Source organism: Arvicola amphibius, chromosome 2 (assembly GCF_903992535.2).
Source record: "Arvicola amphibius chromosome 2, mArvAmp1.2, whole genome shotgun sequence".
NCBI lineage: Eukaryota > Metazoa > Chordata > Mammalia > Rodentia > Cricetidae > Arvicola > Arvicola amphibius.
The window spans coordinates 71790112-71934290 of NC_052048.2; the positions used below are offsets into that span (position 1 = coordinate 71790112).

General features: G+C 36.7%; 1 pseudogene; it reads right to left on the reverse strand.

Moving 5' to 3' along the window:
• Nucleotides 1-8117: 8117 nt before the first annotated feature.
• Nucleotides 8118-9592, reverse strand: LOC119808458 (annotated as a pseudogene).
• Between the last annotated feature and the right edge of the window lie 134587 nt (nt 9593-144179).

Consider the following 144179-nt stretch of genomic DNA (forward strand, 5'->3'; position numbering starts at 1 on the left):
AAAGAGAAATATGGACAATTGTGTAATCTCTAATCTTTCACCTTTAAATCTTCATCTGTATGCATATCCTGTTTGTAGCATATATCAGAATCAAAGTTTATAAAACATATTTGACAATAAAATTTAAATATAAGGGTTAAGAGAAAGAGGTGATCAGAAAGACAAAAAAAAAAAAAAAAACATAACCAAGAGTTTTTCTGTGGTCATAAGACAGAGTCATCTGCAAACACATTCTTTAATATTTTTAATTATTGTGAAATTTTCATACTTTAAATTAATAATGAGTTCCATGCGAAAAATATATAACAGTTCAACAAACTAACATTTAACAAAACTAAGTTGTCTTGCTTTGTAACCTAGTCCAGAACTTGGTGATAAAGTCTCTCAAGACAGCTGCAAAGATAACCGCTTTCCTTCCACTTTTGCTCCAGTATATGGTATGGCTCAAATATATCTACTTTTACAATGCAACAAAGACAATTGCTTACAATTTTCATTATTAAAAAAATAATTAGACCTACTCCTGTCTCTCCACATCGCTGTCTCTGTCCCTCCAGGTTTCTGTATCTGACTGTGTCTTTCTCTATGTCTGTCTGTCTTTTGCTCGCTCTAACTCTCTATTTCTTCATTCCTCTCTCTCTATTTCATTGTAAGAAGTCCGCTTGGTTGTTCCATCCATTTAGCAGTTCAGACCCAAAATAATCACACAGAAACTTTAATATTTAAAACACTGCTTTGCCCATTTTCTCTAGCTTCTTACTGGCTAAGTCTAACATCTTAATTTAACCCATCTCCACTAATTTGTGTATCACCATGTGACTGTGGCTTACCGGGCAAAGTTTTGTCCAGCATCTGTCTCCGGCAGGGGCTACATGGCTTCTCTCTGACTCTGGCTCCTTTCTCCCAACATTCAGTTTAGATTTTTCTGCCTAGCTCTGTTCCCCTATAGCTCTGCTTTAGGCCCAAGAAGTTCCTTTATTAGCTAATGATATTCACATCATACAAAGGGGAATCCCATATCATATATACATGTGCTTATATTTATAACTATATATAGATGTTTATACGCATCTATCTAAACATCTATAATATATTTATATATTATGTATGTGTGTATATATGTATATATCATCTATCTATCTATCTATCATCTATCTATCTATCATTATTATCAATTCTAATCCATCCTAATGTTAACTGTGCATGCTAGGATACTCAAACAGAAACAAAGATGTGATGTGGGAGTCCCCTCTGTGTGCTGTGATTATTGTTAATGAATAAAGAAACTGCTTTGGACCTCTAGCAAGGCAAAACTTAGGTAGGCAGGGAAAGCTAACTTGAATGATGGGAGAAGGAAGGGCAGAGTCAGAGAGATGCCATAGAGTCACAGATAGAGATAGACATGCTGAAACTTCGCTAGTAGGCCATGACCTCGTGGTGATATACAGATTACTAGAAAAGGGTTAAATTAATATGTAAGAGTTGGCCTATAAGAAGCTAAAGCTAATGGGCAAAGCAGTGATTTAATTAATTCAGTTTCTGTGTGATTATTTTGGGGCTAAGCTAGCCAGGGAGCCAAGACAAACAAGTGGCCTCATTCCAACAAAGATGTACAATTGCCCTCTATACCATGAGTAGGTATATATATATATATATATATATATATATATATATATATATATATGCATTGAATATTCATGGTTTTACTATTTTTTGTGAGTACTAAAATAGAAGAATCATATAAAAATAGAAAATATTACATCAAACATGCTTATATTTATGATGTAGTGAATGCTTATTTGCACATAAAACCACACTTGAGTAGACTGTGGACATAGGTTGAGTAGGACAGTTGGAATTTAGCATGAGTAATAGGTTACAGAAAGATGATGTTAACCTTCTAGTACTTATGAATATGGCTTTCCACCTGCTTAGAGCAACCAGGGAAAAAGGACTGGAGATACAGAAAGAGTGGGGGAGTGGATCAGGGAGGAAAGAGGAAGTGTGGGTACCTGGGAGGATTGGAGAGAGAGGAAACTGTGGTTAGGATATATTGTATGAGAGAAAAAAATTGTTTTCAATAAAAAGGAATACATATTGTCTAGAATTAACGAAGAAAGTGTGAATTTCAAAATAAAGTGTCTTTTTAGAACTTAGAAAACTGATAGCGAGTAAATATAAGAAAATAGAGACCAAAACAGAATAAGATGACTTATAAGTAGAATAAAAAACTAACTAATCATTTAACATGATCCAGTGCTAATAAAAATAAGGCATAAATTATCATAAAAGCTTCAACCTTTCCATCTGCCTATGAGAAACAGACAAATAAGACTAGACTCAAGAGAATTTGTTGAAAAGATAATTTGATTAGCAATGCATCTTCTTAGCCATCTGTATTCAAAAAAGTCAATGCTTCCATAATTACATGGAAAATAAAGCTGCAAAATGATGGATAAGTTCAAAAGTTTATAATGAAATAATAGAAGGTATACTGGGAAAGAATATTTAAAATAAAAGTAAAATAAAAGGTAATTATGGTACATGTTCAAAATAAGTATGTTACATTGGTGTCTGGAATATTTAATCCAAGACTCTTGATATCTTACAATTTGGATAAGTGCATACAGAGAGCAGAGAAACAAAGAATTTAATTAAATAGCTAAGTCAAAGCACAGAGTAGGTATCCTGCAAGGAAACAGCAGGTCCTGACAATGTATGTAACTCAGTGGCAATTTCCTACTGTCCAAGGCTTCTTTTTTGGGTCTTGGAGGAAGAGTAGTTGCTTGCTTGATGCAGAGTGTAGGTAAGTTTCTGCTTTTAGATAACAGGTTTGAGTTATGTAAGTTGCAGTTCATTGTACATATCCTTTCCAATGAGGCATTTAATTTTAACCTTGTATGCCCAATCATGCATAGGTATAGAAAAGATAAAGAGAGATTATAATTTAAAAGTTTGTTCAGTAAGTGGTAAATGTAGAAGAATGAGCATGCCCTTTTCTTTGAGTGGGTGTCAGAAAACCAGGCCGCAAAAAAAGATGGGTCAGCTTGTTGCTTCAGTTCCCAAGTGGCAAGCTGGCTGCTTTCTAAAATTCCAGCACTAGTGAGAAAAGACAGCGATTTTGGGGAATAGCCTCTTGGGAAATAAGCTTTTTTTGGACATGACAGAACTCGTGTACCAATGAACTCACAGCAGCTGTGACTGCCTGTACTAGACCAGGACAGATTCTGCTCAGTCAGTATTAAAGCATTGATGGGGAATGATAGAAAGCTCCAGTCCTAGCTGAAAGCTATTGGCAATTATAGACGGATGCGCAAGGGAGAAGAAGTTTTCTTCAGGAATGTGTCAATATTCTCAAAAACAGCCCTGTATCAATGTCTAGTACTAACTAGACTCAGTGCATAATAAAGAAAAGAAAGAAGATATGGATTTGGAAAGGGGATGTGGGGGAATGGAAGGATTTGGAGCGGGAAGTACAAGTGAACAAAACATTAATTCATGTATAAGATATTTAAAGAAATGATAAGCAAAGCAAAACCTTAAGGAAGAAAGGATGACAGTGTGTCTTTTTGTGCATGTGAAGTCTAGGTGTCTAAAGCAAACCACTGACAATGCGCTTATGAAGCGCTGACTCGTTCATGAGATCTGAGTGTGAAGATTGCACTGATTCACTTTGATGGCACACAGAAAGCTGAATATTCATCTCATACTGAAAACTTACATCAACCCAACATTTTCGCCACAAGTCTTTTCACTAAGTGTAGGGCACATAATAAATGCTATTCTTAATCAGTACTTTTGTGCTCTTCTCCATGGTCAACAAGAATTGGCAGTAGATTATACTACTATTAATAGGCCATCAAATAGATTTCGGAATGTTTCCTTTATCTCTATCCCCTAAAAGTCCTGATTCATACATGGCAACTGACTTTGGCATGTAATACTTGCATGTCCTACCTAGAACCTTAGCACAGATGTGCAATAATGTGTAGTTTCCATTCCGCTTCACAATATACTACACAAATGTCTCATGTTCCTCTTCAACACTATTTCATTCATTCAGAGTTTGTGATTCCATTCCCACTCTCTCTGCATGTCAAAGTTCATCGCAGCTATTTGGGGCATGAGGACTATGCTGGAATTTACAACCAAGGCTACAACCATACTAATCTTATGTTTCTATATTGAATGTTATACAATCTTTATCATATCATATAAATTCTGAATCTTTGTTTCTTCCTGTAGAACATCAAATGTTCTGCAAAAGTCTGGCACAGGGATTTCATGGGTTTATATTCTTCCACCTGTGTAAATACATATGTGTAAAGCTGAAGGGAATGCATAGTGAGAGGAAAATCTGGTAGGAGAGAGCAATATTGTACAATTTCTGAAAAAAAAGTCACCATTCTTCCAAACGATTTATCTGTCAGAATAAAGAATTGTGTTCAGCACATTCTTTCATTCTGATGAGTTGTTGCACTCTATGAGGCTTGGCGATGAAAGGAACATGACTTTGCTTCCACTCCCACAGCCAGGGGATGGGATGTCGCCATAGAAACAGCAGAATGGCTGCTGGGACAGGAGGGGTACTTCAGTCTTATTGACAGTCATTTTCTTCTCTTTATCAGTGAGCATCAGTTCTGCTTTGGTTGTGCTCATGAACAGATGGACATCAGCTGAAACTGCTTGAAATCCAGAGGACCAAGCTCAAAGCAGAGCCTTCAGCATGAAAACTTCTGAGCTCAGACAGAAAAAGAGGTACCTTGAACATATGCTGTGTCGATTCCAAACCAAAGAGAGTCTCATCAGTTATTATTCATTTAAACTTGTCCTTGAGACTAGGAAAAGCAGCAGAGATGTCTGGCCATTTGCAGGCAAATTATTGCTTTAGTTTCCTTTGAATAAAGTGGCAGAGGAAGAGTTTCTTCCTGGTAAAGCAAACAATATTCCATTCTTACTTTGGGGTATTTTTTTTGTTTTGTTTTGTTTTTCAAGACAGGGTTTCTCTGCAGCTTTAGAGCCTGTCCTGGAGCTAGCTCTTGTAGACCAGGCTGGCCTCGAACTCAGAGATCCGCCTGCCTCTGCCTCCCGAGTGCTGGGATTAAAGGCGTGCGCCACCACGCCCTGCCTTTGGGGTATTTTTATCACTATTCTTCAAGATCACTCAAACTTTTACCTTGTTTTCAAATAGAAGGTAAACAGTAAATGTCTTATCCTCAATGGAAGACTTGGAAGAGTGTTCTAGGTATGATGCAGGGATCTTTGTAATCTGAGATGATAATCTGTATCTTCCCGAGTTTTTAGTTTCCACTTGAAACTGTTTTTCATTTTCCAGAAGAGTTGAGTTTCTCTGTGTGCCACACTATTCTACCTTCTGCTTATGTTTGTATACTCGCTGTTGTTTGTGTTTTCTTTTGATCTACTTTGTTGGCAGTTTGATATTGTTGTTGTTGTTTTTCTCTGATAAAGGGTCAGGGTCTCATGCAACCAAGATTGACTTGAACTCCTGATATTCCTGCCCCTACCTTTTAAGTTCTAGAGTTACAGGTATGTGTCAACAGATCCAGATCATATGTTGGTTGTTATTATTCAGATGATTGAAAAATATCTGAATTCTGCTAAATTCTTGACAGTTTCTCTTTGTGTACCATCAGCCTAATTCTTGAATAGATACATTGTAGAAGAATGAATGGCTACAGTTACAGATTAAATAACATGAAGAATATAAAGCACCTATTTATGATCAAATTATTAATTTGATAAATTTATATCAAATTATTGATATATAATAATAAGATAAATTATTAATTATTAACACTTTAGAGAGGAAAGTACCTCAGAAATATACATATATATATATATATATATATATATATATATATATATATATTCCCCTTTCTATACCCTTTAAACATACAGACTCCTTAAGTTTGATTTCCAAACCTATTTATATAACATGGCATATCAGAGTATATTGTCAAACATATATTGCAAAATGAATGACTTTGTTTATTCATGAAAGTAATGCATTTCAAATAAGCACATTTGCTTTAGCTCTAAATTGTTACTTTTCCAATAAATGGGGCCTATTAATTCAGCAATAGGTTAAAAAGACTTCCATTATTTTATACATTATTTGTTTTTTTATAGTGAAACTAAGTGTATTTTCTTATGATATTAATTATTGACCAGTAAAGTATTTAAATTAAAGAAGAATATTAAAAAAAAACGTTCGCAAATGATTTACAGATCACATCTGTTTAACAAAAAATATTTAGAAGTTTAATAAAATGGTTTTAGAATATCACAATGTAATTTTCAGATCAAAGAGCAGAGTTATTATATAAACCACTTGGTGCCACAGGGTACTACAAATGTATTTCACAAATAGAAGACATTTATTTATTCTAAAAGCAGATTGGTAGAAATTTTACAGCAGGGCAGATGGCTTAGTGAATGGGTCACTAACTGAGCTCAGTGTATTAAAAATAGATAAATATGTTAATTAATTAAGTTAAAAAAGTTGTGGAACTTAGAAGGTGTAATGGGGAATTTTAGGGAGAAGTCTGACACAGTAAGCAATAAATAGATATGATAAAGATATATTTTATACATGTATGAAATTTCCAAATAAAATTTCATTTTCTAAATGAAAAAGATAAAAATAAATAAATGTAAAAAATCTTAAAATTTTAAATTAATCTCTTTATTTCAGTAAAATTGAAATTTGGTCTTAATTTTCTACAAAACAGGACCTTTGGCCTCAGATTCTTATAAAAATAAAACTCCCTCAAGTCAAATCTATAACTCAGTGACTTTTCTATTTTGATAATTTAGAATTATGAAGTTTAATTATCGAAATTTTTGAACAATATCTAGTAAATTGTTAAACTGTCACTAAGATCCTTCAGGTTCTGAAGCCATTCTAAGATTTTTATTTATTATTTTTTTTTTCAGACTTGGCATTATTTTATTTTCCAGTTGAAAGCTACTATCACTGGTCTTCAGAGTTAACAAAGGACAGTTACAAAAAATGAAAGACCGAGGCACCCCTAGTGAGTGAGATGCACGGTGTTGGGGAACTGGTAGAATGAGGTGTCTGGGAAGGGCCCCCCTGAGGTTTACTCCAGGGCTCCCCGGGAAGAGACACCTCTGTTTTTTTTTCCCACCCCAGGAGCCCGGAGATGTCAGAATGAAATAGAGCACCAATCACAGGGCCAGGGCTGGGGGTGAGCAGGCAGGAGGGAAGGAGGAAGGGAACCCACTGAGGAGGCCAGGTGTTAAGCTTCTCTCTCCAAGACCACTCAGGGCTACAACCAATCAGGCAAGTTTGCCTGGAGGCCCTTTCAACAGTGACATTTCCTTAAAAAAAAAAAAAAAAAATACTGATTTTGTCATTCTTCTGCTGTCCGGTCAGGGTGAAAAGGAGAGACATCAGCAAGGCCCACCCCACCCCCCCACCCCCGACCCCAGAATGTGCAGGGACCACCTGGCAGTGCTACCCAGCTAGTTTTAAGTCAGGGAGCCAATTCGGACCTCTGCAGGGTCCGACAAAGACCGCTCTACAGCCATGATCCAGAAAAAAAACAAAACAAAACAAAAAAACAAAACAAAACAAAACAAAAAAACAAACAAAAAACCCCGAAAAACAAAAGACTTGTGGGCAAACCAGGCCACACTTGCCTTCAGTCCCAGGAAAGGCTTGCCTCCATATGCTGGGGCCAGAATAGGTACACCAGAGATAGGTGTGATCTCCAGGGGGAGGGGCTTCCAGTTACAAGCTCAGGGGTGGGGCCGCTCCCTTGTGCCTCCTCCCCAACTTCTCCTAGGCCACTTCCTGGAGAAATAGGGCTCAGAAGAAAGGTACCAGCATGCCCCATGGCAAAGAAGGATGCAGAGGGACCCGAAGTCCCTCCCAGGTACAGTCTGAAGCTGCTGACCCATGGGGAGCAGAGAGTTATGGGGTAGGGGACGCACAGAGGGCAACAGGCAAGGGCACCATTTTCTCTGGGCTTTTCAGTTTGAAAGGCAAGGGGTTTGCCACCTGCTGCAGGGCCACCTGACGAGTGGGGATCTCAGGAGGGACTGGATGAGTGGCCCGCAGAGGGCAGGTGGCCCTAGTATTCCCAGAGCGAGGTCGATGGTCTCCGCACAGGCCTTCAGGACCCCAGCGTGATCTCCCTTCAGGCAGCGGCCGCCCACCTTGATGGCCACCTTATTGTAGTCGCAGAACTCCAGGAAGAAATCCACAGGGGTGTTGCTGCTGCTAGTGACGTGATGGAGGAATCATTGCCCACTGTCCAGTACTTGCCCGTGGAGTTTTTGATGTTGTAGGCGCCATCATTGAATTCCAGCTGGAAGACTTTGTAACTGGAGCGGTTGGCATCCAGAGTGCCAGTGACCTTGTGGCAGCCAATGAACCCATGTTCTCCACCGAACACAATAATGGGGCGGTTAATCAGCTTCATGAGGAAGAGTTCAGAGTTCCCTGCTGTCTCCACAGAGGCGGCCTGCTGACCATTTTTCTTGGTGGTCACAAACTTGCTATTGGACACTCTAAGGGTGATGCGCCGGTCGCACCACTCGATGTCAAAGTAGCAGCTGGAATTCTTGGTAGGTGCAGTGGATTGCACCCCTCCGATTACCATCAACATTCAGTACTTGACCCTGTGGATGAGGAAGGCACACTTTCTTGTGTCCCAGTCAGTCTCCAGCTGGAAGGTCTCCTGATCAGTCTCTTCATCCTGATTGGCCGACAGGTTCATTCCCTGGCGCGTGGACACGTTCCTCTCATTGGCCGCCTGCAGCACCACCTGAGCACAGCTCTGCTCCAGGGCGAAGAGCTCATCTTTGCCCACCTTGGTGGCCTTACCAGCCTTGAAGGTGCCACTGGGCCCGGACGGTGGCGAAAGACCTCCTTGCCGGAGCGGAACTCAAGCATGTAGCCCGTGGCGGGCTCGGGCCAAGCCACAAGGCGCCCGTCGTGGTGCAGGAAGCTGTGGTCCAACGTCTGCACGCTGTAGCGCTGGTCCTGGAAGGCCAAGGTGATGAGCTAGTCGACGCCCCAAGGCACGTCGAGGTCTACCGCGATCTCGTCGGCCGTTTGCTCGCTCAGATGCGCGTAGCGCTTGCGGGTGACGCTGTAGATGTTGACCTGTGGGTGCATGGCGATGTGCACGCTCCACTTCTCGGCCGGCAACACGCTCTCCGCGAAGCACTACAGGTGGTCCTCGGTGCCGCTGAAGTAGCGCTGGTGAGCCTCGGATTGCAGCGACCAGCAGCAGTCGTCGTGAGCTACGACGAGGAAGCGGCAGTCGGCGTCAGGCACCTCGCGCTCGCAGCTCACATTGCGGTCCTTGTCGGCGGCCAGGTAGCGACCCTGGTGGCTGCGCAGACACAAGGCCGCGTTGCCTGACTCATCGGGAGGCTGCTCCAGCGTCCAGATATGCTTCTTCTTCAAGCTACTGGCGGATGTGTTCACCTTGAAGCCGAAGGCCTCGGCTGTCAGGTACTTGTTGCCACAGCTGATAAACCCGAACTGGATCTGCACCGCCTTGGCTGTGCGGTTGGCGGTCATGGTGGCAGAGGGCCGCCCGGTGGCCCCGGGAGCTTGGGTGGCTGTGCGGGACCTTCTTTGTTCAGCATGGCTTAACCCGCTGCAGCGCTTCACCTCTAAGATATTTTTGTAATTTATTCCCAAGGCAACCTATGCTTTGAAAAGGATAGTGCTATCACATGCTGTACTAGGTACTTCTTAATGTTGTGATAAACACCATGAGCTATACCCTTAACACGAGAACATAAAGAGGTTTGTTTTTAATCTTACATATTGCAGGCTACCACTGAAGGATGCCCAGGCAGGAATTCAACATAGGAACTGAAACAGAGATCATGGAGAATCAGTGCTTATTGGCAACACTTGCTCCCAGGTTCACATTCAGAAATCTTTTCTTATACAGCCTATGTCTACCTCTTTAATGATAGTGCCACCAAGGGCTTAACTTTCTTAGATCAATAACTCCCATAGTTATACCAATAGGTAATTCTTCCACTGAGGTTCCCTCTTCCCAGGTGTGTCAAACTATAACTAATATTAACCATCACACTCAACAAGAGAAAAACGGGAACAGGGACTATATTTATAGAAAACTCAGCAAATATTGATTGAAAAGCCATTATACCTCCAGCACTAGAAACAAACAAGACACAGTTGCAGAAACTCAGTCACACGCAGCATTTAAATGCAGCTATCCAAACACTAATAATGAGTTGTTGTGAACCCCTATTTTATCTTTCAGTATGTCATAGAAACTTTCCTCTGCAAATGCAAGAGTAACCTTTTGCACATTGTCCTATGGAGTTTCATGAATTGAAAACTCATGTACTGGGGCTTACACTTGGCTATCTTTACTTATCTCCTGATACTTGAGACTATGTCTCCAGCATTCTCTCTTTTCTTTGTAACCATTTTTTATTCCTTTTCACAAAACAATTCAAATTGTGGTTCTATAGTAATAACTTCCAATTTATGTGACATATGAAGTAATATGACATATGAAGCTTAGAAACCATCTAGAGTAAAAGGTTAGGGTTGGGAATGGTACTCAGTGGCAAGCACTCATCTTGTATGCATTGCATGCAGGAGGCTCTAGGTATAATCCCTGGTCTTGAAAAAAAATGAAAAAGAAAATAACTGAGGTAGCAAATTACCCACTAAAATGGGCATTAACTACATTAAATCAATGGTTGATAATTGTGGTGGTTTGAATGAGAACATTCCCACAGTCTCATGATTTGAACAATTGGTTATCATCTTTTGCTGTTTGCAGAGGTTTAGACCTTGTAGGTGAAATACTAAACGGAATATTTGATAGTTAAAGACACCTGCCATTTTCAGTTGCTTTCTCTGATTTGTGCTTCAGGTAAAGAATATTAGTTTTCAATTGCTGTGGTGCCTCCCTGCCATGATAATGATGGACTCTATCCTTTTGGAACCATAAATCCCCCAACAATCCTCCCTCCTGGAAGTTGATTTGGCCATAATGTTTTAAAATCTCAGTAATGTAAAAGAAATTAATATAATATTGATTTTCAACTTTACTAGATCTAGAGACAAGCCTCCCAGAGTATCTATTAAGAGTTAATTTAGATTAGTTTAGCTATTAATGAAAAGGTATGCACTCCGTTCAGAAGCAGGACTCAGAGACCCCTGTACTGGAGCTGATCTAAATGTTCCCTCCTTCTGGACTAGCTTTCATGTCACCAGAAAGCAAAATACAATCTTCCAAAGGAGGGAGGCAGCCACCAGTCCTATTTAGTTGTGACACCTATGAACACCATCGACTGGCATAGTACAATAGCACTAAGGTATAGTAGTGAAATGCATATCTTGACAGTAATCAATATTTCTCTAGCTGGACTTAAGATGTTTTCAACAAGAGGCATGCTATATCTATTACTGGTAACCTATCTAACTAATCAGTGCCAGTGAAGTCATGGTTATTGCAGAATAATCTACAACTACTAATTTATTATAAACAGGTATTCTTTTACCCACAAATAGCTGTAATAAAAAAAGAAAAATTTCTATTTGCTACAGATGGAGACCATTACAGGAAAACATACCCAATAAGATTACAGAATAATTTAGCCAAATCCCTGTGGACATGTCTTCAAGTTCCCAGGTGTCCAGGAAGACGCCCCCAGCTAGTTCCTTGGGCAACTGAGGAGAGGGTGCCAGAAATGTCCAGATCCTATTGCCATACTCATGAATATCTTGCATATCACCATAGAACCTTCACCTGGCATTGGATGGAGAAAATGACAGAGCCCCACATAGGAGCACCGGACTGAGCTCCCAAGGTCCTGATGAGAAGCAAAAGGAGGGAGATCATGAGCAAGGAAGTCAGGACCATGAGAAGCACGTTTACCCATTGAGACGGTGGGACAGATCTAAAGGGAGACCACCAAGTCCAGTTGGAATGGAACTTATGGAACAGGGGACCAAACCGGACTCTCTGAATGTGGCTGACGGTGGAGGAGGACTAAGAAACCAAGGACAACGGCGATGAGCTTGAACTCTACAGCATGGAAGGGCTCACTGTGAGCCTTGTCAGTTTGGTTACTCACCTTCCTGGACTTAGGGGGAGCTGGGAGGACCTTGGACTTAACATAGTGAAGGGAACCCTGATGGCTCTTTGTCTTGGAGAGGGGTGGAGTGGGGGTATAGGTGGAAGGGAGGGGAGGGAAGGGGGAGGAGGAGGGGAGGAGATGGAAATTTTTTATAAAAAAATAAAGAATTAAAAAAAATACATCCATACCTAATTCTCAGAGATCACTGCGAAAAGGGGAGAAGAAAGAATGTAAGAGCCAGAGAATCAAGGAGGTTGCTGTGAGATTGTGTCTAATAGTAATATCAGAACTTATACATGAAAAGTCTTACGGTCTTGATTACCCAAACATGAGCTGAATAACTATGATACCAATAAATGTACCAAACTGGATGGTGATAGTCCCGCAAGGCCTCAGATGTATACAAAGAACTGTAAGCATATATATATATATATAAATATATATATATATTCACACAAATCACCTATGCATACAATATTAAGTAATATTAAAGGGAACCATGAATGTAAAGAGGAACAGGGATACCCACTGGAGGGTTTAGATTCTAATCTTTAGAAGCAGAAAAGGCAGGGAGAAATGTGATTAAATTATTGTCTCAGAAAAAATAAATAGATTAGATTAGCCTCAGAGCATGTCTATCCTTATCAGGTTAGTTGATGTGAAACAGCCCACTATACTTTGTGTGTGGCACAGTACCTGGTCCCTGTTAATGGAGCAAGTGAGCTGAGTACTAGCATTCGTCATTCTCTGATTCTTGATAGTGGGTACGATGGGACCTGTTATTTAAGCACCTGGTGCCATAATTTCTCCATTATGGTGAACTTTATCCTCAGAGTATAAAGCAAGATAGATCCTTTCTCCCTTGTTTTGTGTCTGTCAGTGGTTTTTGTCACAGCAAAAGTAACTACACTATCACAAATGATACATTTAAAAATTCAGCTATGCAGCTCCAAGCCACATATCAAAAATGCCTTTGCATCTGGCGTCCAAAATCCTTTCAAAATTTTAATTCAAAGATAAATATGTTATATGCAGTGAATTTCAATTTTCTAAATAATCTTAGATTTGTCATATATGGTCTCTAAATTAACAAAGAGGTAGAATGAAGCATTAACTCTCTTCTGTCTTTCATACACTCTGTAAGCAAACTCTTTTCACACAAATATAAAAGAGAGGGAACTTTGAATCATCTTTCCTTCTTTCTTTGATTATTAGTGTTGTCTTACGATCTTACATTCTACTTTCAAGTTTGCTATAACAAATCAAGAGGTTTATTCCAAAAGGTAGGTGCATGTTTCAAGTAACAGAATTAAGAATGCACAATGAGATCACTTGGAATAATTTTCAGTTCAGAACGATTATTTAGGAAAACACTTTTGGTAGTCTTTGGCATAATATCCCTTTCCATCACTGTAATAATTGCTTGTGATGCAATGTAGGAACTGTAGTGAGGAGCAGCGGGCTGCATTCCCGCTGCCCTGCTCCCGATCGCCGGCTGGCTTATACCCCGAAATAACAACACACAAATTGTATTCTTTTAAAGACTGCCTGGCCCATTATTTTCAGCCTCTTACTCACATCTTGATTAACCCATATATAATAATCTGTGTAGCACCACGAAGTGGTGCCTTACCGTTTAGTTTCTAGCATATGTCCATCTTGGGCTGGAGCTTCATCGCATCTGGCATCTCTCTCTGAGGAGAGGCACGGCAGTCTGCCTAACTTAAGAGAGGCATGGAATCTTACTGATCCTTCTATCTCACTTCCTCTTCCTGTTCTGTCTACTCCACCCACCTAAGGGGCGGTCTATCAAATAGGCCAGGCAGTTTCTTTATTAGCCAATGAAATCAACTCAAACAGAAGACTCTCCCACATCAAGGAACTTTAAATTCTTAATTCTGGCATTAGTCATACCCCAGACTAAGAATCATTCATGCAAATTATTTCTTTGTTGCAAACTTACAGACTGTTGTACATGCATACTTTCAGAAACTGAGTACTTTGAACCACACCTGGAACTTATGTTGCTAATGGAAAATGTGAGACATAGATAGAACTGTTATAAAGCATGATTAAATGAAAACTCAGAGTCAGAAATTGGGTTTCAACCTGATGATCCAGAAAGCAAAACAGCAAGCCACTGGCTCTTACCTCAACCTCAGTCTAAAATGACAATCTTGCCTCCTGGAATCTCAGAATGAGAATGTGTTAAGACCTGTCTCCCCCATCTTATAGTCCTCTCTAAAACTTGCATTAAAGGTGTGAACCATTGGGATTAAAGGCATGTACCACCTGCTTTCTATGGCATCAAGAGTGGCTACTGGGATTAAAGATGTGTGGGTCATTGTGGCTACTAAGATTAAAGGTGTGTGTTACCATAATCTGGTCCCTACGGCTAACCACTGGGACTATTTTACTCTCAGATCTTTAGGCAGTCTTTACTTATTAAAATGCAATTAAAATGTCACTACATTCTTCCCTTTTATATAAAATAAAAAGAAGGCTATAACTGATATAAGAAAACTGTATACAATAAGTACAATGACTATATATAATATATACAGGCAATAAATACATAAATAATGTTTAGTCAATTTGCTTTTGAGAAATTCAGATAAAATATTTTATATCTAACCTGTCATGGAACAAAATCTTATACTTAATTTACTTCCTATCATAACTTGTTTTCTGTGGTATCTAATCTTCAATTCCCTCAGAGACCCAAGAATGAAATATTAACTGAGTAAAAGGAAGTGCAAGCAATCGGCTTCCCAAAAATGTGAGTAATGACAGAAATATTTGGCTGTTTGGACAGTCACCCAAAGTTCCTTTGCAATGTTGGGACATCTATCTTAGGCCTACAGGCCTAGCATATTCAACAGACTTAAGTGTGAAGTGTGATATTTTGTGCCCTGGTTTTCTAATTAGGACAGTATAATGTCAGCAGTTAAGGCAGGGGTATTTTCTTGCCCATTGGCTTTCTTTTGCCACAGAGAAAGTAAAGTTCATGTAGAGTTTTCAATGCCCATTATCTTCTCTGAAGTAGATTGGTGTTGTCAGGAGCAGACATGTCTCATTGTAATAAAAGAAAAAGAACCTAGGTTAATTAAACATCTTCAATATCATTTTCTGTGTAGATCTCTGAAGTGTTAGAAGATGACCTATCCACCTATATTATATCTTTATCTTATCTTGAAAACATACCTAATGTTTTCAAGTTAGATTATACTAAGTGATTAACTGCTAACCTACTTTTCTTTATTATCCTCAACAGTTGGTAATAATAATTTTCAAGGACTAGAAATTTGTGATACATAGTTAAATGAGCTATATAAGTACAATACCCTGAAGAATAGAAATGTATGTACAAGGTTTTTACCAAATTAATCTCAAATTTGAATCAATATACAATATTTGTATACAATATACAAATGTAAAACCAATATAAAATATTTAAAATTAATAATTGCTTTTTAAAAAGTAGATTTAATAATCTACCTTTGTCTCTTATCATATTTCTATTCTCTTTTTTCTTTTTATTTCTTTTTTCCTTTTCTTTCTCTCTTTCATTCTCTCTCTCTGTCTCTCTGTCTCTATGTCACTCTATGTTTCTCTCTCTTTCTTTATTTTGTTTTTCAAGACAAGATTTCTCAAAAGCTATGGAGCCCATCTTGCAACTCACACTGTAGATCAGGCTGACCTGAACTCATAAAGATCTGCCTGCTTTTGCCTCTATTTATTTTTCAAAACAACATCCTTGAATCTAATTTCCTTTGCTTAGCTTTTTCCTTGGCCATTATCCATAACAATTTAACTAACATATTAAATAAAAACAAACATCCATAATCCATATTTTGGGGAATATGGCATATTTTTCTAAGCTACTTCCTGCTGATTGGTGTTGTTGATAATCTTATGGGGACTGAGAAAAGTTGAGATTATGGTCAAGTCCTTACTGTGAGGTTGGATAATTTCAGCTAGCAGTCTTGAAGCTTTTCTAGATAGAAAACTCACAGAAAACTGCAACAAATGTACTCTGAAATATTGGATCATCTGGGTCATCAACTCCCATTGAAGAATTTTCAGGGGTTTTCCTTGATCAAATTTTATTTTTCTTAACCGAGAATGAATTTTTTTTTTTTTTTTTTTTTTTTTTTTTTTTTTTTTTTTTTTTTTTTGGTTTTTCGAGACAGGGTTTCTCTGTAGCTTTGGAGCCTGTCCTGGAACTAGCTCTTGTAGACCAGGCTGGTCTCGAACTCACAGAGATCCGCCTGCCTCTGCCTCCCGAGTGCTGGGATTAAAGGCGTGCGCCACCACCGCCCGGCTAGCCGAGAATGAATTTACAGCCTCTCATTTCCTGTAGAAACAAAAGCAAAACCTCTTCTCCAAAGTAACATAACCTTTGACTTAAATTTTGAAGTCAAAGCGTTTTGAACAAACCTGATTTTACTTAACCCAGAATGAATTCACATCTTCTCACTTCCTGTGGAAACAAAAGCAAAAATTCATTTCCAGGGCTGGAGAGATGGCTCAGTGGTTAAGAGCATTGCCTGCTCTTCCAATAGTCCTGAGTTCAATTTCCGGCATCCACATGGTGGCTCACAACCATCTGTAATGAGGTCTGGTACCCTCTTCTGGCCTGCAGGCATTCACGCAGAAAGAATAGGGTATACATAATAAATATTTTTTAAAATCTCATTTCCAAAGTAACGTATCTTTTAAATTAAATTTTGAAGTCAAGGCATTCTCAAAATATATAAATTGGATTAATCCATCAACACTTGTAATCAGAAGTCTTTTAGTAGCTTTTTTTCAGTAGTCAAACAATTCAAAGACAACACAATAATACATAATATCCAGATTCTCTGTGTAGTTTCCATCTTTATATGAAAACTAGGCCAGGACAGATAGGGGCTGGGAATGCTAGCTTTTCTCCCAAACCCAGGTAGCTAAGTTTGGGTCCAGTTCCTAGAACTGAAATTCCAATCCCAACTCTGACATGGTTGTTGGCTAAAAAGTCTCAGGAAAATGGCATGTTTGTGAATTCATACCCCAAAAAGTTGGGTACCAAATGATGCACAATTAATAAAAATCCAGAGTAAAAAATTGAGGTTCATCCTGAAGATCCGAAAAGCAAAACAGCAAGCCAATGACTTACCTCAACCTCAGTCTGAAATGGTGATCTTGCCTCCTGGAATCTCAGAATGAGACTGTGTCTCCCCCCCCACCCTGTTTTATAGTCATCTCTAGTGCTGGGATTAAAGGTGTGTACTACTGGGATTAAAGGTATGCATGACCCTATTTCTATGGTATCTAGGGTGGTTATTGGGATTAAAAGTGTATGTTGCCATAATTTGATCGGTAAGGCTAATCAGTTGGACTGTTTTACTCTCACATCTTCAGGCAGTCTTTATAATTAAAATACAATTCAACTGATACTACACTGGTAGATACTGTAGAGCAACTTGCCTGGATTTTCCTACTTCCTCAATAATCTACAGATGACCCTTTAACAGGCAACAAATTTAGGCAGTGAATGTAGTATCTTCACAACATAAAGTTTTACTAAAACATAATGAAAATTATATGTTGCAATTTGATTAATTCTAGGATTCTAAAATGATATTAGTCATATAATTTCCCACATTTTTCTTCAATATAATTGCTTCCTATTTATAAATTGTATCTACAGTTTCAGAACTAAGAGTTCATTCCAGGATGTTTATTCTGGTTTATTCTACATTGGTGATTGGAGACTATTTTTCTAAATCATTGGCTTCCAAAATCTCTTTTACCAACTGATATTCACATGTACTTATCTGAGATTCTTCTATCAATACAGCCTTTACCCTGCCATGTCAATTTACACTGAGTTCTTCATAACTAGCTCTCTAATACTAAAATGCATTTATACATTAATCATATATTTTGTGGATTATCAGGTGTTTCTTGGTGTTTTTGTTACTTTTACTTACTTAATAGAGTCAAAATATGTCACCCTTGCTGTAGTACAAATTACAAATCCTCCTGCTTCTCTTCTAGGTGCTTGGGTCATAAGCATGTGTTACTACATCTGCCATGTTGCATAATATTTCACTGTGCACATATGCCATAGTTCACCCATTCTTCTCTAAGAGGATGTGCTGCAAGCTTCCATCCTTTCTTAACTTTCCTGGTATTCCCATCTCACTCTTTCTTTGCACTACATCATTTAGTTCACCCCTCTTTCAATGCATATCAGTAATTAAGTGTTGCTCAGATCTCAATGAAAATGCCATTGCTTTTTCTGCTTTAATAATTGGATCACATGAGTTTCACAATTTAAATTACATTTTAGCTGTGGGTGTATGTGTGCATGTGCACGTGCACATGTGTGTGTGTGTGTATGTGTTTGTTTAATGTAATGTGTCTAACAGTCAGAGGGCAACTCACAAGAGTCAATGCCTTTGCCCACTGTGCCATCTCTCCAGGCCTCATAACATATTTTTCTTACAATTTCTATGTTGAAGTCTTGTCAACTCTTTAATACTATCATCAATATATATGTGAGTTAACTTTAATTTTTTCTGTACTTAAATTAGCCTTACTTTGATCGACTCAATTCTGTATATCTAACACCTATTATTATCAAACACATAATATATTCATGGTATCAATTTACTAAATGAGCCTTGTTGCATGATAACAATAGCATTTTATAACAGTCATATACATTATCTCATTTATAGTTTACCAAGAGAAACTGACAACAAAGTGTAAATACACTCATTCATTTTTGTAATGACTTGGCCTTCAAACTTAGATGTTTATATCTTATGAGATGTTCTTCCCTCTTAAATGGAGATGTACAAAATGGAAAGCCGTTGTTCTTTCTCCTACCCCACAGGGTACAGTGCACTTTGAAAACTGCTCTGACTTAAAATGCTGCAGATGGAAGCATTGTTAACCAATTCAGAGCAGAAGATATTGGAATCCTGTGGCTTACAGAGCATGAAGTTAGAACCCAGCCCTTAAGGAGGTGCACGTAATTTCATCAGAAAACTGCAGAACTTGTAACCTCTTCTAAGTTTCCCAGGGTGTATAATTATGAAGGTAGTATGGGTTAAGGGGAAAGTGTTAATTTGAATTTGCTTCTTTGTCACAAACTAAAGCTATCTTTTACTTTATCTGAGCCTAAGGACTGGACTTGCTGGTGCCCTTGTATATTTATTTTACTCTTTGATACAGTAAATATTCATGAGTCTCTGCTCACTACAGGACTGGTGATAGAATCTCAACAGTTTCTACCTTTTTTTCCATACTGAAGCTGTGACTATTAACAGAGACTCATATATTTTTTTGAATTCCTTTTCACTGTGTGGATGTCTTTGCTATAAGTTTTTAAGTCCATTTTATGCATGAGAAAGCCACCGTTACAGGATAACTCTTAGGATTTCAAAAATGTACTGCTGCTACCGTCAGCATAGAGATCCCAATCTATCAACAATCAGAACTGCACAGAGACATCTAAAGTCTCCATGAGTGAGAGGGGATATATGATGAAAACACTGGGTATTAGTCAAGGCTGCTGCCAAATTAATTCTCAGCCATATTGCATGTATGAACGAGTCAAGAGTAAGACACTGGATGGGATATAGTCTAACTAGAATTGGAAGGATTAATAATAGCAATAAATGACCATTAACTCATCAAGGACATTTATCTCAATTGTATAGTATTTCTCCACGAAAATTCAATTTAATAGTTGTGTGCATATTCTGTCATTTTCAATTTCCCTACATTATACATGGGATAATACTCCCTGTAGGTGGTGGTGGATTATTTGGATTTTTATTTTCGTTTTCCACATACACATATTAAGAAACCACCATGAATAATGTTAGCTTATTAATGTTCTTACTCTTCTTCTGTCTTAGACATGACTCCTTCACTCTTGAATGCTGGACCTTGCTAGAATAAATAAAAAAGAAACATTGTATGAAATATAGATGAAGTGGAAATTTATTCAGGAGGCAAAATAATAAAAGTCATAATTAGGTGAACATGGTTTTTCTGTGGTTACAGCTTTATATAATTGAAATTGTCTATTTAATAAAAAGAATCTATCCAATGTAGGTTATTTGTTTAAAGTCTTCTGTTGTCTATTGGTTTGGAGGCCCAGTTCTATGAAATTTAATGCCATCATCTTGAGCTATATTCAATGTAAGCTGTGTGCTCATTTGAAAATAATATTTAAATTAATTCAGTATTTTGTTTATACTACCTGCATATAATGATGTTAATATTTTAAGAAATGATTTATGATGTATTTGCATGATTATATTGCATAGGTTTTATACATAGAGTTTCATAAATGCTTTATGAATTGGGGATCTTTTTATACAATCTCATTTATAAATTATTACATCTTCAGATAGTTATGTTGCTTTGTCTCTATGTATAGATCTAGTCAACTTCTTTAGTTGCTCTATGGAGCTAATGCATGTTAAAATAATTCTTAGAGCAAATGTTGCAAGCTAACTATTTTTTTACTTATGATGGAGATTTTATTATGCAAAGGTACTTATTAATAAGTAAATAGCAGAGGGAGTATCTTCCTTTTTTTCCTCTTTTTTTTATTAAAAATTTCCATCTCCTCTCCTCCTCTTCCTCCTTCCCTCCCCTCCCTTCCACCCATACACCCACTCCCTCCCTCTCCAGGCCAAAAAGCCATCAGGGTTCCCTACACTATGTTAAGTCCAAGGTCCTCCCAACTCCCCCAGGTCCAGGAAGGTGAGCAACCAAACTGACAAGGCTCACAGTGAGCTCGTCCATGGTGTAGAGTCCAAGCCCATCGCCATTGTCCTTGGTTTCTCAGTCAGCCTCCACCGTCAGCCACATTCAGAGAGTCCGGTTTGGTTGCATGTTCCATCAGTCCCATTCCAACTGGTCTTGGTGATCTCCCTTTAGTTCTGTCCCACCGTCTCAGTGAGTGAACGCACCCCTCACGGTCCTGACTTTCTTTCTCATGTTCTCCCTCCTTCTGCTCCTCATCAGGACCTTGGGTACTCAGTCCGGTGCTCCAATACAATGCAAGCCAAAAATTATCTTGCTGGGCATAACATAATATTTAGTTAAGGTTTTGATTTCTTTTTTTTTTTATTTTTTTTTTATAAATTATTTTTCTTTCATTTTTTTTCTTCTTTCCTCCTCCCCCCTCCCTCCACTCCTCCTCCCCCTTCCCTCCCCTCCTTCTCCCCCTTCCCTCCCCTTCCCTCCACCCATACCTCCCCTCCCTCCCTCTCGAGGCCAGGCTCCTTGGCCTCGAAAGGTTTTGATTTCTATACCCAATTGATTAATTATGACTAGCATCTCCATATGTCTTGATTGTTTACTTCTGAATTTTATTTGGAGAATATGTATTTAAATTTATTTAATAATAAATTGTTTGGGCATTTTATTTTCTTAGCTTTTAATAATCCTCAATATATTCATGATGTTCATTCTTTATCAAATATGAAATTTTCAAATATACTATCTAATTTTATGTACTTCTTTGTAATCTACTTATAGTACCCTTTAGGCCAAAATACTTTTAAAGTTGTCTGATTCCAGCTTATCCATTGTTTGTTAGTGTCTTTATCTGACATCATATGTATAACTGAAACAATGTTAGTCAAATGGTGTTTAGAGAGTTATCATGATCATTCAAATTAACACAATGGCAGTGCATCTCTTTGAAGTCTTTAATTGAGGAATTGAAATGGCAGTTTAGTCAAAATGATGATTAAATACTGTGTTAGCAAAAATTCTTAAGGTAAATATAGTAGGAGTTGAAAAACAACAAATGTGCCTTACAAAATACAAATTTGTACATTTTCCAATTTCATGAGTAGAAAGATTTCCACATGGAAATATATATTGGGGAGCACCAATTTCTGGGCTGTTCATCCTGGGCTGTGTGAAAAATCTAGTATAGTATGGTATATAGTATAGTCTGAGCAAACCAGCTAGCAAGCACCATCATCCATGGTTCCTGCTATGCTTCTTGGTCAGAAAGTGGTACTGTGTGGAATAGGAAGCAGTGTGTATTCAAGTTCTTGTTTTGATTCCTCCACTAATTTCCTTGAGTGAATAACTGTGACCTGGAAATAAATCTAAAATAGATAATTCCTCTCTTCACTGTATTTTTGTCAGAGTATTTTATCACAACAATAGAAAGAAACTTATAAAAAGTATACATATATATATATATAATATATAAGAGTGTGTCTGTATGTGTCTGTGAGTGTGTGTGTGATATCTTCTGTGTGCATGTACTCACCTACGCAGGTTTATATGGAGGCCAGAGTATACACCAGTCTTTCCTCAACTGCTTCTCCATTTATTTATCTATTTATTATTTGTTTATTCATTCATTCATTTATTGAAACAGAGTCTCTCTCTCAACCTGAGGGTCACTGTTTTGGCTTGACTTGCTTGTGAGCAAACCCTTTTCCTCTCATTGTATCTGATAATTATATTGTGCTATGGTTCCATGTGCCCATTGCCCTCCTCTGTTTTTTTATGTGAGTTTCCTGGATCTGCCTTACATGTTCATTATTACACACTGAGCCTTTTTTTCCACTAAGAAGTCTCCCCAGCCCTTTTCTCTATTTTAGTTTAATTTAAACCAATGGAATATTGAAAAAGGATCCAAGTTATATTTTGTCTATTACTGGGCTGGGAGGTTTTAAGTAATAGATGTCTTTCTAGTTGTATTTTTTTTTAGATTCTTGACTTTTAAGATTAAGTACAACTGTATGTTCTGTTTTTGTTTTTACACTTTAATTTCTGAATCAAAATCATCTTACCTACTGTCTTTGGGAAGAAAAAACTGGAGTCCTGAATCTACGAGAAAGGCGGATGGGCAGCTAAAAGTATCAAACTACTTCATCAGATTTTCTTTAAAATCATTTTTTATCACCCTATTGGGGTTAGTTTTCCATGTTGCATTAGAAGATAAGATAATGTAACAAGGAGTGTGTTGTAAGGAGTGGGCCGCTTATTTGGCCAAGCCACCCGACTAGCTTATACCCGAAATAACCACACAGAAACTGTATTAATTAAAACACTGCTTGGCCATTAGCTCTAACTTATTGGTTAACTCTTACATATTAGTTTAAATCATCTCCATTAATCCGTGTATCACCACATGGCAATAACTTACCAGAGATTCTAACTGGAGTCCATATCAGGCAGAGGATCCATGGCTTCTCTCCCCTCTGCTTTCTTTCTCCCAGAATTCAATTTGGTCTTCTCTGTCTACCTAAGTTTTTGCCATATCAGGCCAAGCCAGTTTCTTTATTCATTAACCAATGAAAGCAACATATGGACAAAAGGAACTCCTACACCAGGTGAGTGTTGTAGGCAAGAACATTGAATGGGCTTTCTTCATCAGTTCTAGATGACTCAGTTACCCAAGTACAGACACTAGTATCAGTTCCTCTCCCCCTCCAGCAAGTTCGTAAAACCTGTTATTACCAAGACTTTTCATCCTAACTTCTAATTGTATTTTTCTTTGAATTTTAGATAGATATGCTATGAGCTCCTGCAAAATAGTTAATTACACAAAGTTCTCTCCATATTCCCAAGAAAGAAAGTCATTCTGACTATAATGGTAAGAGTAGGGCAGACAGAGTAGCACTGGTATTAACCTACGAAATAAATCTCATTACTTGTTGCAATATTAGCAATAAATGATCTCCCATCCAATACTGTGTCAATACCATTTTGTTGGCATGGTTTATTCCCAAGAATAATTCAGGGTATTTTTGGCAAATGAAATGATTAATATAAAAGATCCAGTCGAAGAGTAGATTTTCAAATTCACATGAGGAAACTGTGAAAAAAAATGAGGACAATTTTCTCTCAATGGCAGCCCCATTTTGTCCTGAATAGCATCCTTTTTCCCGTGACAAAGAATTTCAACATCCCAAATCCAGGTATTTAAACCTTATCCTCCCTTGCTGGTTTAATCATTAATATCATCTGACTTACTGACACCCCTCTGTAAAAACATAGTCCCATGGGTAACACCCTCACAAACTCTTATAAAAACACTAAAATGTAAGATAACTTTGCTCCCAACCTCTCTTAACAGGGTCCTTTCTAAGGGTCATCTGAAAATAATTACATAGACCTAACCAGCCTGTCTTTCCTTTACAGTAGATATATTGCTTATTTGAATTTGAATCGACAGAATACACAGGATCACAATGGCTGTATTTCATCTAGTTTTTGGTTGAGACAGTTTAAATGCATTCAGTGCAGTGACAAACAACAGAATGCGATATTTCCATAACACCGATGACATTTGTAGAGAATTTTTTATGCGCTACATGCTATTTTCCATTCTGAGATTTAGAGTCAGAGTAGACTGAAACTTGACTTCAATCATTTTGAGCTGAGTGTATTAGTTATCTTTCTCTTGATACCATGGAAAAGGCTGTTTAAGTTAGCGTTTATTTGGGTTTATGGTTCCAGAGGAATAAGAGTCCATTTTAGTGGGTAACATGATAACAAATAGCAGGCATGGCAACAGGAGCAGGATGTCAAGAGGTCATATCCTCAACCATAAACAAGAAACGCAGGAGAAAATATGAATTAAGGGGAGGGTATATCCTCCCAAATTCCACCACCACTTACTTCTTCCAATGAAGTGCCACCTAGTCATAATCCCTCAAACTCTGTCACCAACTGGGGACTTGGTATTTCAACACATGAGCTTATAGGTGACCCTTCTCATTCAAACCACTTCACTAGGAGTCCTGGGATAGATTTCTAGTTCTTTCTTATAAAATGAAGATGTAATATATAAACACTTGCCCCCAGAAATAATCTGATGTTTGAGTGCATCAGATAGTTTAAGTTCAGGAAAGTATCCTGTATGAAGGAGACTTTTGCTAGTGCTTGAATAACTTCCTCCATACTGGACCCAGCATGAATTTTGGCTTTCTTTTTTTATTGCTCAGAATATCTAGCTAGTTTATTTCCCTTTGGTCAGAGGTTATGTTAATGAATTTTTATTTTCACACCCTCTAAAAGGCAATTAGATTTAACTTCAATTTCTTTGGTTATCCCAGCTGCTTGTATATTGCTCACAGACTCTGGGGTCACAGCATCGAACAAAAGGGTGATAAAAGTTCCATTTCAAAATGGAAAAAAGACATGCTATTTACAATGTGACTTAAAAATGTACTTGACTATTTTATATTAGAAACAGTAAAATTACTTGCATTTATTGTATATTTTGGATGAGCACTTTAATTTCACACTTTTATAATATTGTTAGCTTAAGCTCAAGTCCTCTCTATTGATAAATTTTTATTTAATTTTTTCTATAAAATATCTTCATTGTAATGAATCCACACAGCTAGAATAAGGTAAACACCCAAACACTTGACCTATTCCAAAATCTATGTATCTTGGTGACTTTCTTATACAGTTCGAGTGGCAGTTCTGAAGCTGGAGTGCTTCAATAAATTCTCTAACAGCTATATGTTTTGCACTTATGAACCAGGAAAATATGAACTATGACAGAGTTGGAAATAGACAACAATTTACCTTATTTTATCTTTTACAACTCATGTGTATAGTAAGGAGGCCTCTTGTTTGTTCCCAGCCACTTAGCCCCGAAATAATCACATAGAAACTGTATTATTTAAATCACTGCTTGGCCCATTAGATCTACCTTCTTATTGGGTAGCTCTTACATCTTAATTTAACCCATTTCTATTAATCTGTGCATCACTACAAGGTTGTGGCCTAGCAGCAAAGTTTCAGCACATCTGTCTCCAGCAGTTCCATGGATTCTCCCTAACTCCACCTCCTTTCTTCCAGCATTCAGCTTCATTTTCCCTGCCTATCTCTGTTCCCCTATAACTCTGCCATAGGCCCAAAGCAGTTCCTTTATTTATCAATTATAATCACAGTATACAGAGGGAAATCCCACATCATATGTATCTTTTTCCATATATTCTGTCCCTCATTATCACCTAATATGGTTCTCTCTTTGTCTCTTTTCTAAATGTTATACTAATGCATGCTTATACCTGTTCACGTATATGTATGTGTATATTGTAGGATACGTTGCAAGTTTGGTGAGAACATGCTTGATTTGTTTAGGTTTTTCTTTGCAGTTGGGTTATCTTGCTTAAATTTATTCCATAGATTTATTTGTTTTCTGAAGCTTTAGGGATTCTATATTTTTAGTACTGAATAGTATTACATTTTATGTATGCACAGTTTTGTTATCCACTCACCTGTTGATGTACATCTTTTTATATATCCTTTCTATGATAAATAGAGCAGAGATAAACAAAAATATGCAAATAACACTATAGGAGGTATGGACTATGGCATAGATGGAAAAGTAAAACACTGAGTCTTTTAATAGTTCTACTGTTAAACTTTTGAGAAACCTCCAAACAAACACAGTCATTATGGAATAATAATAATAAAAAAAGAAATACATTGCAGAAGAAAATATTTCAAGAATATAAGGACAAAAGTTTTCACATTCTATTTAAATATTTTGAAAGGAGATAGAAAAAGTTTTTAAGCTCAATGGGGTGCTTATTACCTGGAAAATGTGCAAAGGGAGAGAGGTGTGATTTGAGACAAATAATATTCTAAAGGTGCACCTGGACATTGATATGGCTGCCCTTCTTTTCTTTGCTATCTTGGAGAAGGCATTCTTGTGTGAGATGGTGAGTTGTGCTTCACTGGAAACAATATTCATAATCTTTTCCTTCATTGTGTTTGGAAATGTGCCAGTATCTCGCAGCCTTCAATGACCTCATCATAATGTTTTCTATTTTCTTGTTGTTATAATTTGCTTTTAACCAGCAGTTAGGGATTCTGTCATCTAAGTAAGTTTTAGAACACTTTGGATGTTTGTTTTCATAAACCTGAAAGATAATTATAGGGTGATATGGTTGGCTGAGTGAGCATGATTGAGTTTATCTCCTGCAATCACCATCACCTCTCAAGTGAAGCAACACTGAGTGACTAGTTTACTCTTACTGATTTTATTTTACCTGTTTATGAGGATGTGAGTGGGGCCCTAAGTATAGATCTCTGAGTCTTGTTATTTTTGGGGCATTGACAGCTTAGTATAACAATGGGCTATAGACAGAGGGAACTGTACTTATGAATGGAGCTAAATGCATCTTTGATAAGTAAATGAGGACTAAGAAATTCCACTTCTACTAAATATGACCACCTTACTCTTGATATGCACTGGCAAGTTTTAATAAAGACCAAGATTACTGGAAATTAAGCACACAAGAATGTCTTTTTTATGCTGAATCTTCCATGTAGGGAGCTACATATCCCTAGAAAAATACAAATTGTCTAAATTATCATCCTTAGGAAAGGTATTTCACCTTTCTATTGTTGTACCTTTGATTTCCATAATGAGCTTCTTGATAAGCACTGTAAATATTACTAGAGTATAGTTATGAAAGCCAATGAGGAGAATGATATGAAAGACACCGTACTTACGATGAGGATGAGAATAGCTGGGTATATCATCTCCTATGACTCAGACAGGTTGGTTTCCTCTCAGAGTGATCAAACTTTATGAATCATTTAGTACTAAATAAAATATATATATTTATATAGAGCAATAATTACATGCTAACTCCTAAATATCAATGAGTGCTGGTTGTTGTGTACTCTGAAGTCACATTTGACCATATTTTGAATTAAAGTATAATAAAGAAAGGGTACCATAGCAACACAAGGGAGCATGTTTGCTATTGAAGCTATTGTGAGGGATAAGCATGTCATGTTAAAAAAATGAAACAACCTCAGAATGATGGATTTAGAGTGCTATAAAAAGAAAACATGAGAAGGACCAAGCTTTCTTTGTGTCTGTTTTCATCTATGCCCTTCCCTGGACAAGCAGCAGTGCTGAGGATGACCCCCACACCCTCCAGGAGGGAGGCTTTCTGTGATGAGTTGTCAGTACAGTAGCTGTGATCAGGACATTCTTGTTTGTTCCTTTTATATTCTGTGGCCCAACCTGAGGGCAAAAATTCTGCTTTTCATGTGTAAGTGTACTGGGGTTTGCCCTGTGAGAGGTCTTCATTATTTCCCAATAACCTTCCCCTTGAACAAAGAAACTGTCATCTTGAACAAAACATAGCCATCCAAAGAGATCAATATTTGTTTTTTTTCCAGATGGCATAAAGAAATGAGTGAGTTCCCAAAATACTTTAGACAAATTTCTCAGTGAAATGCAGAAAGAACAAATTCTTTTCTCACCCCAGACAACACTCTATTAACAATCCAAAGCACAAGCCTAGGTATTTCTCTCACAGTGCTTCTTTCTCTGGTGACACGGACAACCATGTATGTGCTGTGGCTGAAGGCAAACACTGATCCTTATTCAAACAGCTAGATAACTTTCCCCATAAAACTTGGAAACAGCTAATTCTTGGTAGTGAATTTGGCACCACTGGGGATATATCCATTTTTACATATTTAAAATGGTTATAAGTCTGTAAAATGTGACAGTTATAGCTTGGTGAGAAAATTTATTTTTTCTTCTTTATCTCTGACTGGCTTAATTACATACTGGACTACCCTTCTAGGTAGAGGTGATATACCTATGCTGCTATGCAATTTACCTCTCCTGATGATACCAATGTTTGCCCAAACTGTGCCCTCACAATTCATTTGTTTCGCTCTTAATGACACCTGTGGAAGGTATGCTACTTTAGCCTCATCACTACAGTGTTAAATTTAAGTACAGATTAAGAATAACTGACAATCATGCTTAATTTATTTGATTGCAGAATAGGTCCCAGAAGCCAAGTTGCCATGCCAAATGTTCACAAATCGTCACCAGTAAGGCACAATCACCTAGTCTCATTTTAAAGTAGAAATGCTACAGTTATCTGTAGGTAGAAGGACAAGAATTTAGAATACAACAAAAAGTTATACTGATTAAGGAAAGTGGCAGGATTTTGATTTCTTCTAGGGACCATGACCTCACCAACTACAGGTACCTGCCCAAGTTTACACCACGAGATAAGAATTAACTCCTATTGATCAGACTTTAAATTGAGCTAGAGAGTTGTTAGCTATTTCCTATATATAAAACTCCCCAACTGGTAAAGTGACAACAGAACCACTATACCTAGACACCAAGAATGTTTCCAAAAAGGCACAAAAATTTTAAGAATCAAAAGACCAAGACATCTGTGAGAGAATCTCCTCTATACAAGATAGTCAAGCTATACCTATGAAATCTCAAAAATATGACCACCTAAGCAAGGCCAGTAAAATGTTAAAAGTACTTGTCATGCCAATATAGCTGGGGGAAATTTCACAAGATCCCAAACCCCACACCTAGATCAAGAGTTACAGGAAATTACTAACATTGAGAGATAGTGATTATTTATTTTCCAAGAATAAGCCCCTAAAGGGTTACCCAATCCCAAGAGCTTATCTATAAACACACACATATATAATACCAATACTAAATGGTCTATAAGGTTAAATTTTTGTATGTTTGTGTATGTATGTGTGTGTGTGAGAGAGAGACAGAGACAGAGACAGAGAGAGAAAGAGAAATAAAGAGAGAAATTAGTAAAGAAATCATGTCTGAGAGGAGGTATATAGAGGTTGAAAGAGATGAGGATAGATATAATAGAGATAATAGTTATGCACAGCATTCCCAAAGATAATATTTAGTTAACAATAAAGTATGAAAGGATGAGAAAGAAGAAACTGACTTTCTTTAGTATAGAAAATGATTAAAATATGATTTTAAATAGGTCAATACTATTATAATACCCCTAAACAATTATAATACCACTGCAAGTCAGGTATGACCACCACTGGATTTATACATTTCATGAAAGCAAAAGCAGAATGATTAAACCTAAGACCTATATCTCAGTGTTACCAAATATCCAAGAATCTCCTTTCAATAGCTGTTACCAAATTTTCACCTCATCACGTGAAATAAAAAAGAGATACTTCAGTTTTCTTAAAAGGACATCCTAGGGTTCTCTAAATATTAAATATGGATGATGTGATTTTCTATTATTTTTATTGGACTGAGTTATGGGTTCTCTACTAACATCAAATAACTTAGGAGACAGGAAATTTTAACAAAATAGGCCCAGTGAAGATGTTTTGTGGCTCTGCTCTCCTCTCTCTCTTTGGGACACTGCTGAGTTACTGTAACTCTAATTTGTGTTCATCCTAATATTTGTAGCTCACCATACTTCTTTCTGCTGGTGCCATCCAGGAAATGTTTGCTTGTATTCCTTTCCATTGAGCCCACGGCTGACCTTCAGTAGCTACTGCTGTTTGGTTGTACAATGCTACTCTACTGAGGCACTGTTAAAGATATGTCAGTTTCCTGGTTTGAACTTTGCCAGGCAAACTTTGTTATTTGCATGCATACATCACAGTCTATCTGCCTGGACTAATATTGATCATTTGACTGACTCTCTCAGGACTGTAGCAATACTCAAAGAAAAGAATTGTTATTCTCTTCTTAGAGTCCTTTAATACAATTTCAAAAGCAACCTTTGTCTTTAGTTTTTTTCATCTTTTATGACCTCTGGGGTCACAAATAATGTATTAATCTTGGTCTCTCACCTTTCTGTAAACCCTGCTGGGTAAATGTTTGACATGTATGCTAGCACAGCTGAGAATATTAAATTGACACTCAGAGAAACACTTTTACCCCACCACGATCAATAAATCTCTCAGTTGAGTGCAGTAACCTCATCTGTTTTCTTTGTTTCACCCACATCAGTCTTGTTATGTTTTCAGAAAGAAAAGTTGTTTGTGAAGCAAGCTTCATTTGGGAAAAGGTTTGTTCAAATTTTATTCTGTGCTACTAGCACTATTATTCGGGACTTTTGCTGAACAGACCTATCTAATATTTGTATAGTAAAGACTCCTGTCATGTTGTTTTACATAATCTCCCTAAAGGCTGTGCTGATTAGAGAACTGTTAGTTATACTTATGTAAACCTTAGGATTTTAAATAGTTGCTTTGTTTAATATATATATATATATATATAATCATTATTGTGTGTGTTATTAATGCATTATAATTTATTATTGTTACTGGTGTGTACATATTCATCATATGTTTTCTTATGCATGCCAGGGTGTAATGTGTATGTGGAGGCCAGAAGACAACTTTTTGGGATCTGTTCACTGTGGCTTTGTTTATGTGAATTTGAGAGATAATTCTCAGGTTTCTAGGCTTATTGGGAAAAACACCTTTACCTAACGAACCACTGTCAAATGTACAATATATTTGACTAGAATTATTCAATAGATTCTAGAAGTGCATTCATGCCTAACTGGTAATAGAGTTTCTTACCACAGCAAACATACATGGTTATCTTCATAAAGATGAAGATATCCTTTAAATAAAATGGAAGGACATTAAAGAGGTTACACAATATCATCAGACTCTTCCAAAGAACAGCAAATTAGGATGTGTGCCATAATGGTGAGATGGAGCTTAGAAGTGAAACCTACCAGGGAATCTTGTCTACATTAAGTGATGATCAATTAAGGGATTGGCATAGGTAATCATCAACCCACTGCAACCCTGACATCTAGATTTCAGAGACTTTCTGTTTAGGGATAACACTGCTTTAGCAGTTTGGTCAAGTATCAATGGCTCTAAAGTAAAAGCAGTCTCCTGATGATATTTTACTTTCTGTTAGGAAATAAACTATTCCTAAGTTCCTTGATTATTTAAACTCCTCTTCCTCCTCTCTGATCTGGCTACTCATAGTTTACTGTTCTGAGTTGTTTAGTTAGTTTTCAATTTTCTGTGACTATAGTTTCTGTTGGTGCCACACGAAGGGCTTGATTGCATTCTGTCATTTATATATTTTTATGTATTCATGTGCACAAAACTAGTGACAACCAAAGTTCAGTTTTCTCCTGTAAGTATGTAAGTATTCCATGAGTATTTTCTGTCAAAGGTTGTCCAATCACATCATTTATATACACGGTTATTGTCTATGTTGATTATCTAGATCGAACCCTGCCCTGCCCTGCTTTCATCTTTAAATGCCCTGCCAGTTTTCCAGCACCTGTCTGTCACAGTAGTGTTTCTATTTTGTCCTGAATCTGTTAACAGGGAGAGTAGATGTAGTTCACAGAGCAGGGCTGAGGACTGTGACAGTGTCTACTTCTTCTTGTTGTTCTGTGGCCCTTGGCAGTAATTACTCCTGGGTCCAAGCCTTATACTCAACCTCACTTCTAGGAAACCTAATTTTGCTTTGTTCCTTCCTTGAGTACTTTTCTACCAAGTCAGCTGTCTTGCTGCCTCTACACTAATTCTATTTCATAGCAGGACCATTAAGCTAGTGATAAACATGAGTAACTGAGGAATTGCACAAATCTTTGCTGAGAAATGAAGAGTGAGTGATACACTGGAGTATTATGAGTTCAAAATCCAAAACACAAAGTCCTGGTAATGAGAGATATAGAAAAATGGGGAGCAAAAACTGGTCCTTAACTCCCTTACTATCATGTGAAGTATTTTGTGTTAATATTTTACTCTTGTAAATGTAGAAATGCCTGCATACAGGGCACTTGTGAAGACTGGGGCACCTCGGGCAATGTGTTTCCTCAGGTTAAGCACAGAAAGATACTTGTCAAAGTCTTTATCACAGTAAAAATAACTAAAGCAGCCACATTTAGGTTTCAATGTTTCTAAATACTTTCTTATTTTGTTAATGCCTCCAATAAATTCTGTGTTCTCCTCCTGTTTGATGTAGTCTAGGTCAAGTTTTTCTTCAAACACAAGAATACCACACTGAAGAATGATTAGCTCCTTTATGGAAGGACTGTGGAGGGAAGAGACAGTGCAAGGAAGGTTTATTTTTCCAGTTGGTAGAACTTCCTCTGAATTCTCTCTTGTCTCTTCTTTTCACAGGAGAGATAATAACAAAAATGTCACAGGGAAGTATGAGAATACAGGGCTCAGTCAGAAAATTGGTCATCTCCCTTTTTTATGGTTTATTTATTTACATTTAAAAATTTCCATCTCCTCCCCTACTCCTCCCCCTTCTCTCTCCTCCCCTCCACCCATACTCCCCGTTCCTCCCTCTCCAGGCCAAGGAGTCATCGAGGTTCCCTACTCTATGTTAAGACCAAGGTCCTCCCAATTCCCCCCAGGTCCAGGAAGGTGATCAACCAAGCTGAGAAGGCTCCCACAGAGCCTGTCCATGCAGAAGAATCAAAGCCCAGAGCCATTGTCGTTGGCTTCTCAGTCAGCCTCCATGATCGGCCACATTCAGAGAGTCCGGTTTGGTCTCATGTTACATCAGTCCCATTCCAACTGGAGTTGGTGATCTCCCGTTAGTTCTGTCCCACCGTCTCCATGGGTGAATGCACCCCTAATGGTCCTGACTTTCTTTCTCATGTTCTCCCTCCTTCTGCTCCTCATCAGGACCTTGGGAGCTAGGTCCGTTGCTCCAATGTGGGGCTAAGTCATTTTCTTCATCTATCGCCAGGTGGAGGTTCTATGGTGATATGCAAGAAATTCATCAGTATGGCTATAGGAACTGGCCTTTTCAGGCTCCCTCTCCTGAGCTGCCCAAGGAACTAGCTGGGGGCATCTCCCTGGAAACCCGGGAACCCCTCTAGAGTCAAGTCTCTTAACAACATTCAAATGGCTCCCTTAATTAAGATATATGCTTCCCTGCTCCCATGTCCACCCTTCCTGTATCCCAAGCATCCCATTCCTCCGAGCTCCCCCCATTCTCCCCTTCACGCTTTTCTCTCCCCATCTTCCCTTGGCCCAGTCTCGCCCCACCCTCAAGTTCCCAATTTTTGCCCCGCGATCGTGTCTACTTCCAATATCCATGAGGATTACTATATGTTTTTCTTTGGGTTCAACTTCTAATTATCATCTCAAGGATCTCGAATTATAGGCTCGATGTCCTTTAATTATGGCTAAAAACTGATTATGAATGAGTACATCCCATGTTCATCTTTTTGGATCTGGGTTAATTCACTCAGAATAGTGTTTTCTATTTCCATCAATTTGCATGCAAAATTCAAGATGTCATTGTTTTTTACCGCTGAGTAGTGTTCTAACATGTATACATTCCACAGTTTCTTTATCCATTCTTCCACTGAAGGGCATCTATGTTATTTCCAGGTTCTGGCTATTACAAATAATGCTGCTATGAACACAGTTGAGCAAATGCTTTTGTAGTATGATTGGGCATCTCTTGGGTAAATTACCAAGAGGAGAATTACTGGGTCCTGGGGTAGGTTGATCCCGAATTTCCTGAGAAACCGCCACGCTGCTTTCCAAAGTGGTTGCACAAGTGTGCACTCCCACCAGCAATGGATGAGTGTACCCATTACCCCACAACATCTCCAGCAAAGGTTATCATTGGTGTTTTGGATTTTAGCCAATCTGACAGGGGTTAGATGGTATCTCAACTTTGTTTTGATGTGCATTTCCCTGATCGGTAAGGAGGTTGAGCATGACCTGAAGTGTCTTTTGGCCATTTGGATTTCTTCTGTTGAGAATTCTCTGTTCAGTTCAGAGCCCCATTTTTAAATGGGTTAATTAGCAATTTGAAGTCTAGTCTCTTGAGTTCCTTATACATTTTAGAGATCAGACCTTTGTCAGTTGCAGGGTTGGTGAAGATCATTTCCCAGTCAGTGGGCTGCCTTTGTGTCTTAGTGACAGTGTCCTTTGCTTTACAGAAGCTGCTCAGCTTCAGGAGCTCCCGTTTATTCAATGTTGCCCTTAATGTCTGTGCAGCTGGGGTTTTTCGTAGGAAACGGTCTCCTGTGCCCATTTGTTGTAGAGTACTTCCCACTTTCTCCTCTATCAAGCTCAGTGTGTTCAAATTAATATTGAGGTCTTTAATCCATTTGCACTTGAGTTTTGTGCATGGTAATAGATATGGATCTACTTTCATTCTTCTACAGGTTGACATTCAGTTAAGCCAGCACGATTTGTGGAAGATGCCCTCTTTCTTCCATTTGTACTTTTGGCTCCTTTATCAAAAATCAGGTGTTCATAGGTTTGTGGGTTAAGATCCATGTCTTTTATACGATTCCATTGGTCGACTTCTCTGTTTTTATGCCAATACCAAGCTGTTTTCAATACTGTAGCTCTGTAATAGAGTTTGAAGTCAGGGATGGTAATGCCTCCAGAAGTTCCTTTATTGTATAAGATTGTTTTGGCTATCCTGGGTTTCTTGTTTTTCCATATAAAGTTGATTATTGTCCTCTCAAGATCTGTGAAGAATTTTGATGGGACCTTGATGGGGATTGCATTGAATCTATAGATTGCTTTTGGTAGAATTGCCATTTTTACTATGTTGATCCTTCCAATCCACAAGCAAGGGAGATCCTTCCATTTTCTGGTATCCTCTTCAATTTCTTTCTTCAAAGACTTAAAATTCTTGTCAAATAAATCCTTCACTTCCTTGGTTAGAGTTACTCTCAGATATCTTATTCTATTTGTGGCTATTGTGAAAGGTGATACTTCTCTGATTTCCCTCTCTGCTTCCTTATCCTTTGTGTATAGGAGGGCAACTGATTTTTTGGAGTTGATCTTGTATCCTGCCACGTTACTGAAGGAGGTTATCAGCTGTAGGAGTTCTTTGGGGGAGTTTTTGGGGTCGCTTATGTACACTATCCTATCATCTGCAAATAACGAAAGTTTAACTTCTTCCTTTCCAAATCGAATCCCTTTGATTCCCTTATGTTGTCTTATTGCTATTGCTAGAACTTCAAGCACTATATTGAAGAGATAAGGAGAGAGTGGACAGCCTTGTCGTGTTCCTGAATTTAGTGGGATGGCCTTGAGTTTCTCTCCATTTAATTTGATGTTAGCTGTTGGCTTGCAGTAAATAGCCTTTATTATATTTAGGAATGACCCTTGTATCCCTATTCTCTCCAAGACCTTTATCATAAAGGGGTGCTGAATTTTGTCAAATGCTTTTTCAGCATCTAATGAGATGACCATATGGTTTTTTTCCTTCAGTTTATTTATATGATGGATTACATTGATAGATTTTGTTGTTGGACCAGCCCTGCATCTCTGGGATGAAACCTACTTGATTGTAATTGGTAATTTTTCTAATGTGTTCTTGGATTCGGTTTGCCAGTATTTTATTGAGAATTTTTGCGTCAATGTTCATGAATGCGATTGGCCTGTAATTCTCTTTCTTGGTTGAGTCTGTGTGGTTTAGGTATCAGGGTAACTGTAGCTTTATAAAAGAATTTGGTAGTGACTCTTGTGTTTCTATATTATGAAATACCTTAAGGAGAATAGGTATTAGGTCTTCTTGGAAGTTCTGGTAGAATTCCACATTGAAACCATCTTGTCCTGTGCTCTTTTTGGTAGGGAGGTTTTCATAACAGTTTCTAATTTTTCGCGACTAACAGCACTATTTAGACCATTTACCTGGTCCTGTTTTAACTTTGGTATATAATATTTATCTAAAAAACTGTCCATTTCTTTTACATTTTCCAATTTTGTGGCATACATGCTTTTGTAGGAAGATCTAATGATTCTCTGAATTTCCTCTGTGTCTGTGGTTATGTCCCCCTTTTCATTTCTGATCTTATTAATTTGCATGTTCTCTCTCTGCCGTTAGATTAGTTTGGCTAGGGGTTTGTGAATCTTGTTGATTTTCTTCAAGAACCAGCTTTTTGTTTCAGTGATTCTTTGGATTGTTTTTCTGTGTTTCCATTTTGTTGATTTCTGCCCTCAGTTTGATTATTTCTAGTCTTCTACTTCTCCTAGGTGAGTCTGCTTCTTTTTTTTTTCCCCGAGCTTTCTGGTGTGCTGTTAAGTCACCAATGAGTGCTTTCTCCGTTTTCTTTAAGTGGGCACTTAGTGCTATGAACTTTCCTCTTAGCACTGCTTTCATTGTGTCCCATAGGTTTGAGTATGTTGTGTCTTTGTTTTCATTAAATTCAAGGAAGACTTTAATTTCTTTCTTTATTTCTTCCTTGACCCAGGTGTGGTTCAGTAGTTGACTGTTCAGTTTCCATGAGTTTGTAGGCTTTCTGGGGGTAGCATTGTTGTTGATTTCTAATTTTAATCCATGGTGATCTGATTAGACACAGGTGGTTACTAAAATTTTTTTTTACCTGTGGAAGTTTGCTTTGTTACCGAGTACGTGGACAATTTTCGAAAAGGTTCCATGAGCCGCAGAGAAGAAGGTATATTCTTTTTTATTTGGTGGAATGTTCTATAGATGTCTGTTAAGTCCATTTGGTTCATTACCTCCATTAAGTCTTTCAATTCTCTGCTGGTTTCTGTCTGATTGACCTGTCCATTGTTGAGAGAGGAGTGTTGAAGTTTCCAACTATTAGTGTGTGTCGTTTGATGGCTGCCTTGAGTTCTAGAAGTGTTTCGTTTACATAAGTGGGAGCTTTTATATTAGGGGCATAGATATTCAGGATTGAGACTTCATTCTGAAGGATTTTTCCTGTTATGAGTATAAAGTGTCCCTATCTATCTCTTTTGATTGATTTTAGTTTGAAGTCAACTTTGTTAGAAATTAGTATGGCCACACCTGCTTGTTTCTTAGGTCCATTTGCTTGATAAACCTTTTCCCAATGCTTTTCTCTGAGTAGGTGTATGTCTTTGTGGTTGAGGTGTGTTTCTTGTAAACAGCAGAATGTTGGATCCTGTTTTCGTGTCCAATCTCTTAGCCTGTGCCTTTTTATAGGTGAATTGAGTCCATTGATATTAAGTGATATTAATGACCAGTGGTTGTTAACTCCGGTCATTTTTTTTGTAGTAGAGTTTGTGAGTTTCCCTTCTTCTAGTTGTGCTGGTGAAGGGTTGCTAGATGTCTGAGTTATTGTGGGCATTGTTGGACTCCTTGGTTTGTGATTTTCCTTCTATTACTTTCTGCAGGGCTGGATTTGTGGCTATGTATTGTTTAAATCTGTTTTTGTCCTGGAATATCTTGTTTTCTCCATCAATGGTGAATGCAAGCTTGGCTGGGTATAGTAGTCTGGGCTTGTATCCATGTTTCCTTAGTGTCTGTAGCACATCTATCCAAGCTCTTCTGGCTTTCATGGTTTCCATTGAGAAATCAGGTGTAATTCTGATAGGTTTCCCTTTTTATGTTAGTTGACCTTTTTCCTTTGCAGTTCTTAATATCTGTTCTTTATTCTGTTTGTTTTTTGTTTTGATTATTATATGGCGTGGGGATGCTTTCTTTTGATCCACTCTATTCGGTGTTCTGTAGGCTTCTTGTACCTTCATAGGAACATCCTTCTTTAGGTTGGGGAAATTTTCTTCTATAATTTTGTTGAATATGTTTTCTGGGCCTTTGAGTTGTAATTCTTCTCCTTCTACACCAATTATTCTTAGGTTTGGTCTTTTCATGGTGTCCCAGATTTCCTGGATGTTTTTTGTTAAGAATTTGTTGGATTTGATATGTTCTTTAATCTGTGAGTTAATTTCCTCTATAGTATCTTCAGAGTCCGAGATTCTTTCTTCCATCTCTTGTATTCGGTTGGATATACTTGTCTCTTAAGTTTCTGTTCGTTTACTCAGAATTTTCATTTCCAGTCTTCCCTCAGATTGTGTTTTCTTCATTACCTCCATTTCATTTATCAGGTCTTGTACTGTTTCTCTTACCTGTTTGATTGCTTTTTCTTGTTTTTCTTGTTTTTCTTGGGTATCTTTGAGAGATTTATTTATTTCGTCTACCTTTTTTATTTGACATCTCCATTTCTTTATGGCTGTTTTTTACCTCCTGTTTAAGGTCCTCTATTATTTTCTTAAAGTACTGTTTAAGGTCAGTTTCTTCTATATCTTCTGAAGTAGGGTTTTCAATTCTTGTTGTTTTGGGATGTCTGGATTTTGGTGATGTCATGTTGCCTTTCATATTGTTGGATGAGTTCTTGCATTGGCGCCTGCCCATCTCTTCCTTCAAATGGAGCCGGGAGGTGCTTGGTGTTTTAGACCAATCTTTGCTGTTACTGAATCTGGTTTGATCCTCGTCAGTGCCAGAGCAGGAGCTATTCCTTGTGGCACAATCTTAAGAAGCCCGCACTCCCTTGCAGGAGTCCTCAGACCTGTCTGGAGGTCAGAGTCTGACCCCTTTGGTGGATGGCCTTAGTATAGGAGCAGGACACCTGAAAACACTAAGGAAGGCTTAGGAGAGGCAGGGATGTGAGAAACAAAGACAAGCCTGCAGCAGGAGCTGAGGGAGGGGGTCTGTGCTCTCTTCCAGGGCAGGTTGTCCCAGGGTCGCACTCACTCACCAGTCCAGATGGAACTCCACTGCACAGGATCAGGGTTCCTGGCAGCCCAGGGACGCCGCCCAGACAAAAGGCTCATTTCACTTTTCAAATATGTGTTTTTCTATAGTTTCAGGGAGACTTTCTAAGAACAATTGAGATTTTGACAATTTAATTAATTTTTACCATATTCCACTGTATGCATTAATTGTTATAAGTCACAGTGGTCACATAAGATACTAGACAATATCTTCATTTTTTCTATTTATATGTCTGTTCCTATTTCATTCCCTGTGACTATGACAAATACATTTACCAAAAGCAACTCTAGCGGGAAAGGGTCAATTTAACTTCCAGTTCATGGTTCAGCATAGGAAGAATCAAGTTAGGAATTCAAGGATGGAATGTGAACTCACTTCACAGTCAAAAAAGTTTGGCAAGAACCATGAAGGTTGCTGCTTACAGGCTGGTAGGGAGGTTAATGCATAGTAGCATTCTTATATACTTTGCAACTTCCTCAAGAATGGTGCTGACAGCAGTAGTTTATGCCCTCCCACAGCAAATTAAATTATAGCAACACTCTATACATGAGTACAGGCATATTTGAACTAGGCAATGCCTTTTTCTTCTTATTATTATTATTATTAAAATTTTTCTGCCTTTTCCCCTCCTCCCATTTCCCTCCCCTCCTCCCACTTCCTTCCCCCTCCCTCTCCAGTCCGAAGAGCATTCAGGGTTCCCTGCCCTGTGGGAAGTTCCCCACTCCATCCAGGTCTAGGAAGGTGTGCATCCAACCAGGCTAGGCTTCCACAAAGCCAGTACATGCAGTAGGATCAAAACCCAGTGCCATTGTCCTTGGCTTCTCAGCAGCCCTTATTGTCCACCATGTTCATATAGTCCAGTTTTATCCCATGCTTTTTCAGTCCCAGTGCAGCTGGCCTTGGTGAGCTCCCATTAGACCAGCCCCTCCATCTCAGTTGTTGGATGCTACCCTCAACTAGGCAATGTCTTAATTGAGATTCTTTTCCAAGAAAATCCTAAATTCTGTCAACATGACAGTTAACGCTAAACAAAAGACCTAATTTTGAAATATTTTCAGAAATAGTCCCAAATTTTCAAATTTAATAAATGCAATTAAAAAATACATTGGTGATCAAAATAAGTAATAGCTAATAGCGGAATAAGGATGTGCAACTTACTTGATCATTAGAGTAGATTCATTTTAAAAGTAAATCAAAACAAATGCAACATCAGGAAATATGCTTCTCACCAAGATTTATTTACCTTTGTAAGTTATGTTAAAGTTATAAGCTTCCTTTATAAGTTAAAGGATCATTAATTATATCATTTCTACTTTTCTTTCTCTTGTTATCTCTCAAATATATGTTCCTTTCCCAAGTGTGTGTGTGTGTCTGTGTATGTATTCACAGTTATATAAATACAATCTGTATACACACATAATTAGATAAGTACAACCTGCTTTGTCCATTTAGTGGCACTTGTATATATATGATCTCTTGGCACTGAATAGCCATTTAAGGGACTCATTCATGGGAAACAGAAATTCTCCCACTATCAGCAAGTTGCTTGTAGTTCTTTGTCTAGGAATAATACTCTGTGATATTTCTCCCATCCATGTTAGCTTGTCCAAAATTGTACTTGCTTATATATTGTTTAGGCATCCGTGCTGTTGAAGTAATATTGGTGAAGCTTCTCTTTCCTTTCTAGGACAGACATTCTTATATTTGAGTTCCTTCTTCAGCCATGTTTCTTGAGCCTTAATTGTGAGAGTTGTAATATAGATTCAGCTTTTGGGACTGCACACTCCATGATCAATTTTTTTCTTTATATATCTTGGCCAGTTGTGAAGCTTCTTTGATGAGAAGAGAAAGGTACACTTATATTTGCAGGTTTGGAGATAGGAAATATAAGATTTGTTTATTAATAGTGTGCATTTGTGGATTGCTTTTAGTAAGATTGCCATTTTTAGTATGTTAATTCTGCCTACAAAAGACCATAGGAGATACTTCTATTTTCTGGGTGTCCTCTTCAATTTCTTTTTTCAAAGATTTAGAGTTCTTGTCATACAGGTCTTCCACTTATTTGGTTAGAGTTATTCTGAGATATTTTATGCTATGTGTAGCTATTGCAAAGAGTGATCTTTCTCTGGTTTCTTTCTCAGCACATTTATCATATGTGTAAAGGAGGGCTACTAATTTTTTGAGTTAATCTTGGAGCTGCAGTTACTGGCAGCTGTGAATTATCCAACATTGATGCTGACAACTACACTGGGGTACTTTGGAAGAGCAGTAAGTCCCTTTAGCCACAGTGCCAGTAGTCTACCCTTACCTATTACTTTCCTTATATTTATCTAAGTTTCTTCTATATGAAATAATTTAAATTTTTTACCAAATTTCTTTGAGGAGAAATTGTGACATTTTTTAAAACAATAAATAATGTTATCCTACTTAAAATAATAAAATCATAACTTTTACCCACCACCCAGATACTCTTTATGTCTAAAATAATTATTTAATGTCATTGTAAAGCTCTAAAAATATCTATCCAACAGTTTTGACCCCTTCTATATGTCCATCACAGTCATCACAGAAAAATCTTTCTTAACTGTATGTATATATATATATATATATATATATATATATATATATATATATATAATTTGTAAACAAAAATACATCAGTCAACTCAAAACGAATAAGAAAATATGGGTTCTGAAGCCAAATATAAATGACCAAGACCCAGACACAGGTTTATATTATGCATGATAATGTCTTTCAACAAGGTAACAGGTTCATAAAGGTATTACTGTTACAGACCAAAGACAGTTGTTAAATAATGCTATTTGGTCCAAGCACTTTCATATAAATATGTGAGTGTGCTATACATATGTATGTTATGCATACACAATTGTGTGTGAAAACAATGTCCATGCTCTGTTTTAGTACTTTCCATCCTATGTTTGTGAGATGGCTTCTCTTACTGAAGTTGAATTTGGGACAGCCATACCCCAAGATCCTATCTCCACCTTCCATGCTACAGGGATGTGCTCAGCAAACACTAAACTGTTTATCAGGATTCCTGGGATCGTAAATTTGTTTATGTAACAAGCACACAGATCTACTTAGTTATTCCTCCAGCCTCATATTTTTTTAATACTAAAATAAGGTAGGCGGGTTACAGCAAAACCTTGAAATCTCTTCTGTAGGCCACAGATGTTAGTGGATGACATCCTTTGCCTGTGGCTTGTGAGATGCTAGACATCTGTTTCTGTATATCTAAATTTGTAACAGTCATAAGAAGTTATGTTAGGTTAAACATAGATATGGACAAACAAATGGTATTTAAGTAGGGAATTTTAGTCCTAGCTTGTCTGGCTCTGTGCCTGCAACCTTCCTGCTCCCCTTCATCACTGACATTTTACCTGGTCCAATGTTCTTGTAGCATGTTTGTCACAGTTTTAGGATCTTTGTTCATACACCTTTTTGTAAGACAATATTTTCTTTTCCCCTTGCTTCTATTTTTGTTTACTTTTTATAATTTTTTTTTTTTTTGGTTTTTCAAGACAGAGTTTCTCTGTGGCTTTGGAGCCTGTCCTGGAACTAGCTCTTGTAGACCAGGCTGGCCTCGAACTCACAGAGATCCGTCTGCCTCTGCCTCCCGAGTGCTGGGATTAAAGGCGTGCGCCACCACCGCCCGGCTATAATTTTAATTTTTATTTAATATAGATTGCTTTCATAAGATATATTGTGATATTTGTTTCCTTTCCTCTGATTTCTCCCATATGTTCCCTACCTCCCAAACCATAGAAATCCACAACAATAACAAAAATAAAACCATACAAGCAAACCAAAATAGTAAAAAACAAATGAAAAATCTGAAAAACTAGCCAAAGAAAAGCTATAAGAAACACATATAGATACAGAGACACACTTCCAAACAAAGAAAACCCAGAAAAATACAGAATTGGAATTCATAACATATTAGCAAAATATCAATAAGGTAAAAATGTTCAGAAAAAAAACATTATAAATCAAAAACCTTCCACAAATATTAGTGAGTTTGTTTTGTGTTGGCCATACTGCTGGGCAGGTGCCTGCCCTTGTGTGATGTATACTCAGTGGGACTCTATTGTAACGATTAATTCTTCCTTTGCAAGTGGTTTTCAACTAGAGATTGCTTCAGAATTACACGTGGGAACTTAGTCAATTTCTCAGAGCTGGAACTCTGTCTGGCTTAGACCCCTGTGAACTCTGTTAACACTGCCGTAGTTTCTGTGAGTTCATATGCACATCAGTTTGGTTGTGTGTAAAATTCCTGTGCTTTTGGAGTCCTTCATCTCCACTGTCTTTTATAACCTTTTTGCCTCCCCTATTCACAGATTCTGAGATCTGAGGAGAATGATTGTATGGACCTTTTTTTTATTATTAAAAATTTCTACCTCTTCCCATTTCCCTCCTATTTCCCCCCTCCCCCTCCCCCTCCCTCTCCATTCCTAAGAGCAATTAGGGTTCCCTGCCCTGTGGGAAGTCCAAGGTCCTCCCCGCTCCATCCAGGTCTAGGAAGGTGAGCATCCAAACAGATTAGGATCTCACAAAGCCAGTCCATGAAGTAGAATCAAAACCCAGTGCCATTGTCCTTGGCTTCTCAGTCAGCCCTCATTGTCAGCCACATTCAGGGAGACCAGTTTGATCACATGCTCCATCAGTCCCAGTCCAGTTGGCCTTGGTGAGCTCCCATTAGATCAGTCCCATTGTCTCAGTGAGTGGATGCACCCCTCGAGGTCCTGACTTCCTTGGTCATGTTCTCTCTCATTCTGCTCCTCATTTGGACCTTGGGAGCTAAATTCAAACCTCCTACTGCCCTAATGACCATATTGGGATTTCTAGATGAGGAATGTCTGTTGATTAATCTGTGCAGCATTTCCTTGCCCATGTAAAGTGATGTGTTACAGGTTCTCAGGATTATAATGCTTGCATGCTATAAAGACGAGCATAGTTCTGTTTACCAGACTTAACAGGAAATGGCAAAGAATTTCCACTATTCAATTAGAGTGACATGGAGATAGATGTGGGTACAGTTCAATCATTGAGTTCCTGTCTGGCATGAGCATGATACTGGGATTGATGCCAGTCTGGCGAAAATTATAGATAAGGAAACAATAATTGAAATATTCTGAAGTTATTAATGTTGTTATGACTCAACAAGAGGACTAAGAATGAATAATTAGTGAGAAACAGGAAATAGGAAGAGAAACATAAAGTATAAGTAGAAGAGGACACTGTGGGCATGTCTTTTCCAGTAAACTAGGATGAAGATTAGGGCATTATTACTAAGACTATAAACAACTGACAAAAATGAATGATGCAATTTGAAGATAGGTTGCAGAGTCTAAATAAAACACAAAGAACACAACAAATTGAATTAAAGACAGAAAAACATTAAATGTGATAGCAATAAATTGGAGAGCAGGGCTATCATCTTATACAACTTGTGCTGCTAGCTATTTGATTTCATTACTATTTCAGTTTTCCTGGAGTATCTAGAAAATTCCAGAAGCAAGAAAATTGAGTGTGGAAGAACTGAGTTTACCTGTTCACAACACCTTGTGGGATATTAGGTCAGATGTAAGCCCAACATAACTGTCAAAATAATTAAAGATGCATACTTATTTATAGCAGAACAAATTTATTTATTGTTCCTTGTATATATTTAGTATACAAGGAAAGTGAGGAAAGGTTAATGAAATGCTGTCAGGAAAAGGAATTTGTATGAGTTCTATTTTTATTCACAAGAATCTAACTAATTAGAGACACTGCCAAATTTGCTAGCCTTTGACTTGATATTTAACCAACAGAGAAAGTGAACTAGAGGAACATAAAAAGCTATACTTAGAGAGCCTCCTTTTACTGTGTGCTAATACTACTGAATAAATAATAGCTGTGATTGCACTACTAATGAATATATGAGGGTAGCCTTTTTAAATTTTGAAAAAGACATTTACCAAAGACATATTAAAAATTATGCTCAGGGTTGATCAGATGGTAAGGGTACTTGCAGCCAAGACAGAAAACCTGAGTTTGATTCTCATGGTGGGAAAAGAAGACCTAGTATCTTAAGTTGTCATATGACCTTTACGCATGCCATGGCACAAGCACATCCAAGCTCAAAACTATACATAAACACAGGAAATAAAAGCAGAAACAGAATAAGTATTATCTCTTACTTTTCGATTTCATTTCAGTATAAATTTTTCTTGTTAGTTTGTGAGATTGTGCTGTAATCTCACCTTTTTGACTTTCCTTTCATCCCTCCAACCTACTTACCCTTCTCTCTCTCCTTCAGATTCATGGCCCGACTTTATCAAAATCAATCACAGTAAGAAAATCATGCATCTGGTTGTCAAGAAGTATTCTAACAACATTCTCCACCTTATTGTCCTCTGATGTGTGTCAGCTAAATCCAAGTTCTGCTTCTATCTAGACCAAAGTGTGTAAGAGTTTTATGAATGTTTAAATCATTATGCAATTAATTACTAACAAACTACCTCTATAATATTCAAAGAATTTTTATGTTTATATGATAGCCCAGAGTCAAAAACAAAGGAATCACTCAATAATCATCCTTCTAATCCTGTGTGTAAATATCCAAGGCTGGGTAGTAATTCATATTTTATGAAGTTTTCTGGCAATAGAAACCAAAGTGTTTCCAAATGAAACTCATTATAACTTTTGAGCCATAATTTTGTTTAAACTCTTTCTAAACATATTTTTCTTTCTAGGTTCCATAAACTCCTGGGAGTTGCAAAATCCTAAATTTTCTTCTCAATGTATAAAATTCATGATTTATTTTACCCAATTTAAAAACTATCCCGTTATCTTTGTAGTTTTCTTATCTTGTTTATAGTGTAGCTCCATTTCTCTCTTGCTTGATTTTATCCAATTAGTCAAATCTCCCCATGGATTTCTTTGTTTTAGCATTTAGATGCCAATATGCCTTATTTTTGTGCATAAGTATTAGCATTTAACAAGACTAAAAGAGGAACTGTGAAGAGATTTGTGTATATGATAATGGAGACCTAGAGTTCCAATTTAAGTGCTATCAAATATGGGTAAAATATTTACAGGTCCAGTGGCTCAGTGGGTAAAAGCAATTGCTGCCAAGCCTTGACATCCACATGTATGCCATTATACCTGAGTATAAAACACACATACATATACACAGATACACACAAAAAATACATGCATATGAGCAGTAAAAATAAATAAGTCTAAAAGATTTATAGCCAATCACATATTCCTGTTAACAATCTCAAATATTTATATTTTTGTTAAACATGTTTTAGTATATTTGATCTTTAATCTGACATGCTGAATATTATGCCCCCTAAAATAGTTCTGATGTTTTGCAAATTATTTAAAATGAACCACAATTCTATTTTAATATATTTACATATATCTTTAGAAGATGTATGTTCATATATTTTTACAGTGACATGTAAAAGCTCTTTAAAATTCTCTTTATGTAGGTGTTAATTCAGTGCATTTTACTGAATGTGTAGACATATATTTAAAGGAAAATGTATTCATGGTGAATTTATAAAGCAATGGAAAAATAATGATAGAAAGGGTTTATCTTAAAATCAAGAATTTTTATATAAAAGTGTTTTATTAATGTAATGCTTTTCCACAGGAAGTTGCAGCATCAAATAATTAAATAATTAATTTTTATCACACAGAACTTGTTACACTGCTCTGATCACCACCTCTATTTACTGGTAGAAATTTAAATCCACAGCTTGAGTTCTCTATTGCTGTCTGTTTGGGTAAATGGTAACCTTTAGTCTTATGTTTTATATTTTACAACCCATTTCAGTATTAGGAAATAAATCCTAGAACTGCGTGCTCTAGAATTCATTCCTGAGGTAGATGGGTTCTAGGAATCTGCTGACATTGGTATGGAGCAAGCTGTGCTCTGAAGGCAGCATCTGCCTTCTGAAAATGTTTTAACCTTTTCTATACAAGGACATTTGTCTGTTTCTCAGAAAAGGAATCATTGTTTTCCCATTTGACATAGTTTTCTTCTTTACTTGGTCTGATTGTTTGAAGCAAGAATGTACAGAACAAGGTAACACAGGAAGAAGAAATTAAAAATGCAGCAGTGCTTTTGTGAAGCTGTTTAAATTTAAATTTTTTTTAAAAAAATGAATTTCGGAGTAGTTCTTTTTCTTTCAAAAACACCAATACCTGTTGTATGAAGGAAATAGCTCTAACAAGAAAATTGTCAGAGGCCACATGTAGGTATATCCCAACTACCTTTCACTTTTTAGTCATTTGCACATGGAAAATAGACTAAGCATTGGGATAAAAGGAAGATAACATGTGATATATTATATACATATGATTAACACATGAGTTCATCTCTCTACAGAAATGTGAATACTTTTAGATGCTAAAATAGTAATGTTATAACAAACTGTGCTTTATTGTGCAGTAGAGGAATAATGCTGTTATATATCTACATCTGTAGAGCTGTTCCGTGCCATATTATTCCCTGGTATATAAGCAGGAGGAATCTAAATTAGCATGCAACAAAGAGAATCACACATCCACTTTTATCGCAGCACCCTTTACAACAGCTTAGACGTACATCAACAGATGAACTGGAAAATAAAATGTATATTGGCACAACAAGCTTTATGCAACCTCAAAAAAGAAGCATTGTGTCTAGCCTAAAACAAAAATCATAATTTTCATGTTTTGTACCTAAAATGTGCATTAACATGTATTATATCCATATGTAATACATATGTATATATTCATATTTATTAACAGCCCAGATAGATGGACTACAAAATTGAAAATATAGATGTTTTTTCCCAGTTTAATGTGCAATGCTTTTGGAAATATCTATGTTTACTTGAACATAGATATTAGGTACCTAGATATCCTCATATCCACATGTTTGGTTTTAAATCTAAAAATAAACCATTTATTATGTAGTTAAAGATTATTTTAGTTTAATTTTTATGTTTGTTAGTGTGTGTACATTTCTGTGTATGGATATGGATCAGTGGGTAATGTGGGATTTCCCTCTTTATGCTATAAATATATTTTATTACCATTAGTTAATAAAAATATGCTTTGGGATATGAAAGCACAAAACAGAGCAAGGCTGTCATCATGGAAATAAGTAGTAGCAAATGCTACTGTGGATGTGAGGAAAGTGACTCTAATGCATTGTTGGTGAACGTGTTAACCAGTGAAGGCTGCAGAAGTCAGTCTGCAAGTTTCTCAAATATATATATATATATATATATATATATATATATATATATATATATATATATATACAACTTATGAGCATATAACCCAAATTCTTTACATCTTACTACAGAGATATTTACAAATCTGTGATCATTGTTGTTTTTACCAAAACATGGAAGGCAGTAAAACTAATGTTCATGAACTAATGAATGGATGATAAAAATGTGGTACATACATGCATTGAAAAATTGTTCAACTGTAAAGAAAATGATACCATGCACTTTCTGAAAATGCCATATGGATTCATGGTAAGCCATAATAAAATTAATTTTCAACATATCAAGAGATACCCTTCTTGTTGTTTATATTTCATGGTGCTAGATGGTGCTATAAAGGTGTTACAAGAAAAAGGCATAAGTGGTGTTGTTCAATAATGGACCATGCAGGCCATAATGTTGCTCTGCCAGGCACGATGTCCCTCTGGTGCAATAGTTGCAAGATTATTTATGGGGGTAACCAACTGTGTTTTTCTATTGGAATTTAGAACTTGTCCATAGGAAGGCATTTAATTTTGTGTTTTTTAATATACTCATAGTCAAACATATGGACAGGAAGGTCATAGGCCCTTGGGCTAGGCAACAAATATTTACTTTTTGCTAAATGGTCACTTTGTTAAACTGACTTTTAGACATTATGCTGAAATATTTTTGGAGTTACCAACCTTGGTCAAAGTATCTTTTGATGACATAGTGCTGTGGTTAAGGAGGTTCAAGCAAAGATTCATGATTGCTCAAATTTCTGAGAACAAAGGAGTAGATTAGACATTTATATAACTCCTTCAACATGACTCTGGGAGCATTGTGGACGAGGGAGAAGAAAGAATACCAAAGAAGGAAACAGAGAGGAATTCTGAGGAATACTGACTTCAGCACATGACAAATATGGTGTACAGATAAATTCACAAAAGTTATGCTTTTCTGCATAAGATCGAGATAGCTAAAAATTGCAGCATGGAGTGAGAAGGGGCTTCAAAGGCACTGCTTCTAACCAATGAGCTATAGGCAATTGATGTCTGCTAGGTGTGGGACAGTAACAATCTTTAGGTATGGCCACAGATAGATGGCCTATGACACAATGGATGATTCCACATCCATATAGATATTGGACATACTAATTGGATTCAGTGGTTTAAAATTAAAATAGCAAATAAAGAAGAAAATAGAAGAGACTATGAAGGTCTGAGAAAGATATATTTGGATGTCCTGGGAAATGGAAGCCGATATGTTTATGATACATTGTATGAACATATGAAATTTTCAATAAATAGTAAATAACAGATTTTTAACCCCATAAATGTATTCCCATACAAATAAATACTTCAGAGGCAAAGATATAATGGAGCATAAGAAGATACGATGAGTTTTTATTTTAAAAAATTAGCTCAGTGTTGAGAAAAAAGTTAATAGCACTAAATGCCTACATAAAGAAGCTGAAAAAATTCCACACTAGTGAATTAACAGAACATTTTAAAACTTTAGAACAAAAAGAATCAAACTCACCTGAGACAACTACACTGCAGGAAATAATCAAATTGAGAGCTAAAATTAAGAAACTAGAAACAAAGAAACAATACAAAGAATCAATGAGACAAAGAGTTGGTTCTTCGAGAAAATCAACAAAATAGACAAACCCTTATCCAAGCTGACCAAAAGGCAGAGAGAGAATATCCAAATTAACAAAATCAGAAATGAAAAGGGGAACATAACAACAGACATGGAGGAAATACAGAGAATCATTGGGTCATATTTCAAAAACCTGTACTCCAAAAAATCGGAAACCTTAAAGGAAATGGATAGCTTTCTGGATAAATATCACTTACCAAAATTAAATCAAGACCAGATAAGCAAATTAAACAGACTTATAACTGCTGAAGAAATAGAAACAATCATCAAAAGTCTCCCACTCAAAAAAAGCCCAGGACCAGATGGTTTCACCTCAGAATTCTACAAGATTTTCAAAGAAGAACTAATACCAATACTTCTCAAATTATTCCACACAATAGAAACAGAAGGAACATTGCCAAACTATTTACGAGGCTACAATTACCATGATACTCAAACCACCGAAAGATATTACTTAAGAAAGAGAATTACAGACCAATCTCACTCATGAACATTGGTGCAAAAATACTAAATAAAATACTGGCAAATTCAATTCAAGAACACATCAGAACCATCATCCACCATGATCAAGCTGGTTTCATCCCAGAGATGCAGGGATGGTTCAACATACAAAAATCTGTCAACATAATCAACTATATAAATACACTGAAAAATAAATATCACATGATCATCTCATTAGATGCCAAAAAAGCTTTTGACAAAATACAACATCCCTTCATGATAAAGGTCTTGGAGAGAGCAGAGATACAAGGAACATAACTAAACATAATAAAGGCAATATACAGCAAGCCAACAGTCAACATCAAACTAAATGGAGAGAAACTCCTAGTGATTCCACAGAAATCAGGAACAAGACAAGGTTGTCTACTCTCTCCATAACTATTAAATATAGCTCTTGAGGTCCTAGCTAGAGCAATAAGACACCAAAAGGAGATCAATGGGATACAAATCAGAAAAGAATTTAAACTCTGTTTGCTCATTATATGATAGTTTATATAATCGATCCCAAAAATTCTACCAAGGAACTTCTACAACTCATAAACACTTTCAGTGTGTAGCAAGATACAAAAGTAACTCAAATAATCAGTAGCCTTCCTGTACACAGATAACAAAATTCCTGGGAAAATAATCACAGAAACAACACCCATCACAACAGCCACAGGTAGCATAAAATAACCAAACAAAAAGAAGACTTATATGACAAGAACATTAAATCTTTGATGAAAGAAATTGAAGAAGACACCAGAAAGTGGAAAGACCTCCAATGCTCTTGAGAAGGCATAATTAACATAGTAAAAATGGCAATCTTACCAAAAGCAATCTACAGATTCAACGCAATGCCCATCAAAATCCCAGCAAAATTCTTCACAGACCTCAAAAGAATGGTACTTAACTTCATATGGAAAAGCAAAAAAAAAAAAAAAAAAAAAAAAAAAAAAAACAAACAAAAAAACCTAGGATAGCCAAAACAATTCTGTATAATAAAAGAACCTCTGGAGTCATCACAATCCCTGACTCCAAACTCTATTACAGAGCTACAGTTCTGAAAACAGCCTGGTATTGGCATAAGAACAGACAGTAGGACCAATGGAACTTAATAGAAGACCACATATCTTTGAACACCTGATTTTTGACAAAGAAGAAAAAAAATTAAGTGGAAAAAAAAAAGAAAGCATATTTAACAAATGATGCTTGCCTAACTGGATATTAAAATGTGGAAAAATTAAAAAAGACCCATGTCTATCATCATTCATAAAACTCAAGTCCAAATGGATCATAGACCTCGACATAAAGCCAGTCACACTGAACCTTTATAGAAGAGAAAGTAGGAAGTACACTTGAATGCATTGGAACAGGAGATCACGTCCTATATATAACACCAGCAGCACAGACACTGAGAGAAACAATTAATAAATGGGACCTCCTGAAACTGAAAAGCTTCTCTAAAGCAAAGGACACAGTCAACAAGCAAAACATCAGCCTACAGAATGGGAAAAGATCTTCACTAGCCCCACATCAGACAGAGTTCTGATATCCAAAATATACAAGGAACTCAAGAAATTCGACACTAAAAGAACAAATTGTCCAATAAAAAAATGGAGTACAGACCTAAACAGAGAACTCTCAAGATGAATAATAAATGGTTGAAAGAAACTTAAGGAAATGCTCAATATCCTTAGTCATCAGAGAAATGCAAATCAAAATAACACTTAGATTCCATCTTACATCAATGGCCAAAATCAAAAACACTGATGACAATTTATGCTGGAAAGGTTGTGAGGAAAAGAGAACAGTTCTGCATTGCTGGTGGGAATGCAAACTGCTACAGCCCCTTTGGATGTCAATGTGACAATTTCTCAGAAAATTAGGGAGCAACCTTCTCAAGACCCAGTAATTCCACTTTTGGGTATATATCCAAAGGATGCTCAATCATTCCACAAGGACATGTGTTCAGCTATGTCCATAGTAGCATTGTTTGTGATAGCCAGAAGCTGAAAACAATCTAAATGCCACTAGACCAAAGAATGGATAAAGAAGATGTGGTACATTTACACAATAGAGTACTACACAGCAGAAAAAAAAATGAGTTATTAGCAACAGTGGGACATGTCAACTCCATACGTCACCCAAAGTGATGCAATTGAGAGTCACATCAACTCTACTACATGCTTCCCAGCAGTGTCCAGTCTCAAAATTACATGAAGAAGAATGTATGATATCTCAGGTCAAAGGTCATCTCACCTATCTTGTTAGGGATTCTATCGCTAAAATACACTATGACTAAAAAGCAACTTGCGGAGGAAAATGTTTGCTTCACCTACAATTCCAGGTAACAGTCTACATCAGGGTGGCAAGTCAAGGTACGAACTTAAGTAGCACAGAACATGAAAGCAGAAAATTATTTAAAAGTCAGGGAGGGTTGCTGTTTACTGTTTCTCTCCGTGGTTTTCTCAGTTGTTTTCTTATATCACTGAAAATCACCAGGTCAGATGTGCACCCATCAACAGCGAGTCTGTCCTCCAAGATAAATCATCAGTCACAGCCTTCATAAACTAATCCCTCAAAAGCTTAGGAATCTGTTCTCTTCTGTGTCTGACTTCCCAGACATCAAGTAATTGCTTTAGCTTTGCTGTATATTCCCACCACTACATGCTACAGAGATATTTGCACATCTCTGTTCATTGTTTTTTTTTTTTTATTCACAACACCTATGGAACAGAATCTACCTAGATGTTCATCAATTCCTGAATGGATGATAAAAATATGCTGCATGCATCCATTTGATAATTATTCAACTGTAAACATAATGACACCATGGACTTTTTAAAAATGCCTTATAGTTTGGCTGCAGGGCATAATTAATCTTCAACAGACCAAGAAATGCTCTCCATGCTGGTTAGTTTCTGAGGTGTGGGATAGTGTTATAAGGCTGTGGAGAGAAAAAGGCATAAATGGTATTAGTCATTCTTTGAACATTAAGGCTATAATCCTGCCCTGCCAGTACATTGTGGTAGAGGCTGAATAACAAACTTCTAGCACCCAGTAGACCCAAGCAATCCAAACTCTTAACTTTGAAATCAAGTTTTTGGTCAAGAATATTCAAATAGCTGCTTGAAATATCTGATAAATAAATTTCTTTAACTGTGCTCATTTTCTTCATTGTGACAAACTTTCAAAGTTCCTTCCAAGAACCAGGATTTATGCTAAGAGGAGGATACCATAATTGCTGCATAAAATTCTTCTAAGCAAGATGGAGCATATAAATTGCTGACACACATCAGGACCATTTGATAACATTAACATTATTCTTAGTAAGAAACTATGATGTAATTTTATTCTACTTTTAATTGGGAAGGATGTAAGCTATTTGTTTTTATTTTGTTTAATAGCTATAATAATTTTGTTGCCTCTGGCTTACTTATAGCATTTAATCCTTAAAAAATTAGTAAAAGGTTTTGAAAATTGGTTTTTATTTTAAGTAGTCCTGCTACTTGAATGTAAACAGTCTGTCATCATTGTGAATAAATGCAGCTAATGACAGGAAAGAAATGTGGCTTGTAAAAGAAATTAAAGGGAAAATTAGCATGGTTCTGTATTTTTTTTTCTTTTACACTGAAAATGCTCTAGTGATGAATTGAGGTCAATATCTTATGTTTTATGTATTCGAAGTAGCTTATTTACATAAATCAAAGCGCTTAGTCTATCTGCTGCAAGTAAAATATAGCTTATTTCTATAAAGGACAAATCAACATGCAGCCTGTGTACACTAGAGAGAATGATGTTTTTCTCTAGAGCCAAAACATACTGTTCCAACCAAGACAATCAAAGCACAGAATGAGAGAGAAAATTCAAATTGAAACTGGCCCCCAGAAAGGAAATACGTTTAGGGAAAAGAACCACATACCCTGAATTATAATTTCACTAAGCTGCTGAGGCTGTAGGTCTAAGAATACCAGGTCTGTGAGGGGTGGGAGGAAAGAAAGGGTGAGCTTGGTGCTATCATGACAATATGAGTGAGGCCTGATGGAGCCTTGGAAGAGCAAGAGCTTTAGGATGTCTCTGAAATGAAGTAAAAATTAGAGTATGTTAGAGGTAATCATTTCCTGGCTTTTCTGTTACATTGGTTTAAAGAGTGGAAAAATAAATTATTGCAAAGTGAATCTGATTAAATGATTAGTTATTTTATGCAATGACAATGAACAATGGAGATATTGCACAGAGGTTGTTTTCCCAGATGTTACAATGAATGAAATATTTGTTGTACAAGAATACATGAAATTCAAATAATACAGGCATATTCATTATTAACCTAAAAAGATACACAGTAGAATTTATCGTTGTTTCAAAACTGCCTAAACCTTGATGAAAGATGGTATGTACAACATATGAAGATCTTGTGACAAGCACAAATTTCAATTGCTTGTTGTCCAAATGTTTAGAAAGGTAGAAAGAATCATCTGGTACAATTTTTGTTATGAAATGATCTTACTTTAAATTAATTTTAATGACCTGTTTCTTAATACATCATCATTTATTATTTCTTAGTCATTAGGCTTTGCTACATTTTGATACTAACTCCATTATCTATTTCTTCATGAACTTTGTTGTTTATTTGACCTCACAATATCTACTCGTCCATTGGTTGCTGTTAAATTCTTGTCATTATCCTTCACTTCTCACTACTCTCTTTCAGTTTCATTCAAATTCTCTTGATATTACATTTTGTGTCTCTTTTAGTCCTTAATGACAGGTATTAAGACCATTTTTTATAAATAGTTTTCATGATCTATGTATTAGATTCTCACTAAACATTATGTGAATGAACACAAAATTTAATCCACTAGCAATTCTTTACTTGCAATGCCATGTTTTGGTGGAATGGGATTATATAAACTCTCTGAAATGTATTTAGTAATAATTGTGGAAAATATTTCCTTTTTAATCAATCCTAGCCATTCACTAGATGAAGAATGAGATATAAATGAACCATTGTAGTGGTGCATGATGAATGATTCTGCTAATTATGGGTTCTCAATTATTCTCTTCTTATTTTGTAACCCATATACAGAAGATGTTCAAATATCTGTTTCTAATCACAGTCTCTTATCTCACAGCCATTGTTGTTTATCTATCCATATTCTGGAAAGTCCTTTATTTTTAACTTTTCTTCCTTACTTTCACCCTCTCTTCCTTCCTCCCCAATTCCTTCCCTTTCTCTCTCTCATTCTCCCTGTCTCTTTCACTCTTCCCCTCTTCTTTTTCTACTGCATTGTTGAGACCAAAGTTTACACGGGAGCTCAGATTGACCTTGTGCTTGAACATATTTATCAGAAAAAGTATATTAAACTTGTCAGAAGTAAAACTATTGATATTTCCTATCCAACACCACCCTCATATAATCCACAGACCCTTAAATGAGAATAGACTTCAGAAATCACCAACTCCAAGATGTGAGGGTAAGATGTTGTGCAATGCTGAGAGAAACTTTTTCCCAAGCATGACAACAATGATTCTGGAATGAATTTAAGGGAGATGAACACAGCTAGTAGAGGACAAGTTTCCTTCATGTGGCTGGTGGTCCATAGGCATTTCTGCTTTTAATCAAGATGTAGCAAGCACCATATCTGCCTGCATGGTTCAATGCTCCCCATCATGATGATAAAGGACTGAATCTCTGAACTGTAAGCCATGAGCTCAATTAAATGTTTTCCTTCTAAGAGTTGCTATGCTCAATATTTTCTATTCACAGCAATAGAAACTCCAAGACACTATCCCCTTTCTGCAATGGAGGAATGCACCCACAAATAGTAAGCTAAACTAAACTTTTTCTTCCTTAAGTTGCTTCTACTAGGCATTTTGTCAAACTGAAGAGAAAATTAAATAATGAAGGAGAGGATATAGTGGCATGAATCTCACTGTATTGAGATTTCAAAGACTAAATTTTCTTTCACTCCTGAGAATGAGACAGTCTGTTACTCCAGATTTCTCTGTAAAATAATAACCTCTATTCTCTCTTACACTATGAAAGAGAAGTCCTTAAAATTCTAAATTCTTTTTTCTAGACGAGCCCCAACACAAATTTTTGCCCCATCTTATCATTAAAATTTATTAAATCAAGAAAACAAATTAATTACTGTTTCACAAAAAGTACTTGGGCCATTTTTCTCTGTTATACTTAGTGGGTTTGACTATATAATGATCATACAGTGAGCCATCCTACTTCTTTACACCGATGAGGATTGAAGCTGCCTCTAGTTACATGCACAAAGCATCCATTGTCATTCCCCGACTGCTCTGCTTTTGCTTTGAAAATTGCTGCTGATATATGCATCTCAGTCCATTTAGGGGTTATTTTAGGAAGCTTTTCTCACAACAGAAAAGTTTTTGTGGTTTTGTGTGTGTGTGTGTGTGTGTGAGTGTGTGTATAAATTACTGCACTTGAAATAAAACTGGAGTCATTGTGTCTTTCATTGTATAGTATCACTTTCTTGTGTTTTACCTAAATAATGAAGTGTCTTGAATCTTAAACTTTAAGTACACACATGTCCCTTGAGGTATTTAAAAAATATTACTGAAGTGAACTGGAAATTCATCAAAGTTAAAGGAAACAAAAGAAAAGCACTGAAATAGTCGTGGCATAGATTTCATGAGCGAGACTTCAGGCTTCAGTTCTCTGCTATATGGTCCATTTAAGTTTACAAAGCCTATAAGGAACTGTCTTGAAATAGTTATGAGTCCCATTGTAGGGCATAAAAATCTGACCACATTAGCTGGGCAGTGGTGACACACGCCTTTAATCCCAGCACTCAGGAGGCAGAGGCAGGCGGATCTCTGAGTTTGAGGCCAGCCTGGTCTACAAGAGCTAGTTCCAGGACAGTCTCTAGAAACTATAGGGAAACCCTGTCTCAAAAAAAAAAAACTAAAAAAAAAAATCTGACCACATTAAGAGGACTTGAGAATGAGTGGCAAGCTGTGAGGCAATGCTATATTTTTTCTTTTTTTATTAAAAATTTCCATCTCCTCCCCTCCTTCTCCCCCTTCCCTCCCTTCCCTTTCACCCATACCCCCACTCCCTCCCTTTCTAGGCCAAAGAGCCATCAGGGTTCCCTACACTATGTTAAGTCCAAGGTCCTCCCAACTCCCTCCAGGTCCAGGAAGGTAGGCAACCAAACTGACAAGGCTCACACAGAGCCCGTCCTTGTCTTGGAGACCAAGCTCATCGCCATTGTCCTTGGCTTCTCTGTCAGCCTCCACCTTCAGCCACTTTCAGAGAGTCCGGTTTGGTCGCATGTTCCATCAGTCCCATTCCAAACGGACTCAGTGATCCCACATTAGTTCTGTCCCGCCGTCTCAGTGGGTGAATACATCCCTCACGGTTCTGACTTTCTTTCTCATGTTCTCTCTCCTTCTGCTCCTCATCAGGACCTTGGGAGCTCAGTCCGGTGGTCCAATGTGGGGCTCAGTCTCTATCTCCATTCATCGCCAGGTGAAGGTTCTATGGTGATATGCAAGATATTCATGAGTATGGTTATAGGAACTGGCCTTTTCCGGCTCCCTCTACTCAGCTGCCCAAGGAACTAGCTGGAAGCATCTCCCTGGACACCTGGGAACCCCTCTAGAGTCAAGTCTCTTGACAACCCTCAGATGGCTCCCTTAATTAAGATATATGCTTCCCTGCTCCCAAGTCCACCCTTCCTATATCCCAAGTATCCCATTCCTCCCCCATGTGCTCCCTATCCTCCCCTTCATGCTTTTCTCTCCCCATCTCCCCTTGCCCCCATCCCAACCCACCCCCAAGTTCCCAATTTATGCCCAGCAATCTTATCTACTTCCAACATCCAGGAGGATAACTGTATGTTTTTATTTGGGTTCATCTTCTTATTGTCTTCTCAAGGATCACGAATTATAGGCTCGATGTCCCTTAATTATGGCTAGAAACCGATTATGAGTGAGTACAACCCATGTTCACCTTTTTGGATCTGGGTTACCTCACTTAGAATAGTGTTTTCTATTTCCATCAATTTGCCTTCAAAATTCAAGATGTCATTGTTTTTTTATCGCTGAGTAGTATTCTAATATGTATATATTCCACAGTTTCTTCATCCATTCTTCCACTGAAGGGCATCTATGTTGTTTCCAGGTTCTAGCTATTACAAATAATGCTGCTATGAACATAGTTGAGCAAATGCTGTTGTAGTACGATTGGGCATCTCTTGGGTAAATTCCCAAGAGTGGAATTGCTGGGTCTTGGGGCAGGTTGATCCCGAATTTCCTTAGAAACCGCCACACTGCTTTCCAAAGTGGTTGCACAAGTGTGCATTCCCACCAGCAATAGATGAGTGTACCCCTTACCCCACAACCTCTCCAGCAAAGGCTATCATTGGTGTTTTTGATTTTAACCAACCTGACAGTTGTTAGATGGTATCTCAAAGTTGTTTTGATTTGCATTTCCCTAATAGCTAAGGAGGTTGAGCATGACCTTAAGTGTCTTTTGGCCATTTGAACTTCTTCTGTTGAGAATTCTCTGTTCAGTTCAGAGCCCCATTTTTAAATGGGTTAATTAGCATTTTAAAGTCTAGTCTGTTGAGTTCCTTATATATTTTAGAAATCAGACCTTTGTCAGTTGCAGGGTTGGTGAAGATCTTTTCCCAGTCAGTAGGCTGCCTTTGTGTCTTAGTGACAGTGTCCTTTGCTTTACAGAAGCTGCTCAGCTTCAGGAGCTCCCATTTATTCAATGTTGCCCTTAATGTCTGTGCTGCTGGGGTTATACGTAGGAAATGGTCTCCTGTGCCCATATGTTGTAGAGTACTTCCCACTTTCTCTTCTATCAGGCTCAGTGTGTTCTGATTAATAATGAGGTCTTTAATCCATTTGGATTTGAGTTTTGTGCATGGTGATAGATATGGATCTACTTTCATTCTTCTACAGGTTGACATCCAGTTATGCCAGCACCATTTGTTGAAGATGCCCTCTTTCTTCCATTTGTACTTTTGGCTCCTTTATCAAAAATCAGGTGTTCATAGGTTTGTGGGTTAAGATCCGGGCCTTCTATTCAATTCTATTGGTCAACTTCTCTGTTTTTATGCCAATACCAAGCTATTTTCAATATTGTAGGTCTGTAATAGAGTTTGAAGTCAGGGATGATAATGCCTCCAGAAGTTCCTTTATTGTATAAGATTGTTTTGGCTATCCTGGGTTTCTTGTTTTTCCATATAAAGTTGATGATTGTCCTCTCAAGATCTGTGAAGAATTTTGTTGGGACCTTGATGGGGATTGCATTGAATCTATAGATTGCTTTTGGTAGAATTGCCATTTTTACTATGTTGATCCTCCCAATCCAAGAGCAAGGGAGATCTTTCCATTTTCTGGTAACTTCTTCAATTTTTTCTTCAAAGACTTAAAATTCTTGTCAACTAAATCCATCACTTCCTTGGTTAGAGTTACCCCAAGATATTTTATGCTATTTGTGGCTATTGTGAAAGGTGATACTTCTCTGATTTCCCTCTCTGCTTCCTTATCCTTTGTGTATAGGAGGGCGACTGATTTTTTTTTTTTTTTTTGAGTTGATCTTGTATCCTGCCACATTACTGAAGGCGTTTATCAGCTGTAAGAGTTCTTTGGTGGAGTTTTTGGGGTCGCTTATGTACACTATCATATCATCTGCAAATAATGAAAGCTTAACTTCTTCCTTTCCCATTCGAATCCCCTTGATCCCCTAATGTTGTCTAATTGCTATTGCTAGGACTTAAAATATTGAAGAGATAAGGAGAGAGTGGACAGCCTTGTCGTGTTCCTGAATTTAATGGGATGGCCATGAGTTTCTCTCCGTTTAGTTTAATGTTAGCTGTTGGCTTGCTGTAAATAGCCTTTATTATATTTAGGAATGATCCTTGTATCCCTATTCTCTCCAAGACCTTTATCATAAAGGGGTGTTGAATTTTATCAAATGCTTTTTCAGCACCTAATGAGATGATCATATGGTTTTTTATTTCCTTCAGTTTATTTAGATGATGGATTAGATTGATAGATTTTCGTATGTTGAACCAGCCCTGCATCTCTGGGATGAAGCCTACTTGATCGTAGTGGATAATTTTTCTAATTTGTTCTTGGATTCGGTTTGCCAGTATTTTATTGAGAATTTTTGCATCGATGTTCACGAGTGAGATTGGCCTGGAATTCTCTTTCTTGGTTGGGTCTTTGTGTGGTTTAGGTATCAGGGTAACTGTAGCTCCATGAAAGAAATTTAGAAATGACTCTTCTGTTTCTATATTATGAAATACCTTAAGGAGTATAGGTATTAGGTTTTCTTGGAAGTTCTGGTAGAATTCGGCATTGAAACCATCTGGTCCTGGGCTCTTTTTGGTAGGGAGGTTTTGGATCACAGTTTTTAATTCTTCGCGACTAACAGGACTATTTAGAATGTTCACCTGGTCCTGGTTTAACTTTGGTATATGGTACTTATCTAAAAAAAAGGGTTCATTTCTTTTACATTTTCCAATTTTGTGGCATACAGACTTTTGTAGTAAGATCTAATGATTCTCTGAATTTCCTCTGTGTCTGTGATTATTTTGCCCTTTTCATTTCTGATCTTATTAATTTGCTTGTTCTCTCTCTGCCGTTAGATTAGTTTGGCTAGGGGTTTGTCAATCTTGTTGATTTTCTTCAAGAACCAGCTTTTTGTTTCAGTGATTTTTGGATTGTTTTCTGTGTTTCCATTTTGTTGATTTCTGCCCTCAGTTTGATTATTTCTAGTCTTCTACTCCTCCTAGGTGAATCTGCTTCTTTTTTTTTTTCTAGAGCTTTCAGGTGTGCTGTTAAGTCTCCAATGAGTGCTTTCTCCGTTTTCTTTAAGTGGGCACCTAGTGCTATGAATTTTCCTCTTAGCACTGCTTTCATAGTGTCCCATAGGTTTGAGTATGTTGTGTCTTTGTTTTCATTAAATTCAAGGAAGACTTTAATTTCTTTCTTTATTTCTTTCTTGACCCAGGTGTGGTTCAGTAGTTGACTGTTCAGTTTCCATGAGTTTGTAGGCTTTCTGGGCGTAGCATTGTTGTTGAATTCTAATTTTAATCCATGGTGATCTGAAAGGACACAGGTGGTTACTAATATTTTTTTGTAACTGTGGAAGTTTGCTTTGTTACCGAGTATGTGGTCAATTTTCGAAAAGGTTCCATGAGCCGCAGAGAAGAAGGTATATTCTTTTTTATTTGGTGGAATGTTCTATAGATGTCCGTTAAGTTCATTTGATTCATTACCTCCAATAAGTCTTTTAATTCTCTGTTAGGTTTCTCTTTGATTGACCTGTCGATTGGTGAGAGAGGAGTGTTGAAGTCTCCAACTATTAGAGTGTGTGGTTTGATGGCTGCCTTGAGTTCTAGAAGTGTTTCTCTTACATAAGTGGGTGCTTTTATATTAGGGGCATAGATATTCAGGATTGAGACTTCATTCTGAAGGATTTTTCCTGTTATGAGTATAAAGTGTCCCTTTCCATCTCTTCTGATTGATTTTAGTTTGAAGTCAACTTTGTTAGAAATTAGAATGGCCACACCTGCTTGTTTCTTAGGTCCATTTGCTTGATAAACCTTTTCCCAATGCTTTTCTCTGAGTAGGTGTATGTCTTTGTGGTTGAGGTGTGTTTCTTGTAAACAGCAGAATGTTGGATCCTGTTTTTGTATCCAATCTCTTAGCCTGTGCCTTTTTATAGGTGAATTGAGTCCATTGATATTAAGTGATATTAATGACCAGTGGTTGTTAACTCCGGTCATTTTTTTTGTAGTAGAGTTTGTGTGTTTCCCTTCTTCTAGTTGTGCTGGTGAAGGGTCACTAGATGTCTGAGTTATTGTGGGCATTGTTGGACTCCTTGGTTTGTGATTTTCCTTCTATTACTTTCTGCAGGGCTGGATTTGTGGCTATGTATTGTTTAAATCTGTTTTTGTCCTGGAATATCTTGTTTTCTCCATCAATGGTGAATGCAAGCTTTGCTGGGTATAGTAGTCTGGGCTTGCATCCATGTTCCCTTAGTGTCTGTAGCACATCTATCCAAGCTCTTCTAGCATTCATGGTTTCCATTGAGAAATCAGGTGTAATTCTGATAGGTTTTCCTTTATATGTTACTTGACCTTTTTCCTTTGCAGTTCTTAATATCTGTTCTTTATTCTGTATGTTTTGTGTTTTGATTATTATATGGCATGGGAATGCTTTTTTTTATCCAGTCTATTTGGTGTTCTGTAGGCTTCTTGTACCTTCATAGGAATATCCTTCTTTAGGTTGGGGAAATTTTCTTCTATAATTTTGTTTAATATATTTTCTGGTCCTTTGAGTTGTAATTCTTCTCCTTCTTCTACACCAATTATTCTTAGGTTTGGTCTTTTCATGTTGTCCCATATTTCCTGGATGTTTTGTGTTAAGAATTTGTTGGATTTGATATGTTCTTTAATCTGTGAGTTAATTTCCTCTATAGTATCTTCCGAGTCCGAGATTCTTTCTTCCATCTCTTGTATTCTGTTGGTAATACTTGTCTCTCTAGTTTCTGTTCATTTACTCAGAATTTCCATTTCCAGTCTTCCCTCAGATTGTGTTTTCCTCATTACCTCCATTTCATTTTTCAGGTCTTGTACTGTTTCCCTTACTTGTTTGATTGCTTTTTTTTTTTTTTTTTTTTTGTTTTTCTTCTTTTTCTTGGGTATCTTTGAGAGATTTATTTATTTCTTCTACCTTTTTGTTTGTCATCTCCATTTTTTATGGCAGATTTTTACCTCCTGTTTAAGGTCCTCTATTATTTTCATAAAGTACTGTTTAAGGTCGATTTCTTCTATTTCCTCTGGAGTAGGGTGTACAATTCTTGTTTCGGGATGCCTGGATTCTGGTGATGTCATGTTCGTTTTGGGTTGTTGGAGTAGTTCTTGCATTGGCGCCTGCCTATCTGTTTCTTCAAATGGAGCTAGGAGAGACTTGGTTTCTTGGTCCAATCTTTGTTGTGATTGAATCTAGGTGGCTCTCCTCAGTGCCGGAGTAGGAGCTATTCCTTGCAGCACAATCTGAAGGAGCCAGGGAGCCAGCACTCCCTTGCTGGAATCCTCAGACCTGCCTTGAGGGCAGCCTATCTCACCTCTGGGTGGGTGGCCTTGGTACAGGAGCAGGACATTTGAATACACTAGGGTAGGCTTGGGAAAGGTAGGGACATGTGTACCAAAGACACCCCTGCACCAGGCATTGGGGGAGGAGGGATATGCTCTCTTCTATGACAGGTCGCCCCAGGATAACACACACTCACCCATCCAGATGGAACTTCACAGCATTGAATCAGGGATTCCTGATAGTCAAGGGACACCACAGGGGCAAAAGGGCAAAGATGGGGGCAGGGTGGGATGGAGTATCCCACAGCGAACCTTGCAGCACAATCCTCCGCTGGGTCTTCTGTTTCAGGCTAATGGCTCCTTGCTGGGCGTGTATCTCAGACAAAGGCCCAGCTTGCCAGCAGCAAGCTGAGTGAGATAAAGGAACTCCCCCCTCACCACTGACTACCGGCCTGGATAAGGGCCAAGCAGGGCAGTTTTGTGGTGCTTAAGGAGTGGAGCGATGCTTTAAGGACGCTGGGATGGGATAGGAAGAGAAGGGCAGAAGGCACGGGAGAAACCCCCTCTGCTGGGTCTTCTGTTTCAGGCTAATGGCTCCTTGCTGGGCAGGTATCTCAGATAAAGGCCTGCAATGCTGTATTTGATAGAAAAATTTTTAATATAAACAAGTGCTCTGAAGAACTTGAGCAACTTACATGTAATGAAATTCTAAATATAAAAAAAAAATGCAACCAAAAGAATAAAGACATGGCAAGGACAGCAGATGAAATGAAGAGGGCAGAGGTAACTACCTTGATATTTCAAATAAAAATATAATGTAAGAGAAATATATGAACTCAGTGTCTTAGATGGTTATAGCTGTCACGAGACAAAACAGACAAGTATGAAGATGCTAGATATGAAATAATTTTAGGAGGCAGAAATCTTGATTGAGTTCGATCTTATGTTACTCTTTTATGCCAAGTTTAATGTTACATTTTGCAAATCAGTTTAAAAAGAAAAAATCCTATTTTCAAGGTCAGTGAGATAGAAAAACAAGATAGACAGATTCCTATACAATTTACAAAACAGGAAATAAGCTTTGTTCTCCTGCAACAACATCAGTGCAACAAATGGTCTGACCTGCCTGTACCTCAGTCAGTCTACTTTACTGTTCATTCATGTCTATAACAATTGAAGACCTGCTCTGACATTTTTAATTTTTTATTGATTTTTATTGAGCTCTACATTTTTTTCTGTTCCCCTCCCTGCCTCTCCCTTCCCTTTCAACCCTCTCCCATGTTTCCCATGCTCCCAATTTTTTTCAGGAGATCTGGTCTTTTTCTCCTTTCCATGTAGATTAGCTCTATGTAAGTCTCTTTTAGTGTCCCCATTATTGTCTAAGTTCTCTGGGATTGTAATTTGCAGGCTGGTTTTCTTTGCTTTATGTTTAAAAACTAATTATGAGTATGTACATATGATAATTGTCTTTCTGTGTCTTGGTTACCTCACTCAAAATAATGTATTCTAGCTCCATCCATTTTCCTGCAAAATTCGAGATGCTGTTACTTTTTTTCTGCTGTGTAGTACTCTATTGTGTAAATGTACTACTTTTTTGTATCCATTCTTTGGTCAAGGGGTGTTTAGGCTGTTTCCAAGTTCTGGCTATGACAAACAATGCTGCTATGAACATAGTTGAAATTATGTCCTTATGGCACATTTGAGCATCCTTTGGATATATGCCCCAAAGTGGTATTACTGGGTCTTGAGGCTCTGATTTTATAGGTGGGGATGCTGCAGAGTTGTATTGAGTAACTTTTATTCAGGGTGGAGAGTATTATTCTTTAGAATAAAACAATGTAGGCTTTGGCTCTGATTTATAAGATACATGTCAACTGGTCAAAGTCTATGTAGCTACAAAAGAGGTCCATGAGTTTCATCACTTACTGAGAAAGCATTCTTAGAAGATCAAAGAAATCATTTACATTTTTGTTTCTCCATGCAAATAAATGAAGAGTCTGTCAATTTTCTGAGTCTGTATGTGTTTTGAATTATTAGGGTACTGAATGTTTACTCTATTACACTCTTACCTGGGACAATGAACTCCAAGTAAAGCATATTTTACTCCCAGCAAAAACTACTTTCATCTGCTTATCCAGGTTTGAAGTAAGCATGCTTTGCAAGCCTATCTGTCCAATACACATTTCTACATCAGCTATGATATCTAGGAGGGTGGAGTAGACAGAACAGGATGCTGGGAGGAAGGCAGGCAGAGAGCTGCTAGGTCAGACATGCTAAATTTTTTCCCGTAAGCCACAAGCTCATGGTGACATACAGATTATTAGGAATGGGTTAAATCAAGATGTAAAAATTAGCCAAAAAGAGGCTAAATATAATGGGCCAGGCAGTGTTTACATGAATACAGTTTCTATGTAATTATTTCAGGTATATGCTAGCTGGGTGGCCTGGAGCTGGGCAGGACATGACCGGCTCCTTTTACAACAGAGTGGCTCTCCAATGTGGGGCAAAATGTGTTAAACGAATATGTAAGAGTTAGCCAATAAGAGGCTAAAAACAATGCGCCAGACAGTAACCTAATTAGCACAATTTCTATGTGGTTATTTTAGGGGTTAAGCTAGCTGGGTGGCAGGGACAACAAGCAGCCCACTGGCCCAGGGCTAAGCTAGCTGGGTGGCCAGACACAGCCTGCCACTACACCTACAACACAGTAAAAATAAAAGTTATTTTTAAGGGCTAGGGAGATGACTCTGGGTAAAGCTCCTTGCTGTCACATATGATAACCTGAGTTTGATACCTAGAATCCACATATTGGTAGAAAAGAACTGTTTTCCAGAAGTTGCCATAAGATTTCTGTAAGAGTTCTGTGTTATTTGTACAATTGCTTTTCTGCTCAAATTGCTAATTACATAAATGTAATAAACTATACAGGCTTTTGTCAAGACTATAGTTTGTAGAAGGAGCAGCGTGGCTGCATCCCACCACCCGGCTAGCTTTACACCCCAAATAATCACATGGAAACTGTATTCTTTTAAACACTGCCTGGCCCATTAGTTTCAGCCTCTTATTGGCTAATTAATCCATATTTAGTAATCCATATAGCACCACAAAGTGGTTGCTTACCAGGAGAGATCCTAACCTCTATCCATCTCGGAGAGAAGAGGCATGGCGACTCACTATGACGACTGCCTGAAGCATCTGCCTGACTGCCTTTTCCCCAGAATTCTCTTCTGTTTACTCCGCCTATCTAATTTTCTGTCCTGTTAAAGGGGCCAAGGCAGGTTCTTTATTAACCAATGAAATCAACACAAACAGAAGACTCTCCCACATCAATAGTTATTTTCCACAAGCGTACTGTAAATCCCCGTTGCTGAAGACAACACCTATGCAATTCATTAATTAAATTTAAGATTTCAAATCCATGACTACATAGAGCCATCACCTTTACATTCCAGCACCATGGAATAGGAATTTACTCTAAATGCCAATCCTCAAAAGAGAAGATAGACAATAAACCAGTCATATAAACCTTTATTTATAATGATGCCCTACTGATGTGGGAGGGTCTTCTGTTTGAGTTGATTTCATTGGTTAATAAAGAAACTGCCAGGCTCATTTGATAGGCCGACACTTAGGTGAGTGGAGTAGACACAACAGAATGTTGGGGAGTTAGTCAGATGTCATGCCTCTCTCTCTCTGATCCAGATGCGATGAAGCTCCTGCCCAAGATTGACATATGCTAGAATCTTCCCAGTAAGGCACCACTTTGTGGTGCTACACAGATTATTAGATACGGGTTAATCAAGATGTGAATAAGAGGCTGAAACTAATGGGCTAGGCAGTGTTTAAATGAATGAAGTTTGTGTGTTGTTATTTCGAGGCATAAGCTACCACTTTGTGGTGCTATACGGATTACTAAATATGGATTAATTGGCCAATAAGAGGCTGAAACTAATGGGCCAGGCATTGTTTAAATGAATACAATTTGTGTGTTGCTATTTCGGGGCATAAGCTAGTCAGACGGCTGGGAGCCGGGCAGGATGAAAAGCAGGCTGTCCGCAGCTCCTCACTACAGGATGGCACACACGTGGATAATTGAATCCACAGAAAGCCTGAGAAAGCTTGGGAAAGAATAGAGTAAAGCATGTTTTCTTGGTAGCAGCAATTTCTGGGGTCTGTTCTGCTTGCTAGAGGCAAGCAAATGCTCTCATCTAAGAGAAGCTTCCTGACTGAGCTTTAGCTGCAAACCCATTCAGCTCTTTTAAGAGGTCCTGCCACAAAACACTTAAATGGTGTTGATGAAAAGCTGAATGTGTATTTTTTTCGGTTTTTAGGTATGGCAGGAAAAAAGCTGTGCCATTTTAATATGCCAGCTTTCTGGGCCATCGTGCCAGGGCAAACTCTGACTCTTTCAAGCAGGCAATCCTGACTATTGAGCTTTTGATTGCTGTTTAACACTGTTGCAGCTTGCTTGCTGGCAGGGACCTTGAACCACCACAGAGTTGTGTGATAAACATGGCTACAGCCGGTACCTCTGCCATGAGGCTGGAAAGCTAAGGAATGGGCTGGATCCAGCTGTCAAAGTCATGGCTTTAGTCCTACCGATATTGTTTGGTAAATTAAAGACTCATGTGGTCACAAAAAGAGAGATATACAGTAAAAGAAAGATTCAAAGTCGAAGAAAACATCAAAAGGGTTTACAATGTGTTGAAAATATATGTAGGCTAAAGGTTAAAGTTCTTAAAAGTAAAAAAGACAGAAAGAGTAGTTAGGTGTGGTCTTACACACCTTTAATCCCAACACTTGGGAGGTAGAGGTAGATTGACCTCTGTGACTTCAAGGTATGGCAGGACACACCTTTAATCCCAATGCCTTGGAAGCAGAGACAGTTGGATTTCTGAGAGTTCAAGGACAGCCTGGTCTACAGAGTTATTCCAGGACAAAGATATACAGAGAACCTGTCTCAAAAAGTAAAAGTAAAAATAAAAGAAATAGAGGTTAAGTAAAGCTGCATAAAGATGGAAAATACACAGAGAATCTTGATACTGCATGGTATTATACTCTCTTTGAATTGTTTGAATGCTGAGGAAGGAGCAACAGCTGCTAAAAGATATTTGTTTATAAATACTGCTGAACTAATCCAACATAGATATTTTGAAAATACCTTGACTTTAAAATTTGGATCTAAGGACATGATGCTTTGGAAAGGAGATTCTTCTTTTGTTTTTACAGAAAATGAAACCCTGTGGATTGCTTCTATCCCAATATAGTATGATAGACCATGCCATCCTGAAAGGTTGCTGTGAACACCTTCAGAAAATTACTTCACCCAACTGATAACTGAAATGAGCCTGGCATACAGGTTACACCATGAAAGATCTGATTCACAGTGTCCCCACTCAGCAGGAAGCAGTTTGGAGAGAAATAACTGCACCCATATTCCTAAATATTGTTTATAAATGTTCTTTTACATTTAAAGGGGGTATTATATAGATATGTATAATTTGCATTGATATGGATTTTGCTTTAGTGATTTAAATTTAGGGTCAATTTTGTTATATGTATATGTATTTCTAATAATGATTAAGGTATTATGATTGTGTAGTTCATTTAAAAATGTAATGTATAATCAGGAAATATAGGTTGCTAATGGATAATCATCGATAATAATAAAACTTATAGTCATGTTAGTTAGATTTTCTAGATATATAGAGATATATTTAAGTTAAATAGGCATTCTTCATATCTTTCAAAGACTACAGAATATCACATTTTAAATGTTTTAATAACTTAGGGCTTTTCAGGACAATGAGACACATCTGCTCCTGGCAGCACCAGCTACTTCAAGAGGAAGATGGGCATCGAAGAGGCTCCTTATGGAGTTTGATAGCCATTTGGGCAAGAAACTGCTCTTGCCTGGACTGTCGCATAAACTGTACACAGAGAACCCTCAGAGAGAGGATTGTTGAACTTGCCTAAAGGTGAGATGGTCTTTCAGGGTTCCTGATTCATGAAAGAGTCTGTGAGACATTCTGCAGGACACAGCAGATACTGACTGAACTGCCTTTGAAATGTGCTGCTTCATGGAAATGTCTCCTGGAAACTATGGGCCTGTAGGCTGAAGATGGATGTCCCAATGGTACAGAAGAACTTTGGGTGACTGTCCAGGCAGCCAGATGTCTCTGTGATTTCTAAAGTTTTGTAAGTTGCTTATTTCTTGTTTACTTAGGTAATATTATATTTTTCTGTCATCTTTGACGGAGTTGAAGAATGGATAGATATAGTTTTCCCTAGTTATGATAAAAGATAAAATAGATATAAATATTGTAACTGTAATTCTTACTTGATAACTGTTTTGTTATATGTAATTTTACTATGTTAAAGTGAAAGCCTTCTTCTTTTTGGTTTAAACAGAAAAAGGGGAAATGATGTGGGAGGGTCTTCTGTTTGAGTTGATTTCATGCCTGGCTCATTTGATAGGCCGACCCTTAGGTGGGTGAAGTAGACAAAACAGAATGCTGGGAAGTTAGTCAAATGCCATGCCTCTCTCTCTCTCTCTCTCAGCCAGATGTGATAAAGCTCCATCCCCGGATTAATGTAAGCTAGAATCTTCCCAGTAAGGCACCACTTTGTGGTGCTATACAGATTATTAAGTATGGGTTAATTAAGATGTGAGTAAGAGGCTGAAACTAATGGGCCAGGCAGTGTTTAAATGAGTACAATTTGTGTGTTGTTATTTCGGGGCATAAGCTAGTCAGGCAGCTGGGAACTAGGCGGGATGAAAAGCAGGCCTGCCCGCAGCTCCTCACTACAGAACCCTACCTGCAAGATATTCTAGGGCAATGGTGGCACAAAGCCTGTGGGAGTAACCAAGCAATAATTGATTTGACTTAAGGCCCAAGTCATGGATGAACCCATACCCAACACTGCTAAGGTAACCAATAACCTCATCCTAGATGGCCCAGGGACCTACAGAAGAAAAGCAAGAAATACTGGTGTAAAAATGGAAATAAAATACAGTGGGAAAAATTACTCCTAATGATAGTCTGATATACTCATCGATCAGTGCTGTGTTTGGTTATCATCAGATAACTTTTCCCCTTCATGGCAACAAATATAGAGATCCATAGCCAGACATTACATGAAGAGTGAAAGACCTCGAAACATTCAGCATTAATCGGGATGTTTCCATGAAATTCTTCCCTTCAGAGCATAAAAAACACCATGGGAGAGGAGGGGGAAAGAGTTGGAAGAGTCAGAGGGGATAGAGAACATCAAGAAAATGAAGTCCTTTAAATCAACATATACAAAATTCATATGAACTCAGAGTGTAAAGTAAAATTCATAGACCCTTCATAGTTTGCACGATGCTGTCTGAGCTTACATTATGATTTTAAACTTAGTGTTTTTATGGGACTCCTGAGTATTCACATAACTGTGTCTCAGATTCATGTGCCTTCTTTAGAGATCTTTTTTGTTAGCTTAGTTTGTCCAACTTTGATACACCTGTTTTTGTTTTACTCTTGTTATGTTTTTTAAAAAGCTTGAATGACTGAAGGAATAAAATCCTAGCCACAGCAGTAAAGGTTAACAACTTAACTGTCATTATACCTACTTGGAAGAGGGAAAATCCTTTTTCTCCAGTAGAGTGATGTTGGGTATATCAACCATTCCAGGATAGGTTGAGGAATAGTTGTCCAATATATAATAGACTGCATCGTTCTTGGTGTGCTTTTATTTGGTTGAATTTGGTGTTTTACTTTTTTGGTGATGTGTGATTTTATTTTGTTTTCTTGGTTTTGTGGGTTTTTTATTTTGTTGTTTTTCTTTAGTGTGCTTTTCTGAAAGCACTTAAAAGCTTTCTGAAATTTGTGTGGGTATGTAGGTGGAGAGTATCTGGAGGGACATGGTGAATGGAATGAATATGATCGAAATACCTTTAAACTTAAAAGTTGTCTTAAATAATAAATAAAATAATAAAAAATCTTGACACAATTAAACAAAAGAGATTCTTCATCATGTAAAATGGTGATTCAGATATGTGAGGACTTGAGCTCTGATCCATAGAACCCACATAAAGCTTGCTATGATAGATTGTATCCATAGTCCTATTGTCCCTAAGATGATGTACAATGTAGAGTCAGGAGATTCTCCAGAAGGTCATGGACCACTAATCAATCATATGCAACAGTGAATGTCATAAAAATCAGTGTAAAACAGGATGGAAGTTGAGGACAGCACAAGAGACTTTTCTCTGACTTCCACACTTGCTGAGGCATGTACATACCTATACCACCACACAGAAACTCTCTCTCACACACATGCATATGTGTTACAAATAAGAGTAATTCTCTCTTGGGAAACATGAATAACACCAACATAGCCCAGGAATAATAAACATGGTTCTTAGCCACAGCTGTCACTTCTTTTCTTATCTGCAGATTATTTTATTTTTCAGGATCATGTCTATCTATCTAAATGCTACAATGAGATGGCACAAAGAACTGTAAATTACATCACACAAACTAGAGTTTCGGTTAAAAATTATGCATGTTCCCATATACAGCAGAGTCCAGAGAAACACACTGAGCATAGCAAGTGGCAGTAGGGAGCTTTGTCAGAATGCATAATGCCAAATCCATACTTACTGCCTAGCTTTTTTGTTTTTCTTTTATAATTAATGAACACTGGAAAATTCTGTTTTCAAGAAACAGGGTTCAAGCCATAAATGATTATTGAAGCAGTCAGTGCAGGCATGTTATTATTATGCACAGTGAGAGGTGTTTAAGCATGAAATTGGAGACACCAACAGCAAATAGATCTAGTTTGACATCCAGGTGAATCTGAATATTTTTGGAGTCTACTCTTTTTTTTTTGAGATAAGCTTTCTTTGTAGCTTTGGGGCCTGTCATGAAACTAGCTTTTGTAGACCAGGCTTGATGTAGGTGTTTCTTCTATTTATCTGGTGATTTCATTGGTTAATTAATAAATAAACTGCTTGGCCTGATAGGTTACAACATAGGTGGGTGGAGGAGACAGAACAGGATGCTGGGAGTGAGACAAAATGCTTCAGGCAATTGTTATACCTCTCCTCTCTGGGCAATCGCCATGCCTCTCTTCTCTGGGTCAGTCACCATGAAGCCAGCCACCAGGTCAGACATGCTGAATCCTTCCTGGTAAGACACTACCTCGTGGTGCTACACAGATTATTAGAAATGGGTTAATCAAAATGTGAGAGTTAGCCAATAAGAAGGCTAGAAACTAATGGGCCAGGCAATGTTAAAAAGAATACAATTGGTGTGTTGTTATTTCGGGGCATAAGCTAGCCAGGCAGCTGGGAGCCAGGCAGGACGAAAAGCAGGCCTGCTCGAAGCTCCTTTCTACAGAATGGCTCCCAGCGTGGATAACTGAATCCACAGAAAGATTGAGAAAGCTTGGGAAAGAATAGAGTAAAGCATGTTTTCTTGGTAGCAGCAATTTTTCCGGTCTGGCTCTGCTTGCTAGAGGCAAGCAAACGCTCTCATCTAAGAGAGGCTTCCTGACTGAGCTTAGCTGCAAACCCGTTCATCTCTTTTAAGAGGTCCTGCCATGAAACACTTAAATGATGTTGATGAAAAGCTGAATGTGTGTTTTTCGGTTTTCAGCCATAGCAGGAAAAAAAAATCTGTGCCATTTTAAAATGCCAGCTTTCTGGGCCATCCTGCAGGCCAAACTGACTCTTTCAAGTGGTTGGTCCTAACTATGGAGCTTTTGACTGTTGTTTAACACTGCTGAAGCTTGCTTGCTGGCAAATACCTTGAAATGCCATAGATCTGTGGCAATAAGTCAGTATCTCAGCCATGAGGCTGGAAAGCTAAGGAATGGGCTGAATCCAACCATCAAAGCCACAGTTTTAGTCCTCTCAATAAAGACTCATGTGGTCAGAAAAGGAGAGAGAGATACTTTAAGAGAGATTCAAAGATGAAGAAAACTTCTTAATAGTTTACAATGTGTTAAAAATATATGCAGGCTAAAGGTTAAAGTTCTTAGGGTAAAAAAGGAAGAAAGAAAGTAGTTGGGTATGGTAGCACACACCTTTAATCCCAATGCCTGAGAGGCAGAGACGGATCTCTGAGAGTTCAAGGACAGCCTGGTCTACAGAGTTATTCCAGGACAAAGATATACAGAGAACCTGTCTCAAAAAGTAAAAGTAAAAATAAAAGAAATAGAGGTTAAAGTAAAGCCACATAAAGATGAAAAATGCACAGAGAAACTTGATACTGTACGCTATTATGCTCTCTTATTTCTCTTATTTCGTGGCATAAGCTAGCCAGGCAGCCCGGAGCCAGGTGAGACGAAAAGCAGGCCTGCTTACCCCTTCACTACACAGGCTGGCCTCAGATTCACAGAGATCCACCGGACTCTACCTCCTAAGTGTTCAGATCAAAGGCATGAGTCATCACTGCCTGGCTTTCTACTCTTTTTTTTTTTTTTCTTTATTTTATTATTAAAAATTTCCATCTCCTTCCCTCCTCCTCCCCCCTCCCTCCCCTCCTCCTCCCCCTTCCCTCCCCTCCTTCTCCCCCTTCCCTCCCCTCCCCTCCACCCATACCTCCCCTCCCTCCCTCTCAAGGCCAAGGAGCCATCAGGGTTCCCCACTCTATGCTAAGACCAAGGTCCTCCCAACTCCCCCCAGGTCCAGGAAGGTGATCGACCAAGCTGAGAAGGCTCCCACAGAGCCCGTCCATGCAGAAGAATCAGAGCCCAGAGCCATTGTCCTTTGCTTCTCAGTCAGCCCCCGCTGTTGGCCACACTCAGAGAGACGGGTTTGGTCGCATGATCAATCAGTCCCATTCCAACTGGAGTTGGTGATCTCCCATTAGTTCTGTCCCACCGTCTCCATGAGTGAACGCACCCCTCTCATTCCTGACTTTCTCCCTCATGTTCTCGCTCCTTCTGCTCATCATCAGGACCTTGGGAGCTCAGTCCAGTGCTCCAATGTGGGGCTCAGTCAACTTCCCCATCTGTCGCCAGATGGTTGTTCCCTCACGGTCCTGACTTTCTTTCTCATGTTCTCTCTCCTTCTGCTCCTCATCAGGACCTTGGGAGCTCAGTCCGGTGCTCCAATGTGGGGCTCTGTCATTTTCTTCATCTATCGTCAGGTGGAGGTTCTATGGTGATATGCAAGAAATTCATCAGTATGGCTATAGGAACTGGCCTTTTCAGGCTCCCTCTCCTCAGCTGCCCAAGGAACTAACTGGGGGCGTCTCCCTGGAAACCTGGGAACCCCTCTAGGGTCAAGTCTCTTGACAACCCTCAGGTAGCTCCTTAAATTAAGATATATGCTTCCCTGCTCCCATATCCACCCTTCCTATATCCCAAGCACCCCATTCCTCCGAGCTCCCCCCGTTCTCCCCTTCACACTTTTCTCTCCCCAGCTTCCCTTGGCCCAGTCTTGCATTTCATTTTTCAAGGAAGAATTCAACAATATGGTGAACTCTTTACATAATTTTAAACCTGGACTATTGGCTCTGCTGCTCAGACTGTTGTTGATCACAAAAGCTCAAGTAAGTAGGATTGAAGTACTTCTACACTACACTTCATTGTTGTTTTTGTAAGATTTGTGCTTTGGATATATCATGGTCTCAATCTCAGAATACCAAACATTACAGCATGAGTGTGATCTTCTATTGTTGGTATCTCATAGCTGAGTCAGCAATGCTGAAAAAAAGCAATGCTTGTAATAACTTTCCCTTAGATTGACTTGACATGTCTCAGTAAGGCGCTACCCTCTGAAAATGCCTGTCTTCTTATTTTCTAGTGCAACATTACATTAAAATATCTACTTTCTCTGTCCTTTCTGTTCTTTACTTGGTAGTGAGGATAATTGGCTATGAGAGTAAACAGACACATCATCTATACAATCAGAACCTCTCCAAAACAGGCAGAGAAATTAAAACTTGAATTTGAGAAAATGATAAATGAGAACGAAAAAGGCTGGTAAAGCAGGGGTCTCAAGAAGACCGTCATTAGAAATGCCATGCTTCCTTAGACAGTGTTAGGGATGACTTTCCTAAGAAAAGCTGTTGTTTTCTTTTCTGTTCCAGGCCTTTCACATTTTTCAGTCTTTATTCGTTTAATATTTATTAAATATTAATTTAATATTAATTTCCTGACTAACCTGCCTAAACACATAAAAATATATTATAATTTTATAATTCACAAGTGAAAGTTCAAATCATGCAGATAGTCAATAAGGATTTAAAATTAATTTTGAAAAGCTATTATATATCTGTAAAACAAGTGTGTAAGGTGTTACAATGCCAGTGATCCTGTAAGCAAATTAATATTACACACATATTTTTAAATGCATGTAAATTAAATGTCTGTTTCCATTACTTCAAAAATTATAATACAAAAATAATATAATCATAAGTAATAATTATTAATGTTGTAAATTAGGTGATATAAAATATAATAAATTTTATTCATATGATTAAACAAACTTGTAATAGATTGTAATAAACCCATACTACAACTAATAAGCTTTATAAAGTAAATATCTTACTATTCCCATAGAGGTTTGAAGTTTTATTAACGTGATATTATCAGCATAGATCAGAATTAATAATGGCCACAGCATAACATCAGTAAAAAATTTATAGGCATGAAACAACAAAGTTCATTAGTCTGCATACTTAGCAAGTTGATTAAAAAATTTAGATCTTCTGAATTTGATCCGTAGTAGTGTCTTCATTCTAGGCATTCAAAGAAAGCCAGACCTTATTGCATCTTTACAACTGAGTAAAAACAAAAGCTGAAACTTAAATCTGATCTCCAAACAATGGCTTCCATATCTACCTTCATTCCCATCCCATGTGTAAAAGTCATAAACTTATTTGTTTTTCCAGTTTATTTATTTTTTATTAAAAATTACCATCTCCTCCCATCCTCCTCCCCCTTCCCTCCCCTTCCCTCCACCCACACCCCCACTCCCTCCCTCTCCAGGCCAAAGAGCCATCAGGGTTCTCTACACTATGTTGAGTCCAAGGTCCTCCCAACTCCCTCCAGGTCCAGGAAGGTGAGCAACCAAACTGACAAGGCTCACACAGAGCCCGTACATGTCTTAGAGACCAAGCCCATCGCCATTGTCCTTGGCTCCTCGGTCAGCCTCCACCATCAGCCACTTTCAGAGAGTCCGATTTGGTCGCATGTTCCATCAGTCCCATTCCAAGTGGACTTGGTGGTCTCCCATTAGTTCTGTCCTGCCGTCTCAGTGGGTGAACGTGTCCCTCATGGTTCTGACTTTCTTTCTCATGATCTCTCTCCTTCTGCTCCTCATCAGAACTTTGGGAGCTCAGTCCGGTGCTCCAATGTGGGTCTCTGTCTCTATCTCCATCCATCGCCAGGTGAAGGTTAAGGCTCACAGTGAGCCCGTCCATGCTGTAGAGTTCACATTCATTGCCGTTGTCCTTGGTTTCTCAGTCCTCCTCCACCATCAGCCACATTCAGAGAGCCCGGGTTGGTCCCCTGTTCCATCAGTTCCATTCCAACTGGACTTGGTGGTCTCCCGTTAGATCTGTCCCACCGTCTCAATGGGTAAACACACTCCTCACGGTCCTGACTTCCTTGCTCATGATCTCCCTCCTTTTGCTCCTCATCGGGACCTTGGGAGCTCAGTCCGGTGCTCCTATGTGGGGCTCTGTCATTTTCTCCATCCAATGCCAGGTGAAGGTTCTATGGTGATATGCAAGATATTCATGAGTATGGCAATAGGATCTGGACATTTCTGGCACCCTCTCCTCAGCTGCCCAAGGACCTAGCTGGGGGTGTCGTCTGGACACCTGGGAACCCCTCTAGAGTCAAGTCTCTGCCAACCCTAGAATGGCTCCCTTAAGTAAGATATATAATTCCTTGTTCCCATATCTACCCTTCCTATATCCCAACCATCCTATTCCCCCAAGCTCTTCCCATCCTCCACTTTACACTTTTCTCGCCCCATCCCCCCTCCCCCCATCCCACCCCACCCCTATGTTCCCATTTTTTTGTCCGGCAATCTTGTCTACTTCCAGTATCCAGGAGGATAACTATATGTTTTTCTTTGGGTTCACCTTCTTATATAGCTTCTCTAGGATTTTTTACGAATTATAGGCTCGATGTCCTTTATTTATGGCTAGAACCCAATTATGAGTGAGTACATCCCATGTTCATCTTTTTGGGCCTGGGTTACCTCACTCAGGATGGTGTTTTCTATTTCCCCCCATTTGCATGCAAAATTCAAGATGTCATTGTTTTTTACCGCCGAGTAGTACTCTAATATGTATATATTCCACACTTTCTTCATCCATTCTTCCACTGAAGGGCATCTAGGTTGTTTCCAGGTTCTGGCTATTACAAATAATGCTGCTATAAACATAGTTGAACAGATGCTTTTGTAATATGATTGGGCATCTCTTGGGTAAATTCCCAAGAGTGGGATTGCTGGGTCCTGGGTTAGGTGGATCCCAAATTTCCTGAGAAACCTCCACACTGCTTTCCAAAGCGGTTGCACAAGTTTGCATTCCCACCAGCAATGGATGAGTGTACCCCTTACTCCACATCCTCTCCAGCAAAGGCTATCACTGGTGTTTTTGATTTTAGCCATTCTGACAGGTGTAAGATGGTATCTTAACGTTGTTTTGATTTGCATTTCCCTGATTGCTAAGGAGGTTGAGCATGCCCTTAAGTGTCTTTTGGCCATTCGAACTTCTTCTGTTGAGAATTCTCTGTTGAGTTCAGTGCCCCATTTTTTAATTGGGTTCATTAGCATTTTAAAGTCTAGTCTCTTGAGTTCCTTATATATTTTGGAGATCAGACCTTTGTCTGTTGTGGGGTTGGTGAAGATCTTTTCCCAGTCAGTAGGCTGCCTTTTTGTCTTAGTGACAGTGTCCTTTGCTTCACAGAAGCTGCTCAGCTTCAGGAGGTCCCATTTATTCAATGTTGCCCTTAATGTCTAAAATGGCAATACTACCAAAGGCAATCTATAGATTTAATGCAATCCCCTTAAAGATCCCATCAAAATTCTTCACAGATCTTGAGAGGACAATAATCAACTTTATATGGAAGAACAAGAAACCCAGGATAGCCAAAACAATCTTATACAATAAAGGAACTTCTGGAGGCATTACCATCCCTGACTTCAAACTCTATTACAGAGCTACAGTATTGAAAACAGCTTGGTATTGGCATAAAAATAGAGAAGTCGACCAATGGAATCAAATAGAAGACCCAGATCTTAACCCACAAACCTATGAACACCTGATTTTTGATAAAGGAGCTAAAAGCACACAATGGAAGAAAGAAAGCATCTTCTACAAATGGTGCTGGCATAACTGGATGTCAACCTGTAGAAGAATGAAAGTAGATCTGTGTCTATCGCCATGCACAAAACTCAAGTCCAAATGGATTAAAGACCTCAATATCAATCTGAACACACTGAACCTGTTAGAGGAGAAAGTGGGAAGTACTCTACAACATTTGGGCACAGGAGACCGCTTCCTACGTATAAACTTATTTTTTTTTAAAAAAAAATGGACATTATTACAAGAGCTAGTTCCAGGACAGGCTCTAAAAAAGCTGCAGAGAAACCCTGTCTCGAAAAACCAAAAAAAAAAGGACATTATTTATGTCAATATACAGCAAGAGATAAAAGTGTGAGACTCATCTTACAGTTTTCACACCTACTAAGTCAATATATCTCTGGTTTAAAAGCAACTCAAAAAATTTAACATTGTAAAGCAAACCATATTCAGCATTATTGAAATAAGTTATAAAATTGATGTGATGAATGTATAAGAAAGCATATAGTGTAGAATATCATAGTGCAGAATAATGAAAGTAAGTCATTACAATGTCTTAAATTTGTAAAAACAGAAAAAGGGAAATATTTCCCTACATTTTTACATTATTTTTCATGAGAATTTGTCCTTCAAATCCTCAAAAAAACACAATACTATATTTGCCTTACTATGTCTATCCTTTTGGTTTGAATTTGCATTTGATTTATTAATGTGTATTTGTTGAGGACCGATGTGGGGCTGTGTGTGGTAATTTCATGAAGTATATGGGCATCAGAGAGCAACTTTTAGAAATCACATGTCTTCCTTCACCATATGGAATCAGCACTGACGATATCATTTGCCAGATATCTGTCATTTGGTTGACTATTTATGCATACCATAATTTAGTTCATAGACCACTACACAAAATAAAATACAAACTAAACAAGCTCAACAGAGTTCTGTAAATCTAATAGTGTTGTATTGAAGAAACAAATTTCGACTGCCTGAACTTCTTGCCTGTGAAAGACTCATTCAGTCTGTTACAGATGCTTCAAAATCCTCCTTGAGGAGAAGGAAAAGGTGAAGGTCAAAAGGAATTATTAGGAAATAAATCAATCAAGCTGTAGGATGATGCAGAAAGCAATGAGTTATGGGTATTTACCAACAATGTTGGAGAGGTACAGGAACTCCACCAGAGCTCCAAGATAGACAAGATGTATACATAAGCCACAGACAAGGCATTCTTTTATTCTTGAATCTTTGAATCCTTTTGAAACCAGTACTTTAGTAGGAAGATGTAGGTTTCCAATAGACTCACTCCCATACATAACCCACTGAGACAAGCCTAGTGTAGATAACCTTAACTTTTTGGAGTTCAAGATTGCCCTGTGGCTATAATGCCCCAAAGATCATTCTTTCAGGAATATATTTTATACATGTATAAATATGCCAAAGAACAAATATAATTAATAAATTAAAATAAATATTTGTAAGCTTGAGAAGAGTGTCAGTGTGTAAGCCATATCCTTGTAACTAAATTATGAAGATATTTAAATAAGTGCATGTAATAACCTAAGAGACTGATACAATCACTTTGAAGAAAGAACATAATTAACTATGGTTATTCCATTAAATGTTAAACCTTAGATTATTTAAATGCAGTTTTCTCTGTAAGTCTAGCTATTCAATTTTTGACCAAGCAAATAAGATATTAACACTTTTATTTTATTGTCTCAAAAAACTTTTATAAAAAAAAGAAAGAAACTCAACCAACCAAAAACAAAACAAAACAAAAAAAAAAACAACAACAACAAAAAACAAAACAACAAAAAAAGAACTGAAATTAATAGACATCAGCAAGGAACAGATCTGAACAAGCCACTCCCTACATCCTATAGATCTGGCCCAGAAGATAACCTGAAGGAGATAGTTTTCTCTTTTAACATCTTGATTCCAGGTATATCTCAGTTCTCTGTGTTTGGATATAAACACCTCTATCCACTGAGAAATTCTCAGATCTATTTTTAATCTTTTAGGATTTACTCTTCAAAATTCTGACATATGTAAATTTAGAATATGAGTCTTCTATCATTTACTTGTCTTTGCAGATTTTAGAAATGTATTCTTATCTCATATTGAAATATAATCACATATTTTTATGAATTGTTATTGTTTAGTCTTCCTGAAGCTTCTGTGAAGAAAGTTTTGACCATAAGTTGCAGTTTCTAAATTATCCATTCTGTATTTTCAACCCATTGATATTCGTCATTTTGAAAGGTATTTCCAAATTTACTCCACAGGCTTTCATACTTGTGATTAGATCTAAGAGCACTTTCTCTGCTATGCTTCTGTTTAAACATTGCATTCTATTTTAACTGTCTGATTCTAGTTTTTCAATAGACAGTGCCAAAACTATAAAATATGATTTTTAAAAGATTTCTTTATTCCTTTTGAAATTTTTATTGTATTTGTTTATTAATTTTTTGTTGGAGATAGGGCATTCTTGAGTACACAGACTCAGGTACAACTTGAAGGAATCTTCTTTTTCCTTGTGCTTCTGCCTGAATACACTGAGACATCTTAAGGACTCCTACTTTGCTTTACTTCCATCAATTTGTATTAAAGGTAACTTTACATGTCACTTTTTCTCCCAGAAACAGACACACAGAAACACCACTACCCACAGTAGTCTGAGGCTAGGCCCACCCATACCAATAATTCATCAAGAAAATGCCACACAGATTTGCCTACAGGCCAAGTTTATGGAGGTATTTTCTCAATTGAGATAGATCTACCATATGTTTAGCTGACAAAATAAACCAAACAAGACATACATAAATACAGACAGACAGACAGTCATGCACACACACACACACACACACACACACACACACACACCGCACATAACAATAGCCATCAAAGAAAAAAATTGAGAGAAAGAGAGCGTACACAGGAAGAACTGCAGGAAGAAGGAGGGATGAATGATATAATTATATTATAGTTTATTAGTTTAAACATTTTTTAAAAGAAAAATATTTTACCAGTTAATTTTTTTAAATAATAAGGTAATTACATCAAAATACAATTGCATCTCAGATTCTCAAATAATTTCCTGAGTAATTAAATACTTCTTTTGTAAGTATGTATTGGTAAAAACAGCTAAAGTATGAACTTGAAAATAAAAAAAATATTATAAACTGATATTGGCGACATAATGATTCATAGCAACATAAATCTTAGGACTTAGGATAATGATAGTCAAGACAGTGGAACTTTTCCATGTCACACACAGAGCTCTTATAGAAACTAAAATGAAATGGCAAAAGTACAGAGACTAGGTAAATATTCCAAAGGCATGAGTAACAGGAGGAGTGTGTGAAACACAGTAGTGAAGTACTAAGATGTGTGAAAAATGTAAAACATCCAGAAAACACCACTGGAGAGAGATTGGAACACCTTGCTTGTCTCTCTTGAGATGTTTGGCTTTATAGCTGAGAGTCATTGTAGACACCTTATAGCATCATGCAAATTGGAGCTCGGTTATAATTCCCATCAGCACCAGAGACAAACCAAAGTCTTTTCCTTGGGAGATATGTTTAATTACATGGTAAAATATTATTGAAGAAAAATGGCCCAAACTGATACCAAGACTGTGTGTGAGTGTGTGTGTGTGTGTGTGTGTGTGTGTGTGTGTGTGTGTGTGTGTATCTGCTTAACAAATCATCCAGAGTTCATATTGGCTCATCTTAGTGCAAGTTTTGTTCAGATTTTGTACCCTGCTGGTTGCCAGTATAGTCTTATGATTTGTGAATATTTGTTGTGATCTCAAATATAGATATGTGCCTAATACAATAATAGAACACTCTGTATTCTGTATATTAGTGTTTGAGACTATAGTCTCAGTTCATAGCAAAAATAAATGTGTGTATATATGTATATATATATAATTTAGATACATGTATAAGCAGAATCTGATATATTGATGAGTAGTATATGATATAGATAAGTAGCATATGATATGTAGATTATTAGTATCTGACATATTGATAAGTAACATGATATAACAATGAGTAATATCTGAACAGAAAACTATGAAGAATTCAAGAAATAACAAAATACTATTAGGAATAATAGAACTAGTACTCTTTTCCTGAATTTGAGACATGGTGGCTGAGGAATACTGCCTTTTGTTGATGGAGTCTGTTCATTTGTTTCCCAGCTGCCCAGACCTGAAATAATCACACAGAGTCTATATAAATTGCAATACTGTTTGGCCAATAACTTAAATGTATTTCTAGCTAGTCTTATATCTTAAATTTACCCATTGCTATTATTTTATATTTCACTATGAGGCTTGTGGTTTATTGGTAAAGTTCCTGGGTGTCTGTCTCCTTTGACGGCTACATGGCTTCACTCTGACTCCACACTCTTTCCTCCTCTATCTGCTTGGAATTCCTGCCTTGCTCTATTCTGCCAGGTCATTGGCTGAAATAGCTTTACTCATTAACCAATAAAAGCAACACGTATGCAGAAGGTCTTCCCAGCTTTATTCCTTCTTATTTTCTCTAATTATGAAATGTGACATTTCCCTGCTCTAATAATCAAGTGAAATATTTTTGAATGTCAGAAACATATTTATTGCCCAATTGAAACATTCTTGAGCTACATATCCCTAAACTTCTTGTCTTCAAAAGTAGTTGTTTATCTCTTTTTACATCATGGTAGGGAAAATGTATCAAAAGCACAGGAAAAATAGTCTTCATGACATGGATTAATGCAAATTATAGAATAAAACATACTTAAGATAATATAATCCTTTGTTCCATTGAGAATTTTCCTACAGTCATAATATAATGATTTGCTACTCACAGTATATTGTGCTTGTTTACTTAAAAAATGAATTGCTATATACTGAATTGAATAGTTAGTTAAGTAACCAAAAGAGCCTTGAGCTAACTTTTGAAATTTTCATGGTATTGTATACCATGTACTTTAACTGTATTGACAAACACATTTGGATATGGGAAAGTAGCACTGACTCACAGGGCTATTTTGCATGTGTTTTGAGAAAAGGACTCGCAGGCAGGACTTAGGTATGTATTTTAAATTGCATCTCGTTTTTCAACTCAGGTATCTCTCTACAGGTGCCAACAATAATCCATCAATATCCAAACAGCTCACTGACCCAATGTTCTCTTGTTCATGCCTGTCAGAGTTATTAAAGAAAGTTGTTCAGATTGTAGGCCCTTGCAAATTACTGCAGCTGGCAGATATTTGGTTCTTTCTCAGGTCCTATTTCTTTTTCCAACAAAAAGCCATCAATGGGATTTAATGAATCAGACAATTAATACCTTTTACTCTCTGTATAAGTCCCAAACCAAACTGGTCATTTGGTAAATGCCTGATATACAAGTACTTTAAAGAATGAGGCAGGAGGATTTGAGTTTAAATACTGGGTGAATAAGTGAGACTTTTTTAATAAATATAATTAAATTAATAATTATAAATATAATAAAAATAGATATAATTTAAAAAGTTCCAATGTAGGAAATGTTTTACTAATACAGTTTTGTAATTTCTATCAGTTAAAATAAACTGAAGAGCCTCAATAACTTACAGTAATAACATTTGGGAATGTTATTTCCAAAGGAAACACAGTTTTGCTATGCTTAAGTTTTTTTGTTTTCTGACTTATTTCCTATGTTTAGTTGGCCAAGAAAACACCACTAAGTTTTTGTGCCTCGCTTACTTCATGAGCCAGGTTGTGTGTGTTACTCAATACATGTATCCCAGTATCAGAGCATTTCATTTCCCTGCCTTCTTCACAGATAAACTGTACAGCACAACTCATACTGAAGCCATGCAGAACAGGTGATAGAAAGATTATATATAAATCTGAGAGTGAGATGGAGTACTGAAAAATGTTGTCTTCTAGACATTTCATGGCTGTTTCACATGAAAATACAGCAGCTTCTGTTATTTGTATAAAACCTACACAAGAGCAAGCCATCTTAAATTTCAGCTTAGGTGGGGGAGGTGGTCTCCAGACTCCGCTCTTACTAAAGCACCGTTGACAGTTACAAGCAGCTGGAGAAAAAGACTCATTCTCTTTTGAGGGTATTAATATTGGTGGGTATCCAGTGCTCTATTGAAAGGCCCCACATACAGAACACTCTGATTTCTTATTGGATTATAAAAAAGAATGGTTTGGAGAGATGGCTCAGAATTTAAGGGCACTCACTGCCCTTCCGAAGTATTGAAGTTCAGTTCACAGCACTTATGTCATGTCCCGTGGCTCACAACTTTCTATAACTCCAGCTCCAGAGAATCTCATGTCTCCGAGATCCTCCACAGGTACCTCTACTTTCATGCATATTCCTGGTGCAGACACAGATACCTACATATTGACAAAAATAATAAAAATAAGTCTTTAGAAGCAGAAGGTATGACACTGGGAAGAGAACATGTTGGGAATACAGGAGCTGTTGGAGGAAGGAAATAGAAATGAATATGATTATAGTTTGTTGTAAGTATATTTGAATTTCTAAAGAATAAATAAAGATATAAAGAAAATAAATGGAGTATGTTATTCTTAAAGTGGCTTTCGGAGCTGGGATGCAATTCTCTAGACTTACTCACACTGTTTATGGCATATTATTGGTGATGATTGCGACCATGTAATCTATGCTGTCCTAGATTCAGCAATGGCCACTTTAAATAAAATTACAGACCCATCTACAGGATTTCTACATGCTTGTACAAAAAACAGTTTTGTTTGCTTCATGCAACAAGATATTTTGCCTTACCTCAGCTTATCCTCAAATATTGACAGACATAGTACTTTCTGCCAGAGTTTGCTCAATGAAAGAATTAGTGTGAAGTCATAAAGATGCACTGTGTCTCTACTGAAATATAGCGCTGTGTACATCAGGTTTCAACTGTGTGAAGTTAAATTCAGAGGAACCTGTTGTTGCTTCTAACAACTGCTTCTTATTACTCATCTAAATGATATAAAGACCTCGAGAACATGCTCACTAGTCAGAGACCCAGAATACATATTCAATATTCACTCTTAGTTCTCCAAGTCATTACATGCCTGGGACACTTCTTTCCCATGGAAATCAATCTCTACAGATTTGGAGCTTATGTGTTTCTTTGTTTGTATGCTCCAATGTATTCTGACGGTGCTCCTGAGACACCTCTTCCCTCCCTTATCTATATCACAGCAACAGCCTCTTGACTGAAGATATCTTTTTCTTAATCCTCTTATTTAATATTTCTTTAATTTTCCCCAAAATTTATTAAATGCAGTTTTGAAATTGATGACTCTGGAACCAGGTTGGCTGGGTCCAAATACTGATTGTGTTATTTGTTAACATCTGGATATTGACAGTCTTGTTAAACTTTTCTTTTTTCAGCATTAGATAAAAAAAGAATAGTTCTTTCTTCCTTACAGTACAACTGTGTTAAAACTACATGTGTTAATAAGTATTCATAAACTTTTCTAGTGAGTGTTGTAATTATCATCTATAGGAAAAGTTCAGAATACATAATACTTGCTACTCTGCCTCCCCATTGCATTCTAGGATAATGCCTCTCATGTAATACACAACAGCACAAATCTGAAATTATTTGTCTCCTCTATTTTAAAATTATCATTTTAATGGTGACAAATGGGACTTTTTTTTCTTTTTGTTTTGGGTTTTGGGTTTTTAATTTTTTTAAAACAGGGTTCCTCTATGTAGCTTTGGAGCCTGTCCTGAAACTTGCTCTGTTACCCAGACTAGCCTAGCCTGGACTCCCAAGGAACTCTCTACCTCCTGGATGCTGGGAATAAAGGCATGTGCCACTGCCTGGTAAATAGAAATTATTTTAATGATGTTTCCTGGGCTTTGCTGTAGAGTTAGTTCTTCATCATTTACTGGCAAAATGTGCATGGATGGGTAGGACATAGAAGTATCTATGCTTCTCCCTTTGGTGACAATGTATGTTTAGGCTACTCTAATTTGTAAATTTTAGATTAGTTTCATCAGCTTCCTTTGTTATGCTAGTTTCCAAATAATGTAATTAAAATGAATTATTTCATTACAGAAGCATCATCTTTGTTGTTGATTAAATCATAGCTTCACACTAATATATTTTAATATATACATTAATATGCACATTAATAATATTATTATCTAATCACAGTCAAGAGTTGGACTCTCACAACTACATATAAGAAATTCAGTATGTTATGTACATTTATTTATTTAATTTTATTTTTCTAAAATAAAGGCTCATACTTTCAGTTTTATCTTGGTTTCTTTATTTCCCCCAGAGAAAGGGTTTCTCTGTGTAACCCTGATTGTCGCCATACTCACTCTATAGACCAGGGTGGTCTTGAAATCTGAGGTCCACCTGTGTCTGCATCCTGAATGCTGGCATTGAAGGCATGTGCCACCACTGACTATCTGTATTTTGTATTTTTACTTAACATTTTAGGTACATCATATCCTTATCATGGATGTCTTCCATGATATAATTCCTTAAATAATTTGATCTAAAATTTCTGTGTGCCTGATGTACAAAATATATCTGCCTAATTTTACAGCCATTTTTAAAACTTATATCTATGATACAAAGTTCTTACAAGTTGTAAAAGAATAGAAGATATTCACAATATTCAGGATCCTGATATAAACAGTAGCAGTCTTTTGTCTGTATGGAAAAGAACACTTTGATTTAGCAGACAAGTTTAAAGAACAAATGTACTTTCCATTTAGAGGAATGTTGAATAGAAGTTACATCAAAAGTCACATGTCCAACCATAGTGACCATTTAACAGTGCCAGATTATCTCATCTCTTTCACCGCATCTCTTCAAGACAAAAATGCCTATATTAAAAGGAAGAACAGCATACCTGAAATTCAAAAACAGCCCCTGGATTATTTCCTTCATTCAGCAAGTGAAATTCTTGACAACCTTCAGGTTCCAATTACTGGGAGAAAAGCTCTGAAGGTGTGCTTATACAAGGGTTGTCTTTCCCCAAACTGTGTATACAAGTGTGGATTATACTAAATAATGTAGTTCGTACACTTTGTCCTCTAGTGTAAGACTTCAATTTATACAGACTTTTTTCAAGAGCACCAAGGATTTTGCTATACTTTGTTTTTGTTGTTGTTGTTGTTTTTTATTAATGTGTAGATCTGAGTCAAAATTGAGCAGAAAATGGAAGATAAACACCTATGCTAATAAATTATGCTTTGTGGCTATTATTGTTTATGACCATTTTCTCATAATGATGAGTGGTGAAGGATTTAAGTGTGGCAACATAATATGTTTTAAGCACAAAGTTGGAATATGAAAGAAAACATGGTAAAATCATATTTAAGATACATAAAATGACATTTTGTGTTTGTGTCTGTGTGTGGTTAAATACATCTCTAGGTCCAAATGTCCACACAGCCATTTCTCTGGCCTAATTTAGGTATTTTAAAGGTGAATCCTTGGAACGAAGATAAAAAGTTACAAAATATCATGTAAACAGACAACAGGGTAGAACTGAATAATGGACAATACACTAGACATCTCAGTTCTCGAATGTATATGAAGGATTAATGTGGGCTTGAAAGATTCACTATGTGTTAGTGTGCAGTTTGATGAGCCATCCTTCAAGAAATATCTGATTTAACTATGAAATAAACATAACTGAGTAAAATAAAAGACAGTCTTCAAGATGAAAAGTGATGATGGTACAACATGGAAAATCAGGAATTAAGAATAAAAATGGCCACATAAAAACTTAAGTAAGGTGCTGAATAGATGTTTATACAGACACATAAACTAATGTACAGTGTAAAGGAACCCCTAAATAAATTCAATCTTACAAGAAGATTTTAAATAATCGTCTGTTGGTTGAAAACAGAACTATAGCAAAAACAACACCTGGGGCACAGAAGGGGTCAAATAGCTGCTATGTGTTAATGGGGACACAATGGAAGCAAAGTGATGAAACTCTACTCACCCAAATAGATTGTAGACATCAAAATCTCTGCAGCAATGACCATCATTGTTACATCAGCTGAAAAGAGGAGAGAACCCATGAACGCTAAGGGAGGTTAAGAGAACCTACCAGTGTTAAGACACAAAGAATAATGTAAAAACAACAAAATAAATGAACCACAAAACAGAAACAAACAAAAACTACAAAAACCAAGGATGAACTGTACCAAAATGTAGATAAAAACTGAAATAGGTCAGTATTCATTGAATCAATAGAACTGATAATTGAATGTCTTTAGTAAGAAAAATGTCAACCTATTGCTAACTCATTTGAAATCTCTATCAAGTATCTAAAAAAGAAATTACAGTAATTTTTTAAAATCTACTAAGAAAACTTTGCAAAAAAAATTCTGGTATTATTTGTCATTGTCGTCATCATCCAAATAGGACATTACTGTAATAATAAATACTCACTGTGTTGTTATCCTTTATCAATAACTATGAAATAATGTGGAATTTAATATGAATCATGCATGGGTTCATGTAAGAATTATGTATTTACAAAATGTCTCTACAGGTGAGATTATTGTTAAGAGTTGTGAATATTTAATACAATTTTCTTTCCAAAAAATATAAATAAATAAATAAATAAATAAATAAATAAATAAATACTTATATCTCTTATGGACACACATGTTAATTTCTAAGCCAAGTAACAAATCAAAATAAGAAATCCATAAAATATTAAACACTCTGAGCCAATAGTATTCTTTCATTTATGAGATGGTGTGTAAATATAAAATTAATTAATATTATATCAACTGATTAATTAATTAATATATATATATATAAACTTATATTAACTGTTGATGTGACTAAACTTTAGAAATACACAGATACAAATCAGAGGAAAATTCTAGTGTTATTTCAATAAATGCAGAAAATATTGGATAAGCACAGCCCTCCTAAAGAACGATGAAAAACGAATGAATAATTTCCTTAAATTACTGAAAATTTCTACATAACCTAATTGAAGATTATCTCTTGAATATCTCCTATTCAAATTTTTAAAAGCAGAATATCTTTATTTTTTATTTTGTTTGAGTATTTGAATTGCATTATGATAAGGCTTAGGTAAAGGATCCAAGTCTTAACACAAAATACATGTGTGTTTGAAAATATACATTGAATAGATGCTAATAGCAAACTTATGCAATTTTAAATATTTTGTGTATGAAGCTAAATGTATTTACTTTTAACAATGAGATGCCAATAATGCCACTATTTAGTCTTCCATGGAGACAAGGCATGATTGTTTGACATCGTTGTCATTTTTATTGTGTTTCTACTCTGCCTGCAAGCAACTATTTATATTTATCTACATGTAAACACTTGAGTTATATATTTACCAATAGCCGCAGCAAATAATGAAACAGCTTCATCAAGAGATTACTGTACTCAGAATTCTCTTTAGATGTGAAAGAAAGAATTAAATGCTAAATATGCAAAGCAGACAAGAAAATAAGGCTTGTCAAGCTGAGGAAGCTTGTTTGCTGCATGAATTTTATGCTTCCTAAAGTGCCAACTGTCTAAAACAATGTGTATTGTCCAAGTAGTTTCTCTCTAATATTGTAAGTTGATATGATTTCTTGTTCTGCTAAGACTAAAAATTGTGCTTGCATTTCTAAAAGTGTATTGGACAGATTCACCATGGTGCCTTAAACATGAAAATTATCTTCTGCTTTAAAAATAAAATAGCCTGTCAGTCCCCACTGTTATTACATTACTTTGTTTTTGAACTTTTTCAGCTACCTCCCTATTGATCAGTGAATGAACTGAAGGCTCTATTGAAGTTAGAGCCATCGATATCTATGTCTTCTACCTTATTGATAAACTCTAGAAGTAAGCTTCTTACATATATAAAGAAGTCAGGCATTATTTTCCTTCTGTGGCATATAGAATCAATCCTTCAGACTCATCACCACCTAGTTCACCTTTATGCTGAATATAATCATAGGCCAGCATTTGTGTGAAGCATATATATTTCATATAGTCAATATGTTCTTAGCAAAGGATGGCACATATCTTGCACGGGTCACATCAAACTCCAAGTATGGACCTCCCAAACACATGCCTCTGGTCCTTGGTGCCAGCAGTCTCTTCAAGAAAGGCTTTTCCTACTTACTCTTTATTGATCTAAGATAGCCTGGTTGCACTAATATACAGCTGAATTAATACACTCACATTTGGGGAAAAGCACATGGAATAAACATTACTTTTGATGAAATTTCAGTGTGGAGATGAATAACACAGCTGTCAAGAAGTAACAAGAATCTTAAAATACTGAGAGCAAAAGAATACATATGTTCTCTACCAAAATCTAGGCACAGAATATGATGGAATTATAAAATTATTTCAGTTGACTAGTATTGGTCATTATTGTAATTATCCCTGTACCTTGAGCATAGGGTTTGAAACACAATACAGTGTGAATAAATAATATAAAGTCCAATTATGGAAGTTACAAGCAAAGAACTGAAAAGGTGAGTGAACAAATGCACACCATGATTGACCTGTTTTACACACTCTGATCTTTCCACCACTGCCAAATGGGGCGTCAGATGGCAATGGAATCAATTGTCCACTCTGCATTTGTCAGCCTATGTCTCCAATTGAGATATGAGTGCTTGAAAACAGAAAGGGTATAAGGACCTTGTGCTAAGTGACTCAGGAGGACATCACTGTTAGTGTCTGGTGAATTTTCAGTATATACAACCACTGTTCAAAACACCAAATAACTTATGTGTGTATATGATAATGCATATAAACATAAATTTGGTAGTGACTTGTGGGTATTTTTAAATAAGTCTTTTATTTTTCGATAAGTGCTTTCAGCTTCTTTGGAAGATTTCTGTTTGGTAACAATATGGCTCTGAGAAAACCTTCTTACCTTTAACTTCTGGCCCAGCACCAGGAACAAACTTCTGGCTTCTCCCCAGGATGTCCCATGGAAATTCTGCAGGTTCCTTATTTCTTCTCTGTATGTCTACCTGCCCTGTGCTGCAGCTCTCTGGTTCCTCACTGCTTATTTCACGTATTTGCAGTGATACAAAGACAGACTTGGTTTAAGTGCAGGATGCTCTTGCTTTGGATCAATGACTCCACCTATACACTCCATCCACTTTGTGTGAGAATCTATGTTCTGAGGCCCAACATGTGTCGAGTAAACAATTCTTCCTTGAAGTTTCTCTCAGAGACAATCCTGTGCATTTACTTCCTGCTAGTCTCTGTTCCTGCCCCAAGAGTAGATAATGCTGGTTTCAATACAGGTCTCAGGACACCTACCATTCCATCAAGGCACATTCTTTGTTTAAACATTTATTTATTTATTTATTTACTTACTTACTTACTTACTTATTTTTATTTTTCTGTCATAAAACACATCCAAACCACAGAATCCACCCTCTCCCCTCTTCCATTTCCCATCAGAAAAGAGCTGGCCTCCCAGTGATATCAACAAAACTTAGCATAACAAGATGCAAGAGGACTTGTCATATACCCTATTATGCCCTCATATCAAAGCTGAAAAAGGCACCCAGTAGGAGAAAAAAGGTTCCAAAAACAGGCAAAAGAGTCAGGGACACTCTCATTCCCATTGTTAGGATTCCAACAAAAAACCCAAACTGAAGAACCATAGCATATATGCAGAGAACCTGGTTCAAAACCTTGATGATTCATTTTGGAGTAAATCTGCTATGAGTTCAGGGCTGCACGTAGGCTGTTTATGTACTGAGTGAAAAGTCATAATTACAGTGTACAATTAGCTTGTGGAGGACTAGTTATTGAAACTCAAATAAAGGAAAAAATAGATTAATGATAATCTGTGATTCTAAAGGACTAATACATTTCTGGATTTTTTGTACTGAAATTAATATGCATTTCCTTATCAGAATGTTTTATATTCATGTTTTTACTGGATACTTAGATAAGAGTGAGTGATATGCTTCTTACTTAGAAAGGAGAAAAGTCTCCGATCTCTCAGTAGGCCTACAGCTAAGCAAAGGTACTTCCGTGAGATCAGAATTCTGAATCATTTCCATATTCACTTAACATTACTTACAAATCACATTCCTTGACACATTCAGTCCTTATTATAAACAGAACATGGCGTCTTTGAGAATTATTTTATTCTTGAAGTAAATTGCTCTGCTTTTTCTAACAGAAAGAGATAGTTGGTAGGAGTGGGTTATGTGCACTGTTCTCCAGTCATTTCAGTCCTGGTAATGACTTTGTTTGGGGCATTATTTTTCCTGAGCACTGAATGTATAGTAATAGCAATTTGTCCTAAATAAATCAAATGTCCCAGAAACTACCTGAGAAAATGGAGAAAAACAGATGAAAGAATCTTAAAACATTTTTACATCCCCTCCTCCAAGTGCAAAAACAGATAATCATATTGTCAGTGTTTAGAGATGTAGATCAACCACACTGTTTCTCCATCAGACTCCATAAGCATGTGCAGTGTATGAATTCGGGGAGTATGAATACTCAGTTTTAAAATAGAGATTAAAGATAGTAGTTACAGTACTATATACACAACAGAAGGTGAATAGCACTTTATTATCTGTATTTTTTAACTAATAATAATCTGAGAACTAATAAAGTATCAATGAAGGCAATGATTTGAAGAAATAATCAAATTAGCAATCTAATTTATTTATCAAATGTTTGATAAGTGCTTATTATTACGGAGGCATCATGCTTAAGTGTATACACAAATGTGAAAATAAATACACACATATGCACACACACATATAACTATAGATAAAGATTAGCTTAAATGTATTTTACCTAGTAAAAAAATTGCATAAGAAATTTCAGCATTAAAGTTTTCCTAACTGCAAGTATAAAATAATTTATATCTGCCTGTAGAAGGTAGTAAAAAATATCATAAAGTTCAGGCTTCAAGGGAAACTTGAAAGAATAATCAGAAATGTGAACAGCTATGAAAACAAAGAACACAACAGATTATAAAAGCAAGAACAAGTGCTAGAAGCTGTTATGTAAAAACCTACAGCATTTTAATAATTTTGCATTCTGTTAAATATTAGCGAATAGAAGAAATGTTTTAAAAAGCAATGTTAATGAACCAAGATGAAAATTTCTTCTGACATGTGGATAAATGTAAATTGTATTTCACAAGCCATTGGGAAGTTTGGAGAATAACATCTACAAAGTGCTTCTGTAGTGCAGAGTGTGAACTCGTTAGAGGATGAGAAAAGTATGCTAGAGGAGGAGATCAAGGAATGGAGACCCTCATTCTATTTCAGTTACATGAGGCAAAAGGCCTGGAGAGGGAGCTTAACAACAAAGACACAGAAGAGAAAATATAAACAAGAGTACTGAGTCTAAATATGTCTATCTCCTGTGTGTCAAGAAGGAACGCTATAACTAATAGCATTCAACAGAGGCGTGGTGGAGGGTGAGGAGGTGGGAGACAGATGAAACATGTGAAGCTTTGTGCCAGGTTTGCAGAACCTTATATTGAAACTGCAGTTCCAGAATGGGGAGATACTTGGAGGAGAAAACCACATGTACCATTTACTAATGATGTTTGCTAATTTTAGTCTAAAGAAAAAGACCTTCATCAACTTAAGTGTAATTTAAATTGCTTGTCTCAATCATTAGAGAACCATTGTTAATGTTAGGCTTCATTGTATATCATTAGTAAATCATTACATTTAAATATTAGACTCTATTATTTACAGTATTTTGCTTAAATTGTTTTTATTTCAAGGAAATTATTGCATGTTGCTACTATTAAGACATATGACTACCACACAGAGACTACTGTCAAGAGAATAGTGGACAAAATTCTTCATTTTCTCTTTTTATGTTTGTCATATATCATAATGCTCTGGACAGTTTTCAAGGCAGAAATAAAAGGAAAAAGAGGTTGGAAATGAAATAAAGAAGCTGAGGGTTATGAGCCCATCCTTATTTATCCTCCTTACAAGGCCTAGAGATATATCCACTTGCCGTCTTTTGTCATAAATTTTGATTAAGTCCAATATTTATATCAGAATCAGGTAGGAGATTCTGAATTTACCTAAAGCCTTCATCTGACGTGCTTTTTTGTTAAGAGTAGTGATGACTACTGGCCTAGTCAAGTGGCCAAAATACTCAATACAGTGAAAAAAAATGAGATGTAGATAGAATGAACAGGTCCAATAAGTCATCAAAAATAAGCCTATTAACCAGTGACATCGATACAGAGTATGTTTTGTAATCACCAGAGGATAATTTTATTTGTCCAAGTGAATTTTACATTATCTTCAAATGATATTGAATTCTTATTTTTCTATATTTCACAAATATGCTAATAATGTTGATGACATCAGTCACTATAGAAAGAAACACACTAAAAACAAATATATAACTACAGCAAAATAATGGGCTCTATTTTTTCTATAGAGAAAACTTTAAAATCTGTAATCCTATAGGTGAATTATTTCATAGGCTAAAAATAAAGGAACTTGTGCATCTATGTTCTGAGGCTGCTTCTGGTAAAAACATGAGAATTTATGAAGGTTTAAATTGCTAGTAGCATTTGTTTGGTTTTAAAAATTATAATTGATCATGATTACCAGCTATAAATATTCAGTTGTTGAACAGTTTGCGATCATTGTTTTGTATAAAGAGAGGTACCTGAATATGGGGAAGCATGAAGCCACAGGAAACACTGCGATATTCTAAAGACCTATGCACAACACTTAACTATGCTGAAAATGCTCAGTAACTGCTGACTGTAGAGTAAATATAGAAGTATAGAAATTTATACTGAGGCATATTTTGAAAAATTATTTTTGTACTGTTAATATGGTTTATCATGTAATAATAATACTAGTTAGGTAAGTCTGACAGCATGGATTTGGTCACCAGAACACTTAATAGAAGAAAATTAACTCCCCCAAACTGTCCACTGGCATGCACATGTGCCTTGTGTCAGTACACTTGTACTCACATAAAATAAGAAGTAAAATAACATCAAGAATTATACTCATATTTCTATTAGTATATTTTTGAAAGTGAGGATAGAAAACAATATTTGTGTAAAATGTGTGGGTACTTGTCAGATACCGAAATACTGGGGAAGGAGAAGATAACTGACAAGAAACAGAAAAGAAAAATGTATTATCATAGTTCTTGATCTTGAGTGTCAGCAGGTATGAAAAGGTGAGAAGAGAGTAAACATAGTAAAGATATGTGTGTGTGTGCATGTACGTTCATGTGTGTACAACCAAAAGAAATGAGTCAATGAAAGGCTGGAGATACAATGAAATCAAATAAGAGATAATGAGATGATGGCTATATTCCTTAAAATATAGAAATTGAAACTATTTTAAGAATAATAAACCTTGTATTTCTTCAAAAAATCTCATCCATGTAATAATACAAATTATTATTTTCTTCATGATCCAACCTAATCATTTCTCAGCCATCATAAGTCTGTGAATTATTTGATGTTCAGGTGAATTTTTGTTGTTGCCCAAGTGCTACAACTGCACATTAGGCCTGCCCTAAAATGTGGTAATACTCCACTGAACAAAACTTGTTTTATCTTCTCCAAACGGCATGAATTAAGAGCTTCTTGTCCTGGGGTGGGACTCCATGTCTACTTTCCCCTTTCAATGTTGAAATTCTGTCTGATCTGAATGTTTGCAGCTCTTGCACATGTTGTCATATTCTCTGTGAGTTTATATTTTGTATTTCTGTTTTGATTTTTGGTGTTTTTGAGAGAGATAAATCATGAAGTTGAATGGATTGGATTGTGGGAAGGGACTATAAAGAACTAGAGTAATGGGAAACATGCTCAAAATTTATTGAATGAAATATTTTTGTTAAAATGGTGATTTGCAATACAAATAAGCAAACTAATAAATAAATGCTTTGTCTTTTATCCCAAAGCTTGCAAAATTAAAATATCTTCCAAAATAAAGAATTATGCAGGAAAAATGAGATTTTAGGTATGGAAGAAAATGTGGTAAATTTCAAAACTGTGGCTGAAGTTTGGGAGCAAGATGGAAGCAAGTTTGTACAGTGCTTTGCATTGAAGGATTTGAGTGTGTTCAAATTATCATAGGCAGAGGTTTACCTGTTTTCCTCAGACCATCCAACCTGTCTTTCTCCTTGTCAAAGAAAAACCTAAAAACAAGATGCAAAAAAAGACAGGGAGGTGTTTCAGGGAGAGATCACTTGTTTATCCCAGCCACCTGGCTAGCTTAGCCCTGAAATAACCACACAGAAATTTTATTAATTAAATTACTACTTGGCCCATTAGCTCTAGCCTCTTATTGGCTAACTCCCACATCTTGATTTAATCCATAACCACTAATCTGTATATTGCCACATGGTGGTGGCTTACTGGCAAAGATTCACCATGTCTTACTCTGGCAGGGGCTCTATAGTGTCTCTCTCTGACTCTGCTTTTTTCCTGTCAACATGCCATTTGGTTTTCCCCACCTACCTAAGTTCTGCCCTATCAACAGGCCCAAAGCAGTTTCTTTATTAACTAATAAAAACAACACAAAGACAAAAGTACCTCCTACACCAGGGATGAAAGTTAGAAAAAGAAATAGAAACAGAAAAGGGAAGAGTGAATGTAGGGGGAAACACTTTAACATAGGATTATGATTTTATTCATGTGTATGCATGTGAGTCTGGTTTGTAGTCTTTTTACATGAATGCAGGCACTTGAAGGAAAGAGGATATTAGGCTCTTAGGGATAAAGTTCAGACAATTATGAATTGCTTGTTGTGGGAATGGGGATGAATCCTTTCTACTGTGTCAGAGGAGAATGCATTTTAAAATACTGCACCTATTTCCAGCCATAAAACAAACAAATAAAAACTCATACAAATATAATGGGAAGAAAAGGAAAACAGAGAGGATATCCATCACTACATGGATTCCCCACTAGCTTTCCAAAATCTCTGATGTCCTATACCCATTTACCTACCACGAGATCAGATTCTAGTACTCAATCATGCCTCAGTGCGTAATGATAAAGCACCAAAGAGCAAAGTATATGTTGGGAGAAAGGTGTTTGTGCGTGAAAGTTATATCATTATTTATGTAGAAAAAAAAATCATTCCATCAGTGTTTAATGGCAAGTGAAAAAAATCAGCAGCATTCACATAGAAGACTGAGGGAAATGGAAGACTCACTGGACTGGTTAAGAGGAGGCAGGGTGCAGGAAGACGGTGACATTCGTGTTTTCAGAGGCTTTTGAGACAGTGAATGGTTATAGGATCTAAAAATGTTCATTTTTTAAAGATTACTTTGCCAATCATGTTAGATGGGTCGAAACTGAATTTGATATTACACAGCTTTGAAATAGACCATCTGGGAATTATGAAAACCTGAAAAACAGCCAACACAGACTGAAAACTGATGAAGAGAAATAGAACTTAGATTTAAAATTAATGAAATGTGGGAGTAGTTGAGTGTACCCACAGATGAGTGCAGCTCTCAGTCTTGGCCAGAGAAGATTTTGTTTGTAGTGTAAAATTGTTACATAGAGTCTTTTAACTGGCCAAGTATGGATAATAAATGACTGTGGGGTTTAGTTGTAGATGTGTAATCTATATTCTGCTCCCCATTGAAGGATCAGAAATTATTGTGACAAGTAAGCTAAAAATCAGGAGGAGCTGGAGAATAGGGAAGAGATCTGAGAAATGCTGTTATCTGGATGTGTCATTGCTAAAGCATGCATCAATTCACAGTATCTGCATTGCCTGAACAAGAGCTGCATAAGGCCAAGACAGCCTTGTGCATACATGAAGAATGTTCCTCTGAGGCCCCACCCCTCACTAAGGAGAACTGGTACTTTTTTGATAGCTGCCGAGGAGGGAAAGGGTGGCAGTTTGAATGTAATTAACCTCCGTAAACCCAAAGCACTTTATGGCACAATTAAGAGGTTGGCATTGTTGAAGTAGGTATGGCTTTATTGGAGAAAGACTGTCATTGTGTGGGCGGGCTTTGGAATCTCGGGAGCTCATAACCTTCACTCAGTGTCACAGTCTATTTCCTATTGCCTGCAAGGTGTAGGATTCTCAGCAACTACTGCAGCACCACATCTACCTCCACTCTGCCATGTTTCCCACCATGATGATAATGGACTGAACCTCTGAAATTTTAAGCGAGCCACCTCAATTAAATGTTTTAATTTATGAGTTGCCACAATCATGATGCCTCTTCACAGCAATAAAAACCCCCACTAAGACAGAGAATCACATTTTTTTCTGAGGATGAGGCTGCTGCTAGGTTACCATATTGAAGAAGATGTCCCCACACCCACTATCATACGGTCAGGATTCAGAATTCAAGGGGCTGTCAATAACTGATTTTAAAAGAAAACATGAAGTCAGAAAGAGGAATGTCTGGTGAGTTCTAAAGAGAGTTCTAAAGGACAGCAATGTTAGTGAATAAAATGAAATTGAATCATATGAGTGACAATTTCTAAGATTAAAAACAAATATAATTCTAAAAGTAAAACTAACAAAAAGTAAATAGTAAATTTAAAAGTAGAAGGGACAAAAAGTAAAGTAGTAAACAGCAAATAGCAGTACTTGGGAGTAACAATAGTATCTGACTTCATAAAGTTTGCTTGTGTGTGGTTTGTATGCATTCATATACTGAAATAAGATATCATTTTTTTTTTTTGCCCAGCCTGGCCTCAAGATTATAGACAGAAATCTTGCCTCAGACATCTAGTACTGATGTTTGAGGTAACATGCTCTAAATTTACTAAATATAAAACCACTCTTTACCATATATTAGAAGGATAGAAGCAAAGACCTGGCCAGACTGTAAAAAAAAAAATCTATACATATTTCTCTGTAAATTCCAAAATTTGTGATTACTTAATTTAGTTAATGACTCCTACTCACAAAAATAATATCTCAAAGTTGGCTTTTTAGAAAATAAGTCTAAATAGTGATTGGATATATTAGAGAAAATTATTTGTTATTGTTGATAGGTAGTTGAAAACTAGTTACAGATAATTGGATTTATTTCATAAATATTTATTTTATATTTATTTAATAACACAGAATACTTTTTAGATTATAATGTAATTTCATTATTTCTGCCTTTCCTTTCCTGTATGCAAATTCTTCCATAGACTCTTTGCTCTCCTAAAAATGCATGGCCCCCTCTTTTAATCATTGATATATATGTACACACACCCATATATCTATGTTTGTCAGTATTATATATATTTATATATAGGCTTATAAATACATAGATATATCCTGCTTAGCCTGTTTAATTATATATATATATATATATATATATATATATATATATATATATATATATATATATATGAGTTAACTCTTTAAGGTATTCCTTACATCACTGAGGATGAAGAACAATGGAAATAGCAGGAAGGAAACTCATCTGGAAGCAACATGTCTTAGTTCTGAAATATTAGAAATATATGGTTAGATTACTGTGTTAATCCCAAATACAGGAGGAGCAAAATCATTGAACCAAATCATCATGACTGAACTAAAGAAAACAAGGTTTTTTTTTTTTATTTGTGTACACAGGTTGTGTCCCCTTAAGGCAAGTTTTGAAGGAAGCATCAGATGTGAGGGAAGGCAACTTTTATAGCTCAGAAGAACATTTCCAAATGTGGGATTTGTCAGGCAAAATAATGAGTTAGCGCATAAATCCTCTTGAAACAAATGCATGGTAGCAAAGTAGGCCTAAATAGTAGTCATAACAACAGGCAGCCATAACAAGGTAGATATAGGTGGTCATATAAGCTTTTGAACCAAAGGTATGGTGGTAAAATGGTTATTAAACAGCTGTTGAAACAAAGGCTTATTTGCTATTTCTGGAACAGGTAGTTCAGAAGTTTTTATAATTAAGGTTACAAATGGGGTATGGTGAAATAATTAAGATTGTATACTTCTATAAAAACAAATATATTCATGTCCTTGTCAGTAAATAGCAGGAACACATAAGCCCTTACATGCTCTGTGTCACCAAAACATCTTTTGTTTTCTTTAATATACCTGTTTTTTGGAAGAGTTCTTAAGTTAACTTAAAGAGTTAAACTTAAAGAGTTAAGTTAACATATATATATATATATATATATATATATATATATATATATATATATATATATATATATCACAATAGCTTTATTTTCTTTTGTCCAAATCAGCCTCATTTGTACATAAACAAATATAGCTTTTTTTGTTGGCTGGTCTAGGGGCGTGAAATTATATAGGTATTTGAATCTCCCTCTAAAAATAACACTGTTTTTATGAATGAACTGACACACATACACATGTCCTAAGGCATAAGTTATATATATTTATGTATATATACATATCACATATATATAACACAAACACATACATATATCCTACCAGAAGCATAGCATATTCCATATCATGGGACATTCTAACATTTATAAGGTTATATAAAGTTGTAAATAATGCAATAAAATAAAATTTGAAGAGGGATAACATTGTAATTTTGCTTTTATATGAAACAAGTTGAATATGTAGTAGGAGACAAATGCAGATATTAAGAGTTTAGTAAAGTTTATCAATATGCAATCTTTCTAATGTATATTTCAATGAGATACCACAAATACAGTGAGTAGAATAAGGTAAGGACATGTTTGCTGGGTAATAGAATATTATAGCATGATATCAATATATTTATAATTACTGTTAATTTCTGTGATAGCTTTCATAGACATATATTTAAATGTTTAGTTCACAGTAGGTGGACTGTGAGGAGGATTATGTGATATGGCCTTGCTTGAGGAGGGGTGTGCCTGGGGGTATGCTCTGATATTTCAGTAATGGAGGCCAGACCCGGACCCCCAATCTCTGCCTCCATCATACTGAAAAAAGTACAAGATCCAGCACTACACCTGCCAGACTCTGCCATGCTCCCCCATGTCGATGTTTATGGACTGACCCTCTGAAACTGTAACAAAGCCTACAATTGATTACCTTCCTCTATTAACATCTTCAGTCATAGTGTATCTTCACATCAATAGAACAGAAACTAAAGTTGTAGGAAGCACAGGTTATAGCAAGCGTTTGAGAAACCAGCATTGTCAATCACACGGACCTATTTTCTTCAATGGAAGGAAATGAATGACACCTAGTCAACTGGAATGCTGGAGTGAAACTGGTCAAACAACCTGGTCCTTTGCTATTCTATGGATTCCAACCTTCATCTGAATCCCCTACCCCCACCTTGCCAAACTATTTAGGCCCTAACCCTAGGCTTTCTCTCTCAGTGAATAGAACTCAACTTTATGAAAGAGGCCCCATGTACTTTGTATTTCCATTCATAGACTTTTTTTGTTTATTACACATTCTTCCTTTGTAGCCCTTAGCACTGTTTCCCAATGAATAGAATCCACTCTTATGATAAAGGTCTAATGTAATTTTCTATAGCATGTATTTTGAAAAGTTATTTCATTGTTGTCATCCCTGGAGTTTTGTTATGAGAATTGTCACGTGGAGAATTTTTCTTCCCAGAGTTCTACTGTGTTTAAATATGTGAGGCAGTTAAGCCATGGAATTATTAAGACAATTAAACCATGGGACTCTCCACAAGTTTTGATCTGGTCTGACTGCCTAGGTCTGGCTGCCTCAGCTTCCATTCTCACCTCTTCGCAGTTTGTTTTGCAGAAGACAATTGTTTTCCTTGTATGTTCTCACCCCTTTGTGCATAAAACAAATAAAGTAGTCTCACCAAAAATGAAAACAGTATTGAAGCTGCCAATATATTTTAAAAAATAGGATGAAAATTTGAATTAGACCAAATTATATATACATTTTTTGCAAACACTTTGTACTTTGCCTTTTTAAAAATTACTTCTTTACTTTGAGATTATATTTCTTAAATTTTCAGTTCAATTTTCCTTCACATGCTCTTTTGTTTATTTATGTAAATAAGACAGGTATAATATACAGGATGGCTAATGAAGGACAGTGTCAGTTTGCAGACATAATTTAAACATGCAATTTAGAGTGTCTCTCATGTGTTTGAAGTGACTTTTATATTTATTCTTTAAAATTATTATACTTTGATACAACATATTTTGATCACTGGAAGAGTTGGATGGAGGCAGTGGTATATGAATAAGATTAAAACAGGTTATGCTTCATTATTTTTAAAATAAACACAAAAACATGCTAGGATAGTATTAAACATTTAGTGAAATTGTCACATATCCAGTGGTAATCACATATCCAAATATACTCCTTCTCTCTGTCATCGATGCTCTTAGTGAAAAAGGAACTCATGAAATACTAACTACATGCTTAAGGCTTTATTCCTTATAGTACACTGATGTTATGCAACTGTTATATAAGAAAAAATGAAACTCAAACTTTGCAAATTTCAGGAGAAAGTGTGTATGTCTATACCCAAAATACGTTGCATACCACTGAATCAACATCAGTATTCCATATGAGTTGGAGAGAATTTTTGGTATTTTGTGGAGCTCTAAAGTCTACCACCTCTCTAAAACTATTGGGAGATATAAATAAGAGCCGCATTGCTATAATTCATCCCGATTGGTTTCTTATGTAACAATGAATCGATATTGTTGACATTCTATGGTATAATTCAACAATCTGTTGAATTTTAATAAGGCAAAGGTGTCAGTTGCATCCTGTTCAACCGACACCATGTAAATCAATATGCAGTATCATATAAAAATCATACCCTATTGATGCATATTGATAACAATAGCTGTCTTGACAATAAGAAATTAAAAATGCATTTGCTTTGGACAAGGATCTAATCCCAAATAATATTTAAAAGTGTCATTTTTAAATACTTGAGAATACAAATTGCATGCAGAACTGCCTCTGAGGTTAGTATTACACATTTCAGTCATGCCAATGTGGTCAGATAACACCAGTTCTCCACAAGCTACCACACCAGTCACCATGCTGTATAAACTGAATGTGGTTGCAAAAGGCACAGACTTCCTTGCTATAAGTCTTGATATGACAAATCATCTCAAAATAAATGAATGATTATCAATGTGAATGACTGATCAAGTACATCACTTCTTCCTTTCCAAAAGAAATCACTTTCAAACTTTATCAGTGCTGTGTCACCGAATATATGGAATTTGGTGCACACACTATGAGCAAAGTCTGTAATTGTGTGTTTCATTGTACAGCAGTAATAAGTTCATATGATTTTTCTTAGAACAAAAAGAAACTGGGAACGATGAGATACAGTGAGGAATGAAAAGGTAAAAGTAATAGAAAGGGAAGAAAATGGAATGGATGTATCTGGGAATGTTTGATTCAATCAACATTCTGGGTGCAGACTGGATGCAGCAGGAAAATAGAATAAACTTCAATTGCCAATGCAGATTTTAGGAGTTTCAGGAATGAAAGGGAAAGGTGAGATGATATAGTTATATTTTAATTGAAAAATTTAATGAAAATAAATAAAAAGAAAATTATCTCAAGAAAGATGATAATTATAAAAATAACTAAAAAAGAGAAAGATTTTATTATATGATGCTAAATAGATGCAAATAAATATACAGGGACAAGACAAATACTACAAATGTCAAGCACAGCCAAATATAGAAGTGCTCATGAAATATTTTCCCCACTCAGAAAATATAGTTGTGCCTTTTTATAATTTATACAGATGTCAAATGATATTCAAATTACTCAATTTCCAGTTTTCCTGTGTTCTAGTTATAATAAATTCAAATAACAAATTTATTAATATTTTGTTCTTATATAAATTTTCTTTAAGACAAAAATTGGAACACCAGTAACATGACACTAAAATTAGCAATTAATAAGTGGAACCTCTTGAAACTGAAAAGTTTCTGTAAGATAAAGGATACCATCAATAGAACAAATGAAAGCCTACGGAATGGAAAAAAGATTTTCAGCAACTCTACATTCAACAGAGGGCTGATTTCTAAATTATATAAAGAACTCAAGAAACTAGATATCAAAAAAGCAAATAAAATAACAACAACAACACAACACAAACAATCCAATTTAAAAATTGAGTACAGATATAAACAGAGAATTTTCAACAGAAGAATCTCTAATGGCAGAGAATCTCTTTAAGAAATGTACCCTTTGGGAGGGGTCAATAGGGAGTGGGCTGGGGGTAGGTAGGAGTGGGTAGAGTAGGGGTTGGAGGGAGGAACTGTGGATGGAATGTAAAATAATATTTAAAAAATAAATTAATATTTATAAAAGCAAAAAGCAGTAGAATTAAAAAGAAATATTCAATATACTTAGCTATTAGAGAAATGCAAATCAAAATTTCTCTGAGATGGCATCTTATACCTGTAAGAACAACTAAGATAAAAAACACAAGTGACAGCTTGTGTTGGAGAAGATGTATACAGCAAGGGGAACACTCTACCACTGCTGGTGGGTGTACACACTTGAACAGCTACTTTGGAAATCAATATGGCCTTTTCTCAGAAAATTTGGAATTTATTTACCTCAAAACTCAGCTATACCATCATTTTGGTATATATCATCTTGGGTACATATCCAAAGGTTGCACAATCTTACCACAAGGATACTTGAGCAACTATATTTGTAGCAGTTTTATTTGTAATAGCCAGGAACTGGAAACAAGCCAAATGGCCTGCAACTGAAGGACTGATAAAGAAAATTTGGAATATTTGCATAGTGGAGTATTACTCAGCTGTTAAATACAATGGCATCATTAAATTTGAAGTCAAATGGATAGATTAGAAAAATTTACCCTGAGTGAAATAATCCAAACCCAGAAAGACAAACATGGTATATACTTACTTATAAGTAGATATTAGTTGTAAAGTAAAGGATAACCGTGCTACAATCCAGAGATCAAGAGAGGCTAACAAGAGCTAAAGAGATGATACTCAGAAATCCCTTGGAGGAAAAAAAAGAAGAGATCTTGTGGATGGGCTGGGGCTAGGTGGGGATGGGAATGTGAGGGATAATGTTGGGGTGCGGATGGATGGGGAGAGCATTGAAATAGATGACTGGCAGTGGGGGATGGGCTTTCAGGGTAAGAGAGATACTCTCAGGAATCTACAAGGATGACCCCATCTGAGACTCCTAGCAATAGTAATATGTAGCCTGAACTGGTCATCTCCCCTCCTCTGACCAGGCAAGTCCTCCAGTGGAAGCTTTAGGATAACAACACAGCCACATAACCTTTGACCTACAATCTGTTCTGTCTATAGGCTATGGGGGCAAAAGTGTGGCACAGAAATTGTGGGAGTGTCCAACCAATGACTGGTCTAGATTTAGACCTATGCCACTAGAATGAGCCCACTCCTGTCACTGACTAGAATGCCAAAACCCAGAGATATAGGGTAGAACCAAACTCAACTGGTGAAAGAAAATGTCAATGTAACGATGCCTAACAATATCTGCTATACTCATAAACTGGTACCTACTCCAAGTGTCATCAGAGAGGCTTCATCCAGTAAGTGATGCAGAGAACTAGAGCCAAAAATTAGGCCCAGCTTGCGGAGTACTGCTCAAGAGGGGGAAAAAGGATTGTACAAGCTAGAGGGGTCAAGGACATCGTAAAAAATACCCACAAAATCAACTAATCTTGGCTCATAAACAGTCACAGAGTCTGAACCATCAACCAAGGAGCCTGTTTAGGACTGATATAGGACCTCTGTTTATATGTTACAGTTTTGTAGCCTGGCCCTCTTGTAGGATGTAATGATGAGGCGCGGGCCTGCTTTTCATCCTGCCTGGCTCCCACAGAGTTAGCTTAGCCCCGGAAATAACAACACACAGATAGTATTCATTTAAACACTGCCTGCCCCATTAGTTTCAGCCTCTTATTAACTGATTCTCACATCTTGCTTTAACCCATATTTAGTAATGTGTGTAGCACCATGAGGTGGTGTCTTACCGGGAAATATTCAGCATGTCTGACCTGGCAGCTGGCTCCATTGCATCTGTCTCAGAGAGGAGAGGCATGGCGATTGACTGAGACATCTGACTAACTTCCCTTCTTCCCAGTTCTGTCTACTCTACCCACCTAAGGGCTGGCCTATCAAATGGGCCAAGGCAGTTTCTTTATTAACCAATGAAATCAACTCAAACTGAAGACCCTCCACATCAGTATGAATTCTAACAGTGGGAACAGGTGCTGTCTCTGATCCTGTTGCCTGCTTTTGGGACCCATTCCTGCTACTAGGATGCTTTGTCTAGCCTTAATAGGAGACCCAGTGTCGTCTCAATGAAACTTGATATATCATGACTGGTGACATCCATGGGATGCCTGTCATGTTCTCAAGCAAAATGGAAGATGAGAAATTGATGAAAGGGAAAGAAGCCAGGTGGGAGTGTAGAGACTGGGGGAGAAAAGAGAGGGAAAAATATGATATAGATGCAAAATAAACAAATAAACTGATTTCAATTTTTATGAAAAATCATGTAGGTTCATAGAAATTTTTACTTTAACATTTCTGATAGCTAGATTTAAATGTTATTTCAGGTGTCTATGAGTTCAGTTGAGCATCTGGAAGCCAGAAGGATGGGTGAACAAGACTAAGTGGGTTTCAAGACTCTTAGATGCCGGGCGGTGGTGGCGCACACCTTTAATCCCAGCACTCGGGAGGCAGAGGCAGGCGGTTCTCTGTGAGTTCGAGACCAGCCTGGTCTACAAGAGCTAGTTCCAGGACAGGCTCTAAAGCTGCAGAGAAACCCTGTCTCGAAAAACCAAAAAAAAAAAAAAAAAAAAAAAGACTCTTAGACATTCAGAAAATATGCTAATATGAAGTATTTGCTTCACATTACTCTAAGTCCACAAATACCAATTTTAAACAATTGAAATGAGTAATTTATATATAAGTCTGTGGTTTTGTTTAGTTTGCATCTCAGTGATGATATGACACTTTTCCTGTGCCCCACTTTGCTATGAGTATATGTTCCCATATCTGACAGAGGGCTGATCTCCAAAATATAAAAAGAACTTAAGAAACTAGACATCAAAATACAAAATAATCCAATTTAAAATAGGGTAATAAGCTAACAGAGAACTCTCAGCAGAAGAATCTTAAATGGCCAATATATATATATATATATATATATATATATATATATATATATATATATATATATATATATGGAATTGCTCAACATCTTTAATCAGGGAAATGCAAGTCAAAATGGTTCTGAGATACCATCTTACACCTGTCCGAATGCCTAATATAAAAAAAATACTCAGGACAGTTTATGTTGGAGTGGATACAGAGTCAGGGGAACACTCATCCTTTGATGGTTGGAGAGCAAACTTGTACAGGCACTTTGGAAATCAATATGATCATTTCTCAGAAAATTGGAAATCAATCTACCTCAGGACCCAGTAGTACCACTCTTGGACATATACCCAAAGGATGTTCAAACATATTACAAGGATATTTATTTATTTATTTATTCAACAATCTTCATAGCAGCATTTTTCATAATAGCCAGAACCTGGAAACAACCTAAATGCCCCTCAACTGAAGAATGAATAAAGAAAATGTGGTCCATTTACACAATGGAGTATTACTTAGCTGTGGAAAATAGTGATATCATGAAACTTACATGTAACAGGATGGAACTAGACTAAAAACATCCTGAGTAAGGTAACTCAGGCTCAGAAAGACAAATACAGTATGTACTCACTTATAAGTGGATATTAGATAACTAGACTACAACCCAAAGCTCCAGAGAAGCTAGGGAACAAGGAAGACCCTAAGAGGGAAATAAGGATCATTCTGGGAAGGGGAATTGGATGTGATCTCTGGAGTAAACTGGGGGTGAGAAGGGTGGTAAAAGGGAGGAGATGGGGAATGACAGCAGAAGTGAATGGGTTGGTCAAGGGTTAAGGGGTGAGAGGGATGGAGTGTGAAAGCAATGAAAGAGATCTTGATTGATATAGGGAGCCACTAAAGAATTAGAAAGAAATCTTGTGCTAGAGAAATTCTCTGGAATCCACAAGGATGACCCCAACTAAGACTCCTAGCAATAATGGAGAGGGTGCCCAAACTGGTCTTCCCCTGTAATCAGATTGGTGAGTAAACCAACTTTCATAATAGCCTCTTTATTCAATAACTGATGGAACCCAATGCAGATATCCAGAACCAAGCATTAGGCTGAGCTCCAGGAATCCAACCAAAGAAAGGAAGGAAGGAACAAAGGAAGGTAAAGATCAACATGAAGAAATCTACAGAGATAGGTTAAACAAGCTCACAGAAACTCATGAACTCTATACCGATAACCGTAGAGCCTCTATGAGAGAGTATTAGGCCTTCCACATGTGGGAGACAGTGGTGAAGCTTGAAATATGCGAGGGGCTCCTGAAAGTAGGACCAGAATCTATCCATTGTGAATGAGCTAGCTTGTTGAAGCCCATTCCCTATGGTGCCATGCTCAGCCTTAATTCAGGGAAAGAAGCTTGATCCTACCCCAACTTAATGTGCCAGAATTTGTTGATTCCCCATGAGAACCCATAACAATTGAGGGAAATGGAGGGGATAGACTGGAGGAGAAGAGAGAAGAGGAGAGGTGGCATGGGAGTAAGGGTAGAGAGGGAACTGTGATTGTAACATGAAATAAAGAAAAAAATAAAATATAAAACAGAAAAAAGAAGCCGGGCGGTGGTGGCGCACGCCTTTAATCCCAGCACTCGGGAGGCAGAGGCAGGCGGATCTCTGAGTTCGAGACCAGCCTGGTCTACCAAAGCTAGATCCAGGACAGGCTCTAAGAACTACAGGGAAACCCTGTCTCGAAAAACCAAAAAAAAAAAAAAAAAAAGAAGCCGGGCGGTGGTGGCGCACGCCTTTAATCCCAGCACTCGGGAGGCAGAGGCAGGCAGATCCCTGAGTTCAAGGCCAGCCTGGTCTACAAGAGCTAGTTACAGAACAGGCTCTAGAAATTACAGGGAAACCCTGTCTCAAAAAAAAAAAAAGTCTCTGTGTTATTATTTGGGGGCTGGAGGTTAGATAGGTGGAGTAGACAGAAAAGAATGCTGGGAAGAGGGGAAGTTAGGCAGATGTTTCAGGCAATCTCCATGCCTCTCCTCTCTGGGACAGATGCCATGGAACCAGCCACCAGGTCAGACATGCTAAATCTTTCCCAGTAAGACACCACCTCGAGGTGCTACTCACATCACTAAATATGGGTTAAAGCAAGATGTGAAAATTAGCTAATAAGAGGCTGAAACTAATGGGCCAGGCAGTGTTTAAATGAATACAGTTTGTGTGTTGTTATTTCAGGGCATAAGCTATCCAGGCTGCCAGGAGCCAGGAGGCAAGAAGCTGCCTGCAGCTCCTACTGCAGTTTGTGACTCCATTTCTAACAGTGTTTGTTGTCCATTTTTACACTAAAGATTCAAAGTCTGTTCAAATCCAAAGCATGTCCCTTTGTTTACCAAAACTAGATTGGCACATCATTTTTAAATTTTTCCTTATAATACCCATTTGCCTAGGGCATGAGGATATCTGAAGTTCCCAGAGCTCTGTCCCAGAATCAGGATGAATATGCACTAGTGACTAGGTAATTGGCTACAGTATCCATAAAATGTATTACTACTATGCCTTGTGGTCACAGATGATTGGTTAATCTTCCTTCACTCAATTTGTCCCCTCTACCCATGACAGGTAATTGTAAATAAACAACTGTGGCCTAGAACATTCTCAGTACCTAGATCTGTGTTGTTTATGACACTGATATTTTTTAGTCACTTGTTGAAATGCTGTAAGAATTCTCTTTAGGTAGGGATATTGGAACCATACCCTGCCTACTCCAAACGCTGTGAGGTGAGGAGTGTCTCCAGTCTTTTTGTCACTGTCTTTTTGTCTTTTCTCATGTCTCTAAGAGGAGTGATGGATCATGAGGTAATGTCTTCTAATGAAAACATGATCTAATTCTTGCTTCCATAAGAGAATTGCAGCAGTATGGTAGAAAAGAAGCAAAATAGATTAGACTAGAATAGCTATGACCACAATGGGCTGGGAACCAGCGGCTGGCTGGATGTGCTGGGGAGACAGTGAGGTGATAGGCAATGACCTTGGAAAGACCATAAGCTATGATACAGCATCCTATTGGATTTTACCTAAAACTATAAATCAAAAATCAAAGTATTAATAATTTCAAGTCACTATTAGCATTAACATTTTGAGGAGAAGCATCTGTCCTACCGCATTGATAAAAAAACATACAAACATTGTTTTTAAATCCCATTCTGTCTCAGAGATGTCTGAATAAAGAGAAAATGGCTGTAAGAATTAAATTAATTTCCCATTCAGCACACTGTTTTAATGGGAGACTAGTCTACAAAGGCTTTGAAGAAGGCACCATTTCAAAATCTACACCATAATTTTTCTCATGCACTGGCTTTTGGGGATCCTATTATCTTTAGATGTATACCTTGCTCAGCCTAGATGTGGAGTGAGGGTCTTGGACTTTCCACAAAGCAAAGTTCCTTACCTTCTTTTAGGGTTAGAGGGTGTTAGGGTGGGAGGATGTGTGGAGGGAATGGAAGAAGGAGAGGGAGTGGGCCTTTGGATTAGTATTTTTTAAAATAATAAAAAGAAATCAATTCTAATATATCTCTTACTAAAGGCATTCCATAATATTTCTGAAAGTAAATCACTCTTCCTTCAATTAATAATGATTTCTTCTAGAAGAAAGTTTATATATGTAAATTAACTTAGAATATTTTCAACTGTTACTGTACTCTCATTCTCTATGCTGAAGAATTAAGCATAAGACACTTGAACATTTTAATCAACATTTAGATATTTCAATTATGACATAGTGACAGCTATAGAAGTCCATGTTTTAATAGTTAAAGTTCATTGAGCAATCTTATTTTTTAAAGCAAGTATTTCTTATGTTCATTTTACATGCTTGCATGCCTAATGCAGCTATATAAAATACAACTTGTATTCTGAAGAAGGTCTTATTTGTGTTTCTTATGATTCATGAAACTTTAGATAGTAAATAATGGGTACTCAGGTTTTTAATGTAAAACAATTTAGATACTCTACATTTTGATATATAGACCTCAAAAGTAAGAGAATACAGCAGACTAATGTGTGATTTTGCATATCAAAAACATTTGTTTTTTAATAACTACAGATTCTTAAATTATGCCTTAGATAAATGGGCAATTCTTTCTCTTTGGGGAAAAAAACCAGGCTGAGTATTGGTATTCAGAAGGTTTGATACTTTTCCATGTCCTTCTTCTTAAAAGCTGCAAAGCCTGATGCTATGATTTTTGTTTCTGAACAATATTTTTCATTTTTTCTAAGACAATTCTATGTTTGCTTTTTTGGATCAGAAAAGGTTATGAATCCATTTTACTTTGACTAAATGTAAGTCTCAAATGTTGTAGACCCCAAATACAGACTGTACAAATGCTTGCTTGTACTCCCTAATCTTTGTATTTGTTCAGTTGAGCCTAGAATCTAGAATCTGCTTGGATCTGATAATGTCTCTATGGTCAAAAGTAGCTCTTATAATTATTATACAGGCCAGGGTATTTTCTTCACTTTTTACTATATTGTATTCATCTAGCATCCATCAAAAATACCTTGATACTACTTTTTTTAACATATCAATTAATTAAAATACACAGGTGGATTAAAAAACTCAAAATGATATGAGGAAGTTCTTATAAAATGTTGGTCAAAATAATTAAAGTGTTATTATCCACTGTGATAAAGCTGAAATTATTTTTATGGTACTCACAAAGTGATTCAACTAAGTTAGTCAGTTTTGATATTCTAACTCATTATTAAATGCTCTTTTTTTGGATTTTCGAGACAGGGTTTCCCTGTAGTTTCTAGAGCCTGTCCTGGAACTAGCTCTTGTAGACCAGGCTGGCCTTGAACTCAGAGATCCGCCTGCCTCTGCCTCCCGAGTGCTGGGATTAAAGGTGTGTGCCACCACCGCCCAGCGATACTCTTTTCTAAGAGGATTATTGGTACTTTTTTTGCAGCTGCTTTAATGCCCATTAAAACGCGCTATTATAGTGAAACATTATTTAATTAATTCCATTTGACCTTGACCATGTCCCTACATCACTTCACTTTTTGTGATTTCAGATTTTTGGCCTTAAATATTTTGAATTCATTTTTGCCATAGTTAATGCTATCTAGTACTACATTATTTGACTTAAAAATCATGAAGTTTTGACATTATTTATCATATATAAGGTTATTTAAAGTGATTTATATATGTTTTTTCAGTCACCATAACAAATTGGCTGGTACCTGAGGAAATTTGTTCTTACAATGTATATTACTATAACATCAAGAAAATATTTTTTAAAAATTTCTAATATGTTCATATAGGTTTTGCATGTGTGTGGACGTATGTAGGTAGATTTGCATGCACTTCTGTACATATGTGGGGGCTCAAGGTGATGTCAGAAATTAATTATATCTACTTTATCTTTTATCATAATTAAGGAAAACTATAACTATATATTCTTCAACTCCATCAAAGATCTGAGAAGGATATAATATTACTTAAGTTAACAGGAAGTGCATTATAATCACCTTCCAAAACTCTGGAATTGACAGAGACTTCTCACTGCCTGTCCAGTACTCAAAGTTTTTTCTGTAACATTGGGATACCCATCTTCAGTCTACAGAATCATAGTATCTGGTAGACTTTTCCATGAAGCAGGAAATTTCAAAGACCTATACCTATATTGACAGTTTGTAAGTAACTTTTTTCTGTGTACTGCAGAATATCTGGCAGACTCCTTCATAAAGCAGGAACTACAAAGGACCATCTCACCTTTAGGTAAGTTCAGCAGTCATTTTTCTGTGGATCCTGCCTGTCCAGTTCATACAGCATAATATTAATAAGTCCAGGCAATAGCAGTTTCTTGCCCAAATGGCCAACCAACTCCATAAGGAGCCTCTTTGATGCTTATCTTCTTCTTGAAGTAGATTGGTGGTGCCAGGAGCAAATGTGTCTCATTGTCACAAAAATTCCTAAGTTTTAAAACATTTGAAGTGCCATATTCTGTTTGTGTTTTAAAAAATCCATCTGAAATATATCTCTGTAGATACAGAAAACCTAACTAACATGACTACAAGTTTGACTACCTTAAATTACTATTAATCTGTATTTCTTACCTACACATTACATTTTAAATGACCTGCACAATACAATATCTTAATCAAGAGCAGAACTATACTTATAACAAAATTGACCTTAAATTAGTATCAATAAACTAAGACCCATGATAATGCAAAGTATTCTCTATAGCATATCCCTAAGTTGTGTGAGGCTACTTGTTTGGTCCCAGCATCTCAGACTCGAAATAATCAGACAGAAACTATATTATTTAAGCCACTGCTTGGTCAATGGTTTAAGCTATTTCTGGCTTACTCTTATATCTTAAATTAACCTATTTCCATTATTTTATATTTTATCATGAGGCTTGTGGCCTACTGGCAAGGTTCCAGCTGACAGCTCACATCTTTCCCTTCTGGCAGCTATATGGCATCTCCTTACTCCACCTTCTTTCTCTATATGTGTCTTTTCTAGCCTGGCTATATTCTGTTAAGTCATTGGCAGAAATCAGCTTCTTCATTGTTTAACCAATAAAAGCAACACATATACAGAAGGACTTCCCACAACATCTCCATTTAAATGTAAACAAACATTTATAAACAGTATTTGGCAGTGTGGGCATAGTTATCTCCAAACAGCTTCCTGATTTTTATTGGGTGAAGTAATTTCAGGGCTTTATAGAGACCTTTCAGGGGTCTTGCTCCATTGAACCATATTCATCTGGAAGGAATCCACAGATTCTCATCTTCTATGGAAACAAAAGCAGAAGCTCTATTCCAAAGCAACATATTTTTAAACACAAATTTTGAAGTCAAGATACCTTTCAAATATATGTTGATTTTACTTAGCAGTCTTCAGAATCAAATATCTCTCTGTAGTCAAAAATTCAAAGAAAACACAATAATATACAAAATCCAGATTCTATGTTTATATTCCATCTTTAAGTAGCTTATTTTTCTTACTCTATTACTCTTTCTACAAGTTTGATATTTATTTTATTATCTTTACTTCTTTAATCTATGACTGTCTATACTCATATTATAACTGGTTATATTCTTTTTTGCTCTCTCTCAAGCCTATGCAAATTTATTCAACACTGTGACCCATTTAGAGGTCTTTTTCATTTGACTCTGTCTTTATTGTGGATATGTAATCCTCTTATGACCAGGACCATTTCCTAAAATGTGAAGCTGTAAGGCTAGGACTAAGTATGCTTTGTCCTTTGGTTATTCCCAGTACAACATAGTGTAGGCATGTTCACCACCTCTGCAAGCTGTGCACATGACCCCAGTTCCAGGTATGCACCAGGTTTATGTCACACCATTAAGCAGTTTGTAACATGCTGTTCACAAACCCCATTTAAGTACAGGACCTCCAGAAATAGCCAGAGGTTGTTCTGCCAGCATGAACCAGAAAGTCATTTTTAAAAGATGTGCAGTCTTCCTGCAAATTCTGAGTTGGGAAGACCTCTCTTTTATTATTATTATTATTATTATTATTATTATTATTATTATTATTGTTGTTGTTGTTGTTATTATTTTCTAATTATTACTTATTATTATTTTCTAATTATTATTATTATTTTATTATTATTATTATTATTATTATTATTATTATTATTATTATTATTATTAATTCTGTTCTTTTTTTGAGACAGGGTTTCTCTATAGCTTTGGAACTAGCTCTTGTAGACCAAGCAGGTTTCTAATTCAGAGATCTGCCTGCCTCTGCCTCACAAATGCTGGGATAGGGATACCTCTCTTAAGGGAGCCATAGTGACCCTGTTCACTGCCAGCAAGCAAAGCTTATCTGAAAAACAGAGACTACCAAGGAGCTGGGTTAAACTCTGTGTGTGTGTGTGTGTGTGTGTGTGTGTGTGTGCATGCATGTGTGTATGTGTGTGTGTAGAATTCTTTTTTAAGCTCTTTAAGGTTTTTGTGTGGATGTAGGTACCCACATTGGCACCAATTTAGACAGACGCAGCTTATTCATTTCCCAGCCATGCAAACACAAAATAATCACACAGAAACTGTATTAATCACAACATTGGTTGGCCTAGTAGCTTATGCATATTTCTAGATGAATCTTACATCTTAAATCAACCCATCTCTATTAATCTGTGTATCACCACAAGGTCGTGGCCTACCAGCAAGTTTCTGGGGGGCTCTGGTGGGCTCTGGTGGGCTCTGGTGGTTGTCTTTCTCCTTCCATAGCTACATGGCATCTCTCTGACTCCACCTACTTTCTCTATATATCTTTTCCAGCCTGACTGTATTCTGCCCCGCTATAGGCCCAAAGAAGATCATTTATTATTTATCCAATAAAAGCAACACATATACAGAAGGAACTTCACATATCAGCACATCAGGAATTTATTATAGATTGCTGAGTCACCTTATCCACTGAAGCACAGTCTCTCAATCAAGCAAAGAGCTTCATAATGGGGCTTGTCTTGCTAGCTATCTTGCTCTGGAGATAGCTTATCTCTACCTTTTGAGGCTGAAATTACAAGTGGGCCTTAAAGCCTATGATGGGGAAACCTTGTTAGCCAATTATGTTTAAGATTTGGATCCAAGGATGATGTGTGGTTTTCTGGGACTCAGAGAGAAGAATGTGTGCATGAACCAGGTGTTCTTTCTCTGTGTTGTTCCAACACAACTGAGCAGAGCTTGGACTTTCCATTCTTGTGGCATGAGTTTCCCCTTATAATAAATAAAAATATAATTGTTTATCCGTTAAGCTAGGCTGGTTGTTTCACAAATCAAATTAGTTTCTACAGTTGGCACCCAAAGTGGGGCTTGAACCCATGCCCCTGAGATTAAGAGTCTCATGCTCTACCAACTGAGGTAGTGCTGTACACTTCGTTGTTTGTATATGTGGGTCTCTGTAGATTTCTATATCTCTTATCCTATACATGGATAATGGCAAAGCTAGATATGACTTATTAACAAGAGTACTACCAAGAATAGAATTGGCCCAGTTAGGTGGGAAAACTACAAAGTTCTACTGGTTCCTAGACACAAGGATGGTAAGCCTTTACATTAAGTAGTTTATGAGAAACCATCTGCATAATTAGGTGAGTGTAGGATTTTCTGGTACAGGTTCTGTTCATTTATTTATTTATTTATTTTCTTTTATTTATTTAATTAAGATATTTTAAATTATTTTGCATACAGACTTCAGTTTCTTTTCCCTCTTCTCCAGTTTATTCCCCGTGACTCCCATCTATGCTCCTCCCCATCCACCTATTCCTACTCTATCTCCATTCAGAAAAGAGTAGGCCTCCCATGAGCTCGAACAAGGCAAGCCACATCAAGTTGAGTTAGGACTGAGCTCCTTTCTAAGCATCAAGGCTAAGAGAGGTAACCCAGCCTGGGGAACAGGTTTCCAAAAAACAGCTAAGTGCCAGAAACAGATCCTAATCTCACTGCTAGGAACCTTACAACCAGACAAAACTACATAACTGTTACAAACATGCAGAGGACTTAAGTTGTTCCCATGTAGGCTCCCTAGCAGTTGATCCAGAGTCCATGAGTTCCCATGAGCCCAGGCCAGCTGTCTCTGTGGATTTGTCTATCATGACCTTGACACTCCTAGTTCATACAATCTCTCATCCCTTTCTTCAGGAGAACTCCTGTAGCTCTGCCCTAGCTTGACTGGGGATTTTTTTCATCAGCTTTTATCAGTTGCTGGATAGCATCTGTCTGGTGACAATTAGGATAGTTACCAATCTGATTACACTAGATAGCCAGTGCCATCTCCACTATTGCTAGGAGTCTTAGCTGGGATCATCCTTGTGGATTCCTGGGAGTTTCCATGGTGCCAGGTTTTCCCTCCTGCTATGTCCTGGAAAGGAGAGGTTTCCAGTCTTTCTGCAAGAAGGCTTTTTGCATTTGTTGTTTTTTATGCTTTTCTATGCCCTAATCTCTTTCCACAACATGTGATTGCTCTTTGTAAATGAAAGGATGAAGATTTGAGAGACGGAAAAATGCTTTGAAACTCAATTTTCAATAAAGATGAATCATTAAGTTAATGTCAAAAATAAAATTGTTTAAGGGCCAAGTAGAAACTGTGTCACAGAGATATTGAACAATGGTATTTTATACTGAAGACTGAATGGAATATCAAACCAAACTACATACTTAAAGAAAAATTATTTTCTTTATTCATTCTGTGTAATAAATTCCACACAGACTATGTGGAAATAGTTCTCAAATGGTCTGAAATGCAATTTAAAGCACAAGCCCAAAATAACTAAGCTAAGGCTAAAGAAAATAGAATCCTAATCTTTCTATAGTCTCAGAAGAGAAAGAGTTTGAAAAAAAAAGTGGCAGAAAGAAGAGTTGGAATGCTTTCATTTACTTTCTGCCATATCAACAACCATATAAAAAGACAGAACAATTACTATGAAATCCAGCCTTTATGCAGTGCACACACACTATATAATCACCTAGAGAACTTAAACAATATTTGTCTGTGGACCTCACCCCTAACTCTGATTGGATCCGCATGTAATTGAGTGGGTACAGGGATTTTTATAATCCTTGATGAAGAATTCACCTGAAACAACTAATGATTACACTTTTCTTGTATTTTGGCTTAAACTAAGAACAGAGGCAAGTTCTGCGGTCAACTTAACACCTCCTAACACTGCACAAACTTTTTGTATCCTCATGATCATTGCCCATGTTATAGACATATAGGCACTCCATGAAAGAGAGAAGTTTTATTTTATCTTGTGGTTCTATGTGCCAGTAGATCATTATGACATCAGAGCATTATGAGCTTGAGAGAACTGGTTTCATCACATCCATAGTCAACAGTAAAGGGAAACAAAGTCATTCATGCTAACTTGCTTACTTGTTTGTGCACCCTTATAGAATTTAGGACCACTGCCTAGGGAATGGTGCTCCCAACAGTAATCTGGATATTTCATCATACTTAATTAAGGCATCCTCTCCCCGATTTATGTGAAACCAACTCAATGAAAATGCAAATGATTTCCTATTGGGACTCTCTTTTAAGATCACTCTCATGCCAGGTTATTCATTAAAGCTAACAATTGTTGTAGTCCCTTCTTCCCTTTTTAAAACAACATCTGTTTTACTCCCCATGTGACTCATGGTCATACTGTTCTGAAGTCATAATATATAATCTAGAATACGTCCCTTTATGCTTTCTATTTATTTGCTCTCTAAAATTATACCAATGTATGTAATGTAATGGGACATTTTAATAGATGTAGCCATTGGTGATTATTTGAATTAGGGTTAAAATATTGCCCAAAATGTTTATTGTATCCTAATACATTAAATCAGTCAATATTCTACATTATTATTTTGAAGCATGCACTATGTTATTGGTACTGATATTCATAACACTGTGCCACAGAACATCAGTTATTCTAAATTATTTAAAGTGTGTTTATCTAGGTGAAAGGAAAACTTAGTTTAAATTTTCCCTTATCAAACTTGAACACAGAAAAGTTTTCAGCATTGTGGATGGTCTTAAGGATCATATGACTGAGGTTAGTATTATCCAAAAAAAGCCTTGTATGCAGTTCATAGACCAATTGCTAGACTGAACATATGTAGTAAGGCTCAAGTTTACAGAACAGTAAGTAATGTTCTTTATTTGGGTATGTGTATGAAACACTTTCCATTTTTTTTATTTTTATGGCATTGGTGATGGAGCAGAATATCTTCTTTATTTGGACCTGGAAATCTACTATTAAGGCACTACCACAACCCATCATTGTAATCTTTTTTTTTTCTTTTTTTTTTTATTTAAAAAGTTTCCATCTCCTCCCCTCTTCCTCCCCTTCCCTCCCCTCCCCTCCTCCCATACCCTCCCTCCCTCCCTTTTCAGGCCAAGGAGCCATCGGGGTTCCCTACTCTATGTTAAGACCAAGGTCCTCCCAACTCTCCCCAGGTCTAGGAAGGTGATCAACCAAGCTGAGAAGGCTCCCACAGAGCCTGTCCATGCAGAGGAGTCAAAGATCAGCGCCTTTGTCCTTGGCTTCTCTGTCAGCCTCCACCATCGGCCACATTCAGAGAGTCTGGTTTGGTCTCATGTTCCATAAGTTCCAATCCAACTGGAGTTGGTGATCTCCCGTTAGTTCTGTCCCACCGTCTCCATGGGTGAACCCACCCCTCACGGTCCTGACTTTCTTTCTCATGTTCTCTCTCCTTCTGTTCCTCATCAGTACCTTGGGAGCTCAGTCCGGTGCTCCAATGTGGGGCTCAGACATTTTCTTCATCTATCGCCAGGTGGAGGTTCTATGGTGATAGGCAAGAAATTCATCAGTATGGCTATAGGAACTGGCCTTTTCAGGCTCCCTCTCCTCAGCTGCCCAAGGAACTAACTGGGGGTGTCTCCCTGGAAACCTGGGAACCCCTCTAGGGTCAAGTCTCTTGACAACCCTCAGATGGCTCCCTAAATTAAGATATATGCTTCCCTGCTCCCATATCCACCCTTCCTGTATCCCAAGCATCCCATTAAGAGTGTAATCTTTCTGTCAACTTGGAGAAAGGAATCCTGGAAGAAATGGAAGCCACCTATATATTCTAACAGCAATAAAAATATCTGATATTAATTATGTCAGTGGTATTGCTATAAATGCATCATATATTTTACCTTTCTTTACATTGATTTTATGAGAAAGTAGCATTATAATTTTTTTTCTTTTTTTCTTTTTTCTTTTTTGGTTTTTTGAGACAGTGTTTCTCTGCAGCTTTTTTAGAGCCTGTCCTGGAACTAGCTCTTGTAGACCAGGCTGGCCTCGTACTCACAGAGGTCCGCCTGCCTCTGCCTCCCGAGTGCTGGGATTAAAGGTGTGCGCCACCACCGCCCGGCTATTAATTTTTAATTATAAAATGAATAGCTATACACATATCTGTATATTAATAGATATATGTCTAGAATATAATATGTATAAAAGATTTCACATTCCAAAGCAAAATAACTGGAATTTGGTTAAACTAACATTCTAATAAATATAATTTAATCTGTATTTTTACAGTGTATCATGAGTGGACTCCAACTAGGAAAGTAACATTTTTGTTTATATATGTAGTATATAATGTGTCAGCCACACTATCTAAAGAACATTAAATCAAATTATGTGAATTTCTACTGGTTTGTTTAAAATGAAACTAAGACAGAAAACAATTTTATACTCTGTCACATAGTGTCATAAACTGAGTACTTGCCGGGCGGTGGTGGCGCACGCCTTTAATCCCAGCACTCAGGAGGCAGAGGCAGGCGGATCTCTGTGAGTTCGAGGCCAGCCTGGTCTAAAAGAGCTAGTTCCAGGACAGGCTCCAAAGCTACAGAGAAACCCTGTCTCGAAAAACCAAATAAATAAATAAATAAATAAATAAATAAATAAATAAACTGAGTACTTTTTGTTAGTTGAAAAAATGACCAATTTCAAGTTATTGTTTCAATATTTATATCTCAAAGTATCTTTGATAAGTAAATTATGGAAATTTTTCTCAGAATAAGAATTTTAGGTCAGAAAAAAATAATGTTTCTTTATATCTTATGAATGCATAAGAATCCAAGGATTTGTTTATCTAAGAATTTCTTATGAGGAGTCATGGCAATATATTTATGTGAAAACTAATACGTAAAACCTAAATGCAAGAAAAGAATTTGAACTACAGAGTATAGATGAAAACTCTGAAGCAGTTATTTTTAGCTCCATGCTTCTCTTCAAGTCAGTGATTAATGGTGGTCAACAAGCAAAATAAACTATAACAATACTGAACCAGTATGCAATTATTTTAATTTGTTTTGAATGTAGGAATTGTATTATTCAATTATAGTGATTAATATAATGATACATTGTTTAGACAGAAATCAGTTTGTAAACATGGGTCTAGATTAAAGGATATCCTGACAGAGAGTGGCACAATCAGGCAAGCAGCTCAAATGATGTCTATGGACCAAATGCAGCTGGTGGATTGCCTAGCCCTATAAATTTTATAAATAAAATTAAAACAAGTTCTATGCTTTGGTGTTATTATTTCACATGAAATCATCACAAATGAATTTTGGTTCCATGAAGAGCTGAGATTATTTTTGAGATAGTACAGTTGAGAGAAGCGGGACTGTCTAATGGAAACCATTTTCCTCCAAAATATTCCTACTAAAATCATTTGAAATTGTAACCATATTATCCCATATGGAAAAGTTAGAAGATGGATTTAAATTATTAAATTATTGATTATCTTGGTAGTCCAATGTACTCACTAACACCTTAAAATAGTTGACCCTATAATGATCTAAAATGATTTTTGGGAGCGACTGGAACACAAAGATTTAAAAGGGAGAACAAAAGAGGTGCATTAGAGGATATTAAAGAGACAGCTAAAATTAAGGGCCATTTAGAGGTATAATGGAAACCTAACACAATAGAAACCTCCTGAATATATACATATATGGAAGTGATCTAAATGAAATCACAAAATATTGAGCGAGACAGAGCCACACTGGACATCTCTTATCACCAAATGAAGCTTCCTCTACTGGAGAAGGGTTATATCTAATTGAGTTTTTGGGAAAGGTGTTCTGTGGGCACCCACAAAGAAACCAGGTTGTTGCCAAAACTATATAGGTTTCCCTCCAAAAACTGGAGACAAGATTTGTTGCAAACGGCAACAACCAACCAACTTATTGCACATGCAGAATCGAGGTGATACCTACACAGAGTCTTTTTCACTGTATGCCAATCTCTTTGGTATAGGAGAGGACTCTGAATGGTACTAAAAGAGAAATAGAAGCAGAAACGTAGCCAAAATCTTTGATTTACAATTATTTCTTACCTACAAGATGTGCTAGCTCAATGGTAGCTCAAAACGTATAGCCAACGAATATCTGATTCGACTTAAGGTCCACTCCACAATGGATTTCTCCCTCAGTTTACATTTTGGTATAAAAGCTATTTGGACAATAAATGTGGTGGATTTTCAGGATGTGAACTTGGGATTTTATGAGGGATCCCTGAAAACCTCCCTCCCAATAAAGACATTATTTCCACACCTCCTCTCTGGTTTGAGAAATAATTTACTTTGGAGCTGGACTCCGACAAAAAAAAGCCCTCTAAGTCTACAGAATTCATGCACCTATGGTCTTACAGAGACTGAGGAAGCATCCACAGTGCCTGCACAGCACTATACATGATGGGATCCAGAAGTGGATAGGAGAAGTAGACACATCCCCACCCATAACCCAGAAGGTGTTTCTAATTAATAGCCACTTGCAAATGAAAGCTTTCATTTTCCCCAGGGGATTTTTCCTGTGTAAATAAACTACTATTAAAAGCAGGCTGCATGGCCAGCAGTAGATAGCAAACAGGATAAAAATTCTGTGTCATCTTTGGGTGTTCATTTCTTTGTAATATCATGTCAGGCAGGGCATTTCTGTCTCTGAGAATGGAGAACAACCAAAAGTCACAGAGTAAACTGACTGTGCTGTGATTTTAGCAAGGTTGCAACCTACATCAAACTTCCCAGTCTTCAGATCAGTATGTAATGTTTCTATTGCTTTCTGATAAAACACTCATACAAAATTATTTTATTAACTACCTTCATGGTATTTTGGTCATCAAAACTTAAGTGTTAGGAAATTGACGAGCCTCTCCCCGATTAAGTGGGAGATAGAGATAGGCTTATAGACTGACAGGTCATGATTTACAGTTTGATTGTTGTGTCATGTATTATTCCATTTGCAGTTAGATATATTTCCACCCTGTTATACTAAGTAGATTGAGGTTTGAAAATATGTTATATTTAGAAGAGTGGGAAAGTTTTCTTTCTTATCTTTTAGTCTTCTGTCAACTGGTTTCCTACTGGTTCTTCTTGATGGGGAAATGTCCACTCATTCATTCATGAGGCAAAGGGAAAAGGAGTAGACAGAGCTACTCTAACCATCTTTACTACCTCATCTGTCATCTCTAGAAATGACTTGGGTCTTCTCTGTGTTTTTCTGTTATGGGATGATTGGCAGTTTCACAAACCTTTCTGTGTTCACACATTGCTCATGTGACCCTGAACTTTGGTTAAAATTAGATAATATTCATCTCCTACCTTCAGAAGAATATGGCCTTCCCATTGTTGGTTCTTTCAGCTATTTGAGGGATTAAGGAGTTTAATTTTCTTATTTCTTTATCACATATATAATATAACCCCTTGACTCAATTCTTTGTTTAAAATATGTAGGCAGTGCTTGTTTCCCTTTCTGGAAAATAAGTAAAAGCTATCTAAGTATGAAGTTGGAATGCTAAATTCAGGTGTAATAACAATAGCCATAGTAATAGGTGTAATCGGAGGTTGCTTGTTCATTTCCCAGACAATCTCTAATAAGACTCATGGATAGTGGACACAGCTGAGAAGAGTATACTGATAACATGATAAGGATGGGGTTTTTAATAATACTGTTCTTGTTATGACTGATTTTGTTTGTGACAACAGTTTTAACATCAATGACAGAATGAGAGAAACAGAAAACTAAATTTTAATGTTATCAAATATGTTTACTTGTGTTGGCTTCTAGCTGATTGGTAGTTCTGACCCTTGGGTTTGCCATTCCCCTACTCTCATTTTCTGGTGTGACAGTAATGTGAGTTCTATGCTCCTTAGAAGATGCAATAGAGGAATATATTAAGTGAGATGTGTAGAATAAGATGAAAACCAGGCATACGGAGCAATCGATGGTAATGCTGACCTTTTTATATTGAACTTCAATATTAGTAATGGACTTATCCTTTCCTAAATATTAACACTCACTGAATATCAAACCCTCTAACATTTATATACAACATACCATTTCATAGCTATTTTACTAATATTCCTAATGAACTTTGTGTGTAGCATAAGGGATTTTGAATATTGATTCTCAGCTTATGCCTCATCCTGCTCCATCTGCCTTACTGACTTCAGTTTTTAAATCCAAATTGTAGAGTCTTCATACCACCTGTCACCACATATCAGCAGTACTGAGCACTTCTACATGCTTTGGCATTTTCCAACCAGGTTGTTCCTATATGAAAGAAATATATCCTATCTCATTTATCCCTTATATGTCCAGTATATACAACAAGATGCACATTTCATATTGTTCTTAATGTTCTTGTGTGCTTAAGAAAATTATAATATTCTATATTTAGTATGCAAAGAATGAAATGATACTTCTCCAAGACATTTGAAACTACTGAGCAAATTGTTGTTCCTCTTGTTTTATGAAACAATGACTAACGTCATTTTCTGAAAATGAGTATTGTTAATCATTGGCTCATTAACCTTTACAATGTCAATGTGTTCTCCATATCGAATTTGGTTAAATGACTGCCGGAGGTAACAGTTAAGAAAGCATTTCACATAGATGAACATATTAATGTTTTACTTATTTCTAAATGCACTGTGAAGGATTTAGGTACAAGCTGATGTGTGCTAAGAAGAAAATGCAAAGTGACAGAGAAACAATTTCACAGGAAGAAGGTGAGAATTTGATGGGCATAATGCAGCCCGCCTTTTAGCTTTCCACTTTCCTTTATTCCTTATTTTCCTATTATATTATTTTGCTTTTTTCCTTCAAGAAAGAATGCACACTAACCAAAATGCACAGAAAGTAGAAAAATAAACTACTTATGTATGTGAGCATGAGTGTAGGTCTCACTGCATCCATTCTGGATGGAAGCAATTTTGCTTTTCTTTGTGTTTCCCATTCACATGTGTGCATGATGTATTCTGGCTCAGAATCATATTTTCTATATATTATTTTCTTTGTTGTGAATATCCTTTGGTTTATTTAAAAAGGTGATGTATTTTAAGGTACAGACACTTGTTTTTTAAATAAAAAAGTGATTTCTTGGATGAGACCCTTATATTTGCATTTTAACGGTGAGGGAAATAACTTGCACAAATTAATTTTACTCCAAGTGTCCAGGAAGTGTGCTTACTGAGCATTTAATGTGTTTGTGTTTGCTACTGGTGTTTGAACACTAAATGAAGGGAAGTTAATGAAATATATTGTATCTTCTCTGAACACAGAAAGACTTTATTTAGCAAACTACCAATGTGCACAAAGGTATCTCATAGTCAGTAGATTTGTCTTGCATTTACCATGTAAATGGAAGTTTTCTAGAAGAGTTCCCACATCTTCAAAAGGACACTCTTAGCAGAATATAATAAGCTTCTATCTGCCCAAATGTTTTATGCTTTCCAGAAGAAAATTAGAATCATATAATATAGACCACCAGGCATGGTTCTAGATCCTGTAGCTCCAGTATTCTGGAGGGTAAAGTGGAAGGAAGGGGCACACAATGAGCTCAAGGCCATATTAAAATTCTGTCTCCAACAAAAAAGCTAAACCACATAAAAATTATATTGGCGTCAGAAAAATTTCTTTGTGGAAAAATGTCATTTCTTTCCCAGGTTAACAATTTCAGGCAAATCCCTGAGTTCTCCAAGGAGGAAGCAGAGAGAACCAACTACTGAAGTTGTCCCTTGACTTTCATATGTTTGCCATGTCATAGACACACCACACACACACACACACACACACACAGAAAAAAATGCTGTGAAATCATTTTACAGGTCTATGTTTTAACTAGTATTAATTTTAAAACACTCCCATAATGCCCCCAAACATTACCCGAAACTACTACTTTCCTGAGAATGTCTTTTCTAGTATTTAGCATAACCAGGCCCTTGAGGATTGTGTCTATGTGTAGGGCTTCTCAGATCTGTCATTTCAAGATTCCATCATCAAAGCCTTTCACTTTATGAATACCATCAATCAACCCCATTTTCTTCTGTCATGTTCACATCATTCATGCCAGCCAGCTTCTATGCAATGCCCGATAATCCAGTCAGCTTCATCAAGTGGATGAAAATGTCTGTCAAACCAACCATTTATTCCCAGCCATGTAGACAAGACAACTGTGGATTAAATTAATATATTACCTTTCAAAACACTGCACAGGCTTCATAAAGATAAAACCTTTCTGCCTTGGTTGACATCTTAATGAAAGATTAACTTCAGTCACATTTCACTTGGGAAAAATTTGTCTTTAGCTTATATTCCTGTATGTCATATGACCTCTTTAACTTCTGTTGAAACTGTTAGAGGTTTACTTTGATTGATTGATTGTTTCTTTAAAAATACTTCTCAAAATTGGAGATGGAGATATGGCTTAGAGTTTAAATGCATGACCTGTTCTTCCGGAGAAACTGAGTTCAATTCGTATTATCTAAATGGTGGTTCACAACTGTCTGTCAACTTTCATCCCTAGGGATTCATGTTGCAAGGAGGACTGCTTGTTGGTTCCCAGTCACTTAGCTCCCAAAATAATCACACAGAGACTGTATTAATTAAATCACTGCTTAGTCCATTAACTCTAGTTTCTTATTGGATAACTCTTACATATTAGTTTATCCCATTTCTATTAATCTGTGTATTGCCACGTGGCTGTGGTTTACTGGCTAAAGTTCTGGTGTCTGTTTCCAGTGGGGCTCCATGGCTTCTCTCTGACTCCACCTCCTTCCTTACAGCATTCCATTTAGTTTTCCCTGCCTAGCTCTGTTCCCCTTTACCTCTGCTATAGGCCCAAAGCAGTTCCTTTATTAACCAATGATATCCACAGTATAGAGAGGGGAATCCCATATCAGATTCACTGTCTTCTTCTCACCACGGTAGCACCAAGCATGTACATAGTGCATAGAAATGTATGCAGACAAATCACCCATACAGACAAAATTAAAAACAATCACTTCAGGCTGTAGTTTTTTTTTCTAGTGCCTTTTGTAGAAATCCATTTGTAGATATATACTGCTTAGGGTTTGTTTTTTTATCATAGAATGTGTCCCTTTATCCATCATGGTGATTGAAATTTTTGCTGAGTTAGAAGCCTAGGCTGGCTTCTGGGGTCTCTGGGAGTTTACAGACCATCTGCTCAGCCCCTTCTGACTGTTTAGAGTCTCCACTGAAATGTCAGGCTTTATTTTAACAGGCATTTTATTTATATATTAATTACTTTGTCTGTTTCTATTTCATCTTTTAATATTATTTCTTGGTTTTAAATGTTTAATGTTTGGATTATTGTTTAGTGGTAAATTTCTTTTGTGGTCTAGTCTATATTGTGCTCTGTATGCTTCTTGTTGAATAACAGGCTATTTCTGGATTAGGACAAGCTTCTTTGATTTTGCTGAAAATAATTTTTGTAATTTTAACATGGGTTTCTTTTGTTTTCACTATTCTTATAACAAATTTGGTCTGCTCATAGTGTTCTATATATCATGAATGTTTTGTGTCTGGAACATTTTATTTAGCATTTTATTTGGCTAATGTGTCTGTTTGTTCTATAGCGTCTTCAATATATGAGATCCTCCTTTCATCTCTTGTATACTTTTGATGAGACTCACCTCCGAGGTTTTCATTTGACTCTCCAAAATTATCTTTTCCAGATTTAGCTCACTTTGGGTTTTCTTTTCTTAGTGATTCTATTTCTGCTCATGTCTTGAAATGTTATCTTAATTTCATTCCATTCTTTTGTGTGTGTTTTCATAGATATCATTAATAGGTTTATTCATGTCCTTTTTAAGATCCTTAAAATATTCATAATCATTAATGTGAATTTTTTACCTTGTGCTTCTGCTACACTGAGTTTGTCAGAGCCTGTGGTAGTTTATTTCTGAGGTCTGATGGAGATATATTGTCTTGGCTGTTATTGATTTTGTCTCTATGTTGGTATCTAGCTATCTGTGTTTTGGGTGATTATAATTCTAGGTGCTGATATCTCATCTTGTCTTTGCTGGGTAGATATTTTGTTGGTTGGTTTCTGTTGCCCTTTCTTGATCTTAAGAGTGTGTAATGACTGTGGGTTGCCTGGTAGAAAGTGTTTCTGAGTGTTTTCCAAATGTGTCTAATGGAACTCCCAGGGAGAAAGAGTTCCTAGATATTGGGTACCAACACAAAGGAATTGGAATGCATTAGAAGGGTTAGGGTTCAAAGAGGGTCCATGAAAAGGAGAAAAGCTGATTCTGCCAGAAAGATCTGCAGAATCCTCAGGGAATGGAGGTAGAGACTGAAGGCAGGCTCCTCTAGGTGGTCTAGTACAGGGTTGGAGATGAGGCTCGGAAGTTAGTTAGAAAAAAGCTGGAAGGAGAATGACAATTGCTTGCCTGATTTTCAAACCAGAAAATGAAAAATTATTTTTCTTCCACAGAGTCTCACTGGGGATTAAAAGCTACTCTTTAGAGAACATTCCATGTCCAAAGGTAGATAAACCCAAGGCAATAAACTCAATGATACTTTGAATGCTTTTTATGGCATTATATTATAGATTTTAATGTATTTACCAGGTTTCTAATTTCATGGTGGTGATCATGGTGTTGGCTGTGGTGGTGGTGGTGGTGGTCTGTGTGTGGTGTTTATGGGATTTCTTTATGGATTAGTATTTTTTTGTAATTTTTCTTTGCCTCCTTTTCTTCTGTTTGTTGTTAATTTGTTTTTTCCTTAATCATTTGTTTGTTTTTATATTATTACAATAATTTAGGTGACTTAATTGTTTTCTAATGAAAGAAATGAAAGTCTGTGACTTCGGTTGAGAGAGAGGCAATGTAGGGAAGACTTGGAAGAGTTTCATGAGAGGAAACTATAATCAGAATATATTGTATGGAAAAATCGATATTTAATAAAAATATATACATTGAAAATAATTAAATAAGTATTAAGAATTTCTTGTGATTAATGATTAATTCTCTTTTTAAAAATTTATATTGATTCAGGTAGATATTGCCATATATACAGAAAAATTTTTACTATGACTTTGATATGACAATAAGCATATATTTAATGTTGTGCTCCAGAATAGGAGAAGTATTTGAGAGTACTACAAAATACATGTCCAGTCACTGTGATTACATCAGAAGACCTTACATACTTTTCAAACCTTGTTTTCAACTTATTAAGAGTAGATATAGGTCTTCAGAGCAAGAAAGTAAAGGCTTGAAACGATTAAAAAATGGCCCAGAACAGAAGTTTTCAACTTTAAGCTGTTATCTACATATTATATCTTTGCTATAACCCACATGATTAATTATTTATTAAGTAACTTGTTGAAGAAGGCTGCTTGCTGGATCCTGGCTGCCTGGCTGGCTTAGATCTGAAATAATCACACAAAACTGTATTAATTAAATCACTGCTTGTCCCATTATCTCTAGCTTCTTATTGGATAATTATTATATTAATTTAACCCATTTTTATTTATATGTATATAGCCACATGGCTGTGGCTTACTGGGTAAAATTTCCTGTGTCTGTCTCTGGAGGCTCCATGGCTTCTCTCTAACTAGGTCTTCCTTCTCCCATGCTAGAGGCCAAGGCAGTTTATTTATTCATTAACCAATAAAAGCAACACATAGAGACAAGGACCTCCCACACTATTTCCCCTTTTCTGTTTAAATAAAGGAAGGTTTTAATTTTAACATAGTAAAATTACATATAACAAAACAGTTATCAAGCAAGAATTACAGTTACAATATCTATATCTATTATATCTTATATCATAACAAAGAAAAACTATACTGTAGGGGAGACTGTTTGTTGGTTTCTGGATGTCCATCTAGTTTAGACCCTGCTGTAGGAAATCCTACAGCCAGTAGCCTTTAAGTTACCCACAGACTGGGGAGTGGCCTCTTATACTATTTATGCCAATGTAAAACATGCATTCAACCTCTTTTCTGGCTATGCGATTTGGCTGCTGTTCTCCATTCAAACAGAGGATTTTGATTTGAGAGTCTACCTAAATAAAGAACCATCTATTATTCTCAATTCTGAACTAGTGTGGGATTTCTTTTAAGCATCCTTATTCTCCGGCACCCACATGGATTCGGATTTCACACCTACTGAGTGGAAGACTTAAAAACCTAGCTGGTCCAAGGCCCAGAAAATCTCCCAACCGTGCCCCATGGCTTGCTTTTACTGAAGCATTTTTTTTGAAAACCCCTGCCAAATGGAGCATACTTTGTGAGTCAACTTGGAAATTTCCCAAGTGCATGCATGACTGTTGCATTCCCTGGCATGGTTCCTTACTGAGTGGTAATTTGTCCAGCTTCTAGCTTGTGCTCCCTTCCTGTGAGTTCAGGGTTTCCTGATCCATGTATGGAATTGATATTGATTTAATTGCTTTTAATTTGTTAAGCAAAGCATATTTCTCAGTATTTAACCAGTATTAAGGCAGGAACCTAACCCTGCTCATGACTGTTCCAGTTGCCACCAGTTGCATTGCTGCTAGTCGCGACTCTGCAACCACGACATCTGCTGGACAATAAAGATTATTACACCTAAAATAATTTACCAGATCTCATAACAGGAATAAATATATCAATATGGCAGACTACATGAATACTGAAATTTTTAGTAACTTTTTTGCTAATACTATGGATTGTATTCTGCAATGATTATATGGTTATGGTAATACTACTATTTATTGGATATTGGGACTCAGTTTTTTTCTTCATATTATATCATTAAGAAAGTATGTAGCATTTTTAGGAATGATACAGTCTTTACAGACTAATAATGAACAGCTTGTTGACAGAATTAGTATCATTGAAAATCAAAAGTTACCTGAAAAAACTTAATAATATTGAAAAGGTTAACATTAATTTGACAGAGAAAATTGAATCTATAACTAAGGGTTTCTGAAAGAATTTATACTGTTGAATTTGACATTCAAAATTTGTTAAAAAGTTATAATAGGTTAGCAGATAGAATATCTCTCCAGGATAGTAATCTACACACTATCCAAGTAATGTCCAATGATGAGTTGGTATCTTTAAAGGAGAAACTTCAGACCTTGGAATCACATGTGCAGAATGGGGACCAGAGGCTAGGTGCCTCAATGCAATCACTAGAAATATATACAGAGCAGGAGATTCAGGCTTTACAAAAGACAATAGTAAAAAGATTTGAAATAACTGAGGAAATTATTGGAGGTGATAAACAGGTAACAAAAGCACAAGGACAGGATTCTGTATCACCAGTATCTGTCAGAGATGACTTACCCAAGGTTTTAGTTTCCCAACCAATAATCTACTCTGACAAAGCATCAAGTTCTAAAGGCCCAAAAGGACCCAAAGAAGATAATGGATACCTATAGGAATAAATGACCTAAAAGAAAGTAAGTTGTCACAACTTATGACTTGTAGTACACATTTGTTAAGGAGATGATAAAGACATGGGCTTCTAACATCAAGGCAACACCTCATGAGTGGCTTCAGATAGTTTCAGCAGCCCTGGATAATGGGTCCCAGTTGATGCTTAGATGTTATTTCAAGGAAGAGTATAAATGTCTAGAACAACAGGGAAAAACAAAAGGACTTGAGATTTCTCAAGATCAAATTCTTGGTGAGGGCACTTATGCTGACTCATAGGTTCAAGCTCTTTACAATGAACAAATCTTGTCCCTATGCCAAAAAGCAGCCTTAAATGCTTGGGACAGGATTCAAGAACCTAGAAAACATGTTGAACCATATACCAGGGTTAAACAGGGCCAGAGAACACTTTAGTGACTTTTTACAAAGATTAACTAAGGCTGTAAAAATAGGAGTTACAGACACAGTTGCTAGGTGAATTCTTTTTTAATCTTTGGCTTTTGAAAATGCCAACTTAGAATGCAAAAGGATACTTTGACCTTTAAAGTTAGATCGCCACCTATGGATGACTGGATCCTGCATAAAAGAACATTGAGACATGGGACTATAATATTGGATCTTGGGTAGGAGAAGCAATTTCCAAAGGAATGAGGAGACATCAAAATGTCAAATGATTTACTTGTCATAGAATAAAACATCTGAGAAGGGATTATAGACAAGGAATTCCTAGGAATGATATCTCCTCTGGGAATGACAAGAATAAGAGGACTAAGCCTTCAGGTATATGTAGAAGGTGCAGCAAAGGCCGATATTGGACCAATAAATGCAGTTCAACAAAAGACAGACAAAACAACCTGATACCATCAGGAAATTCCTTGGGGGGACTCTCGCCGGCCCCCAAGTCAAAAGTGTCCAGTCATTCCATGTCACTGTGGAGGACATGTCTTGCCAGGCCAGGAAAATTTAAAAAAAAATCAGAGCCTTCTGTAAAAGACCATACTGTTATGGATGATTGAATAAGCAGGGAAGATAAATCAAAAATTCTGATAGGAAATAGGAAACATATATTTTGGCAAACTTCTATAAATAATCAAAGACCAAAGCTAAGAGTGTGTATAAATGGTATTGTAATTGTGGGTTTGATAGGCATGGTTGTAGTCAGGAGTATCATTACTCCAAAATTTTGGGATCTAAATTGAACTCTTCAAGAGGCAGATGTTTAATTACTAGGAATTGAAACCGTATCTCAAGTTAAATAAAACATGAGATAGATTGAATGCATACGGTCAGAAAGACAGAGAGGAAAGATGAGGCCATATGTGGCTAACATATTGCAGTAAATTTATGGGGACCTGACCTTCTGATGAAAAGGATTACTCCAATTAACATTTCTGAAGTCCCAGAAACTGATAATTTGGGGAAGGATATTATAAGATACTATACACAAAGGTCACTAGCCATTCAGGCTGTACAAAACCACAAAGCAGCTAGCAAACCTGTAGAGGTACCAACAACCCTACCTTTAAGATAGTTAACTGGAAAACCAATATGGATTAAACAGTAGCCATTAACATAAGAAACAGAGCACACTTAAAAACAGTTGGTACAGGAGCAACTAGATGCTCACCATATTGAGAATCAACCATCACTTGGAATTCTCCTATATTTGTTGTTTAAAAGAAATCTGGTAAATGGAGAATGGTAACAAATCTAAGAGCTGTAATAAGGTAATTCAACCGATGGGTCCTCTACAATCTGGAATTCCTATGCCTTCTCTATTACCAAAAGCATGACCTCTCATAGTTATTATTTTGAAAGATTGGTTTTCATTATACCTTTACAAGAAAAGGATAGAGAAAATTTTGCCTCCACAGTGCCAACTTATAATCATTCTCAACCTACTAGGAGATACCAGATTACATAGATGACATTTTGCTATCTGATTCAAACATAGATACTTTATAAATAATGTTTGAAGAAGTAAAGAATGTTTTGCCAAAGTGGGGATTACAAATTGCTCCTGAAAAAATCCAGAATGGAGATTGTGTCAATTACCTAGTTTATAGAATAGGTTTACAGCAAATTAGAAAACAAAAGGTACAAATTAAGATAGACTTTTGCAGACTCCTAATGACTTTCAGCAATTATTAGGAGACATTTCCGGTCACCTGATCTAATAAGTCATTTAAACAAAACCTTAGTTAGTGATAAAAAAATCAAATAATTCCAGAGAATTAACAGTTGAAGAAATTCTTGTATTCTTTTATTCTTTCTTGAATTGTACATGATTTGCCAATAACTGGAGCCCATACATATTATACTGATGCAAATAAATCAGAGAAGGCAGGTTACAAATCAGAAGAATTAAGTAAGGTGGAACAAGACCTTTATAATTCTTTCCAACAGGCAAAATTATATGATATTCTCATGGTGCTAAGGAATTTTAAAGAAACTCTTAATATAGTTACTTATTCACAATATGCAGAAAGAGTTGTTTGCATATTAAAACCACTGAATTTATACCAGATAAAACAGAACTGATTATATGATTCATACAGGTTCAAGATATAATTGGAAATAGGTTTGTCCCATGTACATAACACACATCTAATCCCATATGGGTCTGATAGGTCCTCTGGCATGAGGTAATACATAAATTGATCAATTACTGATTGGAAGTTTGTTCAAGGTCTCAGAATTCCATAAGAAACATCATGTCAATAGCAAAGTTTTAAATAAAGAGTTTTCTATTACACTGCAATAAGCTAAGGAGATTATAAAAAGACGTGCTACATGCTCTTTCTATAACCAAACTCCTCTACCTGCAGGAAGTAACCCAAAGTGTACTCAAAGGAATGAAATCTTGCAGATGGATGTGTTCCACTTTACAGAATTTGGAAAACTAAAATATGTACATCACACCATTGATTATTCATGTTTTAAGTGGGCAACTGCTTTAAGCACAAAAAGGCTGATTTAATAATCACACATTTATTATAAGTTATGACCTCCAAGAGTATACCTGCACAAATAAGGACAGATAATGATTCAGCATGGTCTGTATTCTGTCAATTATAATTTAAGTAAATGCTAGTTGGCAGGAAATATAGGTGGGACAATCAGACAGGAAGTAGAGGCAGGTAAATGAGAAAAAGAGAATTCTGGGGAGAGGAAAGTCCATTCCTCTGTAGTCTTGTCTCCACCAGAAAAGTTTATAAATAATGTAGACTGTTGTCTGATTTTCTTTGTGGGAGGGAACTTAATGATTGCGGGAACTGGGCAGGACAGAAACCTCAGTCAACAGGATGGTTCCCAACTTGTTGAAGACAGCATCCATATAAAGCCTGACAGAGCTTGGGAAGTAATTCTAGACAAAAAAGAATAGAGCTAATCACAGCTTATTGATAGCAGCATTTTGTCAGGTGGGCTCTGTTTGCTAGAGGCAAATGCATCTCATTTAAGAAAAGCTTACTGACTCAGCTTTAGCTATAAAACCTTGTAGCTCTTTAAAGAGGTCCTGCCACAAAACACTTAAATGATATTAATTAATAGCTGACTGCATGCTTTTTGGTTTTCAATCATAGCAGGAAAGAAGCCACACCATTTTAAAGTGCTGTCTTTCTGGGCCATCCTGCCAGAACAAACTCTGACTCTTTAAGGCAGGAGATTTGAGTACTTAGCATTTTAGTGTGGTTTATGAGCACACTTCTGCAGCTTGCTTGCTGCCAGGGACCTTGAAATACCATAGAGTTGTGGCAATAAACATGGCTATGGTACCTCCACCATGAGGCTGGAATCTCAGAAAGCTAAGGAATGGGCTGGGTACAGACATCAAAGCCACAGCTTTAATCCTTCCCGTATTGCTTAGCAAATTAAAGACTCGTGGTCAGAAAAAGAGAGATAAAGTAAAGAGATATTCAAAGATGAAGAAAACCTCTAAATGATTTACAGTATGTTAAAAATATATAAAAATAAAGGTTAAAGTCCTTAAAATAAAAAAGAAAGAAAGAGAGTAGTTGGGTGTGGTGGTACACAACACTTGGTAGACAGAGGCAGGCAGACCTCTGTGAGTTCAAGGTGTGGTGGCACATGCCTTTAATCCCAGCACTTGGGAGGCAGAGACAGGAAGATCTCTATGAGTTCAAGGACACCTTGGTCTACAGAGCAAATTTGAGGACAAAGATACACAGAGAAATTCTGTCTCAAAAAGCCAAAAAATAAAAAATAATAATAAAAGAAATAGAGGTTAAGATAAAGCCACACAAAGATGAAAAATACACAGAGAGTCTTGATACTATATGTTATTATGTTTGTTTTGAATTGTTTGAATGATGAGGAAAGAGAAAGAGCTGCTAAAATATATTTGCTTATAAATGATGCTGAATTAACCCAAGATCGATATTTTGAAAATACTTTGACTTCAAAATTGAAGTAAAAAAGTATGTTACTTTGGAGAAGAGGATTTGCTTTTGTTTCCACAGGAAATGAGAGGCTGTGTATTTATTCTGAGTTAAGAAAAGTCAGATTGGCTCAAGGAAGACCACCTGAGAAATAGCCTGTAGGAACAGATAACCCAGATGTCTAAGTTCTACATCCGGAATAGATTCAAGATGCTGCCTGAGATGATCAAGCCTCACAGGATATTCCAATAAGGACTTGATTATAACTCTAAATTTTCTTTAGGTACCCATAAGATTATCAGTGTCCCCAACCAGCAGGAAGTAGCCTGGAAAACTATGCCCACATTCATAAAAATATTAGACTATGGATGTTCTTTCTTTTTTTTTTTTTTAAGAGGGAGAAATGGTATGGGACCATGTTCTGTATTCTGTCATTTATATTTTGAATAAACACTAATTGGCCAGTAGTCAGACAGAAAGGAAAGGCAGGATGACCAGACAGGAATTAGAGGTGTGTCAATGAGAACAAGAGAATTCTGGGAAGAGGAAAGCCCATTCCTCTGCAGTCCTGTCCCAGCCACAGAAGAAGCAAGATGTGACTGCCTCATCAAAAATAGTACCAAGCCATGTGGCTAACATAGACAAGATAATGGGCTAATATAAGTTATAAGAGTTAATAAGAAGCCTGAGCTAATGGAACAATCAGTTTATAAATAATCTAGACTGCTGTGTGTTTTTTTTGGGGGGGGGTGCTTAATGATTGTGGGAACTGGGCAGGACAGAAACCTCAGTCAACAGAAAATGAAACAGGTTTTTTTGCTTATTGTATTATAAAGCATATTACAGGTACATCACACAATCCTACAGGTCAGACAGTTATAGAAAGATCAATCGAACTATAAAGGGTATGTTAAACAATCAGAAAGAGATTGAAAATGCCCCCAGCAAAAGGTTACATAATGCTTTATTAATCTTGAATTTTCTTAACACTAATGAGAAAGGGACAACAGCAGCAGAGAGACTTTTGGATAATAGAAAATTCTTCTGATTCAAATCAGCCAGTGTATTTTAAGGATGTATTACCCTGACAATGGAAGCCAGGAAAAATACTATGTGGAGGAAGGAGTTTTGTTCTTTTTCCCACAGGAGGAAAAAAAAAAACTATGGATACAATCAAAATTAATAAGGATTTGTTTTTAAAAAGAGAATCTGTGCTGAGTAGTATTCCATTGTGTAAATGTACCACATTTTCCTTATCCATTCTTTGGTTAAGGGGCATTTAGGTTATTTCCAAGTGGAAAAAAATAATGACATCTTGAATTTGCAGGTAAATGGATGGAGTTAGAAAACATTATTTTGAGTAAGGTAACCCAGACACAGAAAGACAATTATCATATGTACTCACTCATAAGTGGTTTTTAAACATAAAAAGAAAACCAGCCTACAAACCACAAACCCAGATAACATAGACAATGATGACACTAAGAAAGACTTATATAGATCTAATCTACATGGGAAGCAGAAAAAGATACGATCTCCTGAGTAAATTGGAAGTATGGTGAACTTGGGGGAGGGCTGAAGAGAGGAGAGAGGTAGGGGGAGCAGAGGAAAAATGTAGAGATCAATAAAAATCAATAAAAAAGAGAAATCTCTTGAGAAAGAGAAATGACAGCTCATCCCCAATTGTGACAACCATCGAGGTGGTAAGGAAACCATATAGGTTTGGAGCAGTGTTCTGCTCTTGTTCTTACAGGAAAATACACATCTTCAAAAATTCAAGAGTCCCTGGATGTTTGCTAATAGAAAAAAAATAACTATCCAGTAAGAACCATCAAGAATAAAGAATATGACTTGTAAGGATGAATGATAAAAACATATACATTTATATGTATATGGGTGGCTTTGGAGTTGGATGATGGCTCTTTCTTTTTCTAAATCTGTTGTGGGAGTTCCTTCTGCTCCTTCAGCCAATAGCTGCTGAGATACCAGCCCATTGGGGCATGGTTTCTCTCTCTTTAAAAAAGCAGTAACTGCCCTCTGCTAGCTCTCTGGCTTCCGGCTCTGCTTCTGGCAACTAGGCTCCTTTCTTAATTGTGCAGAGGGCTATTGTCTGGGATGGTGATCTGTAAGTTTTTCCCCCCTTAAATAAATAACCATTCTATTAATCATAATTCCAAACTGGTGTGGGATTGTTTGTGACTTATGCCTTCATAAATCCAAGTATGCTGTTAAAAGGAAAACTCAGAGTTTCTGTCTCATGTCAAGAGCCATCTGGTATGGGACAGAAAGAAGAAAACTTTAGAAAAAATTTACTTCCCTCATACCTATTTTTGTCTCTCTCATCCTTTTAATTGAATTTATATGTATGTATATGTCTCTATATATAATATTTATTTTTCACAATGATCAATAAATTTTCCTGCATTAAACTTTGAAGGTTCCATGAAGAAGATGGAGCTTACTCACAATAATAATAATAGTAATAGAGTGAATACTTGTGAGTTATTACTTATAGGCAATTTACATTGGTATAGATTATTGTTCAATGATACAAGTTTAAATTATATTGAATGTGTTCCTATTTTCATCAACAATATTTGTATACCTAGGCAAAGTTATTTTGTCATATTGTATGCATGCATGCTTCTACCTCTGCTTAAAACATTTTGTGTATTGATACAAATTTAGGATATATTTATCATATTACAATATACATTTATACCTCTGATCAAGATACTTTTACATTGTTTACACTTTGAAGTCATTGTCCTTATTTGTTGCACAGTTGTTTAAAGATTGTGTAACATGAGGGCCTGCTTGTTGGGGTTTATGTCCTGCCCAGTTCCCACAGCTGGTAAATCCCAAAGAAATCACACACAGAGTCTTCATTAGTTATAAACTGATTAGCCCATTAGTTCAGGCTTCTTATTAGCTCCTATAACTTATATTAACCCATTATTCTTATCTATGTTAGCCACATGGCTTGGTATCTTCTTTAGCGGGTATTTTCAATAAATTTTTACCTATCTGAAAATCTAACTTGACCCCACATTTTATTAAATTCCTGAAGTTTCAACTTCCCATCTAGGGTAAGGTCAAGACAGTCGTGAACAAGTGAAATCTGAACTTAAAAATAGCCTTATTTCATTTCAGTCCTTTTTCCATCTTCTGACCATATTTCCTTGTTTGAGAATCTTTTCCTTCCCATCTTTGGTCTTTCTCACCAGAGACCTAGGCACCTCCATTTATGGTGGAGTCAGCATGCTATTCTATTATGTTTAGTCTTCTGTAACTGTTAGGGAAATTCCCAAATGCCCTCTCTCACTTTCCCTAGAGATACTTCAGTTCTGAAACTTTACTGTGCAGCCTGGTGACAGTAATGGTTCTGTACCAGTAGAAAGATCTTTACACTGATGTCTAGTTGAAACAGCTGTGGGTTTTCCTTGCCTAAATATCTGTTTTTAAAGCATTGCAAAGATTTTCTAGTTGGAATTCACTTGTCCATTTGGCAATTAGAAGAGGAAGCAATGAGCTGATCCTCTACTCCATTCTATAATATGGTCAGTTTGCAGATTGCACCATTCTATCAGTTTGTAATTGGTGTGAACACTGCTTTCTATATTTATTTTAAGGTAATCAGGAAATTACCAAATTAAACAAAGGTGTATATAAAAATAAAACAAAACCTGCAGCTCTTGCAGGGAAGTATTTAATCCCAGCACTGGGTAGGGGGGCAGAGACAGACAGGTCTCTGTAAGTTCCAGGTTAGCCTGGTCTACAGAGCAAGTTCCATAACAAGACTATACACAGAGCAACCTCATATCCAAAAACCAAAAATAAATAAATAAATAAATAAAATGAAAAATTCAGTTTTTTGACCTCAGACTCTATTTCTACTATTAACTCAATTATTATTATAAGATATTAAAATCATTATGCAGTCTCCCTGAACCACAATTTTCTTGTCTATAAAGTGAAATTATTGGTTGCAATCTTAATGATAATATATTGTTAAATTTAAATGAGCTATAGTATTGTCTAACATAGATAATGTAAGCTACCAAGTAAAATGTATTGAGAATATTTAGTTTGGAAGTAGCTCACATTTTGTGACTGTTACACTACATACATTCTATCAGACAAAGTTTAGAGCAAAGACAAGATTATGTAGCCTAAATTCTGCTTCTTGGATTATCCATTCTCGCTTCTCTTAGGAGTCATGTGAAGAGCAGAAGTACAGCTGAAGATGAATGAGGAGAAACAGACAGTTGAAGAAGAAGGAGTAAAAAGAGGGGAAGTGCTAAAGGAATATTGTTGGAAAGATAGGCATTATGGCTAAACACTTATATTGGAGAATCTAATAGAATAATGGACCAGGCATTCAGGAATCTGAGGATTAAAACAGGAAGTAATGTTGTCTGACTCAAAAATAATGCAATAATAATCATAGCAATGAGAGGCATGGAAGATGTGGATCCTGGGAAAACTCTAAATGCTGGAAGATACAGCAGTAAAATAAGTATTAAAAGATAGACTCAAAAGATAAAGGGCATCAAAGCCAGGAAGGATCAACTGAACTCATGAGATGAAACCTTGAGGCAAGAGGATACTATTAACCTAACTCAGGAGTCTGGTGTACCTGAAGGTTTTATCTGAATCTATTTACATTTGAACAATTAGCAATAAAAATATAATATCTCAGTATGAGCAATCTCATTTAGGAAACTGTTGCTGGCTCCATTAAAAACAGCATGAAAATGGCCATTCTCTGGCATCTAACCCATCATTAACAGATGGTATTAACATTGAACAAACTGTGGAAGACCTGCTTACTGACTGTCTTTCTCTCTCTGTATGTTGGCAATATTTATGGATACAGAGACCTGTAAACAAGCATAATTATGATGTGTTTATCTAAAATATGCAAATCAACTCTGGTAAAATATGCTGAAGAGTAGCTATGCCAAGGTAAATATCAGATCATATTGGGTGTTGTATTAATGAGTCTTCTAAGGCTACAACTGACAAAGTGCAATGCTGGGTCCTCCATGCCATAGCAGCAAACAGATGGCTAATGAAAGCCTTTTTAAGTAAAAGAACATTAAATCTTATTCCAAAAGTTCAGTTGACTGAATGTCATCAGAAGAGAAACTGATCTAGGAGAAGAGACCTCCCTATTTAAGGGATGAAAAGCAAGAGAAGTTTTCTATAGGATGTTGGAGGGAAGGGAAAGCATGGAAAATTCTTGGGCAGGTAATTTCTGATTTATCCTTTCATTGTAAGTTTTCTAAGTACTAGCAATTATGATATAAAGAAACAATAATGGTATAAAATAAACAACTTGGACAGAATTTTTTCATAATGTGGGAGTATATCTGATCCTCCCAGTTCAGTACTTTTTCACTTAGAGACTCCAGTTTACACATCATAACCCAAAACACACTTCCTGTGTTCCCTTGGGAGTTGATTTCATTACATATTTACTGTTTGAAAATGAGAAGATAAAGAAAAGTCCATAAAGTATTAGCAAAATAATTCAGAGAGCACATCTTCCATGACAACGTTTATAGATACAATTTGAAAGAAGAATGTAGCCATTCTGGCTCCCATTTATCAAAAATATAATATTTGGGGACTTCTGCACACACTCTGAACAAAGAATTATTAATTTGGAGCACAGTGATATTACTTTGTCCACACAAGTTTGTCCCATGAAGTCTGTGTATCTCAAGTCTCAAGACTAGGCCATCCAACACAGGGAGATGGGGCCATTTGGTTTCCAAAGGGAATTATGTAAACATATAAAACATTATGGTGTTGTTTTCCATCAATTTTATTATACTACGATATGTCCTTTTTTTCCCTAAGCATGCTCATCTTTCCATTTCCTAGGTCATGAATTTCTCTTATGGTTTGAAAGGAAAGTATCAGTAAACAATCACATTGAATAGTAGAAGAAATTTAGATAACTTTCTCTTTTCTGTTCAAGTCTGCAGTGCAGATAAGATAACTTTTAGGGCTATAAATAATGAATTTCGGTAATTGTAGGCATTTCATACTTTACACTCCTTTGGGGAATTGCTAAAATTAAAGAGCTTCATAGTTGTATACTTTTCTTAAAAAATAGGATCTTTGGACTCCAAAATAGCATACATTTTTAATATTCTGTTTTCTATATGCATTTGGGAAGCACTAATCTGCTCAAATTGCTTGTGTCTTAAGTGAGAGAGACATTGAGTTAATCACAAAATCAATATGAGAGTAACATTTGAACTCATCTCTGCTGCTTTCTGGTTTGAGCGTCAGCTAATTGGCATTGCCATTTCTAATAATAGCTGATACCTTTTATTAACCTGATTATTAAAGAGGTAAATTTATAGAACTTCAATTTGGCAAAAACCATAGGTTTTGAGGTCCAAAACTTCAACAGGAAGCACCTGTGTCCATTTTCCTGGGTAAAACCATTAGCTTGATGAAAACACAATTTCTGTGAGAAGACAGAGTGATCAATTTAAAACAAAGCCAGAAGAATTAGCTTCATATACATGGTGAGCAATCATTTTAATTCGGAGATAAGCCAGGATACATAGCATCTCATCTTTGTGCAGCTACTCACAAAGCACCAGGAAGAAAGAGATGGAATGACAATCTGGAAGGATCAACAACACCAATAAAAATTCTGCTGACATCCAAGCTGCACATCAGGTGTAATTTGTTAATGGTCCAGAATGCTGAGTGGTTTGGAAAATAGCTACAAAATCCCCTTGCATGCAAAAGGTGCAAAGAATTAGTGGAGTTAATAGGTTTTATGGAAGCGTTTGCTAGTAGTCTGCTCTGACTGGATGCAAAGACTAACCTTGTAATTGTAGAATAATGATGCACAATCCAGGGCAAGAATGGGAATGTCCATGAATGACAATGGCTTTATTAGCTAGGATGGATATGATAAAGCTGTTTTACAGTCGTGACAAAGAAGATGATTTGGCTATAGGTGCACATATTTTCCTATTAGAATAGTCTGCTGATATCAATGGTATATAAGAGAAGCATAAATGCACAGAAAGAATCTGAGTTACATGTGTAATCAAGGCTAAATATACAACAATCAAGTGAAACTGTATATTCAGTTGATAAACCAGAATATTTTGTTTTCAATGTTTGCTTTTATCTTAGAGGCAGCAATTTAGCAGTTGTCCATGTAATTATCTTATGATCTTATTTGGTGAGAAAGATAACATAGAGGATTTCTACAA